The sequence below is a fragment of the Sphaeramia orbicularis genome, chromosome 7, assembly GCF_902148855.1.
Source record: "Sphaeramia orbicularis chromosome 7, fSphaOr1.1, whole genome shotgun sequence".
In the NCBI taxonomy this organism is placed as follows: Eukaryota; Metazoa; Chordata; class Actinopteri; order Kurtiformes; family Apogonidae; genus Sphaeramia; species Sphaeramia orbicularis.
This window is the reverse complement of record NC_043963.1, coordinates 35,741,420-35,885,598: the sequence shown is the minus strand read 5'-3', so window position 1 is coordinate 35,885,598 and position 144,179 is coordinate 35,741,420. Positions and strand designations below refer to the sequence as shown.

Genomic DNA, 144,179 nt, shown 5'->3' with positions numbered 1-144,179 from the left:
TCCGTGTTGTGATAATTGATGATCACCATCCAAACGTTGCCGTGGAATCAGTAAATCTGTTGTCTATTGCATTACATATATAGCAGACTCTGCATTTTCCTGTCAGACTCTTCTTAGCCAATGACATGGCTCAAAGCTCAGGCTTTTTTCTTACAGTCTTCAAAACTTTTTTTTTTTACATCCTTGTCTTGCCCCAGACCACATAAAGGTGTGCATGTCCAGTTTTTTTTTTTTTTTTTTTTTTTTCTTCAAAAATCCTCTGGGTCCTACTGCTCATTGTGTTTTGTTTTGTTTTTTGGTGTTCTTTTTTTTTTTCTCAGCTGCAAAAGAAAAAAGTCAGAAATGAAATCTGCCTATCCTTCACTGAGACCCCTCCCTCTAAAAACACACACACACACACACACACACACACACACACACACACACACACACACACACACACACACACACACACACACACACACTCTTCTGCACCACACAGTCCTATCTAACATAGGATTATGTCCTCTCCAGAGAGCTATGTGGGAGGTTCAAGCATAAAAGAGGTACATTTAAGTCCTACAATGTATGGCACTGTGAAATGTCTAAAGACATCAAAGTACTATTGTTGATGGATCTGAGGTGTAACCTCAAACCATGTCTGTTAGCAAGGAGTTCATTTCCGAGAAGGATGGATATCTGTAATGGGTGGGTGTTTAAATTTGGTACCCATGAGACCCCCTGTGAAACTCAATCACACATAGCAGCCTGGTTCATGGATCAAACCACAACTTGACTCTGATAAGAGGCTGCATGTGATGAGTGAGATGTTGTTCTTTGTCAGATACAAGGGAGCTTTGGCTAAATACAAGATAATACAGATAAAAGTGGTTGGACTGATCTAAAAGTTCCCACATGATCCAAAATTGATAAGAAGTCAGTTAATGCAAATGCTTTCTGGGAATGTGAGGGCGTTAAAAGGCCAGTCTTTGGTTTGACTCTGATGATTGTAACAGCAAACGGAGAATATGTCCCAAGCGTAAGACCCCTGTGAATGAACCTGTCCCTTCTCATGAAAGACGTCTCCCATCCCATGAGACTACGTGAGGAAGTGCAGGCAATGCCACCATATGCTATTGTTGCACAGGACAACACCCAAGGATCTGAGCTTGAATGGGCCTAGACCTTGGCTAGACGGAAAGAAAGCTGCCCACACAATATGTTCACTGCACGTTTGAAGTACAATAACGATGAAGCGGCAGTGTACGATAAAGACAAATGTTACCACATGTATTTTACTGAATGGACAAGTTTTAAGATTAAATAATCAACAGTTCTGCACATCACAGTATTCTACAGAAAAGCTCCATGGCTTTGTTAAAGTTCAAATAGAAACGCTTCTTCCAGGATACAGGATATCTAAATATGCAAAAGCTGTTCACTGTGTGCACACGCCTTCCTAAACGTCTGTTTCTGTGTCTGTTTGTGCTTTGGACAATGCAATACACACAGCCTGGACAAAAAAGTCCCTCATTCTCCCACCCCTTTAGGTTTTATTACAGCATATATTCACAGTCATATCTGGACCCTTAATGTTGCTGACCAACTGAAGCAGCCCCAGATCATAACAGGCTTATACTGTAGGTACAAGGCATGATGGGTAATCACTTCTTCTGCCTCTCTTCTCATCAGTTAGGGTTCAAGAACTACAGATGAGACATTAATCACTTATAAATATCAAATGGAAGGATCTGAACTATTTACAGAGTGAAATCCAGGTGAGATTTTTTTCAGCTCAGGCTGTGTAGATTCCTGTTGGCCAGAGGTGAAAAGTAACGAAGTACAAGTACTTTGTTACTGTACTTAAGTAGATTTTTTAGGTATCTGTACTTTACTTGAGTATTTATTTTTCTAGCATCTTTTTACTTTTACTCCCTACATTTTTACATAAATATCTGTACTTTGTACTCCTTACATTCTCAGAACAGGCTCGTTACTTTTTCAAACTAAAGGGCTGTGACAGTGTGTAAAATACGTGACTTCAGAGGAAAAATCAGTGAGAGAGAGGAGCACAGGCTGTGACCAGGGTCAGTACCAGAGTCCTGCACGGGGTCAATACCAGAGTCCTGTACGGGGTCAGTACTGGAGTCCTGTACAGGGTCAGTACCAGAATCCTGTACAGGGTCAGAACCAGAGTCTTGCATGGGTCCACTTTTTCCAAACTTTTCCGCCTGTACCCACTGAGTAGCTGAGTACTGCAACCCGACCCGTGATTAAAGACATTGTCTACACAGTAACTCACTTTTAAGGGCTTTATTTTTGGCTAAAAAACATGCCATCAATAAATCTAATATGTGCTGCTCAATGACATCTGTGTCTGGATGTAAACAGAGATGAAACTCACTTCAAAATAAAACAAACCAGCTGTGGATCAATCACAGTGAAGTTAGATGATCATCATCATTAAATGTCCTGACAGTTATTTTCATTCATGAATCTTCTTTTATTTTTTCACTTCCTCACCCGCTACCAACCTGCATTTCATTTAATTTTATCTGTGCCTGTGAAAATTCTTTTAATTTGTTTTGTATACCTGTTCCTGCATGTGTTTGCTGGTTACCTGGTGCAGGACTCTAGTCAGTATCATTCACTGTGGAATTAGAAAACAGAAACTTTTATGATTTTGTTTGGTTAAATAACTATTGTTTTATTCATGGCAAAAATGCAGATTTACTTTTTACTTATGTACTTTATTACAATTGAGAAGCTGTACTTTTTTACTTTTACTTAAGTAAAGGAGTTGAATCAGTACTTCTTCACACTACTTTTTCACACAAGTAGCTGTACTTCTACTTAAGTACAGAATGTGAGTACTTTTGCCACCTCTGCTGCTGGCACTGTAATATTTTCAAGGTTCGATTCTTGATCTCTAAGAACAGAGAAACTTTCATCAGATGAATGTGGAATCATACTCAGAGACATCCCTGCAGGATAATTTTGCACAGTTAATGAACACGATAGCAGGAAACCACAAAAAAACATGACAAATGTAACTTCAAAACTGATTGAATCTCTGCCAAATCCAGTCTGTCTCTTTCTCCCCTGTAAGTTTTTATTCTAAATTGTGAGAGCATCAGTGACTTTTAAACTTAGAAACAAGGACAATGGAACTGATTAGACTGGGCAGGACAAAGTTTGTAACCTGATAACAAAATGATGACTGTTCAGAGGAGAATTAGGATCACTGTCAAGATTGTTATTATAAGCAAACCTTGTTAAGACAGATTTTTGAAGCTGTAACACACACTATTTTTAGTCTTATACAGAGCATCTCCTCATCAGATCAGTGTTGGTGGGGGGTGTTTTAGGGGGTGATTTGTAATCCCACACACAGCGACAGTGCTGGAGACAGGTCAGATGATGTAACCCCAATAAATGAATCCAATCTTCCAAATGACTATTGTTGTTTCTAAATTTAGAAAAGGAAAACAGGGATTAGAGTTGAATAAAAAGTATGTGGATGCTATTGTGTTTCCATTAACCCTTTAACCCCTGACATGTCTGTGGTGCTCGTTCTGAATACATGATTTATTTTAAATATTCGTAAAAATTCCAGCGTTTGCTCAATAAAAAAATTTTCAAAATGTGTTGATAGAACCGACCATGTTCTTTCCACAGACATCTGAACAAGCTCAGTGCACCCCCCACCACCTGTGGAATGGGCTTTAAAACACAGAACAGTGAGTGAAACCGACTCACTATAAAAAGACTGTTTGGGCTTTTTTTTTTTTTTTTATACCATTTTCCTGTGTTTTTTGTTTTTACTGTTGTTTGCAGTGTTGTGGTAATTTTCTTTTATAATTTTTTTAACAGTGTTTTTACCGAGTTTTGACCGTGTAACTGCTTTTTGGAATTCAACCAGGTGCCAAAAAGCAGCTGGACTGATTTAGAAAAAAGAGCCCCAAAACAAAAACTACTGGGCCAGAATTCAAATACTTGCTTTTGTTCCAATTCACAGTAAATGTTCAACATCCTAAATCTCTTATTAATGTACATTCTGAGTTTCTTAACTCTTTAATACTAAATGTATCATATTTGATACTTGAGTTTTGAAGACCCCTACATGATCAGTGAGATTTTTTTTTTCTTGAAAAACCTGACATATACAATATAGATACATGCAATACAGGGATAATCCACCGGGGGGGTGTTCACCAGAGGCCTTTCCAGTGACACTATGAGATTTTCATTAAAGCTGCATAAGACTTTCGTCACCAATTTTTCATCGAATTTATGAAACCTGAGTCATAGCCTAAACATGACAAATCTGTAAGTCTCTCCATGATTATGCACCTGAATCTCTTCCCTCAAGGTGAACAATTTCAAGTGTACTCCACCATAAACAATACATTTGTTTACAAACAGAGCCAGTAGGTCACTATGGTATTTTGCAGCTGCAGTAGCAAGAGACAATGAAGCCACTTCTGTATTTGTTGCCGCTGCAGCCATAATGCAGCTGCGTGGAGCTCCGCTTCCCACAATGCACATCGTGCTAAATTTCCGAAAATACCTGAGTGACCTACTGGCTCTGTTTGTAAACAAATGAATTGTTTGTGGTGGAGTACACTTCGAAATTGTTCATTCTGAGGGAAGAGATTCAGGTACGTAATCACAAAAAGACTTATGGATTCCTGATACTTAGACTATGACTCAGGTTTTACAGATTTGATGAAAAATTGGTGATGAAAGTCATATGCAGCTTTAATGAGGAAGGAGGCAGGACTTTGCCAATTTTGAAAAGGAATTACCAATTTGTTAGACATGTTTGTGTTATATTATGTTTTTGTTTGTTCAAAAAAAATAACATTTCAGCATTGAGACCCAATGTATCAAATATGATACAAAATTGAAACTCATACATGGAAATTGATATTTGAAACAACATTTTTTTGCTTTTTCAGAGGGACTCATAAAGGCTCCAGTTTCAAAGAACTGGAATTTTCTGTCAATGATTTAATGGGTCAGACTTTACAGGGTTAATTAGTAAAAACCTGTAAAACCTAAATTCCTCTCTTTGTCTTTTTCTGTTATTTCACCCTGTTTTGACCCTAAAACACACCACCACTGAAGAAAAGAAACACAAGCACATTCTCACAGCAACTTTTATGACACTTCTACAGATGCAAATTCACAGCAGCACGTTTACCTGAAATACTGTCTCAGGGGTTAAAGGGTTAAAAGCAACGCATTGCCAATGATGTAGTCAAACATAGTGCAGATATGAGGTCAATCACTGTCTGCAAAAGTAACGGGGTAGTGTGTGTCTGCTGATGTAATAAATTAAATGAAATAAACAGACATGCATGTGGGGAGTTGTTTTTGTTCCAGTGTCATATTCCTAGAATGTCTGTGTCTCCAGTGGAGAGGAGATGCAGTGATATAAGGAACTTCCTCTAAATGCCAGGAATGTGAGCCATTGTGTTGATCAGCTCCAGAGAATTTATGCACACACCGACGGCATGGTGTGTCTGCGGGCTGTTTAAACAAGATATTAATCAGTGGTAAAAGGAACAATGCGTTGAATGGAAAAGGATATGGAGTGTTAACCCCACACTAGACAAAACCCCTCTGCTCCATCATAACATACACAACTCGTTATACATTCAAACAATGAAAATGAATACCTGAGTGGCATGACGAGACAGAAAAAGCATACCGCCGTATTGTTGATGAAGGCCGGAGCTCTTGAGTCAGCGTAAAAGTAACAACAAGTAGGGTATTAACACCTTTCTGCGGACGCCAAGTGTGTCAAGTGATGTAAAGCTTTCTGACAAATAACATGCTCTTTTTTAAATATACAGCTCTGTGCAAAAGTCTTATGCCAACATTAGATTTGTTGATTTATTAAAGTTATAATGACCACACATATGCATTTCTCAGTTTTTGTCATAAGATAAAATCTGAATATATTATTTTAGGATGTATGTACAACATTAAAATGAAAAGTTTCAGGGAAAAAACAACTTCTATAAACAAATTAGTCGTATTTAGTGTTAACCTCCATTTGCACTTAATATGTATTTAACCCTTTTGTTCAGACAATTTAAGATTTATTGCATGAATTTTCTGTTTTTTATTCCAGGTTTCATTCAACACATGTCGAATGTTTCTAACTGTTTGTGTTGCATCTTGTCATGGGGTCAGGGGTCACACTAAATACTGACTTTAATCTTTAAAATGCATTTAGTTCTGTTTTGTCTTGTCTTTTAAGGCTGTGCATGTATTTCCTGTATTTTCTTGTTGTATCCAAAGAAAATAGAATGAGTAATAAATACGTATGCTTATTTCAACCCTGCCAAAACAGCAAGTTTAGAGGTGGCATAAGACTTTTGCACAGAATTGTACCTGTGGATGTAGTATTAAGGTTGGCAAAATAACCCACTATATGTAACAGGTATGCATTCAAAATCAGTGAAAATATGCAAAGATGTTCAACAAATCATATACTAATGCAGTTATAGAAATAAAATCAAATACATTAAATAAATTCAAAGCTTATTGCATGAAAACAGATAAAAATTAGGAAAAACTGACATTTCGAGTTAAGTATATAATTAACTGAATATTTAAACAAGTGTCTACAACTGCTTGTCATAATACATGGAGTTTATTAGAGCATCAACATTGCAGAAGATGGTGATGTTTCCATGATCACTACAGAGCCTCTGAGCGTCTAAATAAGACACATGTGATGCTACTGAAAACCAGAGATACTGCATTTTCCCAGAGTTATTTAAATGCATTGATAGGATTTGTGGTTGAAAAGTAATTAAACATCTTAGATCAGTAGATGCTTTTCGTTGCCGGTGGCTGTTAAGGTGTTGAAGAAGTTCTGTACAAGAATAAATTAACACAGTAAATATGTTACTGTAAAGCCTGAAAACCAGGGAAGACATGATGGTACTAAAGTAGATTAAATTAGAATATGAATTAATACATAGTAAAGTGAATAAAAAGTAGAGTGAAGTTAGATAGAATATGCTGTTTTGAAAATGTGGGTTTTGAGGTGAGATTTGAAGGTCAGAGGAGAGAAAAATATGGAGAAAGTAAAATGGTCCCTGTGAAGGTTTTCCTATTATATACAGGGTGGGGAAGCAAAATTTACAATATTTTGAGGCAGGGATTGAAAGACAGTGTATGACCAGTTAGTTTATTGAAAGTCATGAGAATTTATTTGCCACAAGAAAATGTACATAATAGAAAATGTTTTTATTCTATGTGTCCTCCTTCTTTCTCAATAACTGCCTTCACACGCTTCCTGAAACTTGTGCAAGTGTTCCTCAAATATTCGGGTGACAACTTCTCCCATTCTTCTTTAATAGTATCTTCCAGACTTTCTCGTAATAGTTTTGCTCATAGTCGTTCTCTTCTTTACATTATAAACAGTCTTTATGGACACTCCAACTATTTTTGAAATCTCCTTTGGTGTGACGAGTGCATTCAGCAAATCACACACTCTTTGACGTTTGCTTTCCTGATTACTCATATGGGCAAAAGTTTGTGAAAAGGTATGGATAATAGTGTTAGGTATGATTATGACATCAATATATGTTTGGTTTCAAAACAATTGACGTAGTGCCTGCTGAGAAAAAACAACTAAATGTTCATTGTAAATTTTGCTTCCCCACCCTGTATAATGTTTTTGAATCCATATTACTGCTGATTTAATGCATATTTTACATTTTACTGCTGGGCAGGTTTAAGGCTGAGTTCATTAGAATCACTTTATAAAATATTGGGTTTGATTTGACTTGACTTATTATTGTGTCCTGGACATTAAATACCCCACCCATGATAGACAAGGACAAGACAAAGGAACCAGAGCCGCATTAGCAATATGAACTACATACATAGAGAAATACTGAACAAGCAAACCCTTCTGATGTATGTTTATAAGCCTATAGTGACAAAGGCAGCCAACTTATTAACAACAACTCATCCACGTCATCCAACAAAACATTTTCATGATAGTGCACATACAAGTCATGACATACAGACATTCTCGACTCATCATACTAAAGACAATAAAGACAGAAAATGCGGTTCATTCTGGACTTCATCCAATTCCCATTGACTGTTGTCTTACTGAATGTTGTGTACTACTAAATACATTTAACTCCTTTTTATATTTGCAATGACATAATGTTCAGGATCAAAACTATGCATGACTTGAATATAGGTTTGTAATTTAGGCTTCACCAAAAACATCCTTGACCTGTTTTTCTTCAGTTCTACCAAGTACCTTTCCTCTAACTGTATTCATGTTGCATGATAAATTATTACTGTACATGTATTGTATTTACTGTCTAACTGTTCATACTGTTTACTGCACTGTTATTGCACTGGACTGGACATACTGTGTTTGACATTTCTTTTCTATATATAATGTACATAGTCTTGATATACATATTCTTTAGTGTTTTTATATTGATGTACATGTTGAGTGTTTATATACACATTTGTTTGTTTGTTCTGTTTTTTTATCCAGCCGAGAACTACCTCTAAGAAAAATTGTATGTGCACATAATGACAATAAAAATTCATGAATCTTGAATCTTTTAATTCACCTTCCTCAAAAATACCACAAGCAATAAATTATTCAGTTTACTCCACAGAAAAACCCTTCTATTAACCCGTTTTCAATATACATTGTTTCTCATAAAGTTGGAATAAAATATGTTAACTTCTTTTCATGAAATGATTATGACAATTTGATTTATTCCTAAAAGATAAAGTGTAATTGGGACTCAGTATGTAATCATTGAACCTGGTAAAAGGTGATTATTGATGTGTATAAACAGGAATAAAAAAGAGGAACATGTCTGAAAACTTTTTCCAGCTTTATGGGAAACAGTGTATACACCCTTAATCTACAGCAATGCATCGTATCCTAGATAAACAAATATTAAAAAACAACACATTTGGAAATATGTGTTTTTTACTGGATAGGAAGGGTATGTAGATTTATAAAAATATAAAGAAAATAAAGAAAATAAATCCCCATAATTCTTGCACGCAAATAATGTCAGATTAAAAAAAAGTGTGGTAAAAACTACAGTGTTGTATGTGAAATTAATGTTTTTGATTTACTGTGCTATTTGTGGAGGAGTTTTGTAAAAGACAAAAAACTACCCCAACTTTGCAGCATTACCCATGATCCCACTCTCAAAGCTGCATTAGCATCAGTCACACTGTAAAAATATCTCATCTGTGTCCTCGTCTCCTTCATGCTGAGTGTGTGTACTGATCTTACAGGGTCTTTCTATTATTCTGCTTCAGGGAGAGGCTCAGTCATTTTGTGGGCTATGGTTCCTGCTATTGTTCTTTATCTGCTTTATGGGATGCTTGTCCTGACCCCCCATGGCATGTTGCTTTGGAACTGACCTTGTCTATGAGTCTTGCTGCTGGCTCCTCATGTCCCTGTCTCCTTACCTCTCCCATCCCTTTCCGTTCGCTGCTCTTCTCCGTCCATTGCTGCCTCTGCTCGTGCTGTCCACATATAGATATTGTTTCATAAATCATGTCTTTTTTTCTGGAAAAATTCTTCCTGTTGGTTCATGAATTTGCTGTAATTTGTCACACACACTAAACAAAGTTTCAGGGGTTAAGAGCCGAGCATGACCCAAGAATTTGTCCAGCAGCCCTTTGATGTACATTGAAAAGTGTATATTTTATGGCTGCTTGTTGGCCTCCATTATTCAGGCAATACAATATTCAAACAAACATTGCATTCTAATGTCAGACAGTTTTGTCATTTCTCAGCCGTACCTGTAATTACCCTGTCTTGATTTCCCAGGGCAACACACTTGAATGTAATTACCTTTGGTCATAGAACTGTGCTGAGTTTTCCTTCATTTTCCCATCTTTAAACCTCATACATCTGATGCCTTAACTAAAGAGCATTAAGGTGTTTCTTGTTAATCTTTTCCTGTAAAGCTTCATGAGTAACTTCTAAGCTTTGCTGCTGATTTCCTGTTCATTCTTGATGAACATCTTCTGACCTCCCACCACACCTACACTAGTCATGTCCATTCATCAAACATCTGGGTCATTCATCTCCTGGGCGGGGGTGGCAGCATCCGCCTACGTCCAAAGCTCCTAACAGACTTCTTCCAGTGAATTCTTAAGATGCATCCTCCACAATTAACTTTTATGTTCTCATTCGGGTAACAGCAAATATTTACAACTTAATGTTTTCACGTAAGGGGCAGCACACGGTCAACTTGTGGAGAGGGGATAGGATTAAATAAGTTACCTTTCCTCCCACTCCTTTTCAAATACAGTCGCGGAAAAAATTATTAGACCATCAAAAGTCATTAAAAACAATGGTTATGCAATCAAGTACTAACTCCTGTGTGTATCATGTGACTCAAACAGACAGAAAAGAAAACATGGAATGCCTAAAAGCACTGTTTTTGTCTGTACAATGCCATAGCTATTGATGTAAGAACTGAAGTGATTTTGGTCATTATCAAGAAAACCATGGAAAATGGATGGATATCAACTCTGAAATGAAACTACTATGAGCTATTTTTGTTGTTATCATTATATTTGTCCAAACAAATGTACCTTCAGTTGTACCAGGCATTAAAATAAAAAAGAAATTGAAGAAAACAAAGGTGGTCTAATAATTTTTTCTGCGACTATATGAATGAAGTCATATTTTGTTTTCATGTATATGTATAAGTTTTCATGTTTTCTTGAAAACACTCTTATTTCTAGTCCAAATAGATTCCTACTGTCTACCAGAACTTATACAGATTTCCTTTTCTTATTTGTCAGACAGATGGAAAAAGAGTTGATTCTTTTACTTTGACATGTTTCTGCTACAACCTGTAGCCTTCCTCAGAAGGGTCACTTGTTGTTCCTGTGACATGTCATTGTCAGCTGTTTTATCCTGGTTTGCCAGGCAACAGGGGGCGATTAGGCCCCCTTCTACCTGGCATCCCACAGAGGACCCCGTCCCAGGTGTGGGATAAGGTGTAGAATCCCTCATCCCATAATAACTGCAAAAGACAAACCATATTATGGACTGGAAAGACGCCAGGGTCATCTGCTCTGAAACCAACAAATACCACCGATGGATCAGGGAGGCCATAGAGATCAGAAAACAGGCCCCGAGGACCATGAACAGGAATGAGGGATCCTACACTTTATCCCACACCTGGGACACGGCCCTCTGTGGGATGCCAGGCAACGTCAGCATAATCGCCCCCTGTTGCCTGGCAAACCAGGATAAAACAGCTGACAATGACACGTCACAGGAACAACAAGTGACCCTTCTGAGGAAGGCTACAGGTTTAGCCGAAACATGTCAAAGTAAAAGAATCAACTCTTTTTCCATCCGTCTGACAAATAAGAAAAGGAAATCTGTACTCTTATTTCTAGGCGCTAAAGTAGGATTGTTGTGTTGTTTTGTTGCATATTCAAAATAAACTGAACTGAACTTGCAAGTTCTCTGTGCTTAAACAATGTGTGGACTGAGTAGGGTGCACAGAAAGTAAACACTGCCAAAATGCTGGAACCAGTCTGCAAAACTGGCAAAACAATTGATACTCCATTTAAAGGTTCAAATTATAGTGCCATCTAGTGGTGGAGGGTTAGATTACAATCAACCGAGTACTGTTTGTCTCATCCTCCCCTACAGACCACAAATTGACCACAGACCACAAAAAACACAACAAATTTAAAAGGCTCTCCACTGAGCCAAAATTTGCTTTGTCTGTTCTATGTCTTTGGCTCAGTGTGGGTGATAATCATGTACTTTAACCCTTTCACGCATAGTGGTCACTACAGTGGACAGATACTCTACAGTTGTTCTCTTGTATATTCATGGATTTTGTTGTTTTAGTTCCACATCAGCCAACGCAGTAGATGCTTATGCATCATCCCATACACTGCAATTTATACCATTACTGTAACTTTGCTGTTCTTCATAAATCTGATCTGCACTAACATGTTTCAGTGTTCATTGCTTGGTATTGTCATTAGACTGTAATTAAAGGTAGGCTAGGAGATCCTGGAAAAATGGTTCGAGCAAGCTATATTTTGAAAAAACACAAATCAAAAGTCCAAACCCCCACACCTCCAGAGCACTGGATTGTACTTTCAGAGGGGGGAGGGAAAAATGGCAGTTGAGTTTGATAGACATATCACCATTTAATCATTTTGATGTGCCTGTTAAAATGATTGGATGGTGTTTTTTCAGTCCTGTCCGTTCCACAGGTGACAAAATTGTTTTATTTAGTGTTAGAGCATTTAATTAATTGGTTGCAATCAGGATGTGAGGGGGATTTTAAGCAATATTGTAAAAAAAAAAATGCTCCAGGAAAACATCTCCCACTCCACATTTAACTTTTTTTTTTTTTAAACAATTTTTTTTCTTGTATATTATCTTTATTAGAGTATGGCAAAATGTAAGAAAACATCAGATTAGCTGTGTTAAAATGTTTTTATTTCATAGTTTTCATACAGTATGTCAGTAAATATGTTTCTTTGCTTCAAAAATTCAATGTATGGTGTCCAGCTGAGTGGACATTTTTGCAATGCCCTGAAAAATAGGTTCATAAATAAAAAAAAATAATTAAATCGCTTTATTTTTTTAATGCCTAGAAGAATAAATACACTCAGGAAAAAAAAGTCTTGATTAAGGCTCTCATAATTCATGCATGAACGGGTTAATGCAACAGGCAGAAAGAAAAGGAAGTCCTTTCTTAGTATCTGTATTAACATGGCAGTGCAGCATGGTAGGCTGTGACTCTGTGGAGGTGACCTGCTCCCTCTGTTCATATAAATGGCCATTCTTAAAAAAAAAAAAAAAAAAAAAAAAAAAAAAAAAGAAAGTATGATCTTATTGACACTTGATTATACACTAAAAAATGTAAATATGAATATTACATCGTCGAACAGTATGCAAAAAGAAGCTTCCACCCTTATATCCTCCTAAGACCCAGGAAAGTGAATATTTTAGCTTTTTTACATTAAACAATTGTTTTGATTGGAAACTGCATAATGCAACAGTTTTTTCCAGATACATTTTTTTTAAATTTTTTTTTTCTTTATGGAATGTCCTTTGCAATGGACAACATATTTTTAAGTAAAACTATCAAACTTTTGTCCCCTACAGAGGACAGAAATGCATTGCTGGGTCTCAGGAGGATATGGTACTGTAAACTACATCAGAGTGATGCATACAGCTGTAAAAAACAAAACAAAAACAAAACGTGTATAACTGAAAGCTCAAAGTCTTTGGACATCTGAGCTGACAGGAACCTATTATAATGCAGTGTGTCTATCAAATTAATGTAAATAAATAAAATTGAGTACCGTGTGTTTAATGTTTCACTTTAACTGCTCAGTGTGCGGCCTTTTGCTTACTTTATCTAACTCAGTACGGCCCCATGGAAAAAAGAAATGCTGCCACCTCTGAACTGATGAACAGTCATTGTTCGGTTTTGTTGAAGGAAGTGCGCCTTCAACAGAGTGCTCTCCTCTGCTCCTCTTTGTTGGAGACCAAACACACCAAAACAGACAATAAAAAGGTCAAGCCCTTACCCAGGCAATCTGTCTGTCATCTGAGAGAACAAAAGGTGAGACCCAGACTCCCAGATACAGTCACCCTCCAGGATATGATGACACAGGTAGATGGAAATTCTTAAGATTCTTTACAAATTACACCGTTTTTGCTTTATGCAGATTTACACTTCTACATGACCAATTAGAGCAAATTATTTTTCTTTTTAACCCACATTTCACTCAAATGGAGGGTTTCTAACCTCTTACAAAAAGCAGTTTGTTATGGAGAGAAATTGGTTTCTTTATTCATCAATCAAAAAGAATGGATTTGCAACCAAAACAGAGATTTGAGAGTAAAAGACAGTAAGTGGCAATCAAAAAAAAAAAAAAGGTCATTTTGCTTATAAATCAGTCCTCATCAAGCAATGAGGACTGATTTATAAGCAATTACTATTGTCTTCTGCTCTCAAATCTCTTTTTTGGTTGCAAGTCTATTCTTTTCAATTGCAAATCCATTCTTTTTGATTGATGAATAAAGAAACAAATTTCTCTCCATAGTTTGTTGGCTCACATTTCAGATGCTCCACAAAACACAGATTTTTCCATCTTATCTTCAACATGAGTTAAAATGTTCCAACATTTCACCAAAAATCAATGATCAGAGAAAAAGTCCAAAAACTGAAAACATTTCATATTTTTGTGTAGGAAAACTTTTGCGTCTTTTCTTTGTCACTGATCATGTGATGAGCCCTTTCATCTGTATGTAAAACTGGATAAAAGTCATTCATCTCCAGCTGCTTCAACAGTAATAAATTGCATTTTAATGCTACTTACTGACTGATAATACTGAATTATTTCACTTTGTATTAAATCTACCATTACACAGAACAGTTTTTAACTATAGTTATTTCAACCACTGTCAGAATATGTTCAGTTCATCACGCCATGTAGGGGAGCAGTTCAGACCCACAGAGGGCCTGATGGTGGGATGTGTCACTTCCTAGTCTATGCCAAAGCATTGTACTGTTCAAGTACACAACGGCGACACAGCCTTGAACTGCATTGTGAAAGTGGTCGATGCATTGTCCACACCCCCTTCAACACCAGATTCACTTTGAGCTGCAGACCACTCGCAGCATTCCATAAGAATTTCCCTGTGTTGTCATTCGAGGTCCTCTGGAACCTAATAAAAACTGCTCTCATAAATGTAGAGAAGGAGAACAATCAGTCCTTTGCACAAAATGAAGAGGGACATTTTATATCTAAAAATGGTATTGACTTGTATGAGTTGATGATTCGTGCTTCTTAAAAAATGCATTTGTCACAGTTACAGAGAGGAGTGAACAGGACTTTGGCTTCATTCACATGAGCGTCTCTAGTGTGTCGTGTTGCTCGTAAGACTCTGATGGAGAGGGTCCTTGAAAGTCAACAGTGCAGCCAGGCTCACCTGACACAGAGTTGACGTATATCGTTCTCACTGCTTGAAAAAGGTGGACTCAGCATTTAATGGACTTAGAAGATGTGTGCAACAAAATCCTGATGTTGGTTCAGACACATTCACCTTTATTACCTTTTTTTCAATAACTTTTATTTAATTGAAGCAGATTTTACAAAGTATTACAAAACACACAAACAAACCCATCTATACTTAATAACCGTATACATATTTCCCCACCTGTGTATACACCCACTCATAAAAATACACAATTGCCCATGTTCACAATAGTGAAAAAAAAAAAATCAATAAAATATATGCATGTACACTCACACATATAAATTTACACCAACACATATGTTTGCAATAATAAATGCATACGCGCTTAGACTAATACACATGTATGTCCACACACCCACATGCATATACAAACTTACACACCTACATACACTTTTCCCCCCTCTTTTTTATATGAGAAACAGGCTTAGAAGTCAATAATACTCTATGGGAGTATCTGTAATCTGTCACCTTTATTACCCCACACCCCCAAGGGGAGGCAAGTGGTATTGTTTTTGGTTCAGTTTGTTTGTTTCTCTGTTTGTTAACACTCTAGAAACAAAACTATTGGTTGAATTCAAACCAAATTGGGTTAATAAATTGCCAGTGACCCAGAATAGATCTTATTATATTTTGGGAACAGTAGGTCAAAGTTCTAACATTTTTATGAATTTTTAAATTCTTTTTTTTTTCCCCATGTACTTATCATGGGTGAAATTTCAAATGTCTGTAGCAAAACTATTGGCTGAATTTTTCCGAATTTAGTTTATAGATTACCAGAGACTGAAAATAGATGTCATATTTTGGGAAAAGTAGGTCAAAGTTTGAATTTGTTATGAATTTTTACAATCTTTCTTTCCCCCATTGACTTAAAATCAGCAGAATTTCACATCTGTAGCAGCAAAACGATTGGTTATTTCATAACAAACTGGGTTTATAGATTGCCATTGACCCAGAATAGATGTGATTACATTTTGGGAAAGGTAGGTCAAAGTTATAATTTTTAAATTTTTTAAAATCTTTTTTTTTTCTTCCATCTATTTATAATGGGTGAAATTTCAAATGTCTATAAAAAAATCAATTTTGTTTCAATTTACTTCTAACTTGGCACATATATAGACGCAATTGATATGCTGACATCAGTACACTTATAGACATGATGATATCAGCTGAATCGATGCCAAAATAAGCTACAATATGTACAAGGGGCAGGGTTTGTTTGGCCTGGCACCACTTGTTATTACTTCCTTTTTCTATAACAAAATTACATTATTCTTGATATTTTAACAATGCGGTCAACCATGTAATTCATGCTAATAAAGCCGACAGAGCTGAATAGTTATCCACTAGTACAAATATAAACATGTTGGAAGTGTGGCCCATAGACACTGCAGGCCCTGTTAGGCAGGAAAAGCATTCATTAGCAATGAAATGATGTGTTTAATCTAAATGAACTACAAAAAATAAATAAAAACGAAGATGCAGCAATAAGAATGATGTATAATAAGAATAATTTACACTTTTTTTAATATATACGTTTGCCCCACATAAGTAAGCTGTGATGATGATTTCTGTTTGTTTTTTTTTCTATCTTGTTGTTTATACACTATTGCCCATAAAGTTAGAATCAAATATTTTTACCTCCTCTGATGAAATGAATGTGACAATGTGATTTATTCTTCTATTCTTCTTCTATTTCTTTTCTATTTAACTTTTTTCTGTATTCACTGTTGCTCATCAAGTTGGAATTAAAATATTTTTACATCTTTTCATGAATGATTGTGACAGTGTAACTGGGACTTAGTGTTGGACCATTGTACTTGGTCAAAGGTGATTACTGATGTGTATAAATAGGAATAAAATGAGGAATGTGTCTGAAAACAAAATTATTCCAACTTTATGGGCAATAGTGTATATGTTTGCTGTATGCAATGTTGCATGTCTGTGTTTAATCTTTCTCCATTTCTGTATCATCTCTATTTTATTTGTCTTTGTGCTCTCTATTTTCTAAATACAATAACCCACATAAGTTACACACATTGTTGATAAAATGTATATATTAGTCCACTGTGCACAGTCACAGTCACTAGTCACATGTGTATGTGAACCATTTGCAACTACATTTTGCCACTGTGATGTGGAAAGTGCAATTTATGTTTATAACCTCAAGATTGACACAAATCTGAATATGTTGTGCAAGAATTGAGCTATTATGTCTGCACTAACTGTATAATAATACTAATAATACTGTATCTAATTCTATTAGTTACAGCCACATCATGTTCAGTGTCTTACGTAATTCCTATTGTCCCATAGGTCATTCACAAGCACTAAGAATGTTTTTTGGGCCTTGGCTCTACCCCAGTAACTTCACTGATCTATGTGAATGGTTCATAGGGCTATGACTCTTCCAGACTCCCCCTGCGGCACGTACCAGGCTAAAAGCAGCAGGGTGGAGGGCAGGGAGACGTGGGCCATGAACTGTAGCTGCAGCCACTGCCAGACCACTTTCCTGCCAGACGGTGCCATCACTCATGTGCACATATGAAGCCAGAAAACTAAATCACCAGGATAGGGTTTTTTGTTGAATTAGTACTAAAGGAGAGTGCTAGAAAACAGTAATTGTAGATGCATTCTGTCATTGGGGGGAGGTTCCTTAGCTTTTCAGATGTTCATCCTTTCTCATAACAGCTGTCAGGAAAATGATACAGTGATGAAGGATGGATTATGGTTCAGTTAACTGCAGTTTGTGTCACAGCAGTTTGCCATAGAAATTGTGGTTGTAAAAAAAAAACAAAAAACAAAAAAAAAAAACATGCTCTCCTCTTTGGTTTTCTGCTCTTTTTCATCTCTGTAAGCAAAAGAAATCAGTTATTTTCTCCTGTTAGTCTCCTCTCCTCTCCTCTCCTCTCCTCTCCTCTCCTCTCCTCTCCTCTCCTCTCCTCTCCTCTCCTCTCCTCTCCTCTCCTCTCCTCTCCTCTCCTCTCCTCTCCTCTCCTCTCCTCTCCTCTCCTCTCCTCTCCTCTGTCACCTTTTCCTTGCTCCCTCCCGTACTTATTCAGTCCAGCATCAAAGGGCAGCCCATGGCTCCAGCTGGGTGGCCACTAGCTTCTCATTTCCTCCCATGCTCTGCAGCCATTCAGCGGTGGCGTGCTCCGTCAGGGCTGAGCGGACCCCAGGGAGTCCACCAGAAGCCTCCGCTAGGCGCTCACCGCCACTTCCTGCTCATTTAAGAGAGCCCTCAGAATGGAGCACCATTGTCCTGGTTGTTATCTGATGGCCCCACTCAACAAGAAGACAAAGCCAAGAGCCTGGGGGCTCCCTCCACCTTTCTGCTTGTGTTGAAGCTGATTTTTTTTTGTTAAACCTGTCAATAGTTCAAAAACTTTGTTTCTGCAAACACTGACAGATTCATGAAATTGCTGCACATTAACAGCACTGCAAAGCTGTTGAGAATAGCTCTCAGAAATGTGAAAGAACCTAATACCTGATGCAGAGATAAAAAAGGTAAAAAGCACATCATTCTGGAGTCCTACAGATTGAACTAAAATGAAAAATGTGAACAATGAATGTAGAAAAAGCAGAATAATATCAATGAGCATGAGAAGAGCATGCTGTCTGAAGGAAGACGAATTAACATTTAAGTATAACCCCACTTCCAAAACAGTTGGCACACTGTGTAAAATGTAAATAAAAACAGGATGCAGTGATTTTTAAATAACATCACAAATTTTTTTAAAAACACATAAAATCACATTTACAAAAGATAATTTTGTAGCATCCCCTGTTCTTTTAATAACACACTGTAAACATCTATAGGAGCTGACTGAAAAGACCATGTACAGGAGTTTTGGGAGAGATTACGTATTAATTTATTAGTTAGATTGTTTGTTTTTATATTTCACACAATTTCAAATGTTTTTTGGAAGTGGGATTGTACAACGTAGATCTTTAATCTTTTTCATTGAGTTGGTTAATAAAATAGAATATATCCTGGCTTTTCTTGATAATTTACAGTCATTCACACTCATTCCCAGTAAATTAGAATTAAATCTTGGGTCTTAAATTCATATTATTGAAACCATGAAGCAACACTCATCATCTTCTGGTGTCTTCATTCTCTCTTGAGGCTAATTATCCCTGTATTATTGGCAACCTTTTTGTTCTCACATTTACTTTGACAGATGTTTTGTGTGAATAAAATATGAGGGGGGATCAGCACATCTCTGCGGGGGGCCATTGGATGAGCATGGCTTTCCTGAAAGGACACTGTCCTCTAATCTGCCAAATCTCCTGGAAAAAGGAAAATAATACTATTCCCTATGACGTTAGAACAAAGATTAACATCAGTATATAGTATTGTGGCATAGTGGTAGCATGCAATCACTAATGTACATCATATGTAATTTTGCATGGAATGACAATGTAATCCTAAACAATTTACATAAAAGTGACTTATTTATTTAACAGACCTTAAGGTAATTTTCCTGTTTTGTTTTGTTTTTACAGACCCATAATGAGCTCATAAAACAGGCTTTGCAGAAGCACAAACCAGTTTATGATATTGGCCCATTGTTAAATTCCTTTATATTGTTACATCTATGTTTTACACATCTTTAATATTGACTTTAATTGTGTAGTGGAAAATAATGATCATATCTCTAAAATCCACCAACAGGTCACTTACATGTGTAAAATTTTCAGCAATAAACAAAAAATGTGGAACCATGAAATGTGGTTTAAGTGACTGCATCAGATGATATGAGAGTAGTGTCCTCTGGTGGAGAGACACTGTAGAACAACTGCACCATGAAACCCATTCCTTTCTCTCAACTCTTTGTCTTTTTTTTTCATCGTTGTTTTCATTCTGTGTTTGAGAAGCTTGCCCCCCCCCCCCCCCCCCCCCACACACACACACACACACCTACACACACACACACACACACACACACACCTACACACACACACACACACACACACACACACACACACACACACAGGGGTAAGGTGGTTTCCCATAGAGACACCATTGTGTGTTCTGTATCAAAGGAAGATTTGTTAAAGGAGCTTTGGTGGGCAGTGATATCACCCACATCAGTCAGGACTGCCCATGCAGGTGCCTGAGACTGGGGGCTGGGGGCTGCTCCGATTTCAGAGGCTTCTGAAGGCGAAGGTATCAAAATTAGCAGGACCCAGGTTTTAAGGTGACTGAATGCACCTCATATATTCTTATTCAATGTCTGTGAAAGTTTTATAGGTAATACTTTACCTATAAAAGGAAACAAATGGGAACATGACAGAAAATATGTAGTAACTCTTCCTCCTCAACAGCCCACTCTAGTGGGCTAGTAATGAACTGTATTCTACTCTGCTACTTCCCTGTAAGTGATACCAACTCAGTTAGATGTTAAAATTACAGTTGAACTTATCAATTAAAAAATTACTTCGGTTAAAATTTTCCTGAATTAAACCATTATTTCCTTAATTTTGCTGCCACTAAACATTGGTTCCACTGTTGTATTTTATACGGACACTTACTGTGACGCACATAACGCCAGGATCATGACAAAGTTGTACATTAGGTACATCTTAATTGTTTGTAAGATAGTAAGCTGTGTACAGATTTGTCGAAGACTGAAGTGCACGTATCGTTTACATTTTTAAAATGTCATTGGACTTGTTTGTTTATACGCGCACTCACACACACACACACACACACACACACACACACACACACACACACACACACACACACACACACATGCGCACACACACATACAATAGACAGACAACTCTAGTTTAAATTTAGATAAACCACAATAGTTGTTACTGGCTTGTTATTTATAACTGTGAGGGTTAGTTGCACTTTTCTGCACTGAGGTTTAATTCGAGTGCTTTATTTAGTGGAAGCAGTAATATTAGTATTAATTTTAAAAAAAAAAATACATATTTAAGCAGTTGGATTTCATTAGTTTTAGTAATGGCATCTTTACATATTTACAATTACAGATATACACATTTGTGTCCTTAATTTTCCACAATCTATTATGTTTTCTATTTTACTGAGAAAGATTTTTCAGCAAAATTAAATAAAGCCAGATAGTTAATAGTAATATAAAGAGAAAGAAGCAGGTCAGGCTCATTGGTGTTGATTATTAAAGAGGTGAAAAAAGGTAAATAAGAATTCCAGCAAATCCAAACAACTGCAGACTGTGTAGAAAGATAAGAAAATTAAAAAAGGTGGTTAGCAGCAGTGGCCTTGTTACTGAAATGCATTATGTGTTTAACAAATAATGACACAAGCAGTGAATCAGTACATCTTTTTGAATGCACTTCTTAATTTAGACAGGATCATTTTATGACTTAAAAAAAAGTTGATCCAAAATGCTGGGTTTTAACAGTTGCAGTGATTCATATTTATAATAACCAATGAACTAAATTATTTTAAACATGTTATTTAGATATTAATCAGCAGGGATTACAAACTACAAGGGTGTACAAGCTGTATGTATGAGTTAGTGTTGTATAGAAGCTGAGGTGTAAATAGTGCATTTATTTTGTTTCATCTGTTCATAGTGATCACAACAGCTGCAGGGCAAACATTTGTTTTTCAAAGCTATTTTAAAGAATTTAGAGCTGATTGCTTTTCGAGTCTATTCAAGGATTGTCTAAACTTGGCAGGTTAAAATAGATGAAAAACATATGGGTTGGATGCAACATTTCAGCATCTGCCAGCATCACCTGCACAGTGAACCAGCCCAGAAATTAGACATTAAAGTCATAATATAGAAGCAAATACACCAGATGAGAAAATGGACGCCCATAAGATAACTGAAGAACGCTCAGCTCAAACTCAAACTGATTTATCCATCTAGATCTCCCCTACTTTTTCCTCTTCTTTTTTGAAGATCAAGCAATGGCAAAAAGTTGAATAATTCTGCCTCTTTGATCTGCACACACAAGTGAGAGTTCATTTCCATTTTTGATTTTTTTTTTTTTTCTTCCTTTCTGTAAGAGTGCCAGCATCAAGATTTACCTTGGTGTGCAAATGTGCTGGAATAGGTTAAAAGGAAATCTCGCTGCTCTCTCAAAGCACAAGTGCAGATGTTATGAAGTTAATTAAAAATTTAGCAATTCGTTTCTCCCGTCCCAATTTAGGCTGCATCAAATAGAAGAAAACAGACGGAAAAATGACTTATGAGAGAAGTCCGTGCAGTCTGTCTTTTTACATGTATGGCAACGTCAACAAGGAGGAATATTTCTGTAATGTAAAATTCAAGATGATACACCAATCCTTTCCACCTTTGCCATTCTTCAAACAGGATCTAACATTGTGTACATAAACTATATCTATCCTTATGTAATATAAACATAAAAATTCAACACAGCAAACTAATGTATCCTAAGATTCTACAGTGTTATGCCATTTCTTGACTTCTATCATTTATATTTCTCCACATCTAAGTTAAGCTTGTGATGTTTCTAAAAGATCTGAGATTAGTCCAGTCAGAAATAATCTGTTTTCCCGCAGACATCTTTCACAGCCTGCCTCATTGAGAAGACAACAGTGATAAACAGTTTTTAAAGCCTACCCCCATCCCCAATCTGCCCAACAAATAACCCAGCTTTATCCATGTTTACTAAAATTGCATCAGTATGTTGACATAGGCCTCGTATCTTCTACCAACTCTTAGATCTCCTCCCAAATAATAGTGCCATCCATGGAAAGGATGTCAAGTCTCAAGGTGCTACCCACCCCTCTCCACTCCCCCTGTGAGGTGGATGATGTTCCAGGAGGGTAGAAGCGAGAGAGAGAGAGAAGGGGGGGGGGGGTTCTGCACAGGTGTTGCAGCTGCATTCGTACATAATTCCTTTCTGTGCAAGGAGGGCTCAGCGTTAGCCTCTGTGTGCTGCTTCCCCCCAGTGGGACCCCTCCTCCACTGAGTGATATTACAAGCGGCAGCCGCGCGCCTCTGATCTACATGCGCTGGGCTCACTCCTGGTCCTGGGTGAATAGCGCTTGACTTGTTCAATTTGTTTAGAAGCCGCGTTCGACGCTTTGAAGCCACACATTTTAGCATAAATCATAACCTGTCTCCTTGCTCACAACTGCTTTGAAATGCAACATCTGCTTTTGAATCCCCTGCTTTACAATTAGTTAAGCAACATCAATAGATTGACTCCCTATAATTTTTCTTGATAATGAACTCCTTTGTACACGTGCAAGGGCATTAGCGGTAGGCCCATTTGATTTTTCAAGGCCAAGGTCCGGAGACTGATCAATCTTCATCAGCCGGGATGCCGTAAACTTCCTGAAGTTCTCAGCCCGATCCAAGCCCAATCAGACACACGTGTTAATTTGGGTTAGTCTCCATGCTAACCTACTTAGGAAGTGTCATGGTTGTGGGGCATGTTACCGGGCCATGTTGTTTACTCTTTCATCACACTCTTCAGGTTCCCTGTTTGTTGGTTTGTTTTGCAAAGCAGAGCCTTCTGTTCAGCTGTGGGAAAAGTGCGGAATCAAAGTCCCGGAGAGGAGCCTGACGTTGACACTGATAAGCTTGACTTGTCAGTATCCGTTTGTCTGAATGACATTGACGCTCAGGTTGGATCTCTGGAGGGAAAAATACATGCAGAGCCCAGGTGCACACGCGACTGCTGCAGAGAGAAAAGTCGACTCCCTCCATGTGAAGTTTGGATAGTTCAAATCTGAAGTTAATTCAGACAATAAAAGAAAATGTGCCCAATATTGTGGATGCTCATTGTACCGTGTCGAAGTTCAGACTCTCACAAAACTAATCTGTCAGTTAGAAACCTCTCATCAGGTGCATTAAGAATTCTTTTTGCAGGGTGAAGAAGAAAATAACAATCCCAAAGATTTTATTTTCAAAGGCAGGCATTTGATCAGTAGTCATCAATTAAACTTACTGAGGTGCAAATTACACCACAAGGATTAGATGAAAGAGCCTGTGTGTCATTTTCTCCCCTCCTCCTCAAAGCTTGGCTTGGTTTGCAGTACACAAAAAAAAAAAAAAAACAGCAGGCTGATCCCTGGCATGGCGGTGACAGGGTGACACTTCCCCTCACATTACGCAGCCTGAGCTGACTGAAGGGCTTAACAGATAGTGGCATCACAGGCATACGTTTACAAATAAATCTAGTGCTCGGGCTGTGTGGCACTCCTCTGCACATGTAGCCCTTGTATCTGCGCCTCTGCTTTGCACATCTGACTTCAGCTGGAGCCTTGCCATGAGAGTCCGTTACCATACCGACCTGGCCCCTCATCCCAGATGGCATGTTAGGGCTATGGAGATATTTATGAATATGTCTATCATGTAATGAGTGGGGGGTTTTTGGTTGTTTTTTTTTCTCAATGCCATTAGAAATATCAGTAATATTCCATTCAGTAAATTTCTCCTGTGAGGAAATTTACTGAACTTTAAAACTGATTGATTGACAGATTAAATTGTAGTATTTTCCTATAATAGAAATAGAAAATAATACAGAAATCTATTCATTCACAGCATGATTTCAAGAGTGAATATACGCAATGGAATAGAAAAATAACAGCAAAATAAATGCAACTATATAGTCTGTTAAAGTTACTTATTGAGATGTTAGTGTTTGTCAATTGGTTACCTTTGAATGTACACTGTTGCCTATAAAGTTGCAATAATTTGATTTTCAGACACATTCCTCTCTTTATTCCTATTTACACACACACTCACGTTTCACCAGGTACAATGATGTATATTGAGTCACAATTACACTTTATCTATCAAGAATTAATCATATTGTCACAATCGTTTCATCAGAAAAAGTAAATAAATAAATAATATCTTCCAACTGCTTGCACGTAGAGTACAATTTTCCTTCACTGAGGTCAGAGTGTGCTGCTATCTACTGCACATATACCTGGGATTTCTTTTGGTGGATGTGCAAACAACAACAAACAATTTTATTTCAAGCCATATTATCAAAGTTCACCAATACCCAGTGTTGAATTCTGTTGTGAGGTTTACACGGTGTGATCTAAATTTATGGTTTTAGAACTTTTCAACTTTATTGCCCAGCTTCAAATATTTGCAAGAAATGTTGCATTACTGTGAGGAGTTAATGTAAATAGTTGCATCACAGTGTGATATGGAAGTGCAATCTTTGCTCAAGTTAAACTACTGAAATAAAAACTTTAGTAAAAAAAAAAAAAAAAAAAATTGAATTCAGTTTCTTTCATCAAGGTAAAAGAAAAAAAAAATTGTAATGAGTTTAATCAGCAAAAGTGTTTCTCAGTTTCTGCTGCTGACCCACTGGATCTACTGGTTATTTTGGTATTACTTTGGTATTTTGGTATTTTATAACCTCTCCCTGTCTGTTTTATTTTGTTATGACTTTTACATCATTACATCTGTCATGCACAGTATGCACAGCTGAAACACCAAGGGCTTGTATTTTCCACATTATTGTGTCAGCCATGTGGTGTGTGTTGTGTGCAGGTTTGTAATCAATGCATAATCAACCATCCACAACATGTCAAAAGTGTTGATATTTGTGTTAAAATGTATGGAGTAAAAGTATAAAGACCACAGAAAAATAAACAAGTTGTCACCAGTGACGTAACCATCCAAACACTGGACTAATTTATATCTGGAGTCGTTCAAAACTGTCATTTCAGAAACCAATGTTTGAGGTTTCAGATTGTTTTTAACTCCAAAAGACCAAGACCGTCAGTGGCACAAACAGTTAGACTACAAAAATGTTCCATAACTTTTGATAAACTAATTCTACACCTTAAAAAAAAAAAAAAAAAAAAAAAAAAAGTATAGTGAACTTTGTCAGCTTTTCAGTGGTACTACATAAGTATTGTTTGGCCATTAAGAGGTTCCATAGAGAATGTGTTTAGGCCTGACATTGCACAGCAGTGGTTTATCAAAATCTCTTATTTTTAGCCAATAAATTACTGTATCTTCCTTAAGAAAGGCCAGATGTAGACATAAAAAAAAACAAATCCAAACAACTATCAAAATAATAAGAAAAGAAGAGATACCTCAAGGTTCTGTTAAAGTTACACGGCAGCTAAAATTTACTTATGGGGTCAAATGAGTGGCCATTTTTGTCAAAAAAAAAGTTGTAAGAAATGCATAGAACTGTGTTGAAATAATGCTAATACATTTGTGCACCGTTTACTGATATTATTTGACAGTGGAAGCTATATTTTCAGAAATATTGGATTTTGAATAGCACGTGTATGTGAAAACTTTTGCTGGTGGACGGACGTGACATTACCCATGATGATCTGGTCAGTACCAGTACTTCATTAGGAATAAACTTATATACTTACTATTGCTAATTATCCTCTTACTCATAAATGCTAGTGTTGTGGATCTAAAGCAATAACAGCTGACACAAAAACACAAAATGTGGCAGTGGAAGGATGTGACATGGTTGTTACAGATCCCATCATACTGATGCTCGGCAGCCATGTCACTGTTTCCACAAATGATCCCTGTGCAAAAACTAGTATCATAATTATTTATTGGATAGTTTATCATCATACTAAAGAGTAAATAACAATATAGAATAGTTATTTCTTTATAAAAATGCTTATTATTAGAAAACTGTTAATTTAAAAAGTGACGCTTGACATTCTTAATGTATGTATTGGCGTAACATAAGCAGGATGGATCAGCACCATACTCCATATTGCAACCTGTAAAAATAAAACATGTGATATGTAGTACATAATCTTGTAAGAAAAATTGGGGAATCTAAAAAAATAGAATATTTGTTTTTCAGGTAAATTCAGTTAAAATATAACTTGGCCATTTGTGACATGAAAATATAGCATTAATTGTGATGAAATGGGACATTTTTGACCTGAAAACATAGTTCATATGACTACCAACATGTTGCAACAGAACTGAAATCCTGTAATTTTGCATAACTTGCATTTACCAACACAAAGTTCCTTTGAGGATTCACTTATATTGATTTCTTGTGCACAAAGACATAAATAAGACCTCTAAGCAAATTTTAGCCGACATGTAAATACAGAACATTATCAGTGTATTCTTTATATTCTGATCAATTCATTCATTCTCCCTCAAAAAACAATGAAAATAAAAAATGAACCTGATCAAATTGTCCTTATTATTTAACATCTGATGCTCTTGTACTATAGAAATACTGAATTACAAAACAAACTAGGAGAGGTCAAGTATAACATAACATCTTCTGTGTCCCTTGAAGTAGAATCTTGCTCATTTTACTACATCAGTATTAATCTAATCTCTCGTTTTGTTATCTTATGTGATTTTATTCCATGTTCCTGTTGCACACAGTCCCATTTGAGTACAATAGTTTGGATCAGACGACTATATTAGCATGACAGGTGCTCACATCTCCCAAAGTCACTGAAGAAAGCTATGATTTCAATCGACACTGGTCCCCACATGCTACAATACCCCCGTTAACGTCATGGCTGTAAATATTATTGTCAAGTGGAACAGCTAATTATTTACCTTTGTTCATCGCTGTGTAAATGCATGTGAAGATGAGGTGTGATTGATAATCCCATTGTTTATTTTTTCTTTTGTATTCACGTTAGCTTTTTTATTATTTATCCTATGTGGCGTTATACAGACAGGCAATTGCAGGCAATTCATCTTTTTAGGGAATTTACACAGCAAACCCTATGAATAAACAATCCATATCTCCCCAGTAAATTAGTTATCATCAATTTTAAATGCTGTGTTGGGGAAATGGATTAACATAAATGTACTATGTGCAGAAAAGGCACGACAGTGGATACTTTTGCACCAATTTATCAAGGATTTCCACACAGTGGCAGAAGCAGAGTCAGAGTTTTGATTAAAAAAATTAAAGTGATTAACCCAGAAGATCTACATCAGGGAATCAAGTGATGTTAAATGTCCTGATTTTTTCTCTCCTGTGGAGATAAATTATATTCAGGCTTTAATGGTGGAAGTGTCACTTATTATCTCTTGATTGACTTCATGTCTTTTCGTGCAACTTTGCCACAAGTCTCTTTTCCAGATCAAACGCCATATTTTATAGGCCCGAAACCTTCAAAGCATGTCATATCCTGTCGAGATGATGAAATGATTATGAAGTACCATGAAAGTGACATTTGGCAGATGGACTGTATTTCTCTTTATCACTGCGGAGTTCCTGCACTCCTTTCCTTTGATAAAACATGAAACATATCCTCCACTCAGATTTTCACTCTGTGACAAGTGTTTTAGCTTTGCTGCTCATATATAACTGAGATTATTCAATCATGAATCCTGAGAATATTTGCACAAAAGCTCCAGTAAAATTGATGGTTTCATTTTCAGGAGATGCTATCATTTTCTACTTTTGTCTGCTAAAGTCTGTACAATGTTCATCTTATTGACTTTACATGAGCTTCCAGCGTTGAGATATTTGTAGGTAAAATCAGAGGTGTAAAGGGCAACTTGGTGCATTTTATATAACTTTACCACAAAGGTGAAGAAGGCAATGATTTCTTCAATCCATTTCTTCTATATCTACTTCCCAAACCCCCTCCATCCTCTCTTCTAGCTCTCTCTCTCTCTCTCTCTCTCTCTCTCTCTCTCCCCTTTCGTCTTTCGTCTCTGGGAGTATGGGTGCATGTCAAGTGATTGTTGAATTGAAATATTGATGTGGAGTATCAAAGCGTGGCGTAGCACTCCTGTGTTTCCAGAACTAACCACGAAGCGCTTTGATCAGATACTCCTGTGATCTGACTTCTGAAGTTGTTAAGAGTGCTGGAAAACAAAATGCAAACAAACTTCAAGTGCTCTTGGTATTGATAAAAGTTTTCTTTGACAAGTGGAGATGCGTGCTGTCTGCCTGCGTCTGCCCAAGACTGGAGATTTTGGGGTTTTCGAACACGTTAATGGACAAGAGATAAGGGAATAATTATAGTTTTCCACTTCTCACGCACCTAGCAATGTAAACTGCAGGATAGGGGTGGGAATCAACACAGAGCCGCCTGTGATATCGAGGCAGAAAACTACAATTCCCTCATCAGTGCTCTAAAAATTTGTTTTATTCTGATTCTGTGAGTCAGGTGTTTCCAATTCATTTTGCTACAAAAATAAGACACCAATGACTGATAAATGTTCATTTGTATTCTTTCACAAACTTCAGGAAGCTACATTATTTACATGTAAAAAAAAAAAAAAAAAAGAATGAAAGATTTATTGACTTTTAAGGTCATTAAAATACCCCTTCAAGAAAAAATACTTACATTAAAAGACTGATTTTGTTCGCAAGGCGGTTCCTCCCGAATGCATTAATTAAAACATCACACCTTTGTGATTAGAAGAAAAGTGTTTTATTGGTTTTTCAAATGTTTTCCTGGAGATAAATACACATTTTACAGAGCAAAAGGACTCACAGAAAACATAGAAGATCTGGTCTCAGCGCTATCAGCAAATGTTTTTCTTTTCATTTTTACACATTGCTTTTTACTATTTTAAAACTCTCTCCATAACATATTGAGGACAAGGAAAGGAAAGAATGTTCCACTGAAAAAACTGAGTGTTTATCGTAATTGCAAACTTTAGTTTTCGTCTTTAAAGTAAAATACTGTTTACTTTTAGTGACATTTTAGAGATCTGAATGATTTAATCAATTAAATGGTTGGTTTAGAGAACATCTAACAGGCTTAGTCAGAGGGTATTACATAATTTAAGGCTTTCTCTTAAAATCCTAAACTCATCATATACTGTACTATTGGTCGAAGGTTTATTGACTTATACTGGGATTGTCGTTTGGTATGGACTTATACTGGGAGGTGTTTGCTGGTTGATGTCCTGCTGGGTGGATTCAGTAGTGCCCATCTGACCTTTAAGTCCAAAAAAGAGATGAGTTCAGATTAGAACATTTATGTTTCATTTGCATTTTTTGCAGAAATTTCAGTCTAGCTTTAGTTTTTGTCACCTGAATGCTGCTCGTCACACTCCTTACCTTTAATATACTCTCATTCTACATAATATTTCTTAATCCCTTGTACTCATTGTTAATCCAAATGTCTGTACGCACAATATCTACGACACAGTCTGGCGCTTACTGTAGTTTCTAACATTTTTCCCCCGGAAAAGAATTTTTTGTGGGGAGTTTTTCCTCACTCAACCCGCGGGTCAAAGGACATAAGATGTTGTATATTATACAGACTGTAAAGGCTGTAGAGACCAATTTTGATTCATCAGTCTGGGCAGCATAAATACATTTTAATTTAACTGAATTACATATTAGTTTTTATTGATTACTTTTTTTAAATCAATTTTTTATTTATTTTCATTGTGCATCTCCAGAAGTACAATACAAAAAAAGAAATAAATTCACATTTTATGATATAAGATTTTGTGACACACAAAGTATAACCCCCCCCCCACACACACAACCAGTGGTGACCCCCATACCAACCCAACCTGGATCTCAAAATACAAAAAAACACTAATAAAAAACAAATACACATATATAGATGAAAGAGAAGGTTTTATTTATTACTTATTGTCTTATTTTCATCAGTGAAATAATATGAAACATGTATGAAAGTTATTGATCAAAGAAAGAAAGAAAGAAAGAAAGAAAGAATGTTTGAATGAATGAATGAATGAATGAATGAATGAATGAATGAATGAATGGATGTAATTCAGTGTAATTCGATGTCGATGCCATCTCTGCACAATAGAAATACTGGCTGTCACAGAGGAGATGCACCAACAGCATCATGATGTTTGTAAATCCTCCAGTGGGCCTATATGACCAAATCAGGTGCTTCTCTAATGGTGCGATGATATACTTTATATATGCTGCATGCATACTGTTACCTCTGAGTCTATACATCAAGCTCTCTCATGGTGCACACATTTCTAACTCAGTGGGAGACAGGAAAGAGACTCCTGAATGAGGTATCAAATTGTTGCACTGTAAAGTCCAGCTGTTATTGTTGCTCCTCATCCCAATGAAACTGAGTGTCATGGTAATTTGGTCCCATCTTGTCCTGTCTTGTATTGCTGAATGGTTAAGAGCAAAGCACTACAGTTAGCAGCAGGCTTTTACATGCTGTCTGTCTCATCCATTAGGCCACATTTGTCACATGAGGGTCATTGAGTCAGCACAGTGCTGTAAAATTGGCTTTTTGACATGGCCACCAGTACAAAGGCTGCTCTCCTCCGTGCCTGCCCTTTTTCAGTGCAGATGGTCAAGACAGCTGGGACAATTTAGTGATCTGAGGCTTTTAAACTGCCCCCCAGGCATGATAAAAACAGCTTGAGAAGCAACTCGCATATTCTGTGTTGTCTTCTGGTTTTAAGAGAGAGATTATGTCTGAAACAATAACACCGCCATTTGTTTTCCACGAAGGCCAAAAGGAGCAGAAACTCCTCAAGGATCTGGAGTTTTTCTTGAATGTTAAACTAGCACAAAACAAAGCCAGGCAGGTTTAAAGTCTCTTCCTGTATGACTTGAGTGTTTTTCTTGCTGTTGTTGGGATGTAGTCTGCGGCGGGGTTTTGAAGTTGCTGGTAGCCACCTAGTCGGAGCAGGCTGGGATGTATGACGGAGCCAGCCTGATTACCAGCAATCTCACCAGCTGTTTAATGAACACAGGGACCTCTTTCTCTGGAAATGAGTTTTCCCTTGAAAACTGTAGAAGCCGTATCCAGGTCTATTTAAATGAGGTAACATGGGGAAGGTAAGCACCACCACATGAGCATTGTTTTCACAGTTCAAAGTGAGGAGAGAGTACTTTGCACTTCAAAGCCACTCATCTGGGAGGCAGTACAGTGGGGGTGGGGTGGCGTGGGGAGAGGGGACAGGAAATAAGAATCAGGGTAATTAACAACTTCTGCTCCGTAATAAACCACAGCCTTATAGTATACCTCTACCTCCTAGATACTCTCCTATTTTGCCGTCCTCCTCTATGTTTCCCTTTACAGTTTTCTTTCATCCCGAATGCTCACTTTAAACCCAGGCTTTTTTCTTCTCTGCTCTTTCAGTTACATCATATTTACTAACATTTGCATTTGAGGTCTAAATCATTTTTAAGATTCTGTGTAGTTTTATTTCCACTTTAGTACCAACCTGCAGAATTTGGTTCTTGTTGATATTAAGTTGAGCTTAAAACTGGGGGCATTTCAAGACATTTACACCTATAGAAATGATCAAAATGTGTATTTCATAGCATGGCTGCATTTATTAAATCCACTGAACAATTAAATTCAATAGATGGTTGATTGTCTCTGTAGATAAATAAAGTTGGAATAAAATATTTTTACCTCTTCTCATGAAATGATTGTGACAGTGTGATTTATTCTCAGGTCAAAGGCGATAACTGATGTGTCTAAATAGGAATGAAAAGACAATTGTCATGACTATCATGATCTAAGAAAAAATCTGACTGAAAGAGAGACAACTTAAATTTTTTTTGTTTTACCTTCTAACACAAAACTGTGCCATTTCATAATACACTGTAAATTATTATTGTACACACACACACTATATTTGAGTAAGTAAACTAACCTTTAAATATATATACTGTAGTGGACATTTTCATTGGCAATCATTATTCACAGCCTTTTTCAAAAAAAAAAAAAGCTTTACATTTCTCTTTAAAATAATTCATAAGATAAAATGTATGCCTTAACAATTTCTAATTTTAGGTGGGTTCTCTGTCGACTGTTTATTTAAAGATCATAGTCTGTGAAACAGGCAGCAGCATTGAGTAAGGAACTGGGAATTTACATGAGAAACAGTTTCCCAGCCTGGATTTAAACTCTTAACATTGTAATGGTGAACAGACTTACAGAATGAGATTAAGCCTCAATCTGCATTTAATGGAGCAGATCTGAAGCGGCCTCTACTTGAACTCTGAAATGTGAGAATGTCACACAGGGCAGCCTATTTGACATGTCACCTACTGGTGAGAACTCAGAGGCTTTGATTGAGTTTTATCAATTAGCTTTGTGAGGGAAAATACCGAGACTTTCTTCAGAGTGTGTGATCCTCACGCCTACCAGGCCGGGGGGCCGCCTGCTGCAGTTAGGAGGGGAAAAAAGTTTGTCATGTAGGGGAAGATTTTGTAAGACGTGGTACAGTAAATAGCTCCCCATCAAACTACTGTCTGTGTCTTGTATTGAAAGTGCATTTTCAATACAAGTTAAACAATATTTAAAAAAAGATGAAGAACTGCTTCTGTCTTGTTAAAAATGTAAATAACAATTTATTTCATGATAAATTTTTACATTTTTCAATTCAAGTGATCTAACACATATACGAAAGTCATATTTTACTCTCTATATGAATGGATAATGTGTTTATTTCTGTGCCTGTAAATATAAGTGTGTTTTCATTACAAGAATACCACGAAAAATGCACGGAAAAACTGTATCTGCATCTTGTCAAAGTGTAAATATAAATTTATTTTCATGAGAAGTTTTTACATTTTTTAATTGTAATGATCTAAGACATATAGGAAAGTCATATGTTACTCTTTCTCTATATAAATGGATAAAGTTTTCATTTCTGTGCCTGTATGAGTGTGTTTTCATTGCAAGAATATCATTTTAAAAAACAGGAAAAACTGCATCTGCATTTTGTCAAAGTGTAAATACCAATTTATTTTCATGATAAGTTTTTGCATTTTTCAATTCAAGTGATCTAAGACATAGGAAAGTTATATTTCACTTTCAATATAAATGGATAAAGTGTTAATTTCTGTGCCTGTGAATATAAGTGTGTTTTCACTACAATAATATCACAAAAATACACTGAAAAACTGTATATACATCTCATCAAAGTGTAAATGCCAATTTATTTTCATGATAATTTTTTGTATTTTTTAAATTCAAGTGATCTAAGACATATAGAAAAGGCACTCTCTTTTCTCTTTTCTCACTGTCTTTCTCTATATAAATGAACATAGTTTTATTTTCTGTGCCTATACTGTTGCTGGTGTTATTTAGCTAACCTGATTTAAAGTCCATATTTCCCTTCAACGCTGCACCACTGATTCTATCCATAAATAAAATCTATTTATTTACTATATTTACTTGAATTCCCACAGTGGAGTTGAAGAAGTATGCAAATACTCCCAGAGTGAAAAAACACTTTGACTAAGCTGTCTATATTAATCTTTAACAGACTAAGCATTTTATTGGATGCAGAACTTGCTCCTAACTTGCTGAGACATGAAAAAACTCTTTGAAATAGTTTTAACATGATGAAGAATAATAGTGAACATTAAATAAGTGGCACACGCCATGTACCATGTGAATAAATGGACTTGTCTGTTATAGAGGTGTTTCTGCAGACTCCTTATCATGCCTGAAGTCTTTTTCTGCAGAACAATTGGAGGAGGAGTCAGTTCTCGGGGTCAGCATTTGGTTGAAATTGAGTGAAATTATGAGTAGCCCACCCCTTCACCTAACAATCCCCCCTCCCTCTTCCCTCACATCTCCTCTCTATTGACTGGCTCTCCTGCATCATACTGGAGACCCCGTTGAGAGGATCTTTTCTCTCTATAAAGAGAAGATGCAGCTCAGGCGCCTTTGAGATGATCGCACGGATTTACTGCGCCCCTCTACCTCTAACTTCACACACACACGCACACACACACTCAGACATCCTCGGCTGCTTGAGCAAACACCACATCATCTGGACTGCCGACACTGAAACATATTTACCAAGAGGACCGGAGGACATTTAAATAACGCGGGGTTTGCTGAGTCTGAGTCATTCCAACACCCTGAATGTGAGCATCTGCTTCTTCTGCGCTCGGTTCCAGAGTTGAGACTTTTTGCGCCGTCGCTTCTCGGCGCAGTTTGCGTTGCAGGTGTCTGGAGAAGGAGCACGAAGACAGATGGCTGCGCTGACGATACAAAGGACTGACAACTTTTTGCACACCTTTTTGCAGGTTTGTTGTATTATCTGTTTTTCTTTCTTTTCTTTGTTTTTTTTTTTGTTGTTGTTGTTGTTTTTTTACGCACTGCACCTGGACTTTTTTGCGCACCACTCATCACTCTGCCTGTAATGTAGGTTATATATATTTAAAATGATACCATGAGAGGATGTTTTATTAAATGATGAAATCAATTTTTCTCATTGGAATTTTTAGAAGAAAAATCAAATATAAGATTATCTGAAAAGCTCATTCAAATGTAGTAGGAAACATAATTCAGTCCATTTTAACTTTTTTTACAACTGCTTTTTCAACATTATTTATATGTCTAAGACTTTGAGTTGTGTTAATGGTGGTCCGTGTATTTTCATATGTGTTTATGTGTCACCTCCCAGGACCGGACGCCCAGTTCCTCTCCAGAGGGAGCGCCCAACGCCCTCTCTTTCCTGGCCACCACCTGTAGCCAGGCCTGGCAGGTGGGCGGCACAATGGGCTCCGATGGCTCCCAGTTCCCCTACGAGGGCACTGTCAGCTCCACATCAGGAATGTTTCAACTCTGGAGCAACGACATGGCGCCCACATCAGCCCTCAGCACACACCAGATGACCTTCACCGTGCCAAAGGTGCAGTTCCCGGGACACATGCAGTCTGGCCTGGGTCACCATCATCATCCTCATCACCACCACCATGAGCTGCCTCTCACACCTCCGGCTGAACCTCCATCGTCCTACTCCTTCGATCTCTCCCCTGTGAAAGTGTTGTCCTCGCAGCCGCAGACCAACAGTTCCTATTATCCCCAGCACAACAGTGTGGGACAAAACTTCTCCAGCTTCCTCCAGAACTCCTCAGCCAGGCATCACCTGCCTGGAGGACACATGGACGAAGGGCAGCAGTGGTGGAGCCTTCCCCAAACCAACGCCACCCCTTCCAACCATCCCTTCTCCCTGGGTCGGCAGCTGGTTTTGGGACACCAGCCGCAGATAGCTGCTCTTCTCCAGGGCACCTCCAAGGGCCTGTTGAGCTCCACACGCCGCTGCCGTCGCTGCAAATGTCCCAACTGTCAAGCTAACGGCGGTGGGTTAGAGTTTGGAAAGAAAAGACTGCATATCTGCCACATACCAGAGTGTGGTAAAGTGTACAAGAAGACCTCGCACCTCAAGGCCCACCTGCGCTGGCATGCCGGGGAGAGGCCCTTCATCTGCAACTGGCTCTTCTGTGGTAAAAGCTTTACACGTTCAGATGAGCTACAGAGGCACCTCCGCACACACACCGGGGAGAAGCGCTTCGGGTGTCAACAGTGCGGAAAGAGGTTCATGAGAAGTGACCACCTCTCCAAACATGTGAAGACCCACCAGACTAGGAAGAGCCGATCAGGGCAGCCTTCACAGACCACGGACCCTCTGCTTACCAACATCAAGAGAGAGTGATCCCAAACCAGAAAAAAAAAAATCAACAATGAACAGACTTTGTGACTTACAATTACTGCCATAGGTTTGCACTAGAGGGTAGGCATCAAGCTCCCCTGACAAACTGTTGCCCAAGTCCTACTTTTGACTTAATAAATAGAATATATTTACAGACCATTTTGAGTAAACTAATTGTGTGCTGTTTGAGATGAGGCACCTTTATTGAAAACTTGAAGCCTTTTTCAGTTATTTTTTTGCTGCAGTTGTCTTCTCGTCGGGATCCCACACAAACAAATTTCATCTGGAACAAAACTGATTTATGCCTTCAACAATTTAAGATTTGTTTAAATTTCAGCTGATGTGAAACTTTTTTTTTTCAGTCTGATAATGTAAATATTTGATCCTTGTAAAGGAAGAGGCAGCTGAGGAAAATTCTGCAAAGTTTATCACAGTATGTTGTTTATATCATGTCCAGAATAAATATATGCCTTAGTACAGCTAAAGGTTGCTGCGTAAAAATGACTTTCTTTTTCTCTCCCAAAAACTAGTCCAGAATGAAAAAATGCTCGGGTCACTTGTTTCAGATTTTAATTCCGAAAAATATCCTGGTTTGTTTTGTTTCAAGGTAGAGAGCTTTTTAAAATGTAAACTTAAAACTCTTGGTTCTGCAGATTTATCTAGTCTGCCTTTAAGCAGCAATGTGAAACACCAGTTCTCCAGATTAGCAAATGTTCTACATTTTTAAGTTCTTTGTAAATTATGTATAAATACCAGTAACAATTTAATTGGGGTTATGGCCGCATGTAAATTTTAATAAACATTGTCCTTGCTGAATCAAATGGATCGTTTCTACTGCTGTTATTTCCTTACATCCTGATGAATGAATGGGCAGTAAATAGCCTGACACTGAGAGTCAATAGCTTTAACCCTTTTTACAGCTCTTCGGACAAACGTGTGAATTTCTTAAAATGCCCTGGAGTTCCTAAAGATCTAACATTTTATTTGAATGATAATTTGATTGCATTCAGAATACAAATGCCACTCATTGTGTTGGTGGTGTGAAGGAAGAAGCTCAAAAAGAAGACCTAACATGGTGGGCTGTTCAAAGATTTTCACACCTCAAAGTAAATACTCAGGCCATTGATGGGGCTGTTTGTCTCGCCCTCTGCAATCAAGTTCACAGTCATGTGGCTTTTAATGAGTGTTTTCTTTCTCTCAATAGAGTAGATTGAGTCAACAGATGCAACTGAGGGCACTGGAGAGAAATTCCCTGTGAATAGGACCCCTGTTGCTGAGACCCCCTCGGTGGTGACAGGAACTCCCTTTGATTTTGCACCCTTGTGAAAGTTAATACCCTTAACCCCCTTCCATCACAGGCCTCCATATATCACAGCCACGTTACGATCGGCCCTGCTTTACTGCCCAGAATGGGGCTTTATTCAGAGGCCAGCCAACCAGATGTCTGCTCATCCAAGAGTTTCTTCTCTTTGTTTTTAAGCCTGTTTGAACTTTCTCCAAGGGGGAATGCTCTGCCTTTGTCTTCATCAGAGGTTCCCAAATTGGAGTCTGAGAGTTTAGTTAGTGGTTAAATAAGCCTCACACGGATGACAAAACTGATCATGTCTTTACCTAAAGCAAAGTTTAGAGTGTATTGTGTATAAAGTGCAGAAAAACACAATCATGAAAGCACTGCATTTCAAAAAGACACTTTTTATTTGATATGATACAACAGTTTCTAGTCAGTCAAACATGGCATTAACCAGAACTTTTATGTTTTTCCTTTCTGTTGGTTCTTTGTAGTGGTTTTACTTTGTTTCATGCAAAACTGCCTGATCAAAAAAAAAAAAAAAAAAAAAAAAATCCTAGTTCACATTAGCTGCAGAAGGATCTTGTTTTTCTTATGGATTATCAAGAAATGTGTGTTTCAATGTGAGCATTCAACTATGAGGTCTATCGATCTTTGGTGGAGCTGTATGAGCCAACTAAACTGGAAGTGAAAGCCTTGTGGGGACCTCTACTGGCCACAAAATAGAACTGACCTGGTGTTGCAAGCAGGATACCCCCCGCCCCCCCATTCCACCCACTTTTCACTCTTTGTCACTTTTTGTAGGCAATAAAATCCAGACAGTAAAACATAAATCTGTGGTTGTTTTGTAAGACTAGAGGCAAACTGAACTTTGGAGTAAGTGCATGAAAAAGAAAGAAAAGTGAGAGCTGCTGTTGTTTTTGGCACTGTCGTCTAAGGAAAAGGAAGCATGCAGATCACCCTGTTTATCTTGCTACACATTATCCTTCATATTAACCATCTGAAGCATGAACATTTATCAGCATAACCGGTCAATCTTCATATTACAAGTGGAAATGTATGATTGCAATTATATTATGCACTGTACAGTATTTAGTCCATGAGAGGAAAAGCCAACAGAGATTATAGAAATGGTGCACAGCCTTGACATGACAACAGTGGACTAATAAAACAATTCATATTAGTTTTAGCAAATGCAGTTTTAAGTACTTGCACTTGCAAATCCACAACCCACTTTGGCCTTAAAATACAGATCTGTGTAAAGTAACATTGTGCAAGTCAATCACCAAGGAGATGTTGCATGCAACACTTGAGCACAGGGTCAGCTCTGCAGTCCCTTTGAATGCACCTTTGGGACAACTCCTATAGAGTTGCCCAAAGAGCAGAAAGTATTCCAAAGTGACGTCATACCCACAGAAAACCTCCAGGGGGCTCCCTCACTCCTTTTTTGTCCAGATCAAACGTGGGCCAGTCAAACAGAATAGGAGAGCATGCATGAACTCTCAACACTGTAGCAAGAAAGTTCTTCATTTTCAGTTGAAATTCGAATGAGTACAAGTCCTCATGTCATGTTCAGATCAAATGATCTGCCTTTCCCATTCTTGTCAACATAAACAGCAAACTCAGTTGTCAGCAGGGGAATGACAAAATGTACTTATGTAGCTGTGTTTGTCTTCACTCTGGGGCATGGGAAAAAACATCTTTAATAAGGAAACTGAATAGGCTGTGTACAAGAAGAGGCACTCCTTGCACACTCTCATGCATTCAAACACATCCACACATCGCTGCATAAACATACAAATTCATCCATACAAACACACGCTCTTAGCTCCAGTGACCGCCCCAATTAGGAATGGATATTTTTCCTCTTTAAACAAACTCCCCTTGCCCTTTGAAAGAGAAACAAGTATGATATACAAACTCTCAAAAAGGTAAAAAGCAGAAATCGTCATAACACTGTGTGTTCACTGAGTGTTTTCACTCTGAGTCCAGAATCATCCCACTGGCTGATGTTCATGTAAGCGGACAGTGGCCAAGGCTGCACACCTCCTACTGACGCAGCAGCCAGTCTATAGTCACAGCTCACATCTGTATATTCCTTTATTGTCCTTGGGAAAACATTGCTAAGCCAGGTAAGGGTCCAACCTGGCCGTAACAACATAAATAGACAGTAGAAAAGGCTTTTAATCTCCAGCACTGTGGCATCAGCTGCTGCCTTCCTAACCCAGCATACAGACAGAGTTCATAGTTCGTCCTCAGCGAGCTGGGCCAAGTTACTGGGCCGTCGTCCAGTGGAGGGATAGGGGCCGGACAGTGGAGGTTGGCTCCCAGCATCAGCTCCCTGACCCCTGCGGCAGCCCTCTCCTGCTCTCTGCTGGGGATACAGGGAACGTTCATCAAACAATTTTACACACTCTGTGGAATGCATGGAAAGGGCTGATGTGCCCTTGAGCAAGGCACTTAATCCCCCATTTGCTCCCTGGGAGCAAATATGATATGGTAAGCCCACTGCTTCTAGTCTGCAGTGTGTGGTGTGTTCCTGCATGTTCTAGTGATAAGTGAAATGCAGGAGGTCAGTATGTGCTGCATGTCTGCGTATATTGACAAATAAAGAATCTTAATCTTAAAACTTAATAAAGCTGCATTTCATTTCCATGTTAAATAAAAACAACATGCATCACTTGTGTTCTTTCCAACACAGAAAGCACCTGCTAAAGTCATTGTAATGACTACATCAGATATTTCAAAGTTCATGTGTTAAGTTTCAAAATGCATGAGCCTATTTTCCATCTATTCACCCTAGCATAAGTACAGGAAGCCATTATCTGCTTTTGATAGGCATCTCTCTTCCTTGTCTGGCTCAGTGTACTTCCTGTTTGTTATGTACCAAACCCATCTAGCCTGAGTAAACAGTAAAGAAGTGGAGAAACACTGAAACAGGGCCGGCCTTTCAACACTGAGGACAAGAGGCCAGTGCTGACAGAGGGAGACATAGAAAATGGTAATGTACAGTTGGAAAAACAGGATACCCCCATTGTTGAAGGACCATAAAACTTGTAGAAAGTCATATTTAAAGTTATTTCCAGAGATACTGTAATCTTTGTATTCAGAGCTAAAGTAAACATTTGCTGCAAAAAGTATAATGGAATTCCTCCAGAAATATTCTGGTTTTTTTTATTCCTTTTTTATCCATTAGGGGGAGAAATAACGCTTCTTATGACTCAAATGTAACTTTTACTGTATGTTATGGTTAAGGGTAGAGTAAGTCTCCAGGAAATGAATGCAGGTCAAAGTAATGTCCACTAAACACAAGGAAACACAACATGTATGCGTATTTGTGTGGTCTGAGATTTTATCACATTATGGGAATATGAGTCAGTTTCAGATGCAGGGACTTTCTTTCTCAATATTTTTGTCAAATACATGATACAAAATATAAATCATTCAATTTGAAGATTTGGTTTTATGTTAAGATTAAGGTAAGTTTCTCTAATGCATGCATGTGTACAGTTTTAGTATTTATTATGACCAGATATATGGTACAGAACTATACACTGCATACTACTGTATTAAGTACACTTGATAGTACTGGGTGTACCTAATAAAGTGGCCAGTGAGTGTGCTGCTGCTATCACACATCTGCTTAAAGGTTTAACATGCTTTTCTGCATACCTCAGTTGTAACCATTGGTTGCTGTGAATTATTGTTGCCTTTCTATCACCTTGAACCACTCCAGCCATTACCCCCTGACCTATGACATATATCAAGGCCTTTTCACTTACAGAATGACCACCCACCCATCGGATGTTTTCTCTTTATTGGACCTTTCTCTGCAAACCTTAGATGGTTCGGCTTAAAAATTCCAGTAGATCAGGAGTTTGTGAAATACTCAAACCAGAAAGTGTGGCACCAACAACTACATTCAAAGTGACCTAATTCATTTGTCTCCTGCTGACCTGCTGCCATGTGATTGGTCTATTATATATATATATATATATATATATATATATATATATATATATATATATATATATATATATATATATATATATATATATATATATATATATATGCATGAATGAGCAGTTGAATAAGTATACCTAATAAAGTGGTCAGTGAGTGTATTTTGTGTATTAATTGCATTCTCTATTGAAAATAATCATATTAGGTTGATAAACTTCATTAAAAGTGCTTTTTTCATCACCTCTAAATAGCACTTTGTAGTACTTATTTGTTATTGTTTCCACTTTATCTTTTTCCTCTGTTAAGTATATGCACCAATATGCCAGGATAAATTATGTGTCTTGTGAAAACTTTACAAGGTGATAAACTTTTTTGCCAAGTTTTTCTAACAATGAGGAGATGTAAACATGTTTACACAGCTATATTGTGGGGAATACAGTTCACAGTATGGTGAAATAATGTGTAACAAATGGTTCAAATTGATAATTAAGACTTGTACTCTTAAATTAAGACTAAGGTACATCTTCAGAAAATGATTTCAAGTGAATGTAAAGTGCCTTAAGAGCATGACAAACTAGTGTGTGTGTGTAGAACATACCTGTGCACTTTGTGTGGAGGGGGTGTACAGCCCATTTGACACAGCTTGATAGCTCGGCTGATCGGTGAAGCCCAGTTGGACATGTGACGGAGAAACAGTGTGGGAGTCAGCAGGGTACGGCTGGACCAGTGTGGGCTGCAAATACCACAATAACAAGTCGTAAATACTGTCATTACTTCATTTGTGTGACAGTTCAGGCCTGAAGCAAAAATGCTGAAAACATAAGCAGACATGGTAGTGTCTTGTGAATAGAGATAGTGTGTGTCTGTGTAAGGCAGACAAAGAGACAACCCACCTCCCGCAGTGAGGATGTTTCACTGGGTCCTTGCCCCTGGCCCTGGCTGGGCAGGTAGAGCGCAGGCAGGGAGGTGTTGTGAGAATGAAGAGAGGGCAGCTTATGACGGTCGATGGAGGCAGAGGAGTGGGGCCGCAGGGAGCTGGCAGCAGACAGAGGGGGCCTCATGCTGCGACCCAGGCTATTAGACTTGCTCTCTCTCCGCTGGTACTCGATAGGTGACTGTAAGGCTGCAAAACACAGGGGAACACAAACAGATGTTATCAAACTCCACCACTGACTCTCATTTTATGATCCTGACTGAATCCAATAAAGGAGTTATGTAGAGAGGAAAAAACACAGCATACATGTAAAATATGAAGTAAAAGAATGGAGACGTGAACAATAAAAAAAATACTAAAATCCAAAGTAGATGTGCATGAACAGGGTCTAACCAGGATTGATGAGTATTTCTGAAGGTTGGCAAACAAAAACTGAATGCAGAAACATCTGTATAACAGGCAGCCTTGTCAGTTTGGCTGCTGTGGGCTGACGTTAGAGCCTCTGTTTTTCAGTTTAACATACGTGCACTGCAGACAGAACTCAGAATAGATCTACTTAAGCAGACACAAACAGTGCAGACACTATGGTGTTAGATAAATGTTCATTTAATATGACCAATTTTGTTTCTCTTCTGTTATTCTAATTAAATTGCTGTATTTCATTAGATGCAGCAACAAAACAAACTCTAAGTCAGCATTATATGTTGGCCATCAGCCACCTTGCTTTCTATATAATCAGTACTGGCATCAAGCACTAAAGCACAAAATGAAATTTAAGAGATTAACGTTAAAATGAAGTCTCTCGCTTTAGTAAAGTAGAACACAAAGTGAAAATATGAGCTACTCAATCACAGTGATGGACTGTTCAACTTTATACATGTCAGAAATAAGTCAGAATAATGAGATACTATTCCAAATCAAAAGTGTCATTTCAAGGCAAAATTCTGAGACATTTATTACTTTCTTGTCAGTAAAAGGGAAATATGCCAAGCTGAAAGACACGTGGCTCAGCTGGGACCCACCATTGAGGAAGTTGCGTTGGGTTTCCAAGATTTGCACCACATCATTGAGCCAGGCCCTGCAGATCTCTGGAGAGGAAGCCTGCAACTGGAAGCGCACCACACTCCCATCTGGGTTGCGTGATGTGAGCACAAAGCGTGCATCATCACCATCAACACTGGGCTCCACCCCCAAGCAGCTCACCTGGAACATATCACATCTGACTTGCATCTGTGATGAGTCTGTCCTGCTGAGTTGCTTGTTAAAAGCTATGATAACACATGCAAGCTGCAAAAAAAAAGCCCCTGCAGTGGGATTATGTAACATGTACTGGTTTAGGCAAGAATAACTGTGGTGTGAACCTATTGTGTAACTGCTAATCTGAAAAAGTAACTCTTATTTTCTCATTTTTGACATTTTGATTGATAGTCGTGCTCTGTGGCTCAGCTGGAACGCACCTTTATACTGTTTTTAAAGATGTACCCAGGGATCGAGAAGCCCTTCTTCCTGTCGATAGGCTCACTGAAGATGACCAGCTGCTCAAACAGGAAGATTCGTCTTTCTTTGGCACGGGAAAGAAAACCAGTGTCCTGCTCGGTAACGGTGAATGTGTCTTGCTGGAGCAGTTTGCCTTGGGCTGTGATCTTTCCCTGGTGCCACAGTGAAGATAAACCCAACAAACAGAGGAAGCAGTAACAGTGTGGTTTTTACAGGCTGAATAGTTGGCATATTAAATGTTTTGGAAGATGGAGGAAATGTCAAAATTCCAGATACATACCTCGAAGCCTTGTAGTCGACCCACATTCATCATGTCATTGCAGCGTTTTGGCACAAAGCACATCACTTCTACTGCTTTCTGTTAAAAGGCGTTAGTTAACTTCTTGCTAATAAAAAGAATGCCTTTCCTTAAATTTGCACACTAAAAACATCTATATATATTTATATATGTATATGGAAACCCACCTCCAACTCCTCTGTATCCATCCCAGCTTTGGTGTAATACTTGAGGAAGTCCTGTTTAAATAAACACAGCATGGTCACCAGAGCATTGTGGGTTTACTGCTTGGATTAAGGTGAGGACATCTGGAGAGCAATTTATGGGTGTTGAACTCCTCTTTTATTTGACTGCCAAAGGGCAAAGCTTTATATTTAGGCCAAGGCTTTTCATTGGGATGCCATTTTACGACACTCTTCAAAGATTTTACATTTTCTTTTTTAATCTTAAAAGTGTTGGTATTCTACAAAGTGATTGGTCTCTTCCTTTCTGATTTGGATAAAGCTTGTAGACAATGTACTCAGTGTGTTGGTAGTGTATGTGTGTATATGTGTGTGCTCTTATGTTTACAACCCTGCGACTGACCCTGCTGTGAGTCCGACAGCTGCTTTGTGAAGACCCGTATGTGTATGTGTAAAGGTGTGAGTGGGTGATCAACAGCACAGCGGTGCCCTGCCGTTCACCTTGAGCAGCAGCTGGTACTTCATGATCCTCTGGACAGGTTTGATGAGCAGGTCATTGAGCTGCAGCCTGTGGCCCAGCTGCTGCCGGAGCTCCTGACAGCGACGCAGACACAACAACAAAACAACACAGCACCAGTCAACATGACAGTGATGGCGCCAAACACAGCAGCTAATGGCTAATGTGACACAACCTCAGAGGGATTATGTCATTTGTTCATTTCTCTTGTGTTTAGGGTGGATGAAAAGGAAGTGATTATCATCTGAATTATAAATGGCTGAAAAGACACCCACTGGGCCATGTATAATACATACTATAGGCACATTGGAAGAGTCATGCATAGTAAACGCTCTATTAACTCTTGGCCTGAGTGAGAGGCCAGTATGTCAGTGTGCTGGAAGGAGTCATTTTGTTTATTAGTTAATTAGTGAGTTAAAAGACAATTATCATCACAAAAAAGTCAAATAAAACTTAGGCTTGTCTTGTAATTATCAGGAAAAACAGGATTGGTGACTGGTGAATGATTATTACTCACCTCAAAGTAAGTCTCGATGTACTCTGAGACAATGTGCTCTGACTTGGGTTTGTTCTGACAGTACACCACATACATATGCAGACGCCTCTCCTGCATCACAAACCAAACAAGCATTTTGTTACAAAAATACACCCAGATAAACATTTCATACAAATTAGAAATGGAAGTGGAGTGAAAAACTTTTCCCTGTGAGAGAAATTCCTCTTTAGCTGCATTACAAATACAAGACAAATCCCTTGAAAGTGGGCAAAAACAAGAAGAATCCATGCGCAGTGTCTCTGGTTGCTGTTGGGGGATGAATGGGAGCAAAGCAATAATGATTTGTCTGGGAGTGCAGCGCCTTTGAAGCTAACTGTCTGGTTAGTGCCTACTCTTCTGTGACTAATTGACATTGGGGTACAGATGTGGCAGTCCAGAGAGCCTTAATGGAGTTACGTGTAGATGAGCATCATGTTATGTATAATTTACCCAGGTTACCATCTGTGTAACCAGAGCCTTTTAGAGCCTGCAGATATAAGAGTGTACCTAGCAACAGGCTGCATGGCTCTGTAACCTAGAGACCAGAGAGCAGCTCCACCTGAATAGGGACATCAGGAAACACTGCAGAGGACGACTGTATGCAAAAATATGAAGGACTACACTTTAATTTCAGAGCTTGGCTGCATGTTTACATGTATGTGTTTGTAAATGAGCGCACTTGTTGCATGTCGGTGATATAACCCTACTTGAAAGTGTCTTAGGCGTTCTGCTTTTCATTAGGACCATGTTCCCAGTCTGCTTGTTTTCACAGTTTGACACCACACTTAGATTTAGTTACAAGTTGCTTTATTCCCCCACAGGCTTTTTAAGTTGATTATCCATTGGGCTGAGCCTTATTGAATTGTTTAAAAAGGTACATAGTGAGTGAATATACCAAAAGCAAAGGCAAAAAAAAAGAGAAAGAGGGAGAGATACACAGACTTTTAATTATCTTCAGACAAGAGGTAAAGCCAAATTATCCATCAGGTCTTCCTAGTCTGCATGTGCCACTACTTAACTAATAAACATAAATCTAATTTTGCTCCCTATATAAGCCCTGTGACTCTATACTGACCCCGACTTTATTCTATTCTAAGAACAATATACTTATCAGCGTGTCTGTGTTGCACGCATCACACCGCTTCATTCTCAAGCCAAGATACAGAGGAAGAAGTAGGTCACCGTTTTGGGTGGAAAAAGCTCCAATATCAAAAGGCTTAAGCTGAGGGTTTGTTATTCCTCGTCTTATTCCTGTTGTCCTTTCTGGCTGTTTTTTTTCCCTGGTGTTTCCTGACCAGTCCAGCCCAGGCTGGATATGAGCCAGTGTGTCGTTCAAGTATGAGTGTATGCCATGTGCACAGTTGTAAAAACACAGCCAAGACAGAGGCGTATCAATAACAGGGAAGTGAAAAGAGAGACTCCGCCAGTCGAGAGAGGAGAAGTGGAGTATGGTATAGGCTCAACAGGAGCCCTATGTGGGGGTTTTTTAGCTCTGTTTTCCCTCTTGCCAAACAGCACAAGGAAGCCGGCGCAAACACTCATACTGATGGGTCTGAGTGTGTTTAATGTGTGTGTTTGCTTAATGTGTGTGTGTGTGTGTGTGTCTGCAGTCATACTCACATGTTTAATGAAGAGTTGAGCCAGTCTCTCTGGCTCTGCCAAACACTTCTCCAGCTCTCCCAGGAAGTAGCTGCAGTGAGAAAAACATACACACAAAGCACAATCATACCCAAAACGGAAGGTCAGATTTGTCTCCTGACCTATTGTTCTTTTGCCTTCCACTCACTTAGACACAAACACAATACTTTGCAGATCACAGTTTGCCTTTTGCTTTGAGTGCAACTGGAGCAAGCATGCAATTTTCAACATGTGAGTATAAGACGTCTTCAACTCACTCTTTATGCCAGTCAAATATTTGGTGAATGTTCCCAAAAACAATCTTGTCTTTTCCCTTCATGTCCTCTGGAATACCTTTAGAGTGCATTGTGTCCATGTAGCCCTGCAAAGGAAATGACAGAGCTGATGATGCATGTTCACGCATACAAAACCCCACACCTGACTCCAAATAACACCTGTAAATATATCTATAGGTTGTTTTAATAACAGCACGCCAATCGTACACAAGCTATTACTGAGCTGTTATTAACGTTTGGAGGGCAACAATTCCTCTAAAATATCTCCAGCTAATTTAAGGCACTGAGAGATGAATCACCAAGCAACATAATATTCTTCAAGCTGATAATTCATAAAATCTGCTTAAGAGAGAAGACGATGGGATGGAGGAAGATGGAAGTGGAAGTGGAAGGCTGTGAGGATGAGGATTTAGAGCTCCCTGACAGTCTGGATGTATCACTAAAGCCACTCTTTTTTAAATGCTTATGATGTGATATTTACCTCGACTATGAACCCCAAATCTGCCACATAGTGCTTCTCTGTCTCAATAAGCTCCTTCAGTACATACCTGCAAAGATATAAGAGACGTGCAGTAGTTATCCTGATGGATACATTTAACACACAGCAAAAAACATAAGTCTTAGCAACCCATTTTAACCCATAAAGATCCAAACAGCCACTGGTGACCAAAACCATCTACTGATCTAAACTGTTTAATACCTGTTGATCCACTAATTCTCTCAATACATGTAAATAATTGGTGTAAAATGCAGTTTGTCATCTTTTCATGGTCATCAGATATGACCCATTTGGATGTTCAGGAGCTCCATAGTGAACGTGGAAACACTGTCATCTTCTACAACATTGATTCACCAGTAAAACCCATGGAGTTTGATCAATGACAGTGGATGGAGACACTTGGTTTTATGTTCAGTTATTGATATCTTTGCTAAAAAAAAGTGACTTTATCTTCAGTTTTCTCTATTTGATACAATATCCCTCAACTTTAATTTGAGCTTTTTTGAGCATCTACATGATCAGTGAATTAAATAAAAGTAAATACCTAATTTTCATTGAAAAAAACACAAAATACAGAAGATAATATTATAATAAATGGTAATAAATCACTTAACAAAAGTTAAAAATAGAAAAAAAAAAAAAAAAGCCACAAATTTTGCACTGGGTCTTTATGGGTTAAAGGTCCCAGGTCAATAACAGTTTTCCTAGAAAGATCTAATACAAAACTGAAAAAGATTATGTGATTACAGAGGACTAAAAAGAAAGAATGGTCGCATTGTTCTGTCAGTACACTTCCAATTAACCAAATCTAATTAATTCCTCATATTTTCAGTTCAAGTCAGGTTAGATCAGATGCTAACCAGCAAAAACTGTTTCCTTTTCATCTCTTTTGTAGGAATTGATGCTATTATAGGCTTTTAACCACTAGACCACACATACATCTAGAGCCCATTCATACATTTGGAAACAGCAGTTTAACAAAATTATCTTAACTCAGAGCTTTAACAGTTACAGCTGTTTCCTGGAGCTTTAACTGTATCTTCCAGCCTTATCAGTAAATGGATTTTCTCATGTTGTCACCAAATGATTGTCTGGTCACGTGTTTGTCCAAAGGTGTTTTTAAGAGCCTGAAAAAAGGTAAATGAATAGGTTAAAGTTGTTGTTTTTTTCAATGTAAGTTTTGCTCGGCTGGTTTTCATATCAATAGGAGATTAGCAGCTTTGTACAGAACATTGTTAAGGAAAATTATAATGGTTTATATAACATAACCATAACTTGTCTTTTCATTTTTCTTTCTTTTTCTTCTTTTTGTTATATATTTATTTTTTGTGTTTGTTTTTTTAGAGATTTTTGCTGTGATAATCCAAAAATAATGACTACAGATGCATGACAAATTAAAGGAAAATCTGACAGGAGTGGTCAATGGCCTCATCCTTTGGCTTTATTGATTGATTTGATGAGTATGACAATGATATGAATCATATGCCGTGACCTTCACAGCCAACAGATCATAACCCGACTGAACGCCTTTAGGAGATGGATGATCAATGCGACATCATCAAAACACTAAATGAATGAAAAGTGCTTTGGGAGAATGTTGTTCATCTCTACTGTAGAGTTCATAAACATGCAGAAGGCCAGGCAGGTAGAGACCTATGGTGGCTCTATGTCTGTGTAGGACACTTTAACTTGACATCCATCTGTAAAATCTTTATTTGCTCAAAAAGTATTCGTTTTCTTGGTGCATATACTGTATCTGCATATGTTTCCATGCAGATATTTCAACTGCTCTTTAGACTATCACACTGATAAAACACATACATGCTCTTCTCTAAGGCACTCCTCCTCTCCTCCTCAGTGTCCGCCGCTACTGAAGAATGGCTGGAGGTATCGTCCATTATGACCGATCCGCTGTCATCAGGAAGAACACTGGTGGACTGAGTGTCCTAAGGAGGCAGACGGACAGACACACAGACAAACAGACAAACAGACAGACAGAGACACTGTTTATCAAAGGTCTAGTGTCAGTATTATGGATAATACAGGGACTAAAGTCAGCAAGGGATGGGAAAGAGCGATAGAGATGATAATGATGCAGGTTGCCAAGGTGACCACACCGAGCAGAGAGACACAGGGAACAGAGATTGAATGATAAGAAGATAAGATTCAGATTGTGTCTGTTAATGATCCGCGCTGAAGACATCAAATAGATGGAGGGAAGTTTGAGGATGCAACAGGCTCCATGGCTGTCGGAGATGACGAACAATGTAGTGAGGATGATTGAGATTTGGCATTAGAAAGAAAGAACACAATTATTCTGCACGTACTGGCAATGACAACTAATGACATTTCTATAGGGATAATTCTAGTTGTTTTTCAGCTTTGCCACCTGAGCTTGTTGAATCCATCTGTAAATATGTGTATCTTAACCAACACTGTCGACACAAGCATATTTTACAGTTATTTCTGCACTACTAACATCTGTGCCTGCATTTCCAAGTAGTGCTTCCACAGAAATGCAGGCAGGATAAACTCAGGGTTGCTCTGATCTAATCGATTATGTTCATGTGTTATATTCATGACCTCCTTTCCAGGCTTCTTCCTGGAATTGATATCATTTCCTGTGGGGGACCTGGTGTAAATTTAGAGTTGTTGTACACAATGTAACACAGCCCTCGACCAAAAACATCACTAACTCAATGGAGACATGCCTCACATCTGCCCACTCTCATGTTTGTGTAACCTATTTTCCTCTGACAATAAGAACACATATTGGTTTTATATGGTCATTACACGAGTCACATTCATTTCCCTGGTTTTACTTTGCAGTCTAGGTTCTTCTCTCTATATTTAGACATGTTGTTCAACAATGTCTCTTTAGAGTATTTGCTCTCTCTGCCAACTGTGTTAACTTATGGCAGCAGTCATCTGTCCTCGACCAAATCCATGTGTCCTATTGTCCAAGTCAAGCAGAACCTCCCCACCTTAAACACATAGACAAACCTGCACACAACAAAGAAACACGCATAATCCCTCTGACTCCCCTGCCAGGCTGCTATCTGATAGAGAAATAAATAGATGGATGATTGGATAGACGTGTAAGCAAATGGAAAAAAGGGAGAGGACTTTCTCTTTTTTTTTTAACTTCCAAACATCCACAGCCTATTTAAACCCGCTCACCTGCTATCTTCATGGTAAACGTAAAACTTCTAAGAACCTATAAATTATGAGCTCTCTGTTTTGTCGCGGCAAAGTGTGCATAACACAGAGAAAGAAAAACAGAGACAAAATAAGATACAGAGACAGGGGTGAAGGGAGAGACAGAGAGGCTCCATAAAGACCCTCACTCCCCCAGCTTGTCTTGCCCCGCTAGGACTGCCTCAGCCTGGCTGACAGGTCTCTCTGGTTCCCTGATCACTTCCAGATGTGCTGTGGCAAAGCCCACAGGAAAAAATCCCCCCGTATCCCTCTGTTGCAAGTTTTGTTTTCCTATGTTGAAGCCCGTGAAAAAAAATGACAACAGTTTTACTAGACAGATAATGCATTTTTACAGGAGCTACAGAAATACATGTTCACAGTTCACAGAGTTGTTATTTGCATGATTTTTTACAATGTTCAACTCATCTAGCATTAAATGATCTTAGTTTAAGTCATATTTTATCACTTCAAAGCTGGTGTTTCACACCTGTAATTACTTTTATGTAATATATACAATCATTGTATTTCTCCTTTGGGGTCATACATACTACTTATTCTGGGATTACATAAAATGTTGCTACTTAAAAGTGTTAACTGATCGTTAGAGATCTTTTCACACATTTGTAGCTGACTATTAAAGCATAACAGCATTTTAAGCCAAGGAAGATTTCTCTGTGCTTTAATTATATACAGCAGATTGTTTTTTTTACCCTTAAAATAGAAATGTAATTCTTGCACTGGGGTCTAACCAAAACAAAAATAAAGACATAGGACTAGATGACAGTACTGCGGGATCATGGGAGTTGAGGTTTTCACTACTACTGCTGATTCAAATCTCATATCATGTTTACACACAAGGCTGTTTATCAAAGTTATATCTAAATTACATTCTGTACCATACGTGCATATTATGTCATTTTAATAAAGTAAAACAGTTAATAAAAGTTAAGGGGACAATTAACAGGCAACCAAATAACAACTGAATTTGTTAAAAACATGATATACTGTGAGACCATAAGTGAAAATGCATAAAATAGGCCAAGTCATTTCTAATAATTTTGATGTGGAATTTACATATAGTAGCTTTAAAGCTTCATTGATCGTTTTTCTGTGGCAAAATTCCATGATTATCCTCCATCATATTATAACTGATCTACTCCTTGCCCATGTTTTCAGGTTGTAGAAAAATCTATTCTGTGATGACCAGTTTTAACTAATCACAGGCGTTTTCAGACAAGTAGGGGTGTTAAACACATGACTGACACAAATCACTAAGCAGAATCCATCTGACTGGGCCTGGACATGACTGTACTGCTCTACTCTGCATCTCACGTCCCTTCAGTTTTCTGTAGTCGCATTAAATGGCATCAAGTTAATATATTTAGATTTGGATTTTATGGCATTTTTATTCACAGATTTTGTTTTAATCTGGGTTTTACAGAGCCTTTCAATCCTCAAACTTCTGGTCCTGGTATTGTGCTAAAGATATTGTTCAAAGTCTCACCATTTCCTGTCATAGTGGGTGTTTCACAGTAATTAAATGAATATACAAAATATAGGAAATTTTGTTTTATGTAGCTCAGTTTGTTTATCCTCTGACCTACAAGAAGACAAGGACTTTCCACATTCTAAGTAGTAAACACAGTCTCAAGTTGCTCCCATGTAGCTGTGACACCATATCTCACACATGTAACTGGAAGAAAAAGAGGAAAAATAACAATGTATAACACCAAACGTGAAGGTGTGGTAGAACAATGAAGCACGGAGCTAAGGGATGACTGACCTACATAATTTAATCTCTCTACTTCTACCTCTCTCTTTTTTTTTTGGCAATAAAAACACCAAAGCACTGACCTCATGCAGCTGATGTAATCGTATTAATGGCTTTTGATGTGTTGTTGAGACTGAAATTAGGATTTAAGTGCTCGGGTGTCGAGTCACAAGTGGGAGACTCTCCACTCAAATGCTCAAATGCTCGGATATCATTATAGTTTTATATTGACAGAGGTTCGACGCATGTGGTATTACTGCTGCTCAAGCAAATCCTGTTTTTTCTCCACACTTCCGCCAAGCGAGAAGGGACACATTGAAAACCAAACTAGATTTTTATCAGACACCGTGAGACTCCATCAGACTCAAATGAAAACGTGCACACAGACATATTGTGCTAAAGGAGTCATCTTTCATCTCATCTGCCAGTTTTTCTATTTCCTATTTGTCTCCGGGCGTGTCCTTTTGTAATATGTTGAATGTGACTCATGCATCACACAGGTTGCTGTCAAGCTCTCCCCTCCGGTGCTCTGGTGCATTGATCTGCTCTGAACAAGTCTTTTATTCATTTAGACTCTCCTGCATGTGTGTTGTACACGTGTGCTTCTTCTCTACATAAAACACAGATATTTTAGAATTGTTAGCCTTTTTGTGTGTATGTGCTGTCATTGAAAGTAGCACTCATGTATAAATCTGTATATTTTGTTTAATAATTGAGTTCAGCCCAGCAGCAGTGGCAGAGTTAGTCATTTTCAGATCTGGCTGAAGGGCCACAGAGACAAAGAGAACTGATGTCACCTCCCCGCCAGGCTGGGTCGTCACTGTGAATATCACAGCTACTTTTACAGTAAACTGTCAGCTACGATGAATCAACAGTGGAGGTACTACCTAACAGTTATTATGAATGGTACAATAACCAATCATTGATCGCAAAACACGAAACAATGACAAAATACTTGTCAATGCACAAGTCTCTAAAGTGTTATTTCTATGTGACGAAGAAGTATTTGGTGGCAGATGCAGATCGGATAGTGTTGGCTCTACATTATATAATGCAGACCTGGGCATTTGGTAGTGATGTGCAGCCGATCAGCGAATCTGTGATATAGCTGGGGGACTGAAGTGTAGCAGGTGACAGATCCTCAGGGCTTGCAAGACCATCCTTCCACTCCTGAAATACACACAGACACACATCCTTATTGTCAGACTGACACAATGTCACCATGATGCAAAATGTCCTCATGCACAGAAACAAAGGTAACGGTGCCACAGCCAAACAGAGCGTGAGTCACAGAACATGGTGGCATGAGTTCCTTAGGGCTGAGCCAGCAGTGTTGCTCTTATATAACATCTTTGCCACCTGTCATGATACTTAAGTCCTCAGTGAATCAACGCCTCATCAAACCTGTGCTTCTCCTGAGAATTATAAGCTACGCACTGTAAACAAGCCATGATCAGGATGTTGACTTTAGTTTTTATTTATCTTGGACTAATGTTTTGTTATTTCAACCAGTTCACAAGAAAAACTTGTGAAACAGCAGAGTGAGAGCTTCAACCACAAAGCTTGCAGGAACTGTTTTCACTATTTAACGCATGTGACTAGGAAAAAACACATTCTCATAAACATTTTTGCATCTTACCAGTTCTCTATGGGTGATAGGCAGGATGGTAAGGGTCTCGTCAGGTCTTGGGGGGCTGCCCAGATCCTGGCTGTGGCTGTGTGATGGAAGAGGTGGAGGCTTTCCTTCAAGTTTGCGCACCTGACGCTCCCCTTTGGCAGTGGCCCCAACGCTGAGTTTGCGGACTGGGTTTGTGAGCCACTTCTTCAGGGTGCTCACAGAGCGTCTAGAGCCTGGAGAACTGGGGGCCGAACTACTGGATGCCTGTGGGGGCAGTGATGCCACAGAGGTGGAGATGCTGCCCTCACTACCTGCTGCTGAATACGAGTCTGGACAGAAAAAGACAGGAAAAGCTAATTTATAAAAGTACACATTAAGTGGAGGTAAATACTCAGTAGCAACTCATCAATAGAGGGCGCTAGGGCACCCCCCCCCCCCCCCCACACACACACACACACACACACACACACACATGTCTCACATAAAGAAGAAGATAATAGGAAACACCTAAAATGATTATACAAGAACATTAATGTTTAAAGAAATGACCTACACATGATACAACCCATGAGTATCATATATAATCTGTATTCAAGTGTAATTTAAAAATGTTTTTGGTTGTTTGGTGACCAGTCAAATCATGTGTTTTTCATTTCGGGGCACAAAAATTTGGAAGAGATAGGAGAGCCTCAAGGTGCAAATAATTGTCCCCAAGCCCCACCCACAGGGGCAAATGTTACATCCCGAAAAGAATCAAGACCTTCCACAGAAATGGAATCAGTGAATAGGTCTGTAAATGATACTACTAAACTGGGACTGAGCAGCTGGATAGCTAAGTGGTTAGCACATCTGGCTTCGATGCGTGAGGTGGGGGTTGGACTCCTGGCATGAATGGAACCATTGATTTGTCTTAGCCCTTGTGTTGATTTTCTATTTTTTTAATGTAATGCTATCTACCCGCATTACCTTCATCACTGGTCTAAATGCGTTGAGTATACTATCAGAAAAAACACTTATCAGGGACATGCCTGATTTTAACAATAGAGTCAGAGAAAAATGTGCATGTTTGAAGGATAGGTGGGTGAAATTTACATATAAAAAATACATGACTGAAAACACATAGTGTGTATTTTTATTTTTATTTAAATTAATATTTTAAGATAGTGGTGCACATATTTTGGTGTATCCTAGTGGTAATATGTGGTTCTAGTGCAGCTGAAAACTCACTTGGATACTGCACCCCACCAAAAAATTATTTCACTATCTGCCACTGTAAATAACTGATGAATAATATCCTAATGGTGCAAAGGGCAAAGTGCAGCATGACTATGTACATTTAAATCATCACAACCCATGAATCCATTGATCTTTGGACAAAAACAATAGTGCGAAAAGAGCATTTTGTTTAAGGCAAGAGAACACCCAATTAATCATTAAATAAGGGCAACGGCACAGGTCAGCAAGAAGTAATGGAAGACTGGAGGCAGAAGACATGTCACACCAGGAGAGAAGAAGGAGAGAAATAAAAATAAAGAGTGGGTATATAAATAGCTCTGCTCTTCAAACACAGCTGTGCACATCTTTTAGCTGCACCATAAAAACTGTTGTGTTTATGTCAAGCAGGCAGTTAGTTTTTGTATGTGAGCTGGGCATCCAAATGTGTGAGCATACGAGGTCAGGATGGGAAACAGTGGATGTGAATCACTCCCAACCAGTGGCACAGTGGCTTCTGCACGGTAATGTCAGGGGGACATGGGAAGTGGGAAGTGAGCGCGAAGGAGGCAGTGGGCTAGGACCGGACGTCCAATTTTAATCCTTTGTAGAACGAAAGACCCAGGCTTGTGAATGTTTGTTTTGTTTCTTTTTTTCTTGTCCTCCTTTCCCATCCTGCCTCGACCACTCAGCCCTACCGCCTTTCTTTCTGCCTTCCTTAGTCCTGGAATTGCTCTTCCTCCGAGCTGTGGATGCAGAGTGTTTTATCTGTTGTGAGCAAATGCAGTTCAGTCATGCGTCCTCTCAATCATCATGGTCTTGGCCTGAACTTTGACCCCTGATCACCACTTGGCTACAGATGGAGAAACACTTGGTATGACTCACTGTCATGGCTATGATGTTTTCAGATTCAACACATATTTCCACATAAATCTGGGGCAACTAGTGAAACACAAGGATACTGGCAGAACACACCTTCCACACTTTTCCATTCGGTTTGTGAATTTGTTGTGTATTTGTTTATACGAAGGCAACACTGACCTCATTTCTATGCCACTTATGTGAAAGATCATATCTCAGCGCTGAGACGACAGAAGCTACACTGAGTGTCACAACTTCAAAGACAAAGCCAGAATAAATGCATAGTCCTTTCAGAGTCAGTTCTTAAACACACTGAGTTTTCCACAGTTGATTCCCTACTATTCAATTACTCTCTTAGAAATACAATACTGTACCAATCAATGAGAATGAACTTCATAAAAATGTCTCTTAGTCTCCTGTTCACAAACCTCAAGTCACAATGTTTGACCTTAGAGCAGAAACCACATCAGTGATATCACACTGCCACTACTGAACATGTATTTAAATAAAATACACCCTTCTGCTGATGAAAAAGGCTGTGTATTTGTGTACAGAGACAACATTTCCTCTGTAATCTTTCTCCATGTCTCGCCATACATTTCACAGATGCAAGTATGTGATCCCAGGGTGGACAATTTTCACATCCTCTCCCCCCTACCACCCCCTACCCCCCATCCACATAAAAGAGTGAAGAGTGTAAGTAGATCTGAGCATGACGGGGTGGAGGGGTGGAACAGAAGGAAGACACAAGGGCGCGGAGGGGGGTACAGACAAGGACGACATCTAAACAAATGGATAATTTCAACAAACACAAAGCTTTGTAGACAGTGAGATGAGACAAAGAGGAAAAGTGGAAGCCCTTCCTTTTGTGAAATGTCTGTGGAAGACAATAGGGTTGGAATTTGATGTATTTTTGGTTAGAGATGTAGGGGAAAAAAACTGAAGCAAAGCATGCACCATCTCCGAGGGACCCCAGAGAGAGAGAGAGAGAGAGAGAAAGAGGAAAGGGAGGATGTGAAAATGATGCTGAGGACACGTGATCTGTGAGGCCCCTGACCCCAACTGCTTTGACCTCTAACAAGGTTCACGCCCAGAGGTTTGTGTTTCCCAGTGTTCCCTGCACAGGTTCAGTCAGGACAGGGTCTGAGGATCACAGCGCAGTCAAACAGCCATCAACAGCATTTCTAACCACCTCTAGACATCAGCTGAGATTGCTTATCAAAAGAACAAGGGAAGAGAAGCTGTCACCATGTGTGGAAGCAATTAAAAGTGAAGTGAGTGAAGATTGTGGCGCATCTCTGTGATTTGAAGCCTTCAGCAGCTCTGTCGAATGCACAGATTTAAGGCATGTGGAGAGCTCGTAATTTATAAAAAGCGCTCTTACATCTGCATCTGTCACCATGGCAACTCTGCAGTTACTGATCGTTATGCATGCTGTATGGGTCAGTTTCCTTGTTGACCCCAAAGAGCTTATTTTCTCAAATGCCACGAAACCTTACACAAGCCATCGTACAGACATTTAAAGCAGGTTTTATCACAGTTACAGAGAGGAATCTAAATCACAAAGAGAGCTTTCCCTGAGGGACATATGCCTCCACTCATTCCAAGACAAGATGAGTTGATACCATTAAACACCTACCTACACTGCGGAAACTGGAAAAAAAAAAAACACATTAAAGAAAATACATCTTCCCACTCTCTCTGTATTACTTATTGCTGATATTTCCCAGAGACATTTGCCTCATAACAGCGCTTCCAAGAAAAGATTAACCCGGCTCATTTTGTTAATGCAACTTGACCATTGTTTATGTGCTTGAAATAATTAATATTTGAAGGAACAGGACAACAGGACTGCATTAAGCTGGTCCGATCTGTGGTGATCAGTTAATGCAGGGCTTTCACCAGTCGCCCACACTGCCTGAAATACTGAAAGGATGTTATGTCATCTGAAAAGTTACTGCACCATGTAACTTTAGAGCTGAATATCTTTTTGCTGTAAAATCATCAATGCTTTCTCTTTTTTGGTCTTGACTGAAGTTTTGGTAGCAGAGGGACGTTTAGAAGAATCTGATTCAGGCAGACTAAGGTTCATTTATTGACATTGCGATTAGGTTTTGTGAAAAATTATGCATAATCTCTGTGGGTAAATGTATTAAGAGGCAGAGACAGAAAGAAAGAAAGGCCAATCAATTGACACTGATTTGTGTATTTCATTTGGTTTCATGTCTTCTTACCAAAATGTAACTGAAATTAAATGAAATTATCCACTGACATCAGTTACTCAGTGATGTGGAAAAAGACCAAAAAAGACATCACAGAGGTCTTCTGTGGATATTATTGAATTACTGGTAAAAATTTTTGGCTAGTCAGGTCAGGGACTAAAAACTGCATGGAAAATAAAAGCACTGGCAAAGCCGCCTGAGTCTGAGAGGATGATGAATGAAGGGAGAGGATGGGCTGGAAGTTTTCGTTCCCCTCAAGAAGTTTGGTCCACCTTCCCTTTATTGATCAGTTAATAAGTGAGAGTTGCTGAGCCGACAAATCAGGCTAAAAGCGTTGGCTGTAATGGAGCAAACTTGTCCACAGCAGCCCCATTCCAGAGCTCTCTGTCAGACCTCTAGGGACCATGTGCAATTTAGGTCTCACTGGACTCCACCAATAAACACAGAGTCAGACATTCAGGGGCCCACTGTCCCACACATACACATAATATCTACACATTAACTGCACATGCACAGTTTTTCCAACTTGACTCTCCAGATGGACTGTTGTTGACTTGTCACCTGTGATCTTATCCTCAGTTGTCATATATTCAAGAGTAAACAAATCAAGAGTACATCAGTGGCAGATGTGGAACAAACAGCAGGACCTGCTCATCACCGCAGTGTCAGCCTCCATCATCTCACTTCCAGCTGAGACCGGAGGCTCTCGGAGCTGCCAGTCAGTGCCACCACCTCAGCGATCGCAACACTAGGGGTCTGAGAATGTGATGAACAAACAGCCATCAGTCGCCAGCCTGCGTCATCACTAACAGCTCTCAACACAACACTGTGCTTATCTACTCTAGCGTTTCTCCTTCGTTGCCCTACCCACCTTATGCTCTTCATCCTGTGGCCCTACTTGTATATTACATTTCAGCCACTCAGAGGAAATGGACACTCTTCCTATCAACGAGCATGGCCTGAACTGCACTCAGTCAATCAGATGTGCAGACTGAAAAGACCTGAGAGACAACAAGGCACTTAGTACCTCATGCATTTGACCGGAAATCCTCTCACTGTCCTTGGTTGAACCTGTATCATCAAGGTTTTTACTGAATGAAATTATAAATCCCTGTGTCAGTATCTGGAACAGTTTCACAGCTATAAATCCACCAACCCACAGGTAGATTGTGATAGAATTTACTGGGATCACAAACACACTGAAATTTAATTTATATATCTACGATACAGCTCCACTTTCATTTACACAGTATTTACAATGTGAGCCAAGCTTTATGATGATACACTTGGATCTAACAACATGGGACTTCGGATTTCATGGTCAGTACAAAAAAAAAAAAAAGAAAGATGGGGTAAGGGGACAGGAGTATATACGTTGAACTTCATCCCACTCCTTTAAAAAAAAAAAAAAAAGTTATTTTTTATGTTTTTCCTTGTTGTTTTTGGTTTTAAATTAAACAAACAAACAAAACAAGCTGTACTTTGTATGAAACTGACAAAGAAAAATACAGATAATATTCTATTTGATAGACAATAAGCAAAGTCAGTGATATCCCAATTTTCTGTCACATCTAACCCATGTAACTAGAAACTACAAATAATTCCATTTTAGATCCAAAACACACCAAACATCAACTCTATTATACAAATTCTTTGACTGTGGCTGAAATGGAGATGATGCATATTATTCATCAAATGCATAGCTCTTAAAAATCATTACAATCCCTGTTAAAAATTCATAAGATAATGCAGTAAAAATGGGCAGGAATATTCAATTATCCACAAATTTTGTCCTCTCAGGATTTATAGATATGGTCAATTATGAATTTTTAAAAGCAGCTCCTTGGGAAAAAAGTTTTAGAACCATTAATCTAGTAAACCTTCATCTCAGTCCATTGCACTTCTTCTTCTATAGTATTTCATCCTGTTGGCCTCCGACTGCTTTACAGTGGTCTTTTATAAAGCATCTCATAAACAAGTGTGAAACACAAATACACTTTTTTTTGTTTCCCTGCCCTCTTTCATCTGTTCTTCTTTATTGTGACTCCTTCTCCTCTCCAGCATGTCCCCCTAACCCCCCACTCCCACTCCCCCTTTGCATCTCTCTGCAGTGCAGTGTTTAGACGCTGGCAGTCCTACCCCAGATCAGAACACACAGCTCCCTCCTCTGATGCAATGCCCTGCACTGCCCCAAAGCTGCTGAGACCAGCACAAGCCCGACATGCAAAACCAACGTTGTGCTTGACACTCACTCAGGACTCAAAGAAAAAGTCCTTTCTCTCCATTGCTGTCCTCTCCTAAACAACTGAACCCACTAGACAGAAAATCCTCTGTACAGTTACACCTTTCAGACCAGAATATTTTCAATAAACAGTGGAAAAGAGAGTTTAAGATAACAGATGGGCTGATTAGGAAGATTTATAGGGATAAAACTGTAGATAAAATCTCAGTGATGAGGATGAGCTGATAAAAAGAAGAAAAGAATTAAGATGCACACATCAACAGGAAGTGTGTGGAGTAAGGGAAAATGCACAGCGATGAAGTGATGCAGGACTTGAACACATTTATTTCACAATAATGATCAGCTCACTGTACATTAACCTGCTTATTACATGGCTATTTACTGAAGTTAATAATCTGACAAGAAATATTGATTGAAAATTAATACATTGCTACTGCTACTTTGTCTGTATAGCAGAACAACAGTTGATGATTGCTCAGTGTGATACAGAAGTAACACACTGAGGAATTCAATGACTAAGAATTCTGTAAAGTCATGTAATAACTGACCTTAAGATTCTTTTACTTTTGATTTTCCTTTGCCTCAACTTAAATCCAAAAGCAACCAAGCATCTTCCTCTCTCTTGATGTTGTTAAATTCCACCTTTTATTTTAGCCATCTAATTGTTCTCATTTGCTGCATGTTTTTGCCATTATCTAAGTGTCTATGCTCTTACTGACTCACTTTTTGTCTAATTCATGTCTTTGTTTTATCTCGGTCTCTACATTTCATTTGACTAAATTCCTCAAATTATGCATTCAGTTATCTATATAATTATGATCATCCCTCTGTGCATGTAAGTGTGTTTGCTCCACAAACTTTGGCAAAGACCCTTTCAAGTTAGACAGACAAGTGAACAGTGACTTCCTGTCCTCCTACTGACCTACTTTATACAGACACACACATGCACGCACTGCTGTGATTCCAGAAGCGCTGGAGGAAATACACGGCAGACGCGGTCAAAGACACGAAAACAACGTGATCAGGGTTAGTCTCCAACAATCAGCATTTACAGCAAGGGCTCTGAGGTACATTTCTCATCAGTGTAAAGCGCGAAAAAGCGATGTCATTCACAGGAAAACAGGTCTGAATAGATGAGGCTGCCATTAATCCTATTGTCTGTGGACCGGTGGAGAAGAGCGATTCAGACACTTCTCCTGATGAGGGCTTATGAAACAGCCCTGACTGAAAGATACATCTAAAGCAGCGCTAGTGACATTGAAAGTCAAATCAGTTCAACATGAGTATAGGTGACGCATTACGAGTGGTAAAGTTGGGTCATAGTTGCTGTCTGCTGTTGTAGAGATGTTCCTACGTCTCAATGTAGGTTTTATTCCTTATCATCGAGCACACTTTGCATGTGAATTGGATCTTAGTTAATCAAAAATGGATGGATTAGCATGAGTGGGCAGTGGCTTTAGCTGCTGCTGCAGGCTGCTGGCACTGGAGGAAGGACCATGTTTGTGGTTAGTAGCCTTGAAAACTCCAGACATTCCACTGAAACCATTCAGAGCGAGACTTGCCAAGTTCCAGGCACCATCTGCCTTTCCTTCCCATAATGTAAGCTTTGGGAAACCAGACACACATACACATATACATACACATACACACACACCTTTGCACCAAATCATCTTTTACAGACACATAATACATTCCAGAGATATCACAGCCTAACCCTGACCTTAATCTAACATAACCTAAAAAGAAAGTCTTAACCTCCAAAAAGCTATTTAAAAAGGTGCAATGGAAGGTGACAACCTGCATAAATATCCTTACTTTGTATAGAATTGACTTCAGTGGCTGAAAGCTTAAACAAAAGTAATCATAGCAGTCCATGTCTCAAGTGAGATTCAGATCATTATGGTTCCAGACTGGTCAATTTTACACTGACATCATAACAGTTTAGATAGAGATGAAAAGTTCCACATTCACTAACCACAATCACAAATTTTACTCCTCCGCTTACCCTCACACACAACACTTCTTTTTAGCACTTTTAGTGTGTGTCTGAATGATATCTTACTATTTGCTTCACAAATCGAAACCATAATTTCCCCTGTGCTGTGCTTGGGGTAAATATTAATGACCGTCATTGAGTGCTTAGAGACAGGAAATCAGTCTTTGTCTGCTGAGCAATAGATGAGAACAGCTGATCTCCAGTGTTTGCATTTTTCTGTGTGATTCAACAAGGATTTTTCTGTTTTAAGCAAACATTTTATTGCATAAAGTAATGCTTGCAGAAGTCACTATAGATTTGGCTACACTGTCTAAGTATAGAGTCACATACAGGTGTTAAATTGACTATTTTGGGATTGACACAGATGGCCTATAAACCTTTATTTAACAGCCTTGCATACAATATTTCATTATGGACTATCAGGGACATAGATGAGTTTGCTGAGATGTTCAACAAAAAGATAGCTCATACCACACTAAGCTTCATTGTTATTATCTGTGAAACTGTTCCACATTATGTCAGCGCTATTCATAGTTCACTGATTGGTCTATTTTGTCAGGATCAGTCGGTTCTCAGTGGATGCTTTCAAGGCTAATTAACAGTACTACATGTTTCCAAAAGTAGCCTAAAAAGTGGTGGGTTTTTATTCTCCAATACATTTGCTTGCTATTGCGTAAAAATAGCAGCTAGGACTGAATAGAATAATACTTGCAGGACCTTGTTGGATTGCTCTCATGCAGTTTTTGGTGTGTATCTTTGATGTGAGCCCTGATAATCATAGTGATGAAGTTTAAGCAGTAGGCATCATACATGGACACGCAACACACTGTGCGCTGTCGATCATTACCATGATTATCTGGTCTCACACACACTCAAAGAAAATGAGAGAGTGGCTCACACTTGTGTTTAGGGGTAAACAACTCTGCCATTAAGCCTGAGGTGGCCGAGGACCAAGAGCAAATTAAATGCGATTGTGATTCCATATGGCAGCTGTGGCAGTGCCAGTCTGGAGAACAGCGAGGGGAGCTGGAGACAGAGCTGTGGTGCCTGCTGAGTGATGGGGACGTGGAGCCTCTCCTCTTGGCCCCAGTCTGCCTGAGGGCTCTGGGCTTTCAACTCTGGACTTTTGCTGTTTTGATCGCTGGCTGTATGAGGTCGTTTAGTTGAACTCTGCAAGTAGCCAGGACTACTGTAAATATGTAAACCGCATGCCCAGTTTTTATCCAGGGGAGGTTTGTTTGGACTATCTGGTATGCACACTCCTAACATTTTTGCCCTTAAGACATAGGATTGCATCCTCTTGATCCATGATGCAGCACAAATATATACATATAGTGTAATTAACAGTAAATGCACATTAAGGCAGGGAATAAAAAAACACAAAGTAACCTGGGTCTGTTTTAGAAAGATGTGCTGGTACCGTGATTCTCAATCAGACCTGATGGGCTTTCCAGCCACATATTCCCATTCCTTTCCATGACTCTCCACCTCTACTCGCTCTCATTGCCATAGCAACTAAACCCAGGAAGAGAGACAGTGAGGGACAGACGCACAAAAGATTAGCTAACAGCAAGACATAAAAATCAACCTACACAAGTGGGGAAACAAACACTAACTTGTGTCATATACAGAAACACACATGTGCAAATGTCTTTCTGAAGCACAGATGCACTCATGCACACACACAAAAAGCAAACATTTACATAAGATTTTCATCAATATTCATACAGTTAGAGACAAATAAATGTTTGCATGCCTTATGGTTATTTGTGTGTGCACAAAAGAGTGCTTTGAAACGCTAATTCTAAATTCAAGAAAACCATCTGCACCTGTCAGCTTTTGTCTATTTCAGGTCAAGCCTTGCATTTGGAGAAGGAGCTCTCCGTATTGGTCATGAAGAGGGTGTTTAATTAATACACAAAATCCTTTTTGTAGCTAACCTCATGTGCACACACAAGGAACAATTATTCTCAAGGCCATTTCATACAAAAGCAGTGCACTCAGGTTCTCTGTAGCTACATTTCAAGCACGCCTTTTCTACAAAACAGCTTCATTGTCATTGCTGGCATTTTCGATTGTTTGCCTTGTTTTGTGCACTTTGTTTTGGAAAGTTTCTCTGTAAAGCCCTCAGTCACATATACTCTGGAGACAAGCACGAGGAAGAATCACATTTGTGCTGTATGCCAACAGCCTAAGGAGTCACTCAAGTAATTGTTGCAGTCTATGTTGGATTTATAGTTAGCATGCTCACATTTTTTTCAAAGCAATGGTTGTTTTTTTTTTACATGATATTCTGTTGTTCTTTAATACAAAAAAGAAATAAATGGAATACTTGGATGAAACCGAATATAAGACACTATGAGAGGTATTAGAGAGGCATAGTACTGCATGAATGTCATAGACGTCCCTACAGACTATAGACATAAAAAAGACCCATATGGACTGAAAGTGGGGGTAGAATCCAGGGGGAAGTGGCTCCTCTCCCCCTCTGCGCTGTTGGAGAATTCTTTCTAAACAAGGTATGGAATGCACTCCTGTGTTTCATAATTTGTTCCCTCATTCTTCTCCTCTGCACGTTTACAAACAGAGCCCTGACCAAGAGAAAAAGGGAGAACGGGAGAAGAAGAAGAAGAAGAAGAAGAAGAAGAAGAAGAAGAAGAAGAAGAAGAAGAAGAAGAAGAAGATAGATGAGGGGAATAGCACAGGACCCCTGGAAATATGTCAGGGTAAGGCCTTTTAGTAGAGCAAAAGTAAAGGAGAATGAACTGTGAAAAAAAAGGAGATGGTGAAAATAGTGGAAAGGGGAGAAGACATAATTAATAACTGGCTGACTGGCTGTGAGCCGACCAGTCTGACTGAGACAGAACGAGGGGAGAAGAGTGAAGGGAAGAGGAGGAAGAGGAGGAGGAGGAAGAAAATGAGAATGCCCCAGGAACGATCTTAATGCTCTACTTGGTTATTCACATTCCATCCAGCAAATCATACAACATTGAGCCCAAAATTCAGACTGGATTTCTTGATCTTGACTGGGAACACTGGGCTACTATGAACCATCTCCTCCTTTCAGTCACTGTATTTTTCTCTCACCTACCTCCATGCATTTTTCTGCCTTGCATACATGAGAGCGAGAGAGAGAGAGAGAGAGAGAGAGAGAAACAATATGGAGGAGGTCAGTTGCACAGCAGAGTGGGGACGGGGGGTTGGGTGGAAGGGCGAGGGGAGATGACGAGGTTGAGGGTGGGCTGGGGTGCAAAGTTTAAAAATATCTCAGACTGCTGAACACAAGACTGTGCCAGAGCAGTCCAGCATACATTCAGTTTCATCTATTTTTGTTGCTTTTTCCATAATGTCTAAAGTATGCCTTATAAGTTAAGGACAAAGAAGGTTCTCCAGCTGAGACAGAAAAAGACACACTAGTTCTGTCATGGTAATTTTCCGTCATATTTGCCAATGGGGCTGTTTTCTGTCAAATGCATGCTCCGCTTCTCATCAAAATTATATCCCTAAGGTCACAGGTTAGCTAAAGAACACTTGGGAGTCAAGCTCCTGCATCTGAAAGTAAATAAGCTGCTGAAGTGCCCTGGGGCAACACACTGAATCCCAGCTACCTCCAGGGCCTGTAACACATCATGCAGTCTGACTATGGACAAAAATAAACCTCCTGCAATGATCAAGATTATACTGCAAATTGCCTGGAAACTGCAGCAAATGAGCCATATCTTGAAGTTGAACACAGCCAAATATGTGGATAAGACAGCAGTGGGTAAAATCACAAGAACATCTTACAAAGTCCAAAGTATTTTACTCTGACAAAACTGATGTCTTAAGTAGAATCACAACCCAGACACCAGAAAATAAAGTGGAGATTTTACATTTCTGCAAACCATGGGATACATAACTGCAACCTGATTTGATCTGTTCTTGTAAATGCAGTGATAACAAATTTAGGACTCCTCCAGACTATGGACACACAATGCTTCAGGTTAAAATCATGATTTGTTTTGGTTCGGTTTGATTTTTATCCCACCCCCCGAAGAGGAGGTAAGTAGTATGGCTTTTATTTCGATTTGTTTCTTTGTTTGTTTGTTAACACTTTAGCAGCAAAAGTATTGGTTGAATTCATACCAAATTGGGTTTATAGATTGCCAGTGACTCAGAGTAGATGTGATTACATTTTGGGAAAAGTAGGTCAAAGTTCAAATTTTCTTTTTTTTCCTATTTACTTATGATGGGCAACATTTGTCTATGCTCTCTATGTCTATGCTGGCATCAGCACACGCATAGACATGATGACATCAGCTGGATTGATCCATAATAAGCTATAATACGTGTGAGGAGTGGGGTTTGTTGTGCCTGGCACCACTTGCTTCACATGTTTTTGGAGTTTTTTTAATTAAACCGCTAAGTTTTTATATTTAGACAATGAAAACATTTTGTTTAGGGTTTGGAAAAGCTAGTGGATAGATATTGTACTTGCTGTATCATTAATTAGTGGAAACACACAAAGGTAGCATTTAATTCTGCTGACTGAGAAGAGAATCAGTCCCTCAAAGTGTCACCAAAATTAGTCTTCCAAATTCAATGATTATCAAATTAAAATATGACTAAAAGATAAGAAAAAATAATGAAGAGATTTGGATTGTAGCATGCGTAGGTGGGAAGTGCAAAAACATCTCTCACTGTTGAATGCTGGTTTATTTTATCTGTGAATTAAACAAGTAATGCAGGTCCTTCCATTCATTGTTCTCTGAATGTAAAAATATGTTTTTTATGTGCTTTTCTGAGTATGCTTCCGTTCTCGCTGCCTTTGCCATTCAACCATGTAAATACATGTGTGCACAGGGATGTGTATGTGTGTGTGTGTGTGTGTGTGTGTGTGTGTGTGTGTGTGTGTGTCATTGCTGGGGGGGATCCTTGTCCTAACTCATTGCATGCATGAGTCAACCAGCCCCCAACACTCACAAATAACCACACATGCACAGATGATAAACATATAGATGTACAATGCATGTCCAACACAGCAAAATGGCCTCAGAGGAATATAAAAAAAAGAGAGATAAAGGGAAAAAATGTGATGGAAGCAAAACAGCTGTGGAGGAAGAGACAGATATTTTGGGTGAATATCCAGTCCATGGATGGTGAAATTGTTGCTGTTGTGCTGTTACTAGAGCTGCAGTCATCTTTAACCTAAAGGAAAAGGTACAAGTACTTTCTACCTCGATGGGAAAAGAAACAGGTTCAAGGACATTTTTTAAAAACTGACATCCAAACAATTGGAGACATTAAGTGTTTGTATGGAGTAGAAAGAGAGAGAACAGACACTATTCCAAATGTGAATCTGCTGGTCAAAGACGAAAAACATTTAACACAGTCGAAACAATCAACACTGCATTTACTACACTACAATAGTGTTTTTCCTTATTTAGCAGGATTTATGCCTTATTACATACCCTATTATTTATACCGCATATATTTCAGTGTTCTGTATATTTAACCTTCCTCAACCACTTTCAATGGTTTGATGGCATGTTGAGTATGAACATTATGGGAATGATTCCCTATGGCCCTCACAGTTAACACCTATGGGAGGTATTTGATGAACATTTAATATATTTACACATTTGTAGGTGGTCATCTGCACTCTACATCATCATATCAAAACACTGTGCACTGAGGCTATTCTGGCATCACAGGGAAGGCCAACACCTTATTAACACTCATCATCAGACAAAAGACCCACTAACACCTGGTTGTCAACTACAGTGTGACAAGGCTCAGTCAGCGTTCATTCTAGGACAAAATAACTGTAGTAAGTGAAGGTTTTTCCTGTTTTATCTTCTGGTTGGTGATGGGAACACGACACCCTGATATATCTTCTGTTTTTTTACTTTTTTTTTTTTTTTTTTTATCAAATCTAATTTCCATCCATCTGTCTCCAAGAAACACTTGAAATCATTCAGTTGATGTTGCCTTAAAAAGAGAGGCATCGAGTCAATTATATTGTGAGATGTTTCTGTGCAAAGAACTATGAGAATTAGGGGTGTGAATAAGTGAATTAACTCAACTGTGCAACATTTACATTGGCACGTCTATAATATAAGAAGAAGTAGAGCGTTGCCTTGTATTTTCCCATCTAAAAAGAGTCATTTTAGAAAAACTTGAATTCCTCATCAGTCAGTTTTTAGCAGTTAATAGAAATATGTATGAAGATGCTGGAGATGAGTTCAATGGTCACTACATCAGAACTTGGAAGGAGTTTCCACCTCTCATTATACAAATCAGTTGATAAAATCCATCTCATGTAAGCACATAATCCCCCAAAATTAAAAGATTTTGCATTTTCTGATACAATACTGAAATGTTCATGAAATATGTTGGTGGAAACAGTTATTCACTGTCCTATGGGATGCTTTCATGTGTTTGTGGCCAGTGTATGAAAAAAAAAAAAACACAAAAAAAAACAGAAATGCAAATTAATTAACTGTCATATGAAACAAACTACCTATTTTACTCACTATTAGAAAACCTCGATATTTAACTTTTGATCTATTATGAAGTAAAAGACCATTTATGTTTGGGTTTTTTTTTGTGTTTTATAAGCTGTCACCCCTTCTGGATCTGCTTTATTTAAGAACGTTACCTCCACTTTATCCTCATCTCATCCTTGCTCTTTAGCTCTGTCTGCCTGTATTTATCTCCATCAGGTTTACCTCAGCGTGCATCCCAAATACCATTGGAGACTGTGCAAAGAAAAAGGTAACAACACATACTTGTTAATTAGGATACAAGTTTTGCTTTTAGCTCTCCCAGACACATAAAAATCTCTCAAAAAACCCCGTCCTCCGTTCACATCTGACTTGTGGAATCTACAGGTTGCCCTTCCTTCCTTTGGGTTGTGAGAGCAACTGACTTCTTACAGTATCAGACAATGGTGCACCATCTATTTTTAAATGGTTTGTCAACAGTCTTTGCTGGGAAAGCACCCCTCGCTAATGGCCCTCTGGCAGCCAATCTGCTAATGTGTCATGCAGAGCAGCACTAACATCAGAGCTAAAATGAATGCTTTTCTGTTCATTATACCCATCTCTCCACCTGTCCATCTCCCCGGCCGCCTCTATCATGTTGAGTACAGTTTAGATCAATAATCCCACCCCTCCCGTCACTTTGCACATCCAGGGCTTAAGCCTCATGTTTATGTTGTTATGCATTTCCTCTAACTCAATTTTTTGTCCATCCACATCATCATTTAACACACACCGCCGCAGTCAAACACCCTCTGCCACCTACACACATCAGCACGCTTAGCTGGGACTGCATTGCTTATGTCATTTTGCATTGATTAAGAGGTGGCAACAGAGGCAAAAAGGCTGTACAATGCACCAGAAAGCCATTGATCCGGCTGCTTTTCTGCATGAAAGTGAATGGGTTTGAGGTGGCGCTGATGACCTCCTTGGACAAGTCATTAAGGTCTGAGTGACAGCAGCTGAAATTACTTGACGTCAATTCATAGGCTGGTCTGTGTGAGCACACTGATCTGAGTGAGCGTGCATGTCAATGAAGGGATCTGCCGGGTACACATATGGTGTGACATAATGGCATGCTCTACTGTGTGTCATAAACCAGTGTGCAAGGAAGTGTTATTATGCTTAAGTAGGGAATGATCATGTAGTACGCTATAATTTCCCCATGTGTCAGTGGAGTGGCTCTTATTTTAAGTCCATGAATGGTGCAGATGCATTGTAAACACTGAGCATACAGATTTGTTCATTATAACAGAGGAGTGGTTCCCAACCTTTCATCTTTGGTGTAATGTCTGAGTGCAATCACACAAGTTCAAGGACCCCTTTACTGACGCACTAAATTCTTCTCATATGGACTGTAAAGCTCACATCAATGTGCATGATTTGCATATGTTTATTGGGGTGTTAGCGCACTCCATTTCTAAGCTAACAAATGTCTCACTGATGATGATGATAACATGATAACAGCACATACACTGGGACTGGGGCAGAGTAACTGGGGTTGATTTTTCTCTGAAAATCCTAATTCTTGCTCCCAGGTTCTTCAGTGCATCTGTTCTACTATTTTAATGTTGCAATAGTGCACAACACTAGCTATGATTATCGTAGAAATGGAGTCAACAAATGTCAAAAATAGCACAGATTCCAACCCTTACCTAAGCATACAAAAAGATACATATTGAACATTTAATAATGTTAAAATGTCTGGTTTCACAACATGTTTCATACAAATCAGCTGTTACTGTATCACTAGCCTATAATTCAACTGTTTACTCCTCCAGCTATTTGATCATTTATCTTATATTACACTCTGAAGAATCTATCAGATTAACCATTTATTATTTTCTTTCTATATTTCTTCAGTTATATTACATATGTATTAGATAACTATACACACTCCACTGCAGCATGTGATGTTGAAAGGTTTTAAGCTGACTCAAGTCAATGGTAAGCTTACCAGTTATTGTGGATTTACAAAAGATCAGCATGATATCAGCCGGTAATCCTATTTAGTTGTTTTTCCTTTTGACAAATGCATGTGGATTTATATTATTTTATTAAATCTACTTAGCATATACCCCCTAGCAACTGCAGAAATGCCCTTTGGGGCGTGCATGGCATTCTCATGGCTCAGAAGCACTGCTACAGTACAAGTCAGCTTTGATAAAATGACAACTACAGAGAGGAAATTCTTCTCTGATATTGGTGTCAGATTATGAATCTGGCAGGTCAAACCAAGCCATTGTTCTGTAATTTAACCCTGATTATTTTAGCTTACTTCAACGCGAGCAAAACAAGAGCTCTTTAGTGGTGAAATTCTGCATCTTTTGATATTATTGCATTACTGGTCAGTCAGAACAATGTCTTGGGCTAGCCAGGGGTCCTGAATGAGGACGTTGCCTGGAACACTCGGACCCACATTGTTCAGTGTTTTTCCTGTAAACACCACAACATAAAGGCTAACGGGTCAACCCGGATAAGTTGCCGCAACACCGACACAGAAAGACCAAATGAATGAGCTTGAAAAGTTTAATGTATCAGAGAAAATGTCAGTGAGGAAAAAAGGATAAATAGAGGAGAAAGTGGAAGTGCTATTAAAAAACCCATATCAACGACAGTCCTCCCCCAACTCACATCCTGATAATTATAGAAGTTTCTTTACACAGATGTTTGGAAAGGACTGTATGTAGGGAACCCAAGCAGCAGCAGCAGCAGCAACACAGAAATGTACTTTACATTCTGTATGAGGAGCTTTTAAGGAGAACACAGCCTCACATTAATAGTTAAGTTACTTTAAGAGACTACTGTATTTCTTTAATGTGGCCTCTCCAGAGGAGGTATAGTGCTCACATTTCTTTAGCTCAGGCCATAAAGAAAGATCAAGAGGTTTTTTCACCATAACACTACAAATATAAAACACCTCATCTTGTCATGTTGTATCAAAAACAGCCCCTTGATACATTAAACTTCATCTGAACACATGCATTACTGTTGGGCTGCTGGAATTATGTTCTTGTTCTTTCTGCGTGTTTATTTAGATTTCTTTTAATAGGCAGAAATGTTTCATTTTTCCAATCCTCCACATGTTTATATATTATGATCTAAGTGTATGTGTATTTGCTATGATAACATGGTAGAGGTGCAGTGGGGAGCTGCAGTCTATGGAAAAGGAGAATATCCATTACATAAGAGATTAAACTGAAGGAATCTGAGGTATGTATCCAAGAACACCAGCCAATAATATGAAAGCCTGCTTCATGAGCCCCCTATGTACGGAGCCTCAGTGGGTAGGTTGACTGTTTATCCCTTTGATGTAGGCTCGTAAAAGTGAACAAACACACAGCGTGGCACCGCCGCATAAACTCATATATCGTATTAGACGCCATGGTTGTTTTAACTTTGCCTGAGAGCTACAATGTCAGAGGTCTTGTGTGCATAACACAGCGACAGGGACGCAGAGACCGAGAGAGGAAGGCAACAAACTAAAGGACACAGATAGAAAGGCAGGCGTATGGAGCTTTAGGACTTCAGGGAAATGTACGCACTGGTAGATGTGGTGAGACAGTTTCTAATGTGTGAACTCGCTTTTCTGCTTTATAGCTTAAGAAAGACAAGGTGGGAACACGTGGTAGCTTCAAAATAGGTTCATACTTTGTTAAGGTTGGGAAAAGAGGTCAGCTGGGGGTGTTTTGAGCTGATGTGGGTGTCATGTAATTTTCTAAAAGTCTGACATCATGGTGAAACTCATTTCATCTGCCAGAGCCTGTATAGTCATTATTATAACTTCTTTTTTATTTAACTCAAATACAGCGATTAGAGTAATTTCCTTTAGTGAATGTTTAAGCTGCAGCAGATCATAATTTTAAGTGTCTTATATTAAATACTGTTTCTGGTCTGTTTATGACACAGCATCACTTCACTTCATACTTCATTTACTTTCCCCTGAACTTGACAGCACCAGAAAAGGGCTGACAAATGAACCACAAAGTTTAAAAGGCATGAAAGATCTCATCGAAGCATTATTTGATATCAGGGGAATCTATAAAGATCTGGTTTGGTAGATACAGTGTGAACTAACACTGGTTAATATTAACTAGCACCAAACTCAATTTTACTCATTTGTTTAGGAATTGTAAATTCACTTATTAGTTTCCATCACTTCCCCTTTTTCTGTAATATCACATGTAAAGGGTAAAATGAAAACAGGATGTGTTTTATTGACTCAGGAACACAGTACTGCAACATATTGGATACAAAGTAATGACCATAAGTGGACCTGGAAACAGTAAATGACAACATAGCTCAGTAAGTGATAATGGGAGTGTGTTGTGTGTGATGATGCAATTGTGGACCCTTCTCATATATTTGAAGCACAGGCTGTGTAGGAAATTCTTTAATATTGTGAATTCAACTGCATCACTTTTGCACATTGTAGATTATGTTGATTAGGTTTGTTTTTTTCTTTTACTTTTTAGCTCACATGTAATTGCTTTTTTCCATCAAACTTCCAAATTCAAAACAAAACTTATCAAATGAATTATATTTTCAAGGTTTAATATGTACAATTTGGGCTTTTGTAAGCTTGTGTGTTCATGAACATTTGTGTTGGAGTCTGTTGTTTGTTGACAATGGCCTACAGCTACAATAACAGTGTGTGCACTCATTTATTTTTTCACTTTTTCCTCTCATGCTGACTTCTTCAGTAGCAGTTCTCTGTTTTCCTACAGTGTACAACACTGCTACCATTAGCTTAGATATGCAGCTGGCTAATGTCAACAAACAACTAGTTCCCAGCACAACTCAGACTCCAACACAAACTTCACCTAAGAACATGAGCACACACAAATATTATATGGTGAGCTTTGAAAATGTTTCTAAACTAAATTTACCAAACTTTACTGCAACAGAAGATTGTGAATGTACAAGCGGCACAGTTTGCCAATGACTGTGAGTTTGACCCAGCTCAGTTGTTATTACGTATCATGCCACCCGCTGTTTTTACTCAACCACACTATTCTAATGGACTGTTGCTATTCCTGCTGCACTTCATTACAACAAACAGAAGAGTTGGAGGGAGAGAAAGAGAGGTGGGGATTACTGCTGTTTTGTTCAGCTCACACTGTTTGGGGTAGAGGAATGTTTCAGAGTGGCTCAGTCTCCCTGGGTGTTTCATCCATCCACGTGCTGCACATACCCGACTGACACACACTCATCATGATGAGTACAGTTACTTTCCGAATCATACACACACACACATTTCCTCTTTCTCCTTTTTAATAGGAAAAAGTATGATGCATTTCCACTTTCCAGTTTCTCACTGTGCGTTCAATTGGAGAGTGCACAGACTGTTTTTGCAAGAAATGTGACACAAATGTTGTTATCTGGAGGTGGAGAGATCAAGCAAAAGACCATGGATTAAATCATTAGCGCACAGTTATAGGAATGGAAAGAAAGATCAGGAAGAAGTGGGTGGGTGTCTAAGTAAAATGTGGAGGGGAGGGGAGGGGAGGGGAGGGGAGGGGAGGGGAGGGGAGGAGAGGAGAGGAGAGGAGAGGAGAGGAGAGGAGAGGAGAGGAGAGGAGAGGAGAGGAGAGGAGAGGAGAGGAGAGGAGAGGAGAGGAGAGGAGAGGAGAGGAGCTAATGGAGTTGGAATTTCAATTTAACACAGTCCAAAATATACAAAACAGCCATCATAAAAGCATTTTTTCCATCCTCAAGCCAAAGGCAAGAAACTTTCACTGACAATGAAAAATGTTATTAAAATAAGCCTCTTCCAGTCTTGGGGAGTCACAGAATGTAAATACATATAAATAGAACACAATATAACAAGAATTAGTCACAGTTACAAATGAAATACAGGGTAGGATACCGTTACAACTTTAACAGTAATAGAATACATTTTGTGCGACTCACTCTGAAATATAAAATGTATTCGTATCTTTTTTATTTAGGTAAAAAAAAGAAGGTTAAGCTGTTTTTTTGTGGTGAGAGGAAACTAAGTGAAAACAAATATTCTGCTATGGAACTGTAACTCTATATAGGTATTTTCCATCTTCGTTTACTGGTTTTCACACTAACTTGATGCTGTGGAGAATTTAAGGTCAAGGAAAACTGTGCCTGGATCCTTTGTCAGTCAATAAACCTAGACTACCTTTGTGTGCACATATAGTATATGTATAGTTTCCATCTCCACAATGAGTGTTAATATACATTTAAAGTGACTCCTGGGTTCAGACTCTCTCACACTGTTAGATACAATAATAATGTGACACAAGTATTCAAAGTATTTACAGTACATTACTCCCTTTAAGTAATCTGATGGAATATGTAACATTGCACTTATCCCGACACTTGCCTCATGTGTGCATGTGTGTGTGTATGTGTGTGTATGTGTGCGTGTGTGTGTGATACTGACCTCTGACTCGGGCATAGCAGCAGCCACACTTGGCCAGGACTTTACGGAACAAGTGTTGGCAGCCACAGCCTCGGTGGTGGCGGTGGTGATGGTGGCCCCCTTTCATGATGTTGGACCATGAGCAGAGGTGGGCATGGCCCGGCACTCACTCACTCTCTCCCACTCCCACTCCCACTCTCTCTACCTCTATCTCTAATTCTAACTGTCACCCTCACACAACTAGGTTTACTCCTCAAAGTGTTAATCTCCCCCAAAAAAGGTGCCAGTTTAACCTCCTCCTCCTCCTCCACCTCCTCAGTTGACCACAGACAGAGTTAAAGTCCACATCCACAACAAGAAGCAGAAGAAGAAGAAGAAGAAGAGAAAGAGTCCACAAATGCAGCCGTTGCTAAATCCACACTCTGAGGTCTTCAGCTGGTGATAAATAGAAAGGAAACATTCCTGTAAGCTTATGTTCAGCGTGCTCCCTTTGCTCTGTCTCTCTTTCTCCCTCTGTTTTCTTTTTGGTGCTGAGCTCTCGCCTCTGTGAACTGCCTGGTCAAATGACAGACTGGGAGATTGCTTCAGAGAGAGAGAGGGAGAGATAGTGGGAGAGAGAGAGAGTAAGGGGAGGGGTGAGAAGGGTGGAGTCTGCAGCTCTAGTTGCTGGCTATTCCAGGATAAGGTTCCCACTCCCCTAATATTCTCTCTTCCTGTCCTCTGTTTCTGTCGACCCCCCTCCCGCCCCCCCACAGCTGTTTTTCCTCGGCTCCTCTCTTTTTCCTCTCTCGTTTGCTGTCCCTGCCTTGTCTCTTATCCTCTTTTCTACATGGTCGAGTCTCGTTTTGGCGTGGGTAATGCTGGCAGCAGGGACTCTGAGAAATCCAACTCCTAGACCAGATCAAATGCCACGCTCTCTTGTGTCCCCCTCAGAGCTGACCCTGGAAATAGTTACACGCAGGTCTGTAATGATACATAATGCTATTTACAGAAGAGAGGCCATATTAGGCTGAAGGTGTCATGTATTTCCCAGTATTGCAGCCATAATGTCATACAACAAAGTTTGCATTAGACTCACTGGCTGCACTATGGGGGAAGTGGAAGCTGTATTTTCTTTATGTATTACAGGGTTTCCTCTATGGGATGGTATTGACTACTCTGTTCATTTATTATCATGGAGCAGGCATAGTGAGGGGGTTTTTTTCTTTGTGTTTCCATGGAGCAGAGTGGAGGTATCCAATTTCACAATGTAGGCATTCTTTGTGTGTGTGTGTGTGTGTGTGTGTGTGTGTGTGTGTGTGTGTGTGTGTATGTGCGTGTGTATGCAGTCAAACAATTTATCCAAATACACTGTAGACCCACCACAGATACTGCTACATAAATAAAACAGAATAAAGTAACCAACAAATAAACTAATTACATGCATAAATCCAATATGTACTGTATAGCCATTTATTACAATGTATGACATTTTATAATTTATAATGTGTTATAATGTGCATTTTATAGAATGGACAAACTGAATAAAACAAATGTAGTGCATTTAACATCAAATGTGCAGGATTCAGAAGGATCAAATTGAAGAAATGGAAATAATATTCAGAATTATGGTTCAGTGTATAATCACACCATTCACAGAGCCATGTATCTGCAATAGCAGGTAATATCAAGTATTTATTTATTTATTTATTTATTTATTTATTTATTTATTTATTAGGGACAGTGCATATTAATGAACATCTACAACAATTGCAGCTGTATAATATGCCAGATTGTAGCAACAGTGCTAATTTCCATCTGTAGTCCCAGGTGACAGACAAAACATCATTATGATATATTATTTTCACCTACAATATTTGAGTGTTCAAATAGCCTGAATAGCCTAAAACAAAATAAATTGTTATTTAGAACAGATACTTTAGTGTGTTTGAGTGTATCGTGTATTTATGCTCATCTCTGTATGTGTTGATCTCATGGGCTTTATGGTCACAGACATCAGTGAGTCTGTCATATAGAGAGGCTATATATCTTGCAGCACTGTACTGCACACACACACACACACACACACACACACACACACACACACACACACACACACACCAGTCTACATAAAACTGTCATCAGACCATAATGATGTTTTTCTTTTTTTTATTTCTTCTTAGCTAGTGACAGACAATGCACTGAACCTGGGAGCTGCGTAAGCCAACATAGCAGGATAAAATTATGTGCACCAAATTTAGATGCAGAACAAATTTACCTCAGTCAAGACAAAATTTTGACTCATCTTCCTGCCTTTCCCTGCAAAAAAAGGGGTCTCTAAAAACAAGATAAAAACACTAAATCTGAGGAAAAGTACTCAAAACAAGTGCAATATCTGTCCATGCAGCAAGATCATTTCACTTGACAAGATTTCTTGAATTAAGATTGTTAAATCTAGAAATGTATGAGATGAATGAACACTTAAAGTCTTAAAATACAATAAATTATCCATCTCTTCTAAATCTAAGGGGTTTTTTTATATCTTGTTAAGGACCAAATAATTTACAGTGTTCTGGTGAAGTCAGAGTTCTGCAGAAATATCAATAAGAGCAGTTGCTTTATGCCAGGAAACAACTCAAGGCAGAGGAAGGAAAACATAAAAGGTTGGTGATGACGCTTTTATGATATACTGTACGTTCTGAGAGCCGAGCAATTATATTCTGACCAACAAACAGCGGTTATTAGGCCTGAAGCAGCTAAGCTTATGAGTCATAATGTTATCTCCTTTCACATTTGCAGCACACATCACGCCTTGCTCCTTTCACACAGACAACAATCCCACTGAGTGGAAATCACCTCCTGATTACCTCAACAAAGACGAGAGGCGTCAGAGCACCCACTCAGGTTCTTCTCAGGGGCACTGACAGAAACAAGAGAAGACTGAGTAACGGCTGACATTGACATGCAACCGTACACACAAGCGGGTGCATCCCTGAGGTGCACTGTCAAGTGCTTCATCAGTTGGCATGGCTGTCTTTCCAGTGTTCGTCGCGTCACAGTGACAGGGTGGTGGCAGACTGCTGTCAGGATGTTTCTGTCCTCTTCAGGAGACAGTCAGCGCAAACAGAGGGCCCTGGCAGCCTCACCCATTAGCCACACAAACTGAGTACACATACACAACGGTGCATCACACTCCACTTGTTTTCTTTCACTTACTTCTTTGTTTCTTTTTTCTGACTATACATAATAGGGGTGGAGCTGAATACAAAGTACAACATTATGAATATTTATTTGATGCTTAAGTGAAGTTTGTGTTCTGTTTGGAGCATCATTTGTTGACGTTAGCTTACTCCATTTATAAGCTAATGGGCTCTCAGATTCCTACATTTATGATATCATTCATGATAAAGGCCTGTGTGTTTTTACAAAGGATTTTTTTTATTACATTTTTTTCCACTTCCTACTTCTTCAGTGCCTTTCTTAAAAATGGAGTCAGCTAATGTTGACAAATGACCAGCTATGAGCGCAAAAAACACTCACAAACTTCACCGATGTACGAATCTTATGTAATGAAGTATTTTATACTAAAATTACTTGCATTTTTGTTTCTATGATGGACAAACATTCCTACAATGTATGTCTGTTGTGTCTGTTTCCATATATCCATCAATGTTAGTGACTAGCTAGTAGACCTATTTGTTCTTTTTAGTATGGATTAAAAAGTTTATGATAATGCATGTTTGTTGCTTTGCTTATGTATGTTTGAAGTGCACTTAGAAGAAGAAGGAACCACGACGTCACCCACTGATTTGTGAAGCATATTGAAACCAGTAGTAGTTTTGTAGTTTCAACATGATGGCTTTTTGGAGAAAGAAGTGAACATATTTGGACAAAAGGGATAGAACTACAAGAGCCTGAGGTGAGCTAAAGCTAAATGTTATTTAACCAACTCAATAAAACATAAACTTTGGCAAGAATGGCATAACAAAGTACTTTTATAGTCTTAAATAAACAAGAACCCACAAAGTCCAAATCAGTAAGTGAGCTGTCATACAGACATGTAAAACAGAGCCTGGCACAGTAAATGTCAAAGAAACTAAGAAATATGACTGAGAAATAAATAATTTAAAGATGGACCACCAAAATAACATCTTGAAAAAAATGACTGACTTCATATTTTTGTATAGAAGGTAAAGGTAAGCATAGGGGAGCAAGGATGACAGAGAGCTGAAGTCCCGCCCCTTTTGGTGTGCATCATGGGACATAACTTAGGAAACAATATGAATGGCAAGACAGTTTTTTGATCCTGTCTGTACTGTGTCACTATTTACACATATGTTTGTCAATTTAAAAGGTAATTTTATGAGCTAAGATAGCCAAAGTTTGTGGTAAAGATAAGAAATGTCTACTTTTGTGTTGAACAGCTGAATGGACTGCATCTGACATTGCATGTTATACACGTCACCAGCACTACTTTATCTCTATATTCGAGAGCAAGGTGACAAAGTATAAAAAGAGGTAAAAATCACTACAGTCTTGTCAAGTTGAAGCTGCAGAGACATCTTCAACACCTCTGAACAGATTGTAGGGCGAGACAGTTATGATTACATCACCTCCATGACCTTCTGCTGTGTAGTCTTTCTCTTTCCATATTTTCACAGTCCAATAGTTCAGTTGCTTTACCACAAACTGTGTCTTTCTTTACTTGCAAAATTATCTTTTAAATTGACAAAGGTCATACATGTAAATGATGGGGATTTTAAAAATTGCATGCAGTTGCAGTCCAATTTTATTGGAAGGGACAGGACTTTTCCTGTCATTTAGGACCCCATTGGATATCAGTGGTATTACAGCATTAAGAGACTGATACATTTGCCTAATTGTTGAGCCAATGTCCTTTTCCCATGATTGAAAATAATTTAATAGATTACTGAACATGTGCTGACAGTTTAACATCTATTTCCACTTGTAATTAAATACAAATAACCTTGCGTCCTTGGTAAGTGCACCTCCCAGCACTGGGCTCTTGGCATGTCAGAATAAAGTAAAGCAAATGTAACAGAGGACAGGTTCTACCCCAGAGAAAAACCTACTGATGGATATAAAATCTACTCTCAGGTCAGACAATACACAGGTTTGCCACATGCAACACTTACATTCTGCAGAGAAACAGACAGATCAAAACTCCCCCCTCCTCTCCCTCCCGGCGTCCCTCCACCTCACCCTTTCTTGCTTATAATGGATGCTTTAAGCGACTGTGATTGAAGGGGCAATTCACCAGAGGAATATTGAACAGCGCTGCTGAATGTCTCCACTTGTCTGATGCTGATATGGCTGCCAAACACTATCTAAGCACAGGCGCACAATTCAAAGCATAATGGGAAACAATGGATATGACAGCAGAGCAGAGGGTTTAAAAGAAACGAGATAAAACGAAGACACAGCGACAAGAATCTGAGGGCAGTGCATTACAAATTGAGTGAATGCTCCCTGCACATCATTCCACACAAACACAGACTACAGAGAGGAGAGATAATGAAGAATACATTGTTCTTGAGATGCATTCAAAATTCATGAAGTGAATGAGTAAGAATCTTTTCATGTGCTTTTAAGTTAACAGCTGCCTGAGTGTGCTTCTACAAGATACCCAGAAGGGGGCATTTGTACTTGTTGCATAAGACTGAGTGCAAGTGCTGGTTCACTGAGTCGACAGCGCTGCTTCAAAGCACTGCAAACACAGCAAATTGTTTTCATTCACTGCTAAATACCAATTCGATCTTTAATAGCAATCCCACAAATGCCCAGAACACAAAGTATTTCACTCAGAAATATGGTGACATTCTTGTTATTCACAGAGTTAGAGAGAAAAATGGCCAAACCTGAAAAGTAACTGGTACAATGAATGTTTCTGTGGATCAGCCTCTGAGCTCAACAGCTACAGCATCACTTTCTCCTCTAGGAATACAACCTATGAATAAATGAACACTCAAATTGGTCCAGGAGACATGTACAAAGCTTTGAATGTTAACAGAAATATGGAAAAAATGTTCCTCCCCTGGCTTGTGTGTGCTCCCAAAACGGGAGGAGCAGGGGATGTGAGGTGAGGCGTGCATTAACACCCATTCATCTCCTTCCTTTTATCTCTCCTCTTCACTTCCTTGCTCCTTCCCTCTCTCCCTCTCCCACATGAGACGCACTAGAAATGATTCATACACACACGTATGTTCGTGCAGATGTGGAAAGAAGACAGGAGTACTGGAGGGCTAGGGTTGAGGATGAAAAAATCCATATGTATACATTAAAACCTGGCTGGATTTTAAGACTTGAGTAAAGATTAGCAAACGACTAGATGGATGTGTATGTTTTTATCAGAGCCATACAGCCAAACATCGAGAACGTATCATTTTTCCACTCTGTATATCAAAGACTGTCAATCAGATTTAGGAGGCACGCTCACAAAACAATTATACTGAATGTAAATTAACTCATGAAAAAGCATGATGTTCTTTTGTAGAGAGGATATAAATGTCATAAATAGAACACACTCCCTGCTGGGATAAATCCATAACCATATATACAGTATGTATTTATAATATTGCGCATGATTTTGCTTTAAACTGTAGAAGGATTAAGCAAATATGCAGAATTAAGATGACATAAGCATGCATACTCATAGCTACAGCAAGTCTCAGTTCAGCAGATATGCAGTATCACAGTGTGTTCCCCAACCCCCCTCTGACATTAGCCTCTCCTCACCCCATCAGCTATCTGAAATCCTGCCAAAATATGCTCACTTAGATTTCATTTTTCTTTCCTCCTCCCTCACTTTTTCTCCCTTAGTTCCTCTCTCTCTCCTGTTTCTCCATCCCTTCATCTCTGAGCTGAGCGCCAATTAAGGCAAACTGGCATTCTGGACAAGCCAGTGCGAGGGGGAGGTTTTTGGTTTTTGGCTCGAGTCCCATTACAGAGCAGAAGTCATAGAGTAACTGTCCTGTTCTTTTCTGTTCTGTCCTGCTGGTCTGCAGGGAGAGGTTGTTTTTGTCCAATTAGACTATGCTGCCGGCATACACCAGGGAGACAGACGGGTGTGTTGCTCTGTGTGTGTGTGCACTTTACCACTAGTACCACTCAGTACCTCCCACTGGTGGAGCTCATGCAGTGCAGCTCTCTGACAGCAGGAGTGCTGCACAACATAGAACAGAGGTACACCACCTGGTGAGACACCCAGCAGACTAAAATACCCACAATTATGAGCACACACAGACACACACTTTGCACAAACGCATTCTCTTTAACACGATCCAGCTTTAAAAATATATATATATTGACATTGTTGTTGATATTACTTAAACTGGAGCTTTACCTGATCCACTGCTGTTATCTTTCTGGAGCTGGGCTGTGAACCTGTGCAAGCACTGATACTCTGGGACTGCTGAGGATTGTGTGTAAGGCTTAAGCATGAGCTAAAACGCCACCCAAAGGAGAAAATGTTAATTAAACCAAAGCAAACCGAGGGACCACACAGAGAGACACAGCTGCTTTATCTTTGATTAATGATAACTGAGATCTCTGCTTTTACTGTCAAGAGAGATTTCATTTTGCACAACTAATTTTGAGCATCTGACTCCTACATTACAACACATATTCAACCTGAATAGACAACAATGAACGACAACAACAAATAAAATGAGTAACCTTAAGTTAAACTGCATGTTTCACAAGGCATGTTGATGAGGATATTCTAGTTCATACTCATGCTTAGTGAGTTGTGTTTTTATGTTTGCATCTATTTGCTGCCTGCCAGGTTTCATCGTGATCTAAATGCCAGCTGTTCTGTGGAGCAGTGACCTGTAAGGGGTCTGAGTGACCCCTACCCCCCCACCACCCCCCACTTCCCAACCTGCATCATTCAGCTATCCTAGCCTGACCCATTTCCTTTACTCACAAACTGAGCTTTTACTGTGAATCTTGCATAAATGAAGCATTGTTTTTACACATGATTAGTCATACAACAGGACATGAGTAAAGTATGGTGAGAATTGGCTTATGAAAAAAGTTTGTTTCATTTCAAGGCACATGAAATCCACATAATTACAGCTCCATGATAAGATGAAAGTACATAATGTACAGTATTTAAAACTTGGTCAAATATACAGGTCAGTAATAATTTAATCAAATGCTGTTTTTCTGCACTACATATCATATCAACCACTTAGCCATAAGATATTTATTTATGCAAAAGTTACATATATATATATATATATATATATATATATATATATATATGTATTCCACAATTTAGAAATAGCCCATCATGAGCAAAAGTCCTTAATTCAAAATCCTACATAAGCAAAATTGCCCAGAAAAGTATTATAAGGGAAATATAGTTCAATGTATCAGAAGTAAAATTGCACATGAAGGAAGGGCCTGTATTTTCTATGTTTATTCTATCAAATACACATACAGTATATGGGATTTTTTTCAGTCAATTTTAAATGTGTATCACGAGGCAGATTAGCAGTGTGGTACTGCATTATTTCACATATAGTGGAGTAGCACTTAAGTAAAGCAGAAGTACATCAAATTTATTTTGAGTATAGTTATATTCAAGCACTGCGCTGAAGCTACCACACAATACTACAGATGGAACCTGATAGAGGTATGATAGTATGAATCTGATTAGGCCTTCACAGACATAAGGAAACCAGAAAAAACAGGTAAGAAACTAGTAGTATTTTATTGCTACCCAACCCCAATAAGCAAAACTGTGAGCAGCTAATAAATGTGTTTCATGTGGTTTTCAGATGTTAGACACTACACAGTTCTGTGTTACAGCCGAGGAAAATGACATGATCCACCTGCGTAAAGTCGTAATGTCTAATCTCCGGTCCTTACAGTAAAATATGATGCAGTTTCAGGTTGATCTCTGCCCATTTAAGGTCACATACACACAGTTCAGTCCCAGAGTCCTCAGGGATCAGCACTTCTTCTTGGATGGCACGCTCTCCCAGACTCATAAACCCAGATATGGATAAGGGCATGCATTTTCTGCATAGTTTTACCTCACAGATACTTATGAATATGGTAAGTGATTTTGTTCAACATTGACAAGCTTTATACAAGCTCCCAGTTTGTTAAGTTGACCTCAACAAACCTATGTGAAATACAGAGGAAATAAGTTTCATGTTATGAGATGATAATGTCAAGAAATGTAAAAGATGTGAAAGACACAATAAGGTGAAAATGACATAAATGATTCAACAGGCTAGAAATTATATAAAAGACAAGACATAATTCCTTGATATCTGTACGGTTTCAAAACGTTACTAAACTACACAATGTGTATTTTGTGTAATTTCATCCCAATGTGGAACTAGAAAAGGTTTGTTAGTGGCTCATTGCAGTTTCCTGTTGACAAGGCTTCAAGCATTTACCTTGAAAAAGACAGAATCATAAAAAAGCAGTCTGCAGACACACATCACAGTCATCGATCCATGTTGCATAACAGGCACATCTTGCATTCAGAGTATGAAGTACATGGCTGAGAGTTTAAGGACAGAAAGGAAGACAAAAGTCATACAATCAGCAGTTCTGTGTACTGTGAAACCGAGGCCAGGTCTTGGATAACACCTCTTTGAGGAAAAATGGAAGAAGAGAGACACACGAATTAAAGAACAAAAGGAAAAATATTGAAGGGGGAAAGTATTTCCATTGTAGAACAATGAATTTTTCTCTTCTTTGGAAATGTAGTAAAGCTGAGAATGGGAGAAGAGGTGCAAATTCAGCTCAGACAAATGGGATAAAGAGAACAAAAAAAAACATCTGAATGTGTGGAGGTTGGCACTGACTTTTGTGAAGCCACTCGCAGGCATGTTGTTCCTAACACGTAACAGATGGCCCCTATGGCCCCATGAACCAGGACTTTAAAGAAAGTAGGGGCCTCTCCTCTTTTCCTTCTCTTCAGCAGATGAGATGGAAACAACAGTCACACCATGACAAAATGATTTCTGTTCTTGTTTGAAGATGTTCTTGAATGATCATTACGCATATAAATAATATACCACCAAAAAACAGCCAAAGTAACATAAATTTAAATAAATACCATAATGATATTGTTAATATAATTTATATGTGTTTGCATTTGGAAGAACGGATAAAATATTGCATCAATATTTTAAGACAATGATGCAGAGGATGATTTTCAGGGCAACATTGTTTATTTATTTAATGTTTTCTGACAAATACAAGTTTTATCTTTCATACTGCAGAAAAATTCGTAAAGAACTTACCAAAATGTCACTGTGTATCTCTATGACAAATTTGTCAAACTGATTAGAGGGGGATTCTTTCATTTTAGGGAATCACTTAAAACCAACCACTTAAAAGAACAAAAGAAATGATTATATTTCAAATGTGCTAAAATCCAACTAACACCAACATAAGAAAGTTCCCTGGCCTCTGATTTGAAAATCCAGTACATATGTATGGGTTCTTATCAGATTCAGACATTTAACTGTATCGTATAATATCACAAGAAGTCAGTATTTTGTGTATTTAAGTTTGTATTTTGGGTAAATATATCCAGGCCCACTGTGGTCTATGAAAAGGTTTTGTCAGTGTGGTTCAGATGTTTTTATGTCATGCATTTCATTGATTTTCCATCCAATTTCCCATCAAGAGGAAACTGGGCAAAAACAATTTAGTAAAGGACCTGGTCTGGGAATCAAATAAACAATCTCACTTTCAGTCATTACCATTCCGCACGATCATGAATAATGTATTTCTCTACCTTTTTTGCTTTACTTGACCGTGAGTTTTGAGCCAAAATAAGATTTGATTGCATTAACCTCGACAGCACACCCCTTCAAAGTCAGACCCTTGTAGATAAGGATCAGTCTACAGTTGCCCCCCCTCCTCGTACGACATGTACTACTCTGCTGAACAGTTAGTGGTCCGACCACATGGTACACACCACCAAACCTCCCATATATATAAACACACACACACTCCCTCTAACCCAAACCCAGATCCAGCTACAAAGCTCCTTTTGTTCCACTCCACTCAAGGAAAATGGCAATGCACGCAACCCTTTCACTGCAAAATCAGAAGAAGTGCAACAGTGTTAGAAGGAGAATGGAGGCAGCTGGACATGTTTTCTCACTCCATCTGGAAAGTGTTGCATGTGTATACACATAAGCACAAAACATCTTTCTCCTGCTTATACTTATATACGGTACATTTACAGTAATTTACTCCCATCAGTGCTAATAGAGGATACAGAGGGTGGAGTTTAATGAGACCAAACCACCAACATACAGGTGACTCCTATCTGATACCTTTACTGAGATTATTACTGCATAATGACTGCCATCAGATATGGCAGATGGGACTCAGGTCTGTTTTGAGCTGAATTTGGATCTGGCTAACATGCACAAAGAGGCTGAGGGAGTAACAGATGAGGCACGTACACAAATGTAGATCCATGATTTAAAATTAATGAGTATAATTAACCTTTAATACAGAAAATAAATTACTGTTGTTATATCGACAGTAACAGATTGTGGTGGGAGTATCACATGTGGGGATAGGCTACTTTTGACAAGTAATATGTTACAGTTTATAACATAAAATGTATGTTTGACCCATTTGATTGCTTTTCTAACACATTTTTGGAGTCTGTGTTGTGTTAGCATTTGATAAAATTCTGAAAAGTGATTCATTTGTGTAAACCTATTCACATTTTCAAACTTTAAGCTTTTTTTGTTTCAGCTTCAAGGAAGTGTAAGCCTCAGCACAGTACTCTTACTACTATACCATCAGAGCAGGTCATTGACTACTGTTACTATCTGTAACTTAAAGGTTTTTCAATATAACTTGCATTAGAGCTTCAGTGCAATATATTTTTAGCATCATTGGGTAAATCTTCTGTAATTACCTTTCAGCATCTCATTTAATTCAAGCAGTCTGAGAGAAAACAAGACTTGTGCACCACCTCCTCCTCCTCTTCTCTTTACAGGTTGTAGAAAACCTGTGATGCAGACTTGCTAATCACAGTTGTTTTCTGAGAGGTAGGGGATTACATTTTTCACTGACAACTTTAAGTGCATCAAATGGGATTCAACTGCTCTTTTCTGTGGTTCATAACAGAAACAACATGGCAGGTCCCATGACATTGACATTCTGGCTTCCAGTGGCAGCTTGTCAATAGAGGGCGCTAGGGTGCCACCCCACCTGTCTCACATGAAGAAGAAGATGTACTGTGTATAATCAGCATTCTAGTGTAGTTTAAAAATATCGTTTAGTGAGCAGTCAAGTGACGTGTTTCCTGTTTGGGCTCTCCCTTTAACATAGATTCTCGTCATAAATGGCGGAGTAGACCCCCACCCCACCTCCAATACAAGAGAATCGAGAGCCTTGGAGAGCAAAATTTTGCACCCAAGCACCACCCACAGGAGTCAGCGTCACATCACAAAAACAATCAAGGCCTTTCTTAGAAATACAATGTCACAGAAGATCATCTAAACTGGGGTGCCCACTTTGGCATCACCTAGTGGTGATATGTGGTTATAGTGCATCCAAAAGCTGACTTTCGTACTACGCCCCACCAAAAAATAGTTTCACCAGTATAAAACAGAGCAGGTCGTCCATCTCTGTATTTAGTCCTTTTATTTGGACTGAGAGAAGAAAGCTGCAGAAGGAAGGTGTGTTTTCCCACTGATTTGTGGCTCCTGTGGTTTTAAGATTAGCATGTATTGAGTTTAAAGCATAACCACCAAAACAAACCCCACAGATTCAGTTCTAATCCTTTTTGTTTTCTCAGTAACTGCAGCACATTACTTAACACCTACCTACCATTACTTTCATTTTGTGACTTTACTACCCAACACCGGTGACTGAGTGGCCTAGCAGGCTGTTTTAGACATCACTGCACAGGAATCCGAAACGCTTCACACAAAGATTCAAAGCAGTGCCTGGAAGTTTGTGTTTTAAGGAGTAAATGGGTTTTATAACCTCTGACTGGTTTGACGAGGTCAGTGTTTGGACTAGCATTGTCGACTTGAGGTCACAAAATGGGTTGTCATGCTGAGTGCAACTCTTTCAGGTCTTACCTGTTCTGTCTCTCGGCTCTGGGTTTTGCTCCCAGTCCAGCCCCTCTGGCTCCCATTGGACATGGACAGGCCCCTTCTCCTCTTCACTTAATGGGAGGTCTGCCTCACCTCCCTCTGAGAGCTGCACACAGAGATGCCTTTGTCAGCAGAGGAGCCGGGTTCTCAAGAAGGAAGTTATGGTAAGATTGTGCTGAAGCTTACGGTCACATAACCACAAAACATTATACCAGTGGCTGCATTTTTCCACAATTTTCTGCATCTTTTTCATCCGTTTCTCCATTACACACTGAACAAGAATGCAGTGGAAATCACTGAGATCCAACTTCTGCCACAGAGGTTGAATAAGAACGTCAGAGCTTTATTTAAAACCCAGCAGCACCAGAGTGGAGGTTAATAGAGCCAAGTGGAATTATCACTTCTCTGCAGAGATGGCAGAAGATTATAATCATTGTTATGGTTTTTACTTCTATCCGCCAGAAGGAAATGATTTATCAAGACAGACCTTTTTCAAAGACATTTCAAAGGGAAACTCAGTGGATAGTTTACTTCAGTCTGAACCCTGTATGGACAGCGGTTTAATTAGTTATGAATGACTCTGACTTTGCAATTGAAATGTGCATAAATGAGCAACAAAAATGTTAAAAAATGACCTAAACCAACAAGAAAAAAAGTTGCTAGATCATCTGTGTTATGTGCCCTTGCCTGTTTTAATAGTGGTTTCAGATTTTGACTGCAAAACAGGTTTCCAGACCAGACATGTCTATACTACTTGTGTCTGAAGAAAAGACAGAAAGAGGTAGGAAAACTTGAGGAGAACGGAGTAACAAATACAAGAATGATTGTGAAGGGTTGCAGTGAGGCATTGGACCTGCATGAGTTTGTTTATGGTCAGATGGTTTAATCACCACTGCTCTGCTTCCTGTTCTATGGAAACTTTCGAGATTCCTACCGAGCACTGAACAGAGACTAGCAGTCCCTCCATCGTCCCTCTCTCTCTTTTTCTTTCCTCCTTGTCTCTGCTCGTCTGGTTTGACCATTTTAGGTGCATGACCAAGTTATAGCGATGACACAAAATAAACATGGTGTGTAATGATGTTAAGCTGGGAGTCATGCTCCACGAGTCTTGGAAAATATCTCCATATGCCTGTTGTTTTCAGTTTGAGCTTGGTGGTATTATGCTTTTATTCACAAAACCCGTAAATACACAAACGGAGCCCAAGAAAACAGATTTACAACTCACCCACTGTTGATTGGGCATGGCCACGGAAGTAAGCATGTCCGCCATGGCTCCCAACATCTGGTCAGTGCGTCCCTGATTTTTCTGCAGAGCCTTCATCTCTTTTTCTTCAACCTCCTCCTCAAATTACTCTGCTCTGCTGCTGGGATCTCTAAACATCAAAATGCAGACTATCTTGCTCTCTGTGTGTCCTCTATCTCACTTCTCCACTTGTGGTGTCCTCCTTGAGTTCTTGTATCACAGCGCACTGTGCCACAGTATGGAGCTGAGCCTCCACAGACTGCCTATTCTGCTCTGACACACAGGAAACCTTATGCGTATGAATAATTGATCCTGAAAGAGGAGGGCATGTTTCTGCCTGGTCTGAGAAACTTGTTTAGGCAAAGGTCCAGAGATTTTACTCCTTGTGTCTCTCCTTCCTGCCTACGTTTAGGCAGAAAGGTGAGATGGGTGTAGGTGAGTCCAGCTCTGAATAAGTCCACCTGGTCCTCTTAATAAAATCCTCCCCTGGAAACAAAGTTAAAAGACTTCCCTGGGCCTCCCACAGAGTTTCTGAGACAATTTATTTTTCTCTATGAGGTTTTTGCTGATGAATTGGCTTCTTCTGCTTCAGTGCTGAGACAGTGAGCAGTGACTCCAGGACTTCAGCACATCACCCTCCCTGAAATCCTCCTTTCTTCTTCTTCATTGGCTATAAAAGATCACCTCCCCCCTCCCCAAAACCTCTCGTCCCTCCATCATTCTTTCTGTTCTTTCTTTTTGCCCTCTTTGTCTTCACTACCTGGACATTTTTATCCTCAATTAATCTGAACCTTTCCTATATCGCTCCTGTGTTCCTTTGAACTACCCTGGCACTCTACAGTCTTTCCTTTTCTTGCCCAAGTCTGAGGCAGTGACAGATGGGTTGTGTGAACTCTAAAGCAGCAGGGCAGCCCCAAATAAGGTATGAACACACAGCCCATGAAGTTCGACTATTTAAGAGACTGTCACCCATCTTGTACACTCATCTTGGTAAACTTCTTCAGATGCTCAAGTACTGATTAATCATATCGACTATTTTTTGCTTGTGACTACTTTCAATACTATTTGTTATCAAAAGTGAAAACCCTCAATACATTTTTACTACTATACTACTTTATTGACCCAAGGGCCACATAGTTGATTACCTATCATGGAAAACATCAAGTTTATGTTTGTGCGTCAACTGGAAGACATTTCATTTTAAAACCAAAGAGTTTTATATACTGTTTATACATTAAAATATTCAAAGTATCTCAAGAGTGTTTGGAAAGAAGAGTTCTGATGTTATACCAAAGAAATTAATGTACTGCATCACAAAGCTATGAACTAAATAAATGCACAGCCATGGGTCGATATATCACTGGGAATGTGTGTGACCACTAGAGGGAGTAATGAGTTAATCTTCTATGGTGATGAAAATAATGCCAAGCTGTAAAAATCAGTAAGAAACAACTTTCAGAGTCCAGGAAAGTGACAGAGTGATGTTAATTTTTTTTTTATTATTAACTTTTGGACACAGCTTTAAATGAAAAGTATGTAGTTTCATGCTGATACTGTAAACTTTTCACTGATGAGTTTCAGGATGAAGATTACTGAGGTGTCAAGTTTCTATGTTATGTTGTTACTCTAACTGTTGTTTGTTGATCCATGGTTCAGACTAAACCAAAACAGTTCTGTCCTTGGATGATTGCGAAAACACCTAATGTAGCTATTGACAACATAAACCAAACAGAAAACTGAAGTGATTTGTGGTTTTAGTGTGGCTATTTTCTGCCTGAAAACAGAACAAAGCTAACAGCGCTGAAGACGATGTTATTTTGACTGACTGAGTTTGCGTTTGGAGGAAACTTGATGGTACTGTAATGCAGATGTGTGCAAACAAAGAACTTCACAATTTATTTACTGAGTTATACTCACTGTGGAAGTGTAGCATTAATTTGTTGTTGTTTTTAGCTGTGAGTGTATTCTTGTACACAACTGGTCAGTGTTAATGATTGTATAGAATATCAATACTGCATAGAATCACCCTTATAGTCATAGTTATGTCATTCTGTTGCTATAACTCTTTGATTTTCGGTTTTACATGAATACATCTTAGCCCTGCAACAAACCCCCCCACCCCCCTTCAAAAAACTAAGCAGTTACAGAAACTGAATGAATGAATGAATGTCTGTTATTATTATTATTATTATTATTATTATTATTATTATTATTATTATTATTATTATTATTATTATTACATGGTGACTATTAGGCATTCATCTGTAAGTGTATCTGTATCTTAAATAAAAAAAGGAACTCACATTATATTTGTGCACTCATAAACCTCAGACTTCCACTAATGCATTATTCTCCTTCCGAGTCCACAACATTATTAAACCACAAACAAACCACAAATTATGACTTGTGTTTTTGTTGCCACTGGTTAGTGTAACTCGCTGTAACCATGGTAACCAAGGACTTAGTTCGAAGGATTCCTGGGGGTAAAACACTGCTCGGTGAAGTGAAATTAATTCCTATTTCCACCCATTTGTTATTTAGAGCTGCTCCAAAATGGAATGGGTTTGCCTACCCTTCGGCCACATTTGATGAAATGTGTTTTTCCATGATATGATTTTCATTATAATAACAAACAAAGTTAAAAACCTCTAATCATCATGTTATTCATGACTTCGACTTTGATAAACTATGTTTAGCACACAGCTAAATGTTAACTTTAAAGTTTCACTGTCATATTATTCTAACCAAAGCAATATTTTTTTCAATATTTAGTATTGAAGTAATTGTGTGAATAAAGGTTCAAAAATGAACTACAGTAAACTTTGCATAATAAGATGCAAGAACCAGTGTCACGATTATCAGCAAAGTACCAAGCAGTAAATTCTGACATCACGGAGGTTCTTCAAAGATTCAAAAATTGATAATGTTTTGAGTGTTCATGTGTGGACCCACTTTAGTATCTTGTCTTTGGCATTACTTTTACATGTTGGTGCCTTTTAGACTCGTGGCAATGTTCGGAGCCTTCATTTATAACTTCACAAATCTTATTTAAAAGACCTATTGAAGATACAGCATAATATGTCACACACTCATAACATCACACAGTATGTAGTGGACATTAAATACACTGTTGCCCATGAAGCTGGAATAATTTTGTTTTCAGACTCATTCTTCTTTTTATTCATATGTATACACACCAGTAATCACCTTTGACCAGGTACAATGATTACATACTGAGTCCAGTTACAAGAGGTAAAAAAAATATTTTATTCCACCTTTATGGACAAGAGTGTATATTTCAAAAATAAGTGATGCAGTTATTGTTTTTAAGCATCTGATATGGACAGAAAATGTTATTTTTAAACTTTTCATATGACACATTTCATATTTTTTTCCCACAGTTGATTGTCCTCTAAATCAAATGGTCTTTCAAAATTACTTGAATCACTCGTTGTATTTCCTATATATTTCACTGTATTCTTATGTTTAAAGCAATGGAACATAGAGGATAGCTAGGCAAATGAAAACACACTTCATCTTTATTTATAAGAGGAGTAATGTTAGAAGGGGAGAAAAGATGTGAATATGAATATTTTAATGCAAACTTTTCCACCTTTTTTTTTTTTACCAGTAATTAAATTTAACAGAGAAAACTAATGTGATTTGTGATAATGTGGTATTAGAGACTTATGCTAAATATCTAACTGTGTTTTTCAAATTCAGACCTGTAAGACTTCTATTTTTCTCTTAAGTAACTTCTGAACTTACTTTGTATTATCAGTACTTGTTATCTATGTAGATTACACTGATATTTAGAGAAATTATATCAGTCTATACATTTTTTCTCCATCTTCCATACACTTTGCATTTGGTCCTTACAACACCATCTGTGTGGATCAATTACAGTTTTAATCCATATTTCTATCTAACTCTTTTGTCACAAGCATTTTATTAACAAAAAAAGATATATACAGCCCATGTTTCCACCTGTAATTATAATAACATTTCTAAAATGCTCCAAAAATCTCCTTCCTGTCTTAAATGAACAAAGTGGCTCTACTTCCTTCCTGCTTCCTTCCATTCACCTGATTGCTGGATGCTTCTAGACGCTTTGGAACAATCAGTGCAGGAAGGTTCTGTCTTTTAGTTACATAGTATAAAATAATGATGCAGATGATCTCAGAGCCGATGCAAAGTGGTGGTAAGATGAGTTCTGGAGAAACTGATGGCAATCTAATATATAAACAGAGCACTTGGCTGTCTTTAGAATCAGCTGGCTATACTTAGGTTATTGTTTCCCAAGCCTCTTTCCAAGTTCCTTTGCTCTACCACTGACCTCTGGTGGGTATTGTGGTGTCTGGGGAGAATTTTGGACCTCCATTTGCAGTGATGAGTGAATGACTCTGAGAGGAATTTGCAGAATAAAAAGAAAATAACACTGGTTCCTAAAAAGGAAAGAGTGCAATCAGGAGGTAGGAATCTGAACAAAATGTTCTTTAACACACACATCAGATTGTAATCTTCTTGAAAGGTTGCTTTTTTCCTATAAGAAACCACAAAAATGACTTCTTTTTCTGAGATTAAACACAACACTGGTGTTTTCTGTGTGTTATTTGCTGCCCTCCTCTGGCACAGCAGTCAGATTAGAATTGTATATCTGAAAGGATCAAGAAAAACACAGAAAACATACACAGTACCCCACCCTCAGGCCCAAACACACTTCCTTTTCCTCTGTTTTATTTCCTATCTACACCACTTCTGTTCTGGCCTCTTTCAAGCTATAAATCCTTGCTTTTTTTTTTCCTCTTCCTGTGCTTCATATCAGTATGTTGTCAAGAACCACCTCAGACTCTTGTGTCTAAACATAGCAGTTCTTGAGTAATGGTCAGGTTCATTTGATGCAGTAGATATCAGATGTGAACATGCAACCCCCTAGTCAGAAATTACTCTGGGTATTTGATGGGATAATGTGGTTGATCTGAAAATAAATTTTGTCATTAAAACTGTGATACCTAAAAGTAATGAAGTAAAATTAAATGTATGAATTGAAAAAGTGGGAAGTATGTTTAATTACTAAGTTTTGTGTTCTGTTGCTGTAAATATACAAAATCATGTAACTGCAGCTTTAACCAACAGTAAATACTAATATTTTGCTTCTTTAAACCAAGCTACTAAAACATTATAGTGAATATCGTAACACACCAACTTCTCCAAAGTGTTGCATTTATCAGTTTGATCAGGAGGGGGCAGAAAATATCACCATAACAAGGAGCAGCTGTTGCATAACACCCCTTTATTCACATGCACACCGCTCACCGGTGACTCTTCTGTGGCTAAATGCCAGGGTACTTCTATGTGCATGTACTTTTGATGTAACCTGATCAATTCACAGTCGTTGTCAATAAAACTGTAAAAGTGATATTAATGTAGAGTGAAATTTCTGTTTAGTCTTTGTAAAGTCAGTTTGGGTAATGATTTCAGCTCAGTTCTACAAATGCATGGGTAGTTTAACATTTTAAAGTTAGATTTATGGAAATGTCTGGTTTAAGGTTAACTATTATTTAGTTTGTGGGAGAGTTTTAGTCCTTATGTATTATGAGGAAAGTGCTGATTTGGGAAAAAGTAAGATTAAGGCATGTATGACAGCAAATCTGATTTACAAAAGCATTCAGGCCCTCACATATGGCAGAATGAATTCAGTTATTAATTCTCAGAACTGCTTGATCCCTGAGAGGGTCTTGGAGGTGATGGAGCCTATCCCAGCTATGGTATGGGGTACCATGAAGGTGGGGTATACCATGGTCATTCCTCCACCGTCCATAGACATACATCTTAAGAGCATTTATATTAAAAATGATGCTATATGTTGGTTAACCCCACAAACGTAATAAAAATATGCAACTTTTAACATAATAATCCCACAAATGTAATAACTTTCCCACAAACATATTGACAGTTGCCTACCACAAATGTAATACCTCATTCCATAATTAATACATTTGTGGGGATTTACATTTGTGAGATGGTAAAAATCTTCAGTTTCCAAAATTGTAATAACTTCCCACAAATATAATTAATTAGTACATTGCATATGTTTAAGTAATACATACATGAATATTCATTCATCTTTCTTTTTCTTCCCATTTATTCTTGTCCTTTGGTTACTCGCCTTTTTAGAATGATCAAATGTTGCGGTTACACCACATGGTACTAATTCCACATTAATAGGTGTTTAATTACAAAAACAAGTGGGGGGACGACACAGAATGGGCAAAAATGTTGTAAAGGTTTTATTATAAAAGCTTCAATATGAACTGGATATTATTTTTTCTCATTAAGTATAATAGAAGCCTGTGTTTGAACCATGTAAATAAAATATTTGGATATGATTATGATAACAATGGAGAGGGTAGGAGTACACTGTGGGAAAATGAGTTATTACATTTGTGGTAAGCGACTGTTATTACATTTGTGGGAAAGTTATTATATTTGTGGGATTATTACATTAAAAGCTGCAAATTTTTTTTTACGTTTGCAGTTTATTACATTTGTGCAAGTTATTACATTTGTGGAGTTAACATATGTTTAAAAGGGAAAAAAATGTTATTTTACCTTTGCTGCGTTGGAGTTCTTACTGCTTCTGTTTTGTCTTTATTTTCATTTTAGTTGAATTAGTTGGCTTAGTTTTCATTAACAATTATAATTTTTGTTTGTGAGAGACAGTGTGTGAACTGTGCAAAACAGTGAACAAAATACATCTGCTTTGTCTTTCTAGATGCCTTATTGTCATGTAAAACCAGTTTCTTGCTAAAAGTATTCTGCCATAGTCAGTGTGTGTGCATGTTGACTTGTGTTTATGATGGACACACTATAGTGGGTCTGGTGTTTGTGTGTGTGCATGTGTGTGTGTGTGTGTCATCCCTGTCATGGGAATAATTACCACCCAGGCCCCCTGGCTCAGAGTAACAGCAGGGTTAGTTTGTTGTCCCTGCAAAAAGGATTTCCAAGGGAAAACAGAACCAGGATGCGGTCTCCCATCACACAGACACACTGAAATTATTGAGGCAGGGGGCCCTCGGCAACGCAGCAGATTTGGGAGCTTCCATGATTTGATCTCAGCATTCATTTGGACAACCGGAGAGAGGTTTTCTCTGACACACCAGACGGGTAGTGGGAGCTGAGGATGGACAAATCTTGACAGAGCTGTGGAGACAAGTAAGAGAGCAGACTAACTCAGCAGACTGTAGGAGCAGCAAGGTTGGCTGCTGTCTGTTTCTTCCTCTTAATCCTTAAATCTTCTGTAATCAGGATGAGGGGGAGAGAGCATGTTTGCCTGATTTAGGACGGCATAGTCTATGTTAGGACCTATAGAGATTGCTGGCTGATCAAGCAACCTAAGTGGTCAGAAGAAGAGATGGAGGGAGGGGGCTAGACAAGAACCGGAATCAGCTCTGAGAAACTTAATGTGCATCAGTTCCTAATAAGAGCCCACAGCAAGAGTGGTTCATCCGGATGGTTTAACAACAGCAAGTTCAAAAACAGATGAGATGTTACCTCCTGGCTGGATCTCTGAGGGTGAGACTTTGACTCTCTATTGTTCTGAAAGTGTAACAAGAGGAAACAGATAGCTCTATATGTGGGATTCAGAGGAAGAGCCCTGCCAGGTGTTGTTCAGCTGAGAGGGCATGTCACAGCACGAGAATGACATTTGGACGTGACTAATCTCCATCCTTCTGTCTGAAACAATGCTGAAAAAGAAGTATATGCTCATGGGGTTAAAGCTGCTGAGTCAGCCTACCTGGTATTTAGCAATACTTCATCCAAAAAATGCTCTTCATCTAAAAACTTAACATTAATGTAATGGCTAATAGGCACTTTGGAGGAATCTAGAGATTACAGAGACATCACTGCTTCAAAACTACATCTAACAGTGTTTGTTCACCACTGATTATCAGATAGGCTACTTATTTAATCTATTTGGATCTTTCTTGTCTTCTAAAATGTTTACTGGCTGTTTATTGTGTGCACCGTGACAAGCAACATCATTACTTTCAGGATCTATTTCATCTGGCCTTTCATGTATAAAGAGGTTGTTTTTAAAAGCGGTGGTAAACTCCTGCATAGCCCAATGTAGTTACACCAGAGTGTGACACAGTTCAAAAACACTATGACAGATGCTGTCATCGGGTCCCCCACTGCTTCCGGCACCATATGGCCTTTCTCAGCCCAGCAACCCCCTCCTACTGCCATGCCTTCGCTCACTTTATTTTCACAAGATGGGCCTGTGAACAGTGTTTTTTCCTGTTATTTATGCAACATATGTGTGACTTTAACTAGAATAGCATGTTGTACTCTTCCTCCATTGTGTAATACAGAGGCAGGGAGTAAACATTACCAAAAGCATGTGACACTGGCAGCTTACCTACGTCGTACATCACAGACTTACGGATCAGATCAATCAGCCTGACAGGAGGTCTGAACTGAGGTGACGCTCCTCATCCTCTTTGGGGATCACGATTACCCACAGTCTCCTTCAGGTCACTATTTCTATTTAACATGCTAACGCCAAGTGCTGTGATTTGCTATTGGTGGAGTAGTGACACTAGATACTTAAGAACACAAGTGTCTGTTGCATATGATTGTATTATTTACTCATATACTTATACTTAATATAATGTTCAGTTTTCAGAATACAGTTTTCAGAATTGGTTTGCTGTCATGGTAGTTTAACTTGAGCATTGTCCAGGAAGACTGTTTAATTCATAAAGTATATTTCATGATTTCACTGTGCTTTTCAGGGAGGGAAAACCAGCAGAAAACAACAGAATTCAGAGTTAAAACAAACCTGTAGACTGGAAACACAGGAACACAATGACCTCTGAAACTCATAAATTAGCTAAATATCTGTACACAGAAAATCCAATAACAACAAGTTGCAGGTTTTCAAGATTTATGAGTGTGTCTGAACCAGGTTCAGTTGCTTGGCAACCTCATGGTGATAACAGGACTTCGTCACCGCTTCCAGCCAAGAAATCATGTGCAGTGTTATATTTACTGCACAGATTTAGGATTGGTATAGACACATTTCGTGATACATCCAAGCATTGTTTTAACCACTTATTTATTTATTTATTTATTTATTTATTTAATCAGGATGTTAACTTTTCTTTCTGTACCCAAATAAGAGAACTGTCATCTTATATTCTAACCACTGCTAGAAACAAAAATGACACATTATTCTGCAAACCATATTGTTATTGTTGTGATTACACAGTTTTACTACCACTGTAAGTTTAGTTTGAGAGCATTTTAACTGGAAATTAACTTAATCTATTTTTCATGTCACAACAGTTACTGGTTTCTGTTAAAGATGTGGATGATGTGCAGCAGCCCTGATTCCCAGGTGTGATCCCAGGCAGAAAGGGGGGTCCGAATGGCGACTGCAAACGACGACCCCCACCTGGGTGAAGGCCCATCTGATATTCTCCTGGATGATTCAGACTCAGACAGCGTGCTTTCTGATGACTCAGTGCTACCCGTCTATGAAACAGATGAAAAGTACACAGAGCCGGCTAAAACAGTGTATGAAGCCTGTGTGAGGAATGACCGAATGGGTCTGGAAAGGATCCTAGAAAGAGGAGTCACTAAAGAGGAGGCCATGGAGCTGGACATCAATGGCAGGGTCAGATGCATTCCATTTCTTTTTTTAACCAGGAAAGTGGAATTTGTTTTGCTTTATATTTATATTTTATTTCTATTTTGTTCCCCATTAGAATGGACTGATGTTAGCTGTGTCCAAAGGTTTCATAGACATTGTCTCCTTGATGCACGTCTGTCCATTCATAGACATCAACCACCAAGACAATGACGGTAACACTGCCCTCATGATTGCTGCACAATCAGGTATGTCTGACACACAGGTACACAACACATCAATGCAGGACTTTCTCTTACATCAGCTGAAGAGTGGAATTAAATTAGCTCATCTTCTCTCCAAAACAGGATTCGTCACCATTTTAAACTACATTCTCAACTACTACCCTAGTGTGGACACTGAGGTCAGGGATCCCAGGGGTTTCACAGCCCTCATCAAGGCAGGTCTGCAGGGAAAAGAAGAATGTGTGTCTGCTCTTCTAATGCACGGTGAGTTTATGGAAATGAAGTCATAAATGTGCCAAAAGGAGTATGTGATCACTCCCATTGTGTCTGTCTGTCCCTCCATCCATACACCTGTCAAGACATATGGATGAACTGTAGACAGCCTCAGCACCAGGGGCACCAACTGACAGAAATAGAACTTGTGTTTTGTTTTAGTTTTAATGATATTACAGAATGAGAAGAGTGGACTGCTGGCCTTGGTGGCTCAGTCTGTGCTCCGCGATTGCACTTCTAGTGTTATAATGTACACAGAAAAAGCACAACCGAAGTTAAAAGGAACAATGCAGGATAAACACGACACCTGATTTGTAAGCTTACACCTTCTCTGACCTGTGCAGATTAGTCCTGTAATTTTACATGGACAAAATTAGCTCTATAAAAACACTCTATTGGTTCTCTAATTATAGGTCAGTTAAGATAGGGACAGTTTCACAGCATTAATCTATAATCTAGTTTTATTTACAGGCAAACTTGAGCCCTGTGTGACATAAATTGTGTGTGGTGTTCCTGGATTTGTGTTAAAGCCTTGATTAATGGTCTTGTTACAGCCTCTGAAATAAACATGATTAAATGACTCCCTGTAATAATGGCTAAACTGAATTAATGCAACTGAAGACAAATAGAATTAGGACAAATTTTAGTCTTGCTCCATTTGGTCCGGTTTAGTTACTTCACTGAAGCCTATCTCCTTTCCCACTATTCTGTAAAATAGTCTGGTCTCTGTCTGGCAGTATCAGGCTACACATTTATTCAATGAATTGTGCTCCAAAAGCTACCACATGGTGGAGTAATTCAGCTAAATTGAATAAGCAATTGATTTCTTCTTTTCCAACATTAAACAGATGCCTTCATTTGTTTCATTCTTGACTCTGCCTTTTACTTTACTCCTCCCTTTTCACATACAGGTGCAGATGTAAATGCTATGGACTTGGTCCAGGGGAGGGGTCTGAAGGACTGGGTCCTGAGGACAGGAAGATTTGACACTCTCAATAGACTCCGTCGCCTGCAGGCTCATCCTGTTGCCGAACAATTCTGTGAAAAATACATTCCCGAGTGGCCTGAGCTGAAGCTTCTGGTAGCGAAGGCCTCTGCTCCAAAAACAGCCAGTCAGAAGCTCAGGCAGCAGTTCAAGGACAGCCTTACTTTCAGGTTCCCTCATGACCCAGAAGACAATGGGGTCTTGGACCATATGGTGAGGATGACCACTAGTATCCACTGTCCACTGGTAGCTACTGGTTGTCATCCACTCTGTCCCTCTAGTCCTCCAGAAATTGGCAAGCGTCGCTTTGCAGTTCCTGAACTGATGTCCAAGTACAGCAGCAAGGAGCTGGAGGAGAGCACAGTGTCCCACAGAAATGACTCCATCACCTCAGTTTCGCCCACTGTTCTGTCGGCCACATCGGTATCTCTGACCTCCTGCTGCATGGACGCAGAGCGCAGGGAAAGCATGCCATCAGGTGGTGCAAGGAGCTTCATGCGTCGCAGCATGGCACACAGGAACAGCATCTTCCCTTCAGGCTGCATTCCTAAGATTGAGGTGACAAAATCTGGGGAACCCACTCCAAAGAAAGAGAAAAAGAAGAAGGGGCAAAAGGGCTATCTGGAGCCTCCAGTCTGGAAGTACAAGGAGGCCAAAGAAGAGAAAAAGAGAGAGAAGAAGGAAAAGCAGGAAAAGGAAAAAGCCCAGGAGAAAAAAAGTAAGGGGTCCAAACATAAATCAAGTAAAAAATGAGGCACTAGTCCACTGAGAAAACCACTGTGATAACATCATGTATGAGGGATGAGCAAGAGATTATTGTTGTTTTTTTATGGCACGAAATTACATATCTTATCCTTTTGCTTTATCCAGAAAGTGAAGCATAAGTAGAATAAGAAACAAAGGGATGTTTGTTCTAAGAGTGCACAGGGAATTCTAATATTTTCTTTGGAGAACAATGTTTTTTATGAACATGTTCTCAAGCTGTATGTCATAATTATTTTCAAGTAGCATGTCATCATGGTGTTTTAAACCATGATAACCAAAGAAATAGTAAATATACGTATATGCAAAGCCTTCAGTTCATTAGTTACACTGTTCTAATTCATAAAAATGTGGACAAGCATTCAGGAGAAGTATCAGAAAACAGATGGATGGACACCCTGTGTAAACAGAAAAAAGCAGCCAAAAATCTGGAATAATGCATTTTCTTCTTACAAAATATTGAAACAACCATTTTTACCTTTTCAATCAATCAATCCAATTGAAAGAAGACAGTTAAAGAATTACATGCTCTAATTCCATCATCCATCCAATATAAACTCAAAAAGCTTATTATTATTTAATGCAACATGTAGCATATCTTAACTGTCTGACTATGACAGATAAGATGGTGTTTGCAGTGAGTATGCAGGAAAAACTAATCCATATCTTTTTGCCTGATCATGGGAAACTGCTCATCAATATATAACTCCTCAGTCTGCGGTGTGGTACTTTTGATGGGCTTTTACTGACTGTGGATTGTCACTTGAAATTTGTTTTGGGACACTACAAGCAGATCTAACACCTGTCTTGGTGCATAAAAATAACCTATTTTTACATAATATTACTCAGGAATATTTTTATAACGACATTCACATATCCAGGTGCTATCCATCAAGCATCTTTAGTGCAAAAAGTCTGTTTTGGGGTCTATCTTTCAATACAAAAAGCAATAATAGATGGGCCAGGTGTGAAAATGAAAACACTCCTACATTTTGTTGGACAGTAACCAATTACGACGGCTTTGTTCAATTGTGTTATCACTGTATACATTGTGATATGCACATGGGAAAACGCAACACTCAGAGGTTTCTTTAAACTTGTAGTATTCTTTTTTTTCTCTAAGTGCAAGATGAAAATTTTGTTTGGATTCAAGCCTGGAATAAATAATACTGTGTGTAATTAATAAGTGTTTTCACTTTTCTGTGTTGTACGTCTCCCTTAAGATTAGTAAAATACCTAACTGACTGCATTACATCAGATGCAGTAAGTTTATAGCATCATTGCCCTTGCTTATGGTGTAAAAATAATATTTACACACTGTAAATTAATACATTTCCTTAACTGCCATGCCTGTTGTCTGTCACGTAACTGGCATAGGTCTGTCATAATAAAGTTTCTGTGAACCACTTAAGAAAGACTATAATGTGCTCTGGAGTGGCATGGATTGACTTCTGGACTCTGGCCAGTAATCTCTTAATCCAATGTGCTATCTTGTTACGTAATAATTAGTTTGTATGGGCAGTTAAACAAAGTGAAGATGGATTCTGAGTCCAAAATGTTATATAGCCTCGTTCTGTGGTGAGGGTTAAGTGTCACATTATATTTTTAGTACTGTGGCTCACTTCCTCTTCACAGGAGGGAACTTGGTGACTTGACTGGAGGTCAGCTCAAAAATAAATACCCCTCTGAAGTTCAATAAAAGGAACACATCCATCTTCAACTATGAAGATTTACACAGTAAAGACACATCCTCCTTCAGTTATAGCACAGGATGGCAAGGTTGTCCAGATTTTGACCTCTGAGAGCAAAAATATCACGACTGTAAGTGATCATTACTGTGGAAGAATTAAACATGGGGCTGTTTTGTCAGGAATTGCATGCAATTTGTGTTTTTTACTGACCAAAAAGCCTTTTTTTAAGGGAGTAGGAGTAAAACAGTTAGATTCTTTGACACATTCACATTACGTACAAAGAAAATGAAATGCTGATGGAAAAAAAAAAGAACAACAATTTGCTCTTTTCGCAACATGACAGCTGATGTGAGCGCCTCCAGCTGTGCATGCAGCCCTTAGCCAAAAAAGAGAGATTACAGAGCCTGAGAACAAGGAGGGGAATTTATATTACAGACATGATGAAGACATCTCTCTCTCTCTGTGCTCTACTGAATGAAGTGTTTTCACAGTGGAGTCTCACTGGCATCTAAGAGACGTATCTGTATTTGCCACAAAATCACTTCAGCTGTCACAAAGCATGATTTATTAAACTGCAGTACAAAAGACAAGCGCATGATTGACACTTTAAGACAGAGATTCTCCTTTAACACTGACATTTAGGAGGCAGTAAGTCAACTTTAGCTCCATTTCTATGTCTGCAAGGAGAATGTTGAACAAGCAATTAATCTGACAAATATTGATGGGCAGTTTTCATTATATTCTGGCTTTTGACAGACATTTTTATTTTGAAGTATGAATGGGAATAATCATTAGATGCAGCCAAGCACAAAGATGAGCAAGACAGAGCAATTTATTAAAGAGCAAAAATGACAGAGTGTATGTGAAATCCACGCTAAAAGGCTGTACCTGCAGTGTGGTTGTGTTGTGGAGTCCTAATGCACAGGTGTCAAACATGCAGCCTGGGGGCCAAAACCGGCCCACCAAAGGTTCCAATGTGGCCCGCAGGATGAATTTGCAAAGTTAGGGCATTAAACTCAAAAATAATATAATGACCTATAAATAATGACAACACCATTTTTCTTCTGTTTGATTTAGTGCAAAAAACATTAAATTATGAAAATGTTTACATTAACAAACTATCCCTTAACAATAAAATGTGAATAACCTGAACAAATATGAACAACCTGAAATGTCTAAAGAAAATTAAGTGGATTTTTAACAACATTCTGCCTGTTACTAAATGTTTTGTGCCTTTGTAGATCTGATCTGTAATGCACATGTATAAATGATAAGTCGAGACATAATATTGATAAAATTGTACTTACTTTTTTTAACAAATTCCTTTTTTTTTTTTTTTTTTTTAGGTTATTCACATCCTTTTTGTTTGGATAGTTTGTAAATGTAAATATTGGCAGAAGTGAATGTTATTTTTTGCACTAAAACAATTTGGAGTTGTCATTATTTATTGGCTATCATGTTATTATTTCACTGGTCTGGCCCACTTCAAATTAAATGGGGCTTAATGTGGCCCCCGGAAGAAAATGAGTGTGACACCCCTGTCCTAATGGGATGTTTGAAGCACATTCCTGTCAGTGCAGACACTAGTCCACAGGGGAAAAAGGAAAATGAGAGGTTTAGCAAGAAACAGGAAAACCGCTATGAGAACACATTCCAGGCAGAGCAGACCCTGTACGGGACAATGAGGGGTGGGACAAAAACTGTACGACGCTTCAAATCTGCAATCTCGCCTTTAGATCAGGAACACAAACAACGACAACACAAACTGTAGTTCTCCGTAAACGGGACCGGGTCTGAGCGGAGCCGTTGAAGCGGACTGGGTCTGGTCCGGTTCCAGACTGGGGTTCGTGTTGTGGGTTTATCAGCTTAGATTCGTACCCAGATGAGATAGGATCCAGCTGTTCTGTTTGTCCCCAGAAACCAAGGACACAGCCGCTAGATACTTTTACTCCACTTTCTACCTCTATTTTTATACTTTTTTTGTGTTGAATCTGCGTCTGTGTTTTTCATTTCTGTTTTTTAAGTAAATACGTCGGACTTTATCTTAACCACAAACAGCGGATGGTTGAGAGAATGTGAGCTTTTTTCTGGATGAAACATCTGCAAATGAGCTGTGTAACTGGACCAAAGGTATCCGATTCGTGTTTGATATGGAGCCAGTTGTGTTTTAAAGCTACTTTTTTGGACGTTTTTCTTCGGCTACGGGGGGACTCTTCAAGCTAACTTTGATATGGAAGACGTGCGGCATCTGTCAAGTTAAAGAGGAGAGCAGAAAACAGGTAATGGCGCAAAAACTCTGAGGAAATGCGGGAGTTATGCATATGATATGACCCCAGACAGCATATTTTATAAACTATTTCTGTTAATGAATTTAAACTTACCTACTAATGGTCTGAAATGTTCCTACTTCATCTCCACGTGTTGCCAGATGTTAGCTAACAGGTGTCCAGGTGTGAAGTGGGCTAAACCTGAACACATCATCATCACCTTTAATAGATACTGGGTTAATATGACAACAAGTATACTGTAGAAAGAAATAAAAACATTCTACTGTACAGATTTACTAAAGGTATGTGACTAAGAACTTATACTTTGTATAAATTATTTAGCCTATAATTTACATTGACATGTGCATCTTATGGCATTGAGTTAAAATAAACCACCAGTGTTTCCATTAAAATAGCTTTCCAGCTGCTTAACCCTTTCATGCATACTGGCCACTACAGTGGATAGTTCTTCTACAGCTGTTCTCTGGTATATTCATGGGTTTTGTTGTTTTAGTTCCATATCAGCCAACACAGTGTACACTTATGCACCATCCCATACACTGACATTCATACTATTAACTTTATGCTCTTGATAAACCTGATCTGCAATAACATGACTGAGTGTAAATCAGTTGCTAGTTGTTATTAGACTGAAATTAACAGTCTTATTATCTCCATGAAGTGAGTAAGAACTAGTATTAGAGTATGATAAAAGATGAGAAAACATCAGATAAGCTACATTAAAAATGCTTTTGTTTCATAGTTTTCACACAGTTTATCACTTTGATATTGCGTTTTAAATACATGTTTCTTTGCTTCAAGAATTAAACACATGGTGTCCAATTGAGTGGACATTTTTGTAACTCTGTGAAAAATAGGTAAATTAAGAAAAAAAAATCATTCTCATTGTTTTTTTTTTTCATGCCTAAAGAGGAATAAAAACAGTCAGGAAAAAAATCTTGACTAAGGTTTTCATAAGTCATGCATCAAAGGGTTAAATATTGTCCATGAATGATAATAATAATACAGCTATGACGTATATTTGAAGGTGTAACACATAACACTAGGCAAAATATGACATAAGGTTTTGCTTTTCAGTTTAGTTTAGTTTAGTTTAGTTTAAATATGCAACAAAACATAGTAATCCTACTTAGTCCTTACAAATGAAACAGATTATAAGACAACAACACAAACAAACAAAAACCTATGCACTATAAGGAAAACAAAGTATGACTTCATTTGCACATTCGAAAATCATCATTTTGAAAATCATGAAAATTGCAATGTCAAGAGGCTCTGCAGACCTTTCAAAATGCAACCTCTTTGCTTCTTACTATATATGTGTGTGTGTGTGTGTGTGTATTTTAAACCTTTATTTAAGTAGGAAACATTAATTGAAATTAGAAATTAGTTGTACAGGAGCAGCCTGGTAAACAAAAGCATCAGCACCATTAACCAGATTACAGACAGGACAGAAACAAACATACAGTACTGAGCTGAAGTCTTAGGCTAACATTAGATTTGTGGTTTTAAAGGTTATAATGACCTCACATATAATTAGGCTCATTAGCATAGTTGCCTAAGTCATATTTTTGGCCAAATTTTGTTATCTGTATAACTTTACTCTCTTAACACTGCTGCTTTATTGTATGCAGGTATCACAATTTGGCCAAAAATACGACTTAGGCAATATTATGCTATCAGGCTAACAATATGCATTTCTCAGTCTCTGTATTAAGATACAATCTGTATATGTGGAAAGTAGGTACAGTAGTAAAAACAAAAGTTTCAGGAAAAAACAGTTTCTACAAACCAAAAAGATAGTATTTATTGTGACCTGCCATTGCACTAAATATGTAGCTATGACAATATGATATTTGTTGCCTTAATTTTCTGATGTTTTCTACCAGGTTTCATTCAACACATGTCAGATGTTTCAAACTGTTTATGTTGCTTGTTGTCATTAGGGTCAGGGGTCACACTAAGTAGCATCTTTAACCTTTAAAACCCATTTAGTTCCGGTTTTCTGTGTCTTTTAAGGCTGAACAGAAGACTAAGACTTTTGCACGGTACTGTACACAAATATCATAAGAAATACAAGGCAAGGATAAAATGATATCTGCAAAAAGAGTAGTTTAAGTATTAAATTAGTTAGGTAATACATCTACAACCAGATGTTTTTACCTCTACGGCATTTACAGTCCTTTTAAAAGTGTTCAATGAGACCAGCTCCTTAAGTTTCAGGTCATTTTTTTTGTTTTTTCCCAGTTCAGTACAGACATTTGGAAGAGACAGACGAATAAATCCTAAAACAGAAGTCTTTAACCACCTGTAGTTTTATGACAGATGTAGTTTTAAAGATGTGATGAAAGAAAACCTCATTACAGAGATGAGAACATGTCAGTGCTGTGAGTGCAGACCATCAAACAAAGTATACAACAAATGATGAGTCAGGGCCTCAGAGTTCGTAATAAACCTCAGAGCTCCATGATAAACAGGGTCTAGAACACGTAAGCTTAATTGTGAATGTGTTTTTTTCAGTTATATGCCTATATGGCATATAGTTTTACTTTTATGTGGAGTTTTGTCTTCATTTCATCTAGCCAGAAAGCAATAATTGATATCAGAAGTTGTCTGTAACATTGAGTGTTTATGGACAAATGAAATGAAATTTTTTGGACATATCACTTGCTCATCTGTACCTTAAAGTAAACATTTTAATGCAGGGCTTCTATTTTTAATGGTGTGTTTTTTAGACTATATGGCTGGTTTTATTTGCTTGATCTGACTATGTTTTACTCTACTGGCCTTAATAAGACCTTTCCTTCTGAATGTATCAGAATAAAACGTTTAGACTTCTTGAAACGTGCAGCATGGACTTGGCTGCATATGATATGAATTTGATTACATCTGCATGTCGCCCTGTTTCTCCCACACAAACATCCTTGCATCTTACAATTTTTTGAGAATAAAGAGCGGCATGAATGCTTGAAGACAAAAGAAGTAAAGTGTCAGGTGAGCTTGGTCTTTTCTGACTCAGACATGCATTCATTGCAGACATACATGTGAGAGCATGCAGGCTGTGACTGTGGCGTTAAGCCTGCCGAGCCTCGCTTTGTCTCTGAATACAAGATATGATCAGTCATTCCTGTGTGTCGGTGGAATTAACAGGAGATCTTAATCACTAGGTTACACATTTACAGTTTTTACCACATTAAAACTCACAGCGCTAAGGTCATTTTAATGCACACAGTCTAGTGATGTCTCACTATTAAAACCACATGGGTCAAGTTTTTACTGTGCTATTGCACAATGTTACTTTCCGGAGAAGAAGCTTTTGGGATTTTTTGGTGAGAAGAGGCCCGGTGGAGGGGTGGTTGGAGGCTTCTGTGCTTTGCCATGCCTCCATTATCCACCGCTGAACCCACATAGTCATCCAGATGGAATGAAAGATCTGCCTCAGAGAGTCAATGTTGTGTAGATGAGAGGAAGAGATGACAATGGATCTTTTCCCCCTTGAGTCACGTGGGTGTAACATTGGACAGAATGTAGACAAACAGGAGAGAGCTCAAGAGGAAGTGTGCTGGAGTCTAAAATCAGGCTGCGTATGATGGAAGACGTGATTAGAGCTATGTCGAGACTCTTCACATGATAAAATGATTGTGAGAGAAATGAGATAGAGCTTTACTCCTCCGCTGAGAATAAGTTCATTCTGTGGGTGGAGCTGTGTTTATGTTTTTCCTCCATGGGACCCACAGATTAACCACCAGTGACATGAAGGCTGCGACAGTGAGGAACCGCTCTTTGCTGTTTGGTAAAATATGGCTTGTGGTTTTATGTTAAAGCTGAGTGCAGTGACTTCTCCTCTGCTGGAGCCCCACAGATACACACAGCAGGAAATCTAAAAATGGTTTATCGTTTGTATCACATTTCACAAGTAAAACAGTGCCAAGGAAATGACTTCATGTAGCATTGATTTTCATTCGATTTGACGCCTTGATGATCTTAAGACCTTTTGTATCTTGGAGATACCAAGCACATTGTCCAGGGTTATGTATATATCCTGTGAAAGGGTTATATTACTATAAGGTATTGTATGATCCTGTTTTGTAACAAATACATTAAACATCATATTAAACTTACAGTTTATCAATGTGGAGCCAGTGTTAGCTACTACTAATTAGGTTAGCAGCATCGTACTGTAATGTATAAATATTTCATGTCTTTTAAAGTAAAAGCAACAAGTGACCATAATTGTCAAAAAAAACATAGTGGAGCAAAAAAGTTATTCAATCTGAAATCAAATGGAGTAGAAGTATAAAGAGCACAAAATGGACATACAGTCACGGGAAAAAAATATTACACCACCCTTGTTTTCATCAATTTCTTGTTCATTTTAATGCCTGGAACAACTAAAAGTACATTTGTTTGGATAAATATAATGATGACAACAAAAATAGCTCATGAGAGTTTAATTTCAGAGCTGATATCTAGCCATTGTCCATGTTTTCTTGATAATAACCAAATTCACTTAAGTTCTTACATCAATATCTATGGCATTGTACTGCCAAAAACAGTGCTTTTAAGCATTTTATGTTTTCTTTTCTGTCTGTTTTAGTCACATGATACACACAGGAGTTAGTACTTGATTGCCTAACCCTTGTTTTTGGTGACTTTTGATTGTCTAATAATTTTTTCCACGACTGTATACGTATGAGGCTTATTTCACCATTCCACCTCTGGTAATTGCCAAAAAAAAACATCATAGAGGTATGAAGTAGCATATGGTGAACAGACTCATGACAGAGCACATATATGTGACAATATAATTCAGTAAGCGTACTGTTAGATTCCATCACTGGTGCTAAAAATGCATATTTACAAGAAAATGGGTTGCATGAATAGAAATTTAGTCCCAGCTATCTAGTGAACAATTCTGTTCTCCTTTTGTCACATGGAGTTTTTTTTACTGAACTTAATAAATGACTAAGTCACTGTGAATGTTTACTGTACTTCTAGACGTGTGCATCTGGTTTAATGCATAAAAACTAAAGGAGGATGTCCGTCATTTTGTGCTGATGTGCAAGTTTCACTGCCAGATAGTTGCAGCTCAGTTTTATTTGCTGTGAATGGGATGTCAAGATGTGAGGTGAGCTAGTATTTGTATGAGAGTATTTAATGGTTGTAAAAAACAGGATGTGCTGCTCACTTACAGCTATAGACTAGAAATATGCACATCTTAGAAAGCATCACAGAAAATTTTAAAGAAACTGTATTCATGGAACCTTTGGGACATTGTTCATTGTTGTGTTGCTTAATAGTGATGCAGAATTTGTTGTTGCCTCCGCCAGGAGGTATTGTGATCGCTTTGCTTTGTGTGTGTGCGTGCGTGTTTGTTTGTTTGTTAGCAAGATAACTCAAGAAGTTATGGACCGATTTTCATGAAATTTTCAGGAAATGTTGATACAGGCACAAGGAAGAAATGATTAAATTTTGGTGGTGATCAGGGGTGGGGGGGCCCACGGGGGGCCCCACTGATCGACCTTGGCAGAGGTCTGCGCTCTCCAAGTGCTTTTCTTGTTTTTAAATATTATTTACACGTTTGATGCATTAAGTTTTGTTCTTTGAGTAAAACATGTCTATCGTTGTGGAAAAACCTGTGACGAACCTATAATCTACTGAATGCACGGTATTTTTTTCTTTAAAAGAAGTCATCCTGTGATGCTTGAAGTAGCAAAGTTACACTTCGAAGTAAGACTTTCCAGAGGAAACATTAAGCCTTGTTTTGAAACAGTCACTGAAGTAGTGGTGGAAATCTGCTGTCCTTTTGGAGTCACTGAAAGTTGCTGTGACATCTGTTACACCTTTCTGAATCCTTCCAACTTGCCGCACCCATAAGAGCTCCTTCTATCCAATGGCACATTTAGTCTGTTGCGTTTGTTACAGGCACGTTGACCTGCAGGATAAAAGATGAAAGGTCATTTCAGCCAAACCTGGCCTGCTCCTACCTCTGCAGAAACTGGCTTTGCAGTTTAAACATGCATTATTTCTAGAGTCCAATGCAGACCTATCACAGATATTACTGTATTAGCATTTGTTCTTTGGTGCATGCTTGTTTTCGTACATATATCTCTGTATATAGATCGATACAACTACATTGGAAACTTTTATTCCTTAATATCAGAATCCAAAAAAATTCAGTATCAATGACACTGTTATTATTTCATATGTTCATCTTTTGAACCACTTCATCCCCCAATATGGTCACAGGAGCCTATCCTAGATATCTATGGGCAAAGGCATTGTACATCCTGGATGTGTCACCAGTTCATCACATGACATATGGAGACAAACAACCAGTCACATTCACACCTATGGGCAATTTAGATGAACCAAGTAGTCTTTGAATGGTGGGAGGAAGCTGGAGTACTTGGAGAGAACTCATGCAATAACAGGGAGAACATACAAACTCTACACAGAAAGGTCAGACCTTTGTTGGAATCGAACCTAGGACCTTCTTGCTGTGAGGCACAAACGCTATCCACTGCACCACCGTGTTATTATTACATTCCACGTGTAATTGTTTCCTCTCTTTTCCCTGGCATTATGGTTAGCATGAATGGATTTTACTCTTGTGTTTGTGAATTATTGAACTCATAGTGGTTGAAAAGGTAACTCACACTTAATTAAACTGAGGGAATGATGAGAGGAAAACCTTTAAACACTGACAAAGTCACCTTTCAGCTTTGTTTGATATTTATAATTAAATAAAACCTATAGTTCACACACTTCGGCGTCACATTGCAGAGTAAAGTGGAGGAAGCGTGCGCTGTGTCTGACAGGCCTGTTGCTTGCGTGACCCTAAGCACTGCAGCCCTAAACAATGACCAGACCTGACTCTCAGTGGCCAGCCGGGTGGGGCCACTCAATGGCAGGAAGCATAGCCATCAATATTTACTCTGCAAGCAGGGTAGTGGAGGAGGCGACAGGCCTGGAGCCTGGGCAGCGCAGCACCACACAGTCTGAGCACACACACAGACACTCTGGAGTGCTATTACAGTCTCCTTCCCCTAAACCCCTTTTCCCACCCAGCGCAATTACAACACAGGCAGACAGACTGGGCCCTCAGACTGTTGTTTTTGACCTCATAGCTTCCTCTGCCGAAAGGCCCTGGCTTTAACCACTGTTTAACTCCTCGAAGACACTGCCACTGAGTTACAGCTCACAAAGCAGTTGAAATGTCAAGCAAATAGCCCGTTATTAGGCCTTTAATTGTATCTGTTTTGTTTTGTAATGACTTTATCAATCTTTTAATTATCATTTCATTATATTATAATGACAAATAACTTTTCTTCTGTTTCACAGAGATGGGAAGCTCTGCTCTGCTCACCATGGTCATAGCTGTGCTGTTTTTATGGATCTCTGCGTTCCATGCAGGTGAGTTGAGACAAAATACAGTTAAATCTCTATAAATAGTACTTTGGCCCCAGCACTAATCTGAGGGGGTGAAAAATCTAGAGTCCACAGATCCTCTAATGTATACTGGGTCTATAGACGAACGCTGCTACCCTCTAATATTAAACAACAGGCAGATCCTCATAACAAACAAGCTCAGTGTCAGGAAAAATCAAGCAAAACAAATGGGTTCTTGAAGAAGGTTAAAATGGTCTGCAGTTGATGAACCAAGAATTAGAAGCCTTGCCATTATGGATTCACACATATGTTGTGGGCAAAAACAAGATTTCAGTGTGGTATTCTGTTTTTTTTATTGTTTCTACATGTACATACTTGCACTCAACACACATTTGCAGTATATGCGTATAATACATATTTATGTACATGTGTACATGCTTGAGTACAGTTGATCCAGTGATCATGCATATGAGATTAGTGAGTGGTCAGATATTTAGTATTATAATCGTATGTCTGGGAACTACTTGTCACATCCCAGTACAACATAGAAACCGTATCAACTGTTCAAATTGAGAAAATGTACCATTTTAAGAAAGAAACAAGGCAATTTTGGATTTGATGGCAGCAGCATGTCTCCAAAAAGTTGGGACGGGGTCAACAACAAGCTGGAAAAATAAGTGGTACTTAAAATAAATAGTTTGAGGAACATTTTGCAATGTTTTGCATTAAGTAGCAACATGATTAGGAGTAAAAAGAGAGTCTCAGAGTCTCTCAGAGGTGAAGAACATTGTGGAAATTGTGGAAATTCTTCAATGTAGAATTGCAAAGACTTTTAGTTTTTATTTTCTGTTCTAAATAGAATTTGAGTTTATGAGGTTTTGAATTATGTTTTTATTTACATATTACTCAGTGTTTTACCTTTCTCTCAAACACGTCTTATATATTTCTCACAAATGTCAAAACCTCACTGGGATTTACTCAGTGGACTCATATGTCTCAATATGGCAATAACTTCCATTTCACTAAAAACACACAAAAAAGTATTTTAGCCCTTTAAACAGGTATTTGACATATTACTACATATTGCACAACATCTCACCTTTTTCTTAAACACGTCTTAAATATTCTGTGTTGGTACTTTTAGAATCATACTTTTCCATTTTCATAAATCTGGAAGTTTGGTTTGTTAGCCATACTTATACTGTACCTCTTTGCATCAGTATAACGAAGTCGTCTTCACTGTCCCATTCTTTTATGTGTTAGATGTTCTTTAAACAGGTCAGACAGCAATTTATACTGAATAAAGCCTGTGCTGCATTTAAATGCACAGACATTATGTCTGGACATTTTGACTTTTGTGTTACTTTTATGCTTCAGGCTTTTGAATTTCATTATCTTCATTTTGTGTTTTATTGTGTCATACATAGACCTTAATGTGCACCCATAAAATATACAGTTAACCACTCCAGTTTCTCATCTCTGTAGCATCTTGTTGCTGCCAGGAAATGTAGTTTATGTATCTCCTTATATCACCGTGAACTTTCCCCTAAAGGAAGTTGAGATCTACTGAGTGTGTGATTACAGGTTTCGAGTAGATGCAAGCACTTAGTTTGTTCCTTTATTAGCTCTTCTTTTACTGCCTCTGCAAACATTGTTTCTTTTTTTGTTTTTTATATTAGTTTCTGCCTCAGACTGCAAGGATGATGATGATGGGAAGCTGCTGTGTACGTGTGAGAATGAAAAAGGCACATGTGTAAATGGAACCTGTAGAGGGGACGTCTGCTTCTACTCATGGTGGCGCGGCATTGAGGAGCGGGGCTGTTTCTCCAACGACAACTACAGGGAGCAGTGCTACTCTGCTTTTCATCTTTTGTTCATCCAATGCTGCAGAGAGAATGAGTGCAACGCCTTCATCACAGTGCCTCCAAGAATTAGTCAGTACCCAAAGCTATTGTTTTGCTGTAGAAGAAATCACATCACATTCAGGGACTCACAGACAGAGTATATTAAGACTCTCACAGACAGTTTCAGTCTTTTGTGGACACTCTTAAGTCCCAAATCATCACATTAATAGAAGTGAGAGTGCTAGTTTGTCTAATTCTGCAAAATAATGTACAAAAACTTTAAGATGCTCCTTAAAAACATATGAAATGAAAGTCGTACCAGTGTGCTGTGTTATACAGCTTCATAAGTTTATGTCATGATGCTTGGACTAAAACAAGTAAATAGATTAATTGACTATTACTTCTCTCTGTCAGCTCCCTGGAGCTTCAGTATGTGAAGTATTTTTTGACGCCACTTGGCAAAAATGAGGATTCTGTTTCAGTACATAATAATTCTAATTCAAGTGGTCTGACTGTAAACAACTTTTCCAGTCTCTGATGTTGGCTGCTCATTGGTGTTTTCATAGAGGTATGGGTGTTAAATGCACTTTATTCTAAGCTTTACTTAGAGTTTACTGTTAATATTCCATCAGATATAACTATTGCTTTACTTCATGACTTCTTGTGCTTTTCCCCTGGTTTTTAAAAGTGCCATGAAAAAAACATTTATTGCTGTTATCTGTTAACATCACATGTCCAAAGTGCTGTCTGATTCCACATTATTCCATTTCAATTACAGCCTCTCATGTTCAATGGCTTACCATCTGATAGCAGCGTAGTTTGTGCAGGTTTAGAGATTTGACCATAAAGTTTTAGATCATGGTTGTCAAACATACGTCCCACAGGCCAAAACCAGCCCACTAAGTTGTCCAATCAGGTGCACAGTATGAATTTGCAAAGTGCAAAAATTACATAGAAGACATGAACAGTCAAGGGTATCATCGAGTCTTGACAAGCTGTTTTAATCATAGAGGTTAATACTATATTTTTCAGTCCCAGATGCCTGTTACTAAGTGTTTTGTGCCTTTGTAGATCCACTTAGATGTGTAAGTTGTGGTGCACATGTGTAAATGCTAAGCTGAGGTATAACCTTGTTAAAACTGCACTTACTTTTCGTAAAAAATTTCAGGTTCTTGTATGTACAGGATATGCACATTTTTTGTGATAGTTTATATGAAAACATTTTCATAATGTAATTTTACTTTTTTTGCACTAAAACAAAGCTACAAATTTGAAGTTACCATTATTTATAGGTTATTATTATGCATATTATTTTACTGGTCCAGCCCCCTTGAGTATGTGGGCACTGAGCTAAAGTGGGTTTGACACCCCCTGGTTTAGATCTTCATTTAACACTGGTTCAGTGCTTTGCTCGACACAGCAGCTGGGTCCCCCTTGTGGAGAGATTGAATAAATGAACCTGCATTTTTTGTTTACCTCTTGTCAAAAAGTAAATCTGTTTTCAGCTTGTTTCTAAACTCAACTGCCTGAATGTTTATATTTAGATCAAGAGCCAACACCAAATCCTCCAGTACCCCCTCGGCCAGAGCTGTGGATTGCGGTGTCTTTGCTGCTGTTAACCGTAGCTGCTTGTGTCTGTGGTGTGGTTCTGTTCCTGCGCTGCCGTCGAGCGCACTGCAGACTGAAAAACATGGAGGACCCTGACGCCACCATGCTCAAGGTCCCTAATGGAGATGATCCAACATATGGAGTAAGAGCCAAACAATACTATAAACACCTTTCATCCAGGTTCAGACCCCCACACACACATTGTCATATATGGATTTTTTGTCTTTTCTTCTCAGGATATTTTTGATGAGTTTTGCACATCAGGCAGCGGGACAGGGCTGCCATATTTGGTCCAAAGGACTATGGCCAGACAGATCTCTCTTGTCGAATGTGTCGGTTAGTATCTCTTCTTACTGCCGCTGCTCTGTTTTCTTTTTGGGTACTTATGTAACTCTGCTGTCTCTGTGTTTCCAGGTAAAGGCAGGTATGGGGAAGTGTGGAGGGGAACGTGGATGGGGGAGAGTGTGGCAGTCAAGATCTTCTCGTCAAGGGATGAGCAGTCCTGGTTCAGAGAGACAGAGATCTACAATACTGTACAACTGCGACATGACAATATACTGGGTACAGCAAGAGATCAACGTTTGACATTATTTTTGTGAAGATATAAAGTACAGCCCAAAAGATAGATACTGAAATAACCGTATTCTCTCCTGTAGGTTTCATAGCTTCTGACATGACGTCAAAGAATTCCAGCACCCAGCTGTGGCTCGTCACCCACTTTCACGAACTGGGTTCACTCTACGATTTCTTGCAGTACAGCAGCTTAGAGCCTGAGAGCTGCCTCAGGATGTGCCTCTCTGTGGCCTGTGGCCTGGTCCACCTCCACACTGAGATTGTAAGCTCCCAGGGAAAGCCTGCTATCGCTCACAGAGACCTGAAAAGCAGAAACATCTTGGTAAAGTGGAATGGACAGTGTTGCATCGCTGACCTAGGTGAGGGAGGCAGAGTTATTTTTTTTATCTATTTACTTGTGCTGATAACTCATCTATTGATGTAGCTGCTTAAAGGTGCTGGAGACTTTCGTGACCAATTTTTCATCAAATCTGTAAAACCTCAGTCATAGCCTAAGTATCACGAATCTGTAAGTCTTTCTTTGATTACTCACCTGAATCTCTTGCATTACGGTGAACAATTTCGATGTGCCATCCACCATAAACAGTCCATGTGTTTACAAACGAGCTGGGAGGCCACTCGGGCATCTTCGGAATTTTGTTGCGACATGCATTGTAGAAAACGAAGGCTCGCGCAGCCACCTTACAGTGGCAGCTGGAACAGACACAATCGGAAACGGCAGGAACTCCCTTCCTTCTATGCATATTCCTCCAGCCGTTTCTGCGTTTCCACATTTGTTTCATCCATATAATGCCATATGGTCGTGCTGCTGCAAACCTCCGTTTCCCACAATGCACTTCACAACAAAATTCCAAAGATGCCCGAGTGACGTCCCGGGTCGGTTGTTAAACACACGGTTTGTTTATGGTGGATGGCACTTCGAAATTGTTCACCGTAATGCAACAGATTCAGGTGAGTAATCACAGAAAGACTTACAGATTCGTGATACTTAGGCTATGACTGAGGTTTTACAGATTTGATGAAAAATTGGTCACGAAAGTCTCCAGCACCTTTAAAGACAGTGTTGGTGAAGGTACATGATAATAATAATAATAATAATAATGGATTGGATTTCTGTAGTGCTTTTCAAGGCACCCAAAGCACGTCACATTGTTGATCCATTATTCATTCACTCTCACATCACACACTTACTGTTACTACAATGTTACTACTTTTCCACCAAAAATTCAGAGGCCAATAAAGCTAGAAAGTCACATAAGTAAAAAATGAAACCACTGTTTTTTGTCTCACACTCCACACTGTTGGGTGTATTGATATTTTTCCCTGTAGTCATCTATACTGATACCATCCGTCTTAGAAGTTCTTGGAGGTTCAACTGGACTGGTTTTATTCTTTTGAAAACGTTTCGTCTCTCATTTGAGACTTCTTCAGTTCTAATAATTGGTGGGGGAAATTGGACTCATAAACCTGTGGGGTGAATGGTGTGTGTAGGTGTTAATCCATATCAGTATGTATTGTGGCCAATACCCACCAATGACCCTGACCCCCAGGGCCACACCCTCTCTACGACCCTAACACTTAAATTCATTAGCACACGGATTAACACCTACACAGACCACTCCCCCCACAGGTTTATAAGTCCAATTTTTCCCACCAGTTATTAGAACTGAAGAAGTCTCTTGGATGAGAGATAAAACATTTTCAAAAGAGCAAAACCAAGAGGAATGAAGACCTGAACAAATAAAAAACCTACTCAGACATATACTGGTACCAGTAATGCTGTGTGCATTACATAGTCTGCTTACTCTCCCCTCAGGTTTAGCAGTCATACACTCTCAGTCTAACGACTACCTGGATGTTGGCAACAACCCTCGTGTCGGCACCAAACGCTACATGGCCCCTGAGGTGTTGGATGAGACGATCCGAGTGGACGTCTTCGAGTCATACAAGCAAACTGACATCTGGGCCCTGGGTCTGGTTTTTTGGGAAATCAGTCGCAGGACCAATGTAAATGGTAACCAGACACACACACAGAGTTTAGTATCAGCCTGCAGAGATACTTGCAGATTTTATATTGTTCTGTATTCCTGGTATATTTATAGTTGTGTAATTATTATTAATCATCGACTCAGGTTCATCTTGTTGAAAATGTGTCTAGTTGTGGAGGAGCGAACACAGCAGGCAGTGAGTCTTATGTCTCTCAGCACTCCAGTGTTTTTCTAGTCTGTGTCTGTCTCTACTATCCTCTCTCATGATTAGCACAGCAGTAATTATAAACACTCTTATCTAGTGTCAGCACCCGCATGTATATAGTCCAGAAGCCCATGCACACAAATTGTTAGTGCGAGGCCACATACACATAGTACAAACGGATACACTCACACACCCATAACTATGCGTGTTCTTTTTTGCAGCCTATGTGTTCAGACACATATTATACACACTGAGCGGGCCTCTTAGCTCTCTGTCCCAGTTTAATCCCCAAGGAATTGATATCTTTCCCTCCTCTTGTTTAGTCAAACATACTTTACAAACCCCCACATTAGTCTACTCCAATGTGCTATTTCTGTCCTCATATGAGGAGTGATTTATGTTTGGAAGATATATGAGGAGATAAAACCAGAAGTGCATTGTGTTATCTTCCCTGAAGGGTTTAGTGAATTTACTTTCAGTATTTAACATAAAAGACTGCATTTTCTTACTCTGGCTATCTCGTTGAATTTGATACCTGGATTGGCGATAGGTTTTCTAGGTCTTCTTTGTGGCTTCATGTGTCCACACCAGCAACAATCCCAGAGGCATTATATTTTCAGGTTGTCCCAGGTGTCCCATTTTCACGATCTGAGGCTGAGGAACACCTTTAAGGGATTTGATTATTTTAAATTAGCACAAATGTTTACTGGGACTCAAGCATGACGTGATTTATATATATTTTTGGCCATAACTCAAGACTCCATACACTAATTAGAACAAAATTTTACACAAGTGTGATATACTTTGAAATGAAAATATACCAAGATTTTATATCTCAAAGGTCGCCTTCACAGTGACATCACAATAAGCTGCAAAGACCCTTTTCTGTCCCTTATTTAAATCCATACGTCTCTAAATTAGAGGAAAGTAAATTTAGCAGAAGTTTCATTCCTAATGCAATAATAGAATTGAATAAATCCTAAAAAGATTGTAATGTGCTAGATTGATATGTGTTGTGGTCTATCTATCTATCTATCTATCTATCTATCTATCTATCTATCTATCTATCTATCTATCTATCTATCTATCTAATTAAAGACAAAATGTTTCTCACTAGGATTTACTCAGTGGACTCATTTGTTTCAATATCGTAATAACTTCCATTTCACTCAAAATACACTGAATACCTGTAATAATACAATGTTTTTGTTACCTTCCACTGAGATGCAGTGTTTTTGTTAGCCCCATAGAGACTTTTTATTCTCTCTTTTTTCTGCAGATCCATTAAGGTCCATTACCGTCGGCTGCTATGTTTGTCTGTGGGCCAGACATTTTATTCCCTTTACTAAAAAGCCCAGAATGGACAAAAGAAACGCTCACTCTATTGAGGGACTCCCATTCATAGAGAGACTGAAGTGGGATATTCATTTGGTTGAAATTTGCAACTCCATCGCTAGATGTCACTAAATATTACACAGTTAACCTTAAAGAAATAGTTGACTTTTACATAATTGTTTTTGGCCACACCACACACAGCCACTAGGGGGGGCTAGAGAGCCATAGGCAGTCTACTTCTCGCTGAGACAGACATGGATAGAAGCTGCAGTTTGACTGGTTGATGGAGGCATTCATCTGTGAGATGTGCTAATTCTTTTGGTGTTTCAGGGATTGTGGAAGAGTACCGACCTCCCTTCTTTGATATGGTGCCATCAGATCCCAGCTTTGAGGAGATGAAGAAGGTGGTGTGTGTGGACCAGCAACGACCCAGTTTACACAACAGACTTCATTCCCATCCAGTACGTCATCCAGTGATGTACATGCATGCACACACAAACACCTACATTACCCAGCAGCCCACAATTGATAATCTGTATCGGCATCTATAGATGCATCCCAAGTGTCACATACACTTGTCAGACTCACATAGGCTAGAGGTGTGTGACAGCTCATCCAGCTCTCATATTGCCAATGCTGTAAAATGCAGAAACATGATGAAACACCTGTCACAGTACAATCTACTCTGAGAGACAGGTGATGTTTTACATTTGTGTGTGTACATTTCTAGATCTTGACAGCCATTGTGAAGATCATGAAGGAGTGCTGGTTTCAGAGCCCGTCTGCCCGCCTCACAGCCCTGCGGGTGAGGAAGACACTCTCCAAACTGGACCATGACAGCGACTTCAGCATTGAAAAGCTCAAGCGGGACGTCTAAGCCCGAGGACCAGAGTGAAACAGGGACCACAGATTGGAAAGAAGCCCAAGGGGGTTTTGCACCACATTCCCACAGCACTGTGTGCATGTCATTAGCATATTTTGTGCTAATGACTCACACAGTCACTGCATTATATTAAAACCATATGTCTTTGAGCAATAGTGTCTAGACTGTCAAGTCTTAAGGCTATTTTTTTCTTTTTTAGCCCAAATTTCATCTGCCATATTTCTAGTTTCTTAAACCAGGACCCCCCCTCCTCCTCTAAGAAGACAAAACTTTTGAGACCAAGAATCTTTGTGAAGGTTTTGTTTTGTTTTGCTCAGCTGCTAAAACTTCAGTGATTTCAAGTTACATGTTTTTCGACTCACACAGGGTTTTGTTCATTATGATGTAAATCCTCCCACCAATGTGGCAGAGTGGAAAACTTCACATAGCAAAATTACTCATCCCCTTATCAAAGGAAAAAGGAGAGTTGTGTAGAATGAGACTGTCTTTGATATTAAAATAGAACTTATGGGTTTTCCCATAATGAGCACAACCAAAGAAAATTACAAAGATCACAAAAAGGAAATATTTAAGTAATAAGATGCTCATGCCAAAGCACATTACCAGTTCTATAAACACATTCAAGTATAAAATGAACATTTATTATCTACACATGAGCACATTGAGCTATTTACTTGTACATATGAGTTGCTGCATTGAGGCTCCTGTCTTTTATCACCATTGAATTTATTGTAAATATGTATCCTGTTTTGTAAAGGTTTTTTTTTTTTATTATCTGGCAACGTGACACATTGTTTTATGCTTTTTTCAACATTATATTTTATACTTCTGTAGGCCTAAATGTACCATCACCATCACTTTGGTTAGTAAAGGACTTCACAACCACTGAAAAGTAAACAAACATGTAATGTATATGTTGAATAAAGGATTGTATTTTTTGCGCTTTGTTGAAGCTTGTAGTGCACTTATTGACCAGCAGAGGTCGTCAGATAACAGAGTTGCCCATTCTACTTCAGTGGAGCGGCTTACCATAGAGGACTTAGGGTTTAATCAGTTAGAAAAATAACACTCCATGTTTAATGTAAATTTTATTACCCTGCATTTATTAAATAGGTTCAGTAAAGACCCTCACTTTGATATAACAGGTGACCATTATCAAAAGTTTATATTGATAGAAAATTAGTGACACTGATGACTTCACAGATACCTTCATATAATCCTGTCTGTCCTGTAATAATAATAATGAAAACACACATCACATAAAATTCAGCATGTTTGTCCCCATTCCTTCTGAAACTCATATATTGAGGTGTTTAATATAGACAGAAAATTGTAATGTAAGGTGGGGGGGGGGGGGGGGGGGGGGGGGGGTCACCTAATCCAGTGAACCCTGAAAATGAATTTTCCCTAAAACATACTTTGACAATACTTGTATAACCATCATTATATTTATGTCATCACTTAATTAGCTAAATGGAAAACAGATAAAGTAACATTCAGGTCCTGTCCACTCCTCAAGTTTACTTTCAGACTGATTTACAGAAGGGAAAAATGGACCAATTAAAACACAATTCTCTTTTCAAAGATAAAACCACTTGCAAACACTGAACATTTATGCATATTTCCCCTGGAGAATTGCAGACTTTAAGACAAACCTAAAAGTTCTTACAATGGGTAACAATCATAATGACAATCAGTTATTAGTTTTGCAGGTAGGATGGTTCTGTAATATTATAAAATCACACAATTTAACTGTGCAGCGACCCGGGAGACAATTGTGATCAACAGAGTATCATGAGCTGCAGAAATTACACTATTGCACAGAATTAAAATGTACAACTTGAGAGGAAACATTGTACCAGGATGGTTATTGAGTCTGTTTCATTTAAAATGTGGACACTAGTGCTTTCCTTCTATCTCTACCCTTTTTGCTCTTGCTTTATCTACTTGTGTGGAAGTGTGTGTATATATACATGTGTTGTCTGTCTGCCTGGTTGTTGAACAAACTCCAGAGAGATAATACTCCCTCAAAGCCCTAGTCTGTCTGGTCAGTCAGATGAAGAGCTGGTTATTTTTAACACTGCAGGGGGGGGTTGTTCAAGTATCAGAGAGGCCAAACTCCCTGTCTGTGAGTGCAGAGCCCATCTCACTTCTCCCTCTGTTTCCCTCCTCTGTGTATTCTTTTACACAGTGGGATCACTCCAAATGGCTTGGCTGAGACAGAGGGATTTGCTCGGCAGACGACATACACTGAAGAAATGTGGAGATAAATTGGACGGGGCTCATAACGGACAGATATAAAGCCACAGAGGAGACTGCACAGACACAATTAGGATTGAAGATAGATCAACGTGAGTGCTAGCAAGAGGACAGGTGATAAAAGCAGCTACAGATAAAGTCCCAAAAGTACCTGTTCGCAGGCTGACTCACCCTGTCCTGAGTTGCATCCGCCATCAATGACAGCTGGAAGTGTTCTTAGAGTCACATATAGTGGTTTTAGTCAAACCGGGTCAACAGGCAGACAGAAATCCCTGAATGGATCTGCACTAAAACACCTTTTCACATCTATAGGTTTATGGTTAGTTTTCTCCTGTATCAGTAAAGGCTGCAAACAGATCCAACTTTATCACAAAAAATGTGTGATATGAGAAAAAAAATGAAATATGCCAGCTTTTCCTTAATACAAACCCAAACCAAACATAAGTGATAGATTTAAAATGCTGAATGAAATGTAGATTTAACACTGGCCAAGAGACACCCCCCCCTCTTCTATCTGACCTCAGATGTCTTTTGAATAGAGGTGAAGCCAAGTTCAAATCAGAGTCATGAGTGTAAAAGCTGACTTCAGGTCAGTAAATTGTCCTTACATTAAGTCACACTTACATTTTATAAGAGAACAGATTCACCACATTTTTTAGATGTCATCTGTGTGTACATCTTGTGGCTTTTCATTATTTTCCACAATAAAAAGTACAGAGTGTTGAAGGTGACCAATTTTTTCTTTAAATGTGCTCTCCATAGAAGCAAAGTCGTGATTAATAACTGAAGTCACGACTCTTAAAAACAAACATCTCTATCATTCTGTCCTTGCTTAGATATACAGTATATAAAGCATCATTAACACAGAGGGCATCAGAATATTTTCAGTCTTTTTTCATCATTTTTTAAACATTAAGTGACTGAACAGCTCCAATATCTGTCCAATAAAAAGCTGATTTTCCTCCCAATGTCAATGGACCTACTTATATCCAGTTTATCTACCAAAACCACTGAACAGTGTGACCTCACTGAAATGTGAGAATACATAAACTCCTCAAACCTAAATAATATATCTTCAGAACATTTTAGCCAGTTTAACATTTTAACCCCAGAAAAATCAATATAATGTTGCTTTATATTTACAGTGATAATAGTAGTGAAAGTGTGGAATAAGAGTTTTTTTGTTTCCCATAGACCAGCCGTCGAATAAATGCACTGATCCTGAAGAATGAACTCAATCGCAGTTCAAGGTATAACTCATACATCTGTAAAGGTAGTGCATCATCCTATTCAACCACGGCTGAGGAGATACTGTGCTCTTAACCAGTCCCAAGCTTGATATAAGGATTAAATGAATGAGGCTGCATAAATATTTGCCTGTGTTTTTAAGAAATTATAAATATAAGTGATAATTTTGGGGGTGCTAATAATGCTTTAATGCTCATTTTGTCTTGTGATGAATGGTAGAGCAGTTAGTATTCACATCTATGTATTTACATTTTATGCAACTTCAGACTTCTAATCCAGTTCTCCACATCTTGGACTCAAATATTACCCTTTTTTACATTGCTACATTGTCTGACAACCAATGAAAAGTATGTCTTTATGGGTTAAGACAATTAACCTTATTTGCAAGCTAAGTACATTATTAAAAACCAAAATCCTACAAATATTATGATCTCTAGCATGTGAAGCATCACTTTAGATTAAACTTCCATTCATAAATAAGTAGATCAAATCAGATCAACTTTTAACATTTGAAATGTAATACTGATCATATTGCAATATTGATCATACTGATCAATACTGAAAATGTGATCATATATAATAGTAAAACACTTTTTCAGATTACAGTCTTACAACTTTTTTATACTTTATTTATGGGTTTAAAAAATTATCCATCCTCTTGTTGTACGGATCGTATTAAATGGGAGTTGAATGTGTGACTTTAAATCTTGCTCCAAAAGATGTCGAATGACCATCATAAATCATACATCATGAACCAAAATGGAGAAGAAAAAATGTAATGTTACAAGTTGTTTTGCTTGAAGAATCTTTTATTTTTACAGATGTATCCTTATTTGTACTGAACAGTCAGTGTCAGGTTTGATTTGTGTGTGTGTGTGTGGGGGGGGGGGGGGGGGGTTGATGAACTCACACCTGTCTGCACTGAACTTAGAAAAAAGGTCAGATTCTACCTAAAAGATCTAATTTTATAGCTTTAGAAAGTAGTTGTGGTAAAGAGAGTCGAGCAGAAAAACCAGATTATGAACTAAGGGGATTTTTGTGATCAAGAAATGCTAGCCTAATAGTGCAGGTGTTAAGCAAGAGCTGTGCACATGCAAAAGCATGTGCTTTTCTTAGAATTAGCTTATGGAGTGACTGACATGTTCTGCCCAGTAACTACCATTAACCAATAATAAGCATACGACGAAAGATGTCATTGAATAATGGGAGTCTCCAAGAGTCACTAAAGACTATAAAAAGTAATAAAGGAAACTCTTTTTTTAGCGGGCTTTTTCTTTTTCTCTCTGTGACGAAATGTGTGTTTGATGCTAGATTTTTTTTGTAATTTTTGCCATTTTGGCCTGAAGCAATAAATCAAGCCATTGTTTTAACTTTTTAAAACCTCAAACCTTCTTTTATGGTGAGTTCTTCATTTTCTCCTGGTTTGGTCCATCCGTCTGAAACGTGACTGGTGAGTTAATTTAAATTACGTGACCCCCCCTCTGGTAAGCAGCCTAAGTGGAGTAGTCCAGAGCCACCGTTGGTCCAAAAATCTCTAGCCTTTTGTCCCGATAACTGGAGATTTTTGGTACCAAGGTGGTTTAAATTTAACGAAACTGGGGCAGTAGTTCATTAACTGAGATAAATTGTGGTTTTTGAGATTTACTGCTTGCTGTGTGTTTACACTCTTAAACTGAAATGCTGCTACAAACATATGATAATAATATAGAATATGATGCATCACTGCAGATTAAACTAACAACAGTTTATATGAAGTAGATCAGGAAACCTCAAGATTGAACATTTATAGCAATGAAAGGTAACATACACACAAATGAAGCAGCAAAATGAATTCAGAAACATCACATATAGCAGTAAAACACTGACGAGAACCATTTTACTGCACAGATTTTACTTTGACATTTCATACTTTAAGTACAATTTGATGATAATACTTACACGGTTTTACAGAAGAAAGATTTTCTTCATATATAATAGTAAAACACTTTTTCAGATGACAGTTTTACAACTTTTCATTCTTTATGTATGGGTTGAGACGTGTATCCATCCTCTTAAACTTATATTACACTGCAAACATATGATAATGTTATAGAATATGATGCATTGGTGTAGATTAAACTAACAGTAAATATAAAGTAGATCAAATAAGCGCAACCTTAAGGATTTAAAGCAATGAAAGGCAACATAAACATAAATTCAGCAGTAAAATGAATGCAGAAACATCATACTGATATCGGAGTTTTTTTTTTTAACACTGTAATGAAATGGACAGAGTTTATTTTTGATATGTATAATATTTTTGTGTTTTGTCCAGGATTGCTTAGAATTTATTTTCACATTTGTAAGATTTGTTAAGGTACTTTGAGGAACTGACATGGGATCACTTTGTGATCAGTACAAAAAGATGGGGTAAGGCAGCGGAAGTATATAAGTTGCACTTCCTCCGGCTCCTTTCTGAATGTTTTTTAAAAGTTTTTTTTTCCCTTGTTTTTTTTAAATATATATTTGAAAAATTCATAAATAAATAAATAAATAAAACAGCAAAACACTGAAAGGGATCATTTTATCACACAGTTTTTGCAGAGTCTAAATTTCATACATTAAATACAATTTGATGATAATGCTTACATAGTTTTATTAAAGTAAGACTTTGATCATATATAATAGTAAAACACTTTTTCAGTTGACAGTTTTACTTTTTATCCTTTATTTATGGGTTAAGTAACATATCCATCCTCTTAAGCTTAAAATTCTGCCAAAAACACACAAGGGTCTTATAGAATATGATGCATTGCTGTGGATTAATCCGTAAAGACCCAATGTTACATTTGTGTCAGTTCCAAAATATTTTGTTCTCTATATGTAACTTTTCTTAAATGATTTATCATATTTTATTATGACATAGTCCTCTGTGTTTTGTGTTTTTTTTCAGTGAACATCAGGTATTTTCCAATATTTAATTCACTTATCATGTACATATTCATAAAAACTCTGGTTAAAGTTGAGGGTTATTATATCAAAAACAGAGAAAATTTTTTTTTTAAAAAGTGACTTTTTCAGCAATGAAATCAATAACTGAGCATAAAAACAAGCATTTCCATCCACTGTCATTGATTAAACTCCATCTGTTTTACTGGTGAATCAATGTTGTAGAAGATGATGGTGTTTCCACTTTCACTACGGAGCGTCTGAATGTCCAAATGGGTTGTATTTGATGACAATGAAAAGATGAATAACTGTATTTTACATCAGTTATTGACATGGATTGAGAGGATTAATGGATCAATAGATATTACACATTTTAGATCAGTAGATGATTTTGGTCTTCAGTGGCTGTTTGGGTCTTTATGTCTAGTCCATATATTCATCTTCAGTCAGCTTGATTATTGCAACAGTGTCTTTACAGGTCTACCTAAAAAATCCATTAGACAATTGCAGCTCATTCAGAACTCTGCTGCTAGAGCCCTCATTAAGACCAGAAAAGCGGACCACATTAGTCCAACTCTGAGGTTCTTACACTGGCTACCTGTTCATCAGAGGATAGACTTTAAAGTTCTGTTGCTGGTCTATAAAGCTCTGAATGGTTTGGGACCAAAATACATCAGTGACCTCCTGACTCAGTATGAACCCACCAGACCCCTCAGGTCATCTGGATCCGGTCTGTTGTCAGTTCCTAGAGTCAGAACCAGACACGGAGAAGCTGCGTTCAGCTTCTATGCTCCACATGTCTGGAACAAACTTCCAGAAAACCTCAGATCAGCTGAAACACACAGTTTATTTAAATCCAGGTTAAAGACCCACCTGTTCTCAGCTGCATTTGAATAGAGTTTTTATTCTTTTAAGCTTAAAGTTTTTATCTGTTTTATCTGTTTATACATTTACATTTATGCATTTGGCAGATGCTTTTTTCCAAAGCGACTTACAGGGGTAAACCAATGAAATCAATCAGTCAAATTTTATTTATACAGCACCAAATCACAACAAAAGTTATCTCATGACACTTTACATATAGAACTGGTCAAAACCAGACTCTAAGCCAATTTACAGAAACCCAACAGAATCCTCCAGGAGCAAACACTTGTGACTGGTGACAGTGGCGAGTAAAAACTTCCCTTTAACAGCAGAAACCTCGAGCAGACCCAGACTCCTGGAGGATGGCCGTCTGCCTTGGCCAGTTGGGGTTAAAGAGAGAGGGTAAAGGAAGAGAAAAGAGATAGAGACTGGGGGAGAGGGGGAGAAGGGGGAAAGTAGGGGGAGATACATGGATGCAGGTGAGGATAAGTGAGTGATGATGATGAAGGCAGGAGAGAGGCAGGACCACAGCAGCAGGTCCAGAGATGATCCTGGGAAAACCTTATTAGTATATTCAAAATGGAATGTCTGAAAGTGCTAGGACAGGAGGTGCTCTCGGAAGAGCTGGGTCTCTTTATCTGTTTTATCTATTTACCTGATTTTCTTTTGTTTTGTTTGTTTGTTTGTTTGTTTGTTTTTTCTCATGCCTATACTTTTTATTGCCTCTGCTGTAATGCTTTTAATGTTTTATGTAAAGCACTTTGAATTGTCTTGTACATGAAATGTGCTTTATAAATAAACCTGCCTTGCCTTGCCTGCCTTACCTTATGGGTTAAACTACCAGTAGTATATATAAAGTAGATCAAATCAGTTCAAGATTAAACTTTTACAGCAATAGTAAGCAACAGTGACAATACACAAAAATATACAACATACAGGGGTTGGACAAAATAATGGAAACGCCTTAAAAAATCAACAAAATATAATTTAATATGGTGTAGGTCCGCCTTTTGCGACAATTACAGCCTCAATTCTCCGAGGTATTGATTCATACAACTTGTGAATTGTTTCCAAAGGAATTTTAAGCCATTCTTCAGTTAGAATACCCTCCAACTCTTTTAGAGACGATGGCGGTGGAAATCGACGTCTTACTTGAATCTCTAAAACTGACCATAAATGCTCAATAATGTTGAGGTCTGGGGACTGTGCCGGCCATACGAGATGCTCAACTTCATTAGAATGTTCCTCATGCCATTCTTTAACAATTCTAGCTGTATGGATTGGGGCATTATCATCTTGAGGTGAAGGTGTTTCCATTATTTTGTCCAACCCCTGTACATAAATATACATTTAATCATACACACATTCTTGGTGTACTAATACTACTGTAGATGGTCACGAATGTCTAGTTTAACCTCATAGCAGAGTGTGCAAACTTCTTCCATGAGGAGTAGACTGAATTGTGTTGTATTATTCGTGACCCCGCTGGCAGAGGGACACGCACAGCCCCGGCCCTCCCCTTTAAACACGCGCACACACCCCTTTAAACACGTCACTCTCCCGGCTGGCTGGCTGGCTGGCTGGCTGGCTAGTATCTGGCGGTGTGGTGTGTGCGGTCGGACTGTGGTTGTGTTTCAGGTCTGCTCGTGTTGATAACGACACACTTCGCATTTCACCGTGGAGAGATGGGAATTCGGAAGAAATGGCTCTAAAACAGACTGCCCTAACGCTGCTGGCCCTGCTCGGCTCGGTGGCTGTCGGTAACGGTAAGTTTGATTCCAACACCTCTCCGGCTTTTGTCTCGGTGTGTTTTCCTGGACCGGGCATCGCCTGTTGTCGCTCATCGTCATGGCGCTGTGTGTCGGGGATTTGGCTAACCGTTTCTAGCTAGCGTCGACCTCAAAACAATTCCTGCCCGCCTGACCTACTGTTAATTCAATGTGTTAGTTTGTGTTTGTGGGGTTGACTTATCGACTGGCAAAAAGGAGGCAAATAGTGGTTGTTGAACACTGAGCCGTGTAAAGTAGCTAAACCACAACAACAACAACATGGTGGGTCTGTTTGTGCCGAGGTGCCAGCTAACGCTCGCTTGCTAACTACACGAAACTATGTAAAGTTCAATGTTGTTTATTTTTTGCTTCGTTTCAGCGTTATATGACTAAAATGAAATTGTTTTATTGTGGTGCCTGGACTGACATAGGGACCATAATATCCCAGTGAGGTGTTTGTGTTGAAGTTATCTCTCCGTGGCTCTTATGCTAACATATTTACAAAACAATCTGCTCTCGGCTCGTGAAGGCTTATCTGTGTGTTGCCAGGGTTCAGCTCTCTGTAATGATATCTTGTCGGTTAAAACACATACGCACTGTGGTCGGTTTTGGCACATTTTGAGCAGTTTTGCACCCCGGGAGAGAGAGAAACGGGTCTCTGAATGAAGGCCTAACCTACTTTGTTGCATGAAATGTGTTTTTGATAGTAAACAGTGTCGGCTCTTCCATTGGTGTCCATTTGTAAGGAGTGAAAAGGCTGCTTAGTGGCCTCCAGCAGAAAGTGAATGCTGGCACAGGGTGACAACAGTCGTGTATTCAGCCATCCCAGACAGAAGTCAGAGTTGAAGTCTGGGTTCATTGTGATGGAAATGTGGCATGTGGGGTCTTTTGAGGCGCCAGTTATGGGCCTCCTTCACTTTGAGTCGTCCCCGTCTGCAGGAGCAGCTGATACCAGATCCACACCACACACCAGGCACACATGTGACACACCAAAGTTTGTCTGTGCATCGTGTCCACTTATCTTTGGTTTTCAGATTTTTTTAAATTTTACTCTAAGACCAGTCTTATTTATGGCAGTCCCACAGTTTTATCTATTTCATTAACTTTGTATTTGATGTACAGGGTGTCCCATAAGTCTCCATACATAGGAAAAATAAACGTTTCTTGACATAAACCATTTTTATTTATATAATATGCTCTATATGACTGCCATTTTGTCGGGAACACATTTCAATGGGTGTCCTCCACTGCTGAAGAACTATAAAGAAGAAATATAAAGAAATACATGTTAGAACCATATGTATTATGTCTCCTATGTATGGAGACTTATGGGACACCCTGTACTTGCCTTGTTGCAACTTGCCACCCCTTTTATAAACTGTCTAATTAAAAAAATCACCTGTGAGCCAGAATAAACATTGTGTCCGCATTGTCAGCCGAAGCATATGTTGTACTTTAAACAGTCGAGTCGTTCTTCCCATGAATAACAGAAATATTCCTCCCCCGCTCATCTCAGATAAAGGCACATTACCCTCAGGAGTTCATGTAAAGCATGCTGGGAAAACCATCACACTTGAGTGTCCAGTTTGTTTGTCTGGGTTACTCCAACATTAACAGTGAAGTGTGAGGGGAGAGTGGGGGTGGGTGTGTTGCCGAAGCAGACAGGGGGTGATGATGGGTTTGTCCAGCTGGCAGGGGCTGTCGTGTAATGGGGCCCACAAGTCTGTCTGGAGCCATGGTTTCACACCATGTAATGGATTACACCATGCAAGGGCTGAAACCAGACAAACCAGAAAGTAGGAGCACTAGCGCAGACTTCAGGCCTGTCAGTTTATTATGAGAAAACAACTCGTAGGTTTAATGAATCAATCACGTGTTGTTGATTTCATAAGCATTAGGAGTCACTGGTGTTATGGGTATTACATGCCTGCATGACGCAGTCTGCCTGGTTGCACTGAACACAGTAGCAATGTGATATGGGCACTGTCAACCACACTGCCGTGAGGTAGGGCGCGTCCCTCTTTCTTTTTTCCTTCCGCCCCTTCCTTTTTCTGTCTCTCCCTTATAAAAGGTCTGGGTGCTTTATCAGAATTTAATCTGTACTTTGTTATCTATGGTCCCACTTCTGTTTTCACTTACATGCTGCCACCACAGGGTGCTGAGGACAGCTTTGGCAAGGCCTGTTTTTTTTCCTGGTTAAAGAGAGCCCTTTGGTTAGATGAGCTCCTGCTATCTCTTGAACTCTGCACTCTCTTTTAGTGGCTCTTCCACATACTATCACCAGCCCTGCCAGAGTCTCGTCATTCTTTGGCGTGCCTCAGTGTAAATCAAAGACAGTGCGATTGGAAACAGAGAAAAGTCCTGTCTTCTCAACTTCTTCAAGGGAACTGCCTGTACAGAGCTAAACTTGGCTGCAGGTGCTGTTTAATGTCAAATCTGATGTGAAGAGGTTCAGGTGGAGGAAGCACAAGCTCTTCAAATTGGAACATGTGTACACCTGCCCAATAGATCAGAGCCAAGGGAATGTACAAGTAAAACCAAGAAACTTATTTGGTTCAAAGGTTTTTGTCTTAAAAGAAAGTGTGGACATGGGAGGTGGATAGACGGCTGTCGGTCCAGCTGGCTTTAGCTCAGAGGGGGAAGTTGTTTTTCCGTATCCTAAATACAGTTGTTGAGGCTTGTTCCAGATCGATAGAAGTTTTGGCTCTGATATTCCTGCAACTAAACTATGATTTCAGGTTATGTCCTGGAGGAAATGCTTCATCTTTAGAAATGTATGTTTACCAACAGTTACTCTTATGTGGCAGTGGGCCAGTCAGGGTCAGGTCAGGTCTGGAGTGGTCTAGTTTTCCCTCCGTAATGACCACTGTCGTTAATGACCTCCGTTGGCCCGGAGGCACTGGGTCCTAATTGCTTGAGCAGACAGCGTACCCTCTGACTGACCCGTTTCCCTCATTACTGATGCTGTACCACAAGGAATTACCCCCACTATAGAAGGACCAATTACACATTCAGTTACCTGCTTCTCTGAAATCTACAGCGGAAGTACACTTCATGTTTGTAGTGCACTGAGTATATACGTGTGTCTGTTAAAACAGTGCATGTCTTTTGTTCCATAACATAATGTGCTTGGAGAAGTAGAGTTGTTATTGTCACAGTACGCCCAGACAGATCCAGTAGCTATGTGAGTGCATGTCTATAGGGCTAAACCTGACACCCGTCCGCCATTACGTGTCTCTTTGTAGAGGTGTTTGATTTGTTTTTTTGGCTGCTGTTGGAATGCAGATTAGACCTGCTCTGCCTCGTAATTTTCTCCTCAATGGTATGCAGTGTAGTCGAGTTTTCTGCAATAATGCTTTAAACAATGAAATGCCATTATTGCTATGATTGAAAATAGATCATTTAGTGAGACGTACTTTTTCCCTTAGATACAGCATTCAATGAATGTTTTCTAATGTAAATAAAGGTAATTCTTCAGATATATTCACTTGCTTCTGACAGTAACATTATCTCCAATGGAGTCTTGTTAAATTTAGACAGTGTAAAAGCAGCATAAAAATGAGTGTTATAAAGTTACTTTTGCATAAATCACACACTAAATCAGGCCATGAATTGTATGCACTAAAAAGCTCCAACATTTTATTACAAGTGCAATGCTGTATGTTTTGTAAAAGTCTTATTTATAGCAGTAAAATAATATAGCAGACATCAAACAGTAATGAAACACAAAGACCAACATTAAGACATTAACTTTAGATTGAGTTACAGAAAGACAAAAATGTGCACATTTGCCAAGTGGAATATATTAAAACAAGAAAATAAGAATGTGAAATGCTATGGGTCACCATAAACAAATGTAAATAAAATGCACCATAGCATAAATAAAAGCCTAAAATCATTAAAAGTGGTAAAATAAAAAGTTATGGATAAAATCTCCTGTAAATATTTAACAAGGGGAGCTGGTTTTCCCAAACATTAAATGCGGTCTTAAAAATAAGCAGCCAAACAAGAACCTGACCTGATTAAAACAGTCTAAAATTACCTCATGTCTGTATTTCCCTGATCAAACTTTAAGTCAGCAAGGAGTTCTGATCTGTTAATACTCTAAAGGGCTTTTAATCCGAAGTCACATGGCAGATACATTGGCTTACAGGACAGCTACATACTGTAGAAATAATGTGGAGTTTAAGAATTTGAGCATCAGCATCAAATCCAAAGTGAGACTGTGCTCACACCTGTATGTCTTTGAACTCATCCAGTGACAGACAGACAGACAGACAGACAGACAGGATGGGATGTAGCCTGGAGGATGGTGGTTGGTAGAGATAGTAGAAGCAGCTCTGTCCCCAGAGACTTCACTTTAGAATCAGATCAGTAATCTGACCCTGAGATGCAGACAAAGGTAATGACTTTCCTCCTTCCCCTAGCATTGATTAGGACACAGTTGTGGTGTGTGCGTATGCGTGCGCCCTCGTGTGTGTGTTGCACTCAAACTGTCTGGTGGCGTCTGCTTGTCTTGATCAGCTCTCAGTCTGGTATCTGTATGGATCTAATTTCAGCCAGTGCATTTTGGTAATGGTGCTCTGCTCCTCGTACACACACAAGCGCTGACCATCTCTGTCTGCGTCGCTTCGCCCCCAGAAACCCACGCTGTTTGTGTAACCCACTGCCCTGCACTTAGAGTATTTTCCACAGGCTTCATCATCTTACCATACTGGATAGTTCACGTCTGTTGTGACAGGGCTACTCTGCACGAGTAGGTCTGAACAACGCCAGTGTGCACCCACTCGTACACAAAACACAGGCAGTGGGGTTAATGTGTGAAGCTGTTTGGAGTGAGACTACGCTGTGGTTTTTACTTTGGTCCAAGTTAAGGCGACGCTGGTTATGGCAACAATGTTTTATTAATCCCTTCCTCTCAGTGTCTGCCATTTCCTGTCTCAACATGAACGGAATGATAGGAACTTCACTCACTTGCAGCTCAAACCAATCGCTTTTAGGCGATATTTGTTCTCGCTTTTATTTCTGCTGTTCCCTTTTCCTGTTATTTAGCCCCTCCTGTAAGTCAAAGTCTAGACTGGGTTTTAATGATGGTCGCAGCTGGTCACTAGGGCCAACCCCGGTCGCAGCTGGGGGGCCCTGTAAGTCCCGCTCATTTGGCCCCCTGTGCTCCTACCCCTCCACATTGTCCTACCAGTCTGTGACCAGCCCCCACTTACACACACACACACACACACACACACACACACACACACACACACACACACACCCTGTCTGGACCAGAGCACACCCCCCAAAACAGTTGGGTTGTTACTGTTAACCCTGGCCAGTCCCCTGTGCCACCCATCCCCCCACACAGCCATACACAGCTCCCCCACTCCACTCTGCTCTTTGTTCGTGCAGGGGCAGTCCAATCCCTCCTCATGTCGTCTTAATCTCCACACAAAGGACCAGTGTAAGACCACCAATTATGTGGATACAAGAGCAGAGTTCACTCAAAAACCAACACACTCTGTGCCTCTTCTCAGATCATGTGTATTAAGGCCTGATATTATTCTTTAAAGTGTAGCTTTGTGGCACTCCATCTCTGAATCCAGTGAGATGTGCAAACACTTTTAACATCTGAGTAAATGGTTGTGGCCTGGAACCTCATACTTGGGCAATGTTTTATATAGTTTTTGTCTTTAATGCTTTTTATTTAGAGTTTACCAGCATCTTATGATGTTTTTTTTCTTCAAGTGACTTTGGTAATATGATCAGATGTAATGGCAGAGATTTGTTATCTGATAGGGATTTTCCTGCACACATTGTTGTCATTGTGGATTTTATCCATTAATTTCATAACTGATGAACCAGCACATTCTTTTTGGTTTGGATTGATTCCATTTTACTGGAATTAATAAACTTTTTTTTCCTGTAATAATGGTCATTTATATATATAAAAAAATCACATAATTAATTAAATAGAAGGGTATTAAACGCCTTCGCCCCTATGTAGCTGGGATAGGCTCCAAGCGACCCCCGTGACCCTAGTGAGGATAAAGCAGGTTCAGAAAATGAATGAAAGGTATTAAATTTTTTTTTATGTCTTTTTTTTTTTCAGCACAATAAAGATTTAATCATCACAAAAATTAACATGCAGATTTTGACAGCACTGTTTTAGATTAAGCATAACTATAATTAAGTATCTTTTGGAAATGAAAAGTCAAGTACTCAGTGTACAGTGATATAAATGAAAGTGTCATAAACAAAATGGTAATGGCAACATTAGAAAAAATACTGTATGAATGTGCTGGAGTTAAATAAAATGATCAATTGGTGGGATTGTAAGTCATTGTATTTACAAAAAAGGAGCATACGTAAGTGATTTCTTGTTGTAAGAAAGTGCATGCTGTGAGATTTCTCCAAACAGGCCAGCCTTTACGATGTTACTTGTTTGTGGGGAGTCATATGCTACATACGGGAAAGTCACAAGGTAGCCCTTAACGAAAGAGAGGGTTCACCACAAACCAAACTCTTGGTAGACCACAAACCCTCTATAGCAGACTCAAGGAGGCCCTGTGTGTGTTTTCAGCCATACTTGGTTTCCTTTCTGTGCTTCTGTCTGTATGTCTGTGTACCATCTGTCTACCACACACAGAGTCTCCATGATAGATCTTGCCGTTCATCCCGGATTATGGCACTCTTATCAGGTCACTGATAATGTATTGATGCAATATCTGTGTTGTAAGAGCCTTTTGAAAGCCACCATTTCTGTGAGTGAAATGAAGCACATAAAGTCCTGCAGACAAAAATTGGTTGTAATGTGAGTATCACATGGACAAACCCTTCCCCTCAGCAGTTTTGGTTTGTTAAAACACCTCTTACTTTGACAATGGATTGATCAAAATGGCTTCTGTCTAGACTTACTCTCTGAATATTGATTTATTTTGCAGTAACAACAGTCCTACAACAGAAGAGGCTGCAGGAAGTGGCAAATCATGTTGCTTGAATTAGATGATGGCTATGAGTGCAGTCTAGGACCGTAACCTACTGATGTCATCTGGTTTATTTACCTAAACTATTTGCTCCATTAATGGTGCTGATTAGTGTGATGTGGCACAGGACTTGTTTTTCTCTCTTTATCTTCACCCGGCCTGCTTCACCTCTGTGTAATCTGCAGGAAATTCCATTTGCATGCGAACCAAAGTGAAATCTGGACACACTCCACCAAGAGTTCCTGCCACTTTCCCGCTCACCTCCTGTGGAGAAAGCAACACACATCCACCAAACAGATGAGAAATGTTACTCAAACCCTGCTCCTCATTTCCAGTTACCACTGAGTGGACAAGCATAGACACATCAGCCAAAACACGCTACATACAAAAAATGCTCCCACACACTGCAACCTCCCTGAATTCATTTAAGTGAAAAACACCCATATGACAGCAGGGTTTGTGGTTTTGGCCACTTGGATGTTACATGCTGATGGTGCAATCACTGTATCAGTCATCCTGTTGAGTGTTTTTTTTTTTTTTTTAACTGATCTGTAATTTGGGCTACATGGTGTGAGGATCTGCTTTTAAGAGAGACTTTACAGATTGTGTCAATTAAGTGAACAACAGCCCTGCCAAAAACGTTCCTGCTCATTTAACATTCATTTTAAATGGCCAGAGGATCAGTGTAATTATTTTATAGAAAGCAATGCATTATGGGTGATTGTAGCATTATAATTGCTCTTCTAGTGAGTTTAAGTCCATTAATAGTAATTTTTTAAGCATCTGTCCAATCTTACTCTTTGAAGACTTTGAACTATTTTTGTTGTGACTTCTAAATGATTTTTCTCTACATTTAACATTTCCTAAGTGGTTTATAAGCATTCATTATTTTTGTTTTCCATTTCTCACTGATTTGGGGTATTTTTTTATATTTAATTTACTGATCATGTAGATGTTCATAAAAGCTCAGAGTAAGTTGAAAGGTTATAATGTGTTAACAAGGGAAACTGGAAAAAAATTTACTTATCTAGCGAAATATATACTAACATTAACTGAACATAAAAACAGCCATTTACATCCACTGTCCTTTGTCAAACAACATGGGTTTTATTGGTGAATCAATGGTACAGAAGATGACCCTTTCCACATTCACTACGGATTCTCAGAATGTACAAATAGGTTATATCTGATCACGCTGAAAAACTGAAGTTTTCTGAATTATTACATGTATTGATATGATTAGTTGTTCAGAAGAAACATTTAGCTCAGTAGATGTTTTGAGTTGCCATTGGCTGTTTAAATCAAAGTTTTTGGTAATTCCACTGTAAACAGCAGAGTCTGTAACTTACCATTTCCTTCTGCTTAAGAAATAGCTGATAATAAATGATTTCATTCTGTGATGTCCAGTAACTCATGAACTGCTGGTCCCCTCTGTGTTTTACATGCACTAGGCCTGATTTACACACATTTTGCCTAAGCAATAATGCAAAAAACAACAGAATGTAAAAATGTTTGTGTTTTTTTTTTTTTAGGAAAAGTGTGGCAGATTAGACTGCCATAGTCTAGGATATTCATTGAAAACACAGGAATTGTCACAGATGATTGGAAAATGTGGACTACGGGGTTTTCCACATGTTACCGAAGCCTTTTGGGTTCCCGTATTTTCCCTGAATTTAGTTGTGAGGTATTTACATAATCAATTTACATTGTCTTCAGCCACAGTTTTTACCAAATCTCTATGTTGCTGCTGTGAACTGTGAAATTTCCCCATGGTGGGATCAATAAAGTCTTATCTTATCTTACAAAATTCTGGAAAAACCAGAGCCGATTAAAATAAACATCAGATCTAGAAAAAGTCATTTAGTCAATACTGATGCTCTCTGTGTTGAATTCACATTAATTTGTGTAGGAGGGTTTCACACTGCACCTCGGTCTTATAAAAATTGGTAGAGTCCTGGTCTAGTGTTTACGTCATCAATGAGATGAGCTGTTTGGGGTTTCTTCTAGCTGTTGTTAATCTATTGGAATGGTTTTGGTGCAAATTGTTGAGTGTTAAGCAACAGAAACCCATCACACACAGCCTGAGTCCTGCAGAAACCTCAGGAGAACCCCTTATTTGGCATAAGTTAAAGGTAGCCTACAATTTAGAAGAGGTGAGGTAAAAAATTTACTTTATGTTGTGGATTGTGACTCTACTTTAAAGTTATGCAAACTTTTGGCCAGATCACTAGTCCTATCTGTAATGAGTAAAATGTGGACAGGGATACCTTCTTTGGTTGAAGCATTATTTAAAGTCTGCTGACACCTTTTGACAATAAGACCCAAGTTGGAGGGGGATCAGTGAGCTCATCTGGTGAAGAAACCCTCAGGAAAAGAGACAGAGGATTAGAGGAAGCTTCCCTCCACTCAAATCTTTTCTTTTCTCTGAGCCACATATTATCAGTGGTCCAACCGCTGTTGAGCCTCTTTTGTGAGTATAAATAAGGATTGAAATTCCTGTCTGCTTTGTCTCTCCTCCTTGGTTGTTATTGGTACATTGGTCTTGTCTTCACTAAGTCCACAGCGATTAGTCTTGAGTGGTCCGCCATTTGTTCCGACTCTCGACCTGTCACGCCTCACTCACAGCCCTGTTGTCACTCGGACAATTCGTCTTTTACCACAGAATCGGGTTTAGTTGATCTGAGGCGCTCTGCTGTATTTTTCCCATGTGAAAACTGGTCCCAGTGTCCCACAGCCTGTCCTGGTCTTGCCAAGCGCTCAGTTTGGTAGTACGAGACCTCGGAAGACGCCTTTTGTGCTGACCTTCCTCTAAATGAGAAGCATGTGTGCTATGACTCAAAATTACATTTAACTCCAAATCTAATCAGTTTGCAGTTTCTTGCTCTCGGGGTCGCTCAGGCATCTCTGGTTCAGTTTTAGATGTGGCAGACTTGTGATTTTTTTGTTTTTGTTTTTTTTGTTTTAACCTCATTTGAACATGTAGAAGATGGACCACCATGGTTTTATTATGGCAGCGTCAGGAGCTCTGTTGTGTCCAATTTAATAGGTCCCTGTGCAGGACTGTGCTGTCTGTGTTTAATAAAACTCCTGTCTCATTAGCTTAAACAGTGGCAGCTCTCTGTGTCGGTGTGAGAAAGACAGAGCAGTGGTATGAAGGAGAATGCTGCATTGGGGATTTGGCAGGAGCGCTTCCCTTGTTGGGTTTCACTTTGTCTGTCCCACCGGGCAGGTCCGTCTCCACCCAGTGTGTTTGGGTTCATCTGCAGTAAAGGATCTGATTTCAGGGCTGTCTGGTAGCTGCTGCTCAACCCTCAGTCCTGTGTCTGCACGTCACAAAATGCCTCCAACTGTATGGGACACTACAGTTTTTGCGTCATGTCTGGATATGGTGGGGTTACGAGGCCCCCTGCTGGATAAAAAAAAGAAGTAAATGTCAAAGAGAGTAAATCTGTCCCTGTACTACAGACACGTTTCTATGTTGCGTTGTCCTGTGATTGTACTTATTTGACCAAACTATGGTGGTTTTTGCACAGTCATGATAATCTGCATTTACCTGCATTAAACAGTTTGATGAAACTAATAGAGGCGTCATATTTCAAAAGTATTTACACTTTGTTTTCCACCATTTGATATCAGAGTTGGGGTCTTTAAATAACTTCATCTCAAGTTGCTTAAGTTCTATCGGCACTTTTCATTATTATTTATTTATTTATTTAGTAAGAGGATCAGCAAACAGAAATGCAATTTTAATTTTTGTTGATTGTTCACTACCAAACAGCTTTTCTTTGTTATAAAGTTTACAGTATGTGTATAACTGGGGGGGGGGGGGGGGGGGGGTTCTGTGTGGAGTTTGCATGTTCTCCTTGTGTTTTTTTTTTTCCAGGTACTCCACTTTCCTCCCACCATCCAAAGACATGCACAAATTGGTTAAGATAAATTGTGCATAGGTGTGAATGTGACAGTGATTGGTTGTTTGTCCCTGTGTCAGCCCTGCAATGAATTGGTGACACATCCAGGGTGTACCCCACCTTCACCCAAAATGTAACTGGGATAGGCTCCAGCACCTAAAAGTGATAAAGCAGTTCAGAAGATGTATGAATGAATGAGCACCACTACATGTCATAAGTAAAAGATCTCATCTCAGATGCTGTGTACCATATGTTGTGCTATATATATATATTTTTTAATTGATTTATTTCAAATATGAATATGATACAAGCTTCCTGATTACTACTATTTGACTTCTTTGCACAACATAATATAGAAATGAAAATTCAAGGAAGCATAAAATAGTGATACACGCAAAAAGAAAGAAAAAAGTCATTCGAAAAGGAGTGAGAAGAAGCCTAGCTTATTAGCTCTCACCCCTTTGTCTAAACCGACAATATGTACATATATACATACATATATATCCATATACGTACACATCTATCATCTATACACATATACATATATACACACACACATATATATATATATATATATATATATATATATATATATATATATATATGCTTACATATACACATCCACATATGTCATATACACCTACATATACATACATAGATACACCGTTACATACATACATTCACATAGGGTTCTCTGCCTCTAATCTCTATGCTATATCAATAAATTTTGCAGTATGTATTTCTGAATATGTCTACCCACAAGTGACACATGTATGACTTCAAAGCATAATATAGTGACAACACAGCAGTATGTCTCATCTGTACTCACTGTGCAACATGTACTTAAAGAAAAAGTAGCTATGCAACTTGGAACAAACCTGTAATTTAACTGATGTTTCTCTCTGTTCTTGCAGCTCTTCGTTGCAACTGCACTAACTGTGAGAAGACAGGCTATGAGTGTGAGACAGATGGCGCCTGCATGGCCTCCACATATTACATCCAGGGGAAGGAGCAACATGTACGCATCTGTATTAACAAGGACAACCTGGTCCCCCCTGGGCAGCCGTTCTACTGTCTGAGCGCCGAGGGTCTGCTCAACACACATTGCTGCTATGTAGATTACTGCAACAGTATTGACCTGAAGGTCCCTGGTGAGTTTCTGTCATCGCATAAACAAAGCTGAAATGATTAAACCTGTTGAATTCAAAGTCATATCTTCATTTTTTTTCTTTCCCCTGCTCAGTTCCAACAAAAGAATGGACAGGCCCAGGAAGCTCGTGGGGGCCGGTAGAGCTGGTGGCGGTCATCGCGGGACCTGTGTTCCTGCTCTGTGTGCTACTGATGGTCGGCGTGTTCCTGTTCCAGTACCACCAGAGAGCCTACAGCCACAGGCAGAGGCTGGAGGTGGAAGACCCATCCTGTGACCATCTGTACCTGGCCAAGGACAAGACTCTGCAGGACCTCATCTACGACATGTCCACCTCCGGATCAGGCTCTGGTCAGTGTCCATGAAGGCAGCGGGAGATACTAGACAAGACACTGATTTTGCTCTGGTCAATGTTGTGTTTTTATTGCAGCGTCTTAATTTTTTTATAAGTTTGGACTGGTTTTGGTGATAAGATTAAATTTGTTAATCTTTATGTAGGTGGATATTTAAACATATTATGTAGCATATTTTGTAAACCTTTACTGAATAGAGTAATATATATTGTATTAACCCTCGATAACCTACCAAAACCATAACCTGATATAAAATGTGTAATATCTTCTGAACCACTAATCCTATTAATACATTGAATAAGTCAGGTAAAATTCAGTTTCTCAGCTTGTAAGCAGCATAAAGGTATGGCTCATTTGGGTTTTTACTGGTGAATCAATGTTGCAGAAAATGACGGCACCTCTGAACATCCATAGTTTGATAAATGTCAGTGGGTATAGTTGCCTTTGTAAACATTTAGTTAATGATAGAATGTGCAGAAAAGTCACTTTTTGTTTTTTCTATTTCTATGTAATAACCTTCAAATTTTCTCTGAACTCCTATGAAGTAAATAGTAAATGACTGCATTTTTCAGTGACATTTTTCAGAGGATGATATAAGAAATGGTGATAGATCATTTAGTTAAATGTAGAGAGAA

At 38.8% G+C, this 144,179-nt stretch overlaps 6 protein-coding genes across 13 annotated transcripts in view; 4 read left to right on the top strand and 2 right to left on the bottom strand.

The window, feature by feature from the left end:
- The window catches only part of slc26a10 (solute carrier family 26 member 10), a 6,935-nt gene extending 6,766 nt beyond the window's left edge, over positions 1-169 (bottom strand). The window contains exon 1 of the mRNA XM_030137901.1: positions 1-169. This exon is cut by the window's left edge and continues 269 nt beyond it. Within this exon, the coding sequence (XP_029993761.1) occupies positions 1-29 (29 nt within the window). The 5' untranslated portion in view covers positions 30-169.
- Positions 170-34,884: 34,715 nt separating this feature from the next.
- On the top strand, positions 34,885-36,402 carry sp5l (Sp5 transcription factor-like). The gene is made up of 2 exons (XM_030139654.1): positions 34,885-34,990; positions 35,371-36,402. The coding sequence occupies exons 1-2, from the start codon at positions 34,937-34,939 to the stop codon at positions 36,400-36,402; spliced, it is 1,086 nt and encodes a 361-aa protein (XP_029995514.1). The 5' UTR covers positions 34,885-34,936.
- A 1,671-nt stretch (positions 36,403-38,073) lies between these two features.
- arhgef25a (Rho guanine nucleotide exchange factor (GEF) 25a) lies at positions 38,074-90,972 on the bottom strand. 3 transcript variants are annotated; one of them, XM_030137728.1, is made up of 17 exons: positions 90,368-90,972; positions 89,128-89,248; positions 54,613-54,920; positions 54,033-54,143; positions 49,826-49,950; positions 47,987-48,053; positions 47,488-47,591; positions 47,213-47,282; positions 45,575-45,664; positions 45,042-45,134; positions 44,547-44,597; positions 44,362-44,439; positions 44,042-44,233; positions 43,607-43,787; positions 42,544-42,773; positions 42,249-42,383; positions 38,074-40,058 (listed from the first exon to the last, which is right to left on the bottom strand). In XM_030137728.1, exons 1-17 carry the CDS (start codon positions 90,461-90,463, stop codon positions 39,930-39,932), a joined length of 2,181 nt encoding a protein of 726 aa, XP_029993588.1. In that variant the 5' UTR covers positions 90,464-90,972; the 3' UTR covers positions 38,074-39,929. The 3 variants fall into 3 exon arrangements, with proteins under 3 accessions (XP_029993588.1, XP_029993587.1, XP_029993589.1); XM_030137727.1 differs by having other exon boundaries at positions 38,074-40,061; positions 90,368-90,971; XM_030137729.1 differs by lacking the exons at positions 89,128-89,248; positions 90,368-90,972 and adding an exon at positions 76,061-76,618 and having other exon boundaries at positions 38,074-40,061.
- A 6,709-nt stretch (positions 90,973-97,681) lies between these two features.
- ankrd33aa (ankyrin repeat domain 33Aa) lies at positions 97,682-103,467 on the top strand. Of its 4 annotated transcripts, none has more exons than XM_030137734.1 (5): positions 97,682-97,960; positions 99,756-100,067; positions 100,159-100,288; positions 100,388-100,528; positions 101,449-103,467. In XM_030137734.1, exons 2-5 carry the CDS (start codon positions 99,819-99,821, stop codon positions 102,273-102,275), a joined length of 1,347 nt encoding a protein of 448 aa, XP_029993594.1. In that variant the 5' UTR covers positions 97,682-97,960; positions 99,756-99,818; the 3' UTR covers positions 102,276-103,467. The 4 variants fall into 4 exon arrangements, with proteins under 4 accessions (XP_029993594.1, XP_029993593.1, XP_029993595.1 ...); XM_030137733.1 differs by having other exon boundaries at positions 99,737-100,067; XM_030137735.1 differs by having other exon boundaries at positions 99,734-100,067.
- A 2,080-nt stretch (positions 103,468-105,547) lies between these two features.
- On the top strand, positions 105,548-123,040 carry acvrl1 (activin A receptor like type 1). Of its 3 annotated transcripts, XM_030137731.1 has the most exons (11): positions 105,548-106,254; positions 109,210-109,257; positions 113,608-113,679; positions 115,335-115,589; positions 117,044-117,249; positions 117,344-117,443; positions 117,522-117,668; positions 117,764-118,039; positions 119,497-119,694; positions 121,539-121,669; positions 121,939-123,040. In XM_030137731.1, exons 2-11 carry the CDS (start codon positions 109,227-109,229, stop codon positions 122,083-122,085), a joined length of 1,563 nt encoding a protein of 520 aa, XP_029993591.1. In that variant the 5' UTR covers positions 105,548-106,254; positions 109,210-109,226; the 3' UTR covers positions 122,086-123,040. The 3 variants fall into 3 exon arrangements, with proteins under 3 accessions (XP_029993591.1, XP_029993592.1, XP_029993590.1); XM_030137732.1 differs by lacking the exon at positions 109,210-109,257 and having other exon boundaries at positions 105,549-106,254; XM_030137730.1 differs by lacking the exons at positions 105,548-106,254; positions 109,210-109,257 and adding an exon at positions 109,808-110,056.
- Positions 123,041-130,974: 7,934 nt separating this feature from the next.
- acvr1ba (activin A receptor type 1Ba) overlaps positions 130,975-144,179 on the top strand; it is a 19,588-nt gene continuing 6,383 nt past the window's right edge. The window contains exons 1-3 of the mRNA XM_030139072.1: positions 130,975-131,156; positions 142,959-143,195; positions 143,288-143,542. Of these exons, the coding sequence (XP_029994932.1) occupies positions 131,093-131,156; positions 142,959-143,195; positions 143,288-143,542 (556 nt within the window). The 5' untranslated portion in view covers positions 130,975-131,092. The remainder of the gene's footprint in view (positions 131,157-142,958; positions 143,196-143,287; positions 143,543-144,179) is intronic.

What these genes read in the sequence shown, in the direction of transcription:
- sp5l (XM_030139654.1), top strand. Translation starts at nt 34,937, where the DNA reads ATGGCTGCGCTGACGATACAAAGGACTGACAACTTTTTGCACACCTTT. An exon ending in TTTTGCACACCTTTTTGCAG is followed by an intron (nt 34,991 to 35,370) that starts GTTTGTTGTATT and finishes GTCACCTCCCAG; the next exon opens with GACCGGACGCCCAGTTCCTC.
- arhgef25a (XM_030137727.1), bottom strand. Translation starts at nt 90,463, where the DNA reads ATGAAGGCTCTGCAGAAAAATCAGGGACGCACTGACCAGATGTTGGGA. An exon ending in AGTGCCTTAGAGAAGAGCAT is followed by an intron (nt 48,054 to 49,825) that starts GTATGTGTTTTA and finishes ATATCTTTGCAG; the next exon opens with GTATGTACTGAAGGAGCTTA. An exon ending in CCAACGCAACTTCCTCAATG is followed by an intron (nt 42,774 to 43,606) that starts GTGGGTCCCAGC and finishes TGTGTTTTGCAG; the next exon opens with CCTTACAGTCACCTATCGAG.
- ankrd33aa (XM_030137734.1), top strand. Translation starts at nt 99,819, where the DNA reads ATGGCGACTGCAAACGACGACCCCCACCTGGGTGAAGGCCCATCTGAT. An exon ending in CATGATTGCTGCACAATCAG is followed by an intron (nt 100,289 to 100,387) that starts GTATGTCTGACA and finishes TCTCCAAAACAG; the next exon opens with GATTCGTCACCATTTTAAAC. An exon ending in GTCTGCTCTTCTAATGCACG is followed by an intron (nt 100,529 to 101,448) that starts GTGAGTTTATGG and finishes TTTCACATACAG; the next exon opens with GTGCAGATGTAAATGCTATG.
- acvrl1 (XM_030137730.1), top strand. Translation starts at nt 109,975, where the DNA reads ATGTTTTTCCTCCATGGGACCCACAGATTAACCACCAGTGACATGAAG. An exon ending in GAACCGCTCTTTGCTGTTTG is followed by an intron (nt 110,057 to 113,607) that starts GTAAAATATGGC and finishes TCTGTTTCACAG; the next exon opens with AGATGGGAAGCTCTGCTCTG. An exon ending in GATCTCTGCGTTCCATGCAG is followed by an intron (nt 113,680 to 115,334) that starts GTGAGTTGAGAC and finishes TTTTTATATTAG; the next exon opens with TTTCTGCCTCAGACTGCAAG.